This window comes from Rhopalosiphum padi, chromosome 1 (assembly GCF_020882245.1).
Source record: "Rhopalosiphum padi isolate XX-2018 chromosome 1, ASM2088224v1, whole genome shotgun sequence".
NCBI classification, from domain to species: Eukaryota; Metazoa; Arthropoda; class Insecta; order Hemiptera; family Aphididae; genus Rhopalosiphum; species Rhopalosiphum padi.
This window is the reverse complement of record NC_083597.1, coordinates 84,385,173-84,493,988: the sequence shown is the minus strand read 5'-3', so window position 1 is coordinate 84,493,988 and position 108,816 is coordinate 84,385,173. Positions and strand designations below refer to the sequence as shown.

The following is a 108,816-nucleotide window of genomic DNA, read 5'->3' as shown; positions in this document are numbered from 1 at the left end:
TTATATACCTATAAGCTATAAGTTTTTACAAAAATTATCATTGGAGTTAGGCTTAAAAAGTAAATATGTCTAACATTTTTTTAAGCACTTTAAAAATTATTTCTTAATTATCCCATAATGTTGTAAAAATAAATTGTTAAATCTACCGAAGGAGTAGATGATAAATTTTGTATTAAATTTTGTTCAAGAATTTGCAGCTATACAGTCTCTATAAGTTATAACTTGTAAGTTATAACTATAGTCTATAATATAATAATATGTCTATTATAATTAATAAATACCACCTATGCAGCGAGCTTAAAAAATGCATATAAATATGCGATCGTTAGTTTCCACCGGGTCTTCTAGGTACTAGGTCGTGTTTCATTTTTTATCGTTATAGGATCCTCGAAACATTTCGGTTAAAAGAATTAATTTATACCGCAAAATACGAATGCGTTGGTCGAACCGGTTTCTTCCTTGAGGGCACACGCGTGGCGCACGTCTATTTATGCAGCTGCCGCCCCCGCCGCACCGATATTATCATAATTAAGCACATGAATTAAACATATATAAATAAAACGGGCGCGTGTTCCCGCCATAAAAATAAAAATTAGAGACAGTTTCGTCTTATCTATACGACAGATCAGGCGAAGCACCAACGAATTTAATGACATGACATACGATAATTATTATTTGTCCAAAACCGTATTATACATTATAATATATTATGTATATTACAATATACAATTGCAATAGGCATACCAAACTTGAAACTACTATACTATTTCTTTGGTGTTAGTACTCAGTTACAATTAATAATTAAAAAGCTACTATATTTAAAAAAAAGTCTGGAGTCGATAAGACATTGTTAGGGCACTATGCATTGACTCCCTAAAATTAAAATTATGTTTTCGCTTGAAAATATGAGCTACGAATAATTGTATAGGTAATCTATTGTGTCATGGTTATCTACATAGATATTAGATATAATACTCGTATTGTTATTTATGTAAAAACTCGAGTATGATAATAATATAAAGTAGGTATTCAAACTTAAAGGAGTAATGAAAATTAAGAAGTAGCAATACTACGTTTAAACAGTCACGTAACCCCAATACTTAGAAGTATAATTAATAATCTTATAAGTATAGCAAGTACAGCAAGTATTAGCTATAGCTATAGCTACTATAAGCATGCAGCAATCGTAAATAATTCGTAATCAAATTATTGCATATTATGTAACATTATAATCATATTATGATACTAATACTAAAATTAACTAATGCTAAGCAATAATTGATAATAATTGTGAATTTTTCTCAAAAAATGCTTTACGGATTTCGTAGTTAGAATTTTGAGTTATGCTTAATATTTTGAAAAATTTATGAAAACCTGAAATATTGATATTATTCAGTTATTCCAAAAATCATAAAATACTCGGAACACATGTTTTTATAAAGTGATATAATAAAAAAATCGATTTAGAAAATAAGTTTAGTTCCGTTGTATTGCCGTGAGTACGTGAGTTATGTAATTGCATTATTATTGATTAAAAATAATATAATATAATTATTGTGGAAATGTGCGAACAGTAGTGTACATTCTAAGAATTTCATAATTGCATTATAACTGAACAAAAATCAACCTGGCTCGACTGGCTCTCATTAAATCAGAATTTTCTATAACAGCTCGCAAGGTTTAGGTTAAACATTTAGTCATGTTTTGTCGTAGACGTATGAACGCCAATTTATATACACAGAAAATTGTACGTTGTTTTTCGCGAGTAAAAGGAAAACAACAGTTTTAGTAAGAAAAGTTTTATCACAGTCAAATCTTCGCCACACTCTTAATATAGTGCTTTAAACATTAAATAATACAGACTATTCTAATAATTAGAATGCACCTATAAAATAATCATCAATAGATTTTTATGATGAAACTTTTTTTTTGTTTATTCTAGATGGTTTGAAAGATTTTAAACTAACCAGATTGATCTCAAATTTTGGGCTTCATTAAACTCACTGCAAATGTAATCCTTATATGAAACATTCTTAATTTTGTTATGTTGCATGTGCGAAAAAAGGTGAGCGAGTGGGTATCGCTCTGGTGTACATAAGGTGTCGAGTGGATCACTGTAATAAGTGCATGTGTTAAATTTAAATTCAATGATACATCATTGTAGATACACGGAGAACGATTCTATACGGAGATGGTCTATCGGCCTATACCACTAATAGTATATCTCAAATTGTTTGATCATTTTTTTTTATACATTTTGTCAAAATGAATTAGTTTAGTGTAAAATTTATTAGTTTCCATATTTTTTTTTTTTAATTATTAAGGTATTGGATATATTTTACTTTTGACCACTTAAAGTATCAACTAGATCCAATACCATAAATCACCACTTAAGTTTAAAATTGAAGTATATGTACTATTCCAAGGCAATAACTTGCAAAAAATAATACTAATCTTTGTAAAATCAATACATTGTCGCTCTGCATATCATGCTCAGAATTAGATAATTTGAATTCAAAAATACTATTTTGGATACTTAATCTAATAGATGATCTAAAATGGATGTATTAGATGACTTATCCCATTCTCCCATTCGATCAAGATCAAATATATCCTCATCCAGCACCCAGACCCCCCGGTCTCGGGCATAATAATCTCAGGAGTTTCATAGCACTATCACGACTACAAAGTAAAATAGATTAATAATAATTATAACTATAGACAATTTATTATAGGTAGCTATATTCTCCTACATTGTTTGATTTGAGTACATCAGTACTTGTACCTTCCTTACGACATTATTATAAGATAATACATCATACATATATATGCAAATAACCATTATAGGCTGAACTAATGATTTATAATTACTTGAACTTTAATAAATAGCATACACAAACATATCTTTACAGTAGGTTAGTAGGTATATATTAATATATTATTATTTATAAATCATTTTGAAGTTATCAATTTTAACTTATTATAAATTATGTTGCTCACAATTTTTTTCTTTTTGTAAATAACATTTTAATATTAAATCAAATTGGTGAAATGGTGAACGAGTATTTCAGGTCATTTGATGTACTACTTATTTACATACAATATACAGCTTATATATAAATGCATATATTTTATCATAAAGATAATTATGGTAGAAACAATATTTACCTATCTATGATTTTTAAGGGAAAAAAATAATATAGCCATTATATTAATTAATATACCTATAAACATTTTAACATTAATATTACTTTTAGTTAAGACGACAATCTTGCTATAGGTACTCTATTCAATATGAGATAGGTGTGGACGGCCTAGTTTTGTGTATGGGCGTGGCCTTATTCTGCGGGACACGACCGGTAAATCAGTAGGTGGTTGACTTAGTGGGAACTGTTCGCCGCCCTATACTAATCTCATTTTTAATAGACTATAACTAGATGCAAACCATGGATGTCGAAGAGGATTCGTTTTACAATAAATTGCATAATATAAGTTATATTTATATACATATTATATTTTGATTTCATTAATATTTTTGAAACTAAAATATTGCACTATTTCTAATGTTTTATAAATATTTGAAGACATAACATTTTTGGGCGAGCGAGTTATAAAAATGTCAGTTCTCAATAAGTACCTATATTAATTCTGTATCTGTTGATGCGCTTTATTATAAATTACAAGTAGTAATAGTATTATCTATACTTAGTACTTGTATTTTAATACTTAAAATAAGATTAGTGTAATAGACCATTAGTGCTATAGAGTTGGTAATTGAAACATTTATATATACTTAATAATCATATGACTAAAAAATTGACGATATAATACATTACAGTATTATACATATATGTATCAGCAATTTAAGAAGTAAGTGGTAAAGCTTAAATTATTATTAAATTATTGCTGCATACAGATGATAAGCTATATTAACTAAAGGTATGCATTAATAATTTTCTGTTCACACAATCTACAACTATATTTAATAAATAAATAAAAAAAATGTATAGGTATAACATAAGTATATTACACGTTCGTGAATTTATTTTACTCTATTGAAAAATTAAATTATGAGTATATCATCGTTTACTGTCATTCTGTCAATACAAAATACCAATACATGGTTATTATTGTTTTAAACAGTATAATTAAAATTATCGCATTGATTACGGTTTGACTTATTTGGAACCAAATAAATTGGGACTTACGGTTCTTTAAAATTATTATACCCATTTAATTTAATAATAATATATATACTCTACGCACACTGCAATTATATTTTATAATTTCATACTTGACATTAACCCGTTAGGCGTTAGCTGTATGATGGGTGTAATAACTAATAATATAATTTGTATTTATGCGTAAAATATATAGGTACTATGCATTTTATATAATATATATCGATACGTTAAACTGTAACATAATATAGATAGTGGATTGTAAATATTCATATAATATTAAGGCCATTAAAATTCTACATAATTTTCCAAACCATAGGTAATAATTAAACACGAATAATAAAACAATATTTTATATATATTAATTTACTCGTCGTATATGAGTGTTTTTGTTATTGGTATTCGAAATATTTTCAGGACCTTCGTTATATAAATGTTATATAATAACATATCATTCTTTATTAATAAAGACGTTTTTGTAATTTTCAAACAATCGTCTTCTAATTAGAATGTTGTGGTAAGGGTATGTAACATTAATTATTATATAATACTTACTATACCTATTTAGGAAGACAAGCAGATACCTATACATTGTATAATATGCTTAAACCTTCGTTCACAAGAACAAGCCCCAAACGAATACGAAAAAATAATAATTATACAGTTAAATAACCATAGAAAGGTAGATATATACTTTACATATTTTTGGCACTTTTCTCGTATATAACGTATTTATAACGGTACAATATAACTATATAAGTGACTTCGAATATTCAGTATAAGTATACCTACTATAATACAAAAAATTGCTTTAAAATATATAATATTTATGAGAATTTATGAACTTTACGTGTGTTTAATAATAAATATGTAGGTAGGTATATCTATAAGCATTGTACTTTAACTTTTAAACTTAAATAAATACATGACAATAAATAATAATTTAAATACGTAAATAACTATATACAAATTAGAAATTATAATTATTCAACTTTCAACATATTGAATGCATTCATCGTATGTATAATATACTTATTATATATTACACTAAAAATACTTAAAATAATAAAATTATATATTATAATGAATGATGTAACGAATAAATAATAATTTAATAAACATGACGCCCTGTAAAATAATATATAGTAAACATTCTGAACATATACGACACCTGATGTGATACAAATATATAATATGCTGATTCAATACTTAACATATACTTCAAACAATTTGCAGATATCCGAAAGCGACTGACTCTAGCACTCTGGCAGTCCGGCATGTATAGTCTTGCTGTGTAGTGTGTAGCAGCTGCGCATTGCTATAATTACAGTAGTCTAAAAATGACGATTATACGTGCACGTAGATGGGAAAAAGTCAAAGGATTATGTATAAACTAATAACGTCACAATCAATATAATTTAAAAATCAAAACTCATTACTCATTATGTATAAGTAAAAAATATTTAGGTACAATATTGTGGTAGTGCAAACATTAGGCACTGGGCCTAATGTTATGAACCACCTTACGTATGTGATACCTACCATTAACCAAATTTCGTATCGCATACTATAATATAATAATTAATATTTTGTGCGACCTAATTAATCAGCATGGATTTTACAAACTTATATTATGGTGTAAACCAGGGGTCCCCAATTAATATTTTTGAATGGCCACATTAGGGATCTGAAAATTTTTCGCGGGCCATCAAAATTCTAAGTACATATTTACATTATTTAAAAACCAATAATATTTAAAAAAATAATAATTTACAATAATAACACATCATTTAATGTTGTCGTAATAATGTTTATTTGTGTTATTATGTTAGTATTAGAAAAATGTGTTGATTTTTAATAAGTTAAGTAAAAAAATTGATAAAATGAATAAAACACGTAATAACGTAATGGGTGGTTTATATGCGGCTTAAATTTGTTTATTTTTTGTTATTATACAATGATTTTTTGAACTTCAATTAAATTACACAAGGGTTAGTATGAAAGTTTCAATATAGTCTGTTAATTTATCAATAATTTCACTTTTAATTGTATTTGTACGTATGTTCGTAGGTGAAAATAAAAGATTAAAAACTGCTTGTACTCGAGGAAAAGACGTATATATTTATTATTATAAGTTTATTGCAACTTATATATATATATAATATACGTTATATACGATATACCAATATAGCTATATGTATTAGTATTACAATTACGTATATTCACGTTATTATATTAAGACTGTTGAAAATTATTGTTCCGGGGGATGATGGAGTCAGGCGGCAAGTCGCGCGTGCAACGGATAATTGCAGGCGTTGGTCCGCCGATGTGGTGGGGAGAAAAATAAAACGAAACAAGCGAATAGAATCGTATAACGAATAATATATAATGACCGTGCGCACATTGTAAAAGATAGATCTTCTATCTATTACGATACAATTATTATTATCATCATCGTTACCTATACACACGCGAAGGATGACCATATGCCGTCTGCCGGCACGCGCTTCCGCGTCAATGAGTGTTCGGGGCTCGTGCCGTCAACTGCCGTGCCGTCTGCTTAAGTGCCTGATAATAATAACAATAGTAATAATAATACATATAGTGCCGTTGGTGTCGTCTATGATCGCATTTCGCCCGCGTGTTTTTTCACACTTATTAAATCATTTATGTTTATATTATATATATCCATGGCTGTGGATTTATCATACATATTATAATATGTGCTACTGTCGTGATTATTATACTTACATACATAATAAATATATATCGCCGGCTTAGATTGTAACATACGAGTAAAACACTGCCCACGCCTATCAACAGGTAAAAATATATATTGTGATTTTTGTTGCCTGAGGTACAATACACCGCAGTATCTAATTTAGTAGTCTAGTACTCTAGTACATCATAATATTCGAACATTTTTCCTTTAAATTTGAAATCAATGAGTCCTTAATTATTGGATTTTTTTATTTTTCAATTTTTGATTACTATTCTCATTATTTTATATATTTTTTTTATTGCTTATTATTATTATTATTATTTTTTTTTTATGACTGTAATTCCAATCTACTAATCATAAATGGAAATTTACATTATGCAGATTATTTTTTCCGTGGTTAAGTTTGGTGCCGGTTTAATGTTTATGTGTGGAGTACCAAGTATTTATTGAAATACAAAATTACATATCACAAACTTCGAGAATATGTTTATAGATTATAGTAAGGTATTAAAGTGCAATAAAATTCGATTATTTTGATGTAGCTAATTCAAAATTCGAACGAGTAGATGTAGATTCTCAGTTATTAAAATGTTTATACTAAGAATAATTCTCTTTAAAAACGGTTTAAAAAATATATAAAATATATGTAATATTAAGTTACTATATAGTACTAAAAAAAATACATAATAGATAGAGGGTTTCTAATTTGAAAAAAATGGTCTTAAAGTTAGAGTATATATAAAAATTACAAAATTAGCTTTAGAATAACTATATTGTTGAAGAAAAAAATAAGGCATTTGGTGAATCATTCAGCATTCTGTAGAATTTAATTTAAATGATTTAAAATCTAATTTATAAGATATTATAAGCTATGATAAATTAATATTTAATTAAAATATTAAAATATCCATTTTTTCAAATCGCGTGCTTATAAATATTATTAAATATCTAATAAGAAATTATTTTGTATATTTATTCATATATATATGTATAGCCGTAGAGCCACTGCCGTAGAGAATTAGTATAGGTACATATTATACAAAATTTAAATAGGTATTTAAAAAAAATTCGTAAAATCATTGTATATACCTACTATATTACTATATACTTACTATACTTACTTAATATCCCATATCAATATGCAAAAACATTACAAATTAACGGTTAAACGATATGTATAACTCGGTATAAGAAGTTAATAGGTTTTGTGAGAATTGTGATAAATTATCATAAGTACCTATTGTATATTCTTATTTATTAATATTGTTAGTAAGCCAGTAATCTATAAGCAGTACGTTTATTAAATTGGTTAACAATATTCTTTAATTTATGATTATAGCCTTATTAAGTTATTGATTATTAAATATTATAATATGATATAAGACTCTAAGAGTACCTATATCTATATTAAGAGAACGTTATACCGATCATTTTCAGTGACAATATTTCCATTATAACAAACAATATAGCAATAAGAGTTAAAACATTTTCCTCCTAGAAAATTTATATTCAGAAAAAAATGATAGGATATTTACATTAGTACCTATATGGCTATACCTATTTAGTTTTGTTATTTTAAATTTGAATTTTTATAGAGTAAACGATAAAAGCATTATCTGTGTTTTTTCAACAATATTCTTTGATCCAACTAAGTATAGGTACCTATATTGTAATCTGTAATAATTTAAACTTTAATTTAAAATATAAAAATAGATTATCAGAAGATAACATATTACATATAAATATATAATATTCTTTTCTGTTTGATAAATACATTTATTTATCTCAATAATGAATATTGAATCTATTATTGTGGAAGTTATCAAATATTACCAGTAGCAGTATAGACTATATAGTCTATAGAAACCATTATTACTTATAAAATATGAAAATGGAAAACTATAATATTCTTTTCGTTGTATATTTTACTGATATTTTTTTAGATGAAACAAAAATTACTATATATAACTTTACCGATGGTAAACTTTCAATCATCTTAGTATAGCTACCCAAGGAACTTGGTCCAGACTTTTGAACTGGGGATTGGGAACAACTTTGCTGGCAACAACTGTTGACTGTCTTACCTAAACGATATATCACCGGATGATAAATGACATATCGTGATATAAACTCGAATTTTACACAATTTGCATATTATATAGGTATAGTAATATAGTAGACATAGATATCACAGAAAAAGCATTATTTTCAGAAATTAAATAATATTAACAAACCTAACAACCCCAGAAATTCCTAATCAAAAACACTGCAAAAATATTTTAAAGCCATAATCTTATCATTCAAAGTAAAACATATTACCATGATACAATTTGCGTGTTAAATCTGTATCTAATTATCCTAAATCTCAAGTTATTTTAAATATTTATTAAATTTTTTTAATTAATAAAAATTAAGTATGACATGAGTTAACATTTTTTTTTTCAGTTAGCAAAGTGCCCACCAATATAATTTATAACGTGGTAACCAGTAAAATTTACGTACGAGTATTTCGTTCAAAGTTGTTCAATAATTTATATTATTAAAAACTATCTTTACTATACAGTATTATGCAGGGTCGGCCTGGCAAGGGCCGGAGAGCCGGGATTCTTGCCTGGGCCCTTGCCGTATTATAGTTCTTGGGCCTCTGTACTGTGTTCCCCAAAATACAGTATAAAATTATTATTGGACTCCAGAAAATAATTCCTGCCTGGGCCCTCAGGTACCCAGGCCGACCCTGGTATTATGTAGGACCTACTTATAGTAGCCAGTAGATATGTCGTTTAATATGTATTTGAATGGATTTAATTAATTTACATAACTATTAACTATACACTAATTACACTATAACTAGAAATTTAGGAACCCTATAATAGTGCCAATTATTATATTACTAGATGTCTATATTAGTGTGCCTATAACTATGTCAATATAGTTTATAAAAGTGTGTCTGTTATAAATTATAATCATAGCCTATAGGTTATTGCCTATAAGTACTTTAGGCTCGTCAAGATTTAATTATATCTATCTATCTAAGTATCTACATCAGTTTTATATAGATATGGTAGTTCCTTAATTTATTTTTGACATTTTAAAAGTGCTGTAAGAACAATTGGTAAGGAACTATTTTATCAACATTTTGAATATTTGATTTAATACACTGAGTTGAGTGAATCGCGTAATATAAATTCCTTAGAAATGGTTTATCCGTAGAATTCGCTTTTGGAGTTGTTTACGTAACGCGCAGTTTGAACAAAAACTATTATAACATTATAAAAGGCGACTATATAAAAGTGATTAGTATTGAAATAACCGACGTTTAAGAAAATAATTCAAAATCGAAAATAAAATCCGTCACTGCTTGACTTTTAATATAATTTCTACGTAACCATATAATCAAAATCATGTCGTCCTGCAGCAGGACAATACTATATACAACTGTCCATTAAATTATAAATTATAATAGGTATACAGCAATAGTGGTCGAATAACCTGGTCGACGATGGATATGGTTCAGTATCGTCATCACCAGCACCAGCAGCACCAGCACCAGTCATTCGACACGAACCAGAAGCATCTCGCTACAGGGGCCGTCGACTACGTACACGGTTTTGGCAGTCCGGGAAATTTCAACGGAAACCGTGAATCACCGTCACGACACGGCGCGTACTGGCAGTGGCAACACTCGTCGGACGGTTCGTCGTCCGAGGGGTTCAATCACGGGCAGCGCGCATTCTTAGACGACTCCGCGGACCGCGGCTACTGGGACGCGACTGCGAGCTGCGGTAGTCCACCACCGCCATCGACCCGACTACCGCCGCTAGACGACGAATGCTCGTTCACCGGTCATCTGCAGTTGCTGCAGCCACTGTCGTCGTCCCAGCGCAGTGACCGATGGAATCGTTCCTATTTCAGGTAGATACCTAATCATAATCTAAACCCATGTCTTTATTTACGTACGATATTGTATGATATATACTACTGTATAGACTGTATATTAATCATAAATTATAATAGAATCGCTCATACATTAGTGAATTTATCTTATAGTCTGCAAGTTTTAGCAGTTCCGGTTTTAGGCAGGGACCAGTAGGGCCTTGCGGCTCGCGCTTTGGTATCTATGACATTCACATTTTGGGCCTCGCGTTATGAAATTATACATTATTGTATACTATAATTTTTCGATGAAAAAAAAACTACGATTTGTTCCAGGCCTCGCTCCACACTAAGGCCGGCTCTGAGTTTTAGGCATATTATATAGGTATAGTAGGTACTAGGTACTATATTCAGTTTATAGTAACTAGAAAGTAGATAGGAACTTAACCACGGTAAATAGTTGCATTAAAAATATTTTATCCATATACTATAAGGTTTAATATTAAAACTACCTGCTCACCTATACACATCAAATTAAAACCTGTGACCTGTTTTTTATTATAAAATAAATATAAATATTATATCATAATATACATTTATTTTTGTAACTTCTGTCGTTCGCCAAAAATAAAAAAATATAATCGCGCCTCCCATGAATAAATGAAACAACAGTTTTTATTAGACGTACGTATGTTATAGTAAACAATTATTTCAATATTCACCTCGTGTCTCCTCTGATACTTGGGTCTCCTATGGGAAGCGTGCCTCACGGACTGGGAACCATCACTGCTCGGAACTTGGTAAATTGGGTCCACGATAATTTGTATACATTTTTAAAGTAGTAAATTAAGTCTCATGGAAAAAAAAATAGTATAGGTAGGTTCGGTTCCTACCTTCGATTATTATAATGTATATTAATACTAATTATACTATCATTATTATTTTATATTTGTATCTATATCGAGTGTAACATAATATCAACTGGAATGTAGTTAGCTACGCGAAATTAATTTTGATTTTAACTACAATAATAAAGATTGATTTTTTAATTAATAATTTATAAAACTAAATCCACAATTTGCATAATTATAAAAATATATCTATTATTTATTTTAATTGTAATAAAGATAATTAAAAATATATAATTTATCTTTTCCTGGAGCTTAATTTCCCTATAACTTTTTTCTTCAGGGTTAAACTTGCATACTTTTTTTTCTAGTACGGTCCTAGTAGGACCTATACCCCGTTTATCAATCTCGTGCTAGCCCTAAGCATACATTATACATATTATCTTCTCATTTGGGTACTTTATTACTTAGGTAATTCTTATTAGTTATAAGGTATTAAGGTTTACATATAAAAATACAATCAACATGCGTTTTGTTACCTATGTACTGACTCCTAGAGTAAATCAGTATAATATTAAACTTATTGAATAATGCTAATTGATCACATTAAATTAAAATCAACATATCTATAATTTATTCAATGATGATAATTAAACCTAAAAATATTTTTACAATAATGTATTCATTTTTTCAATGGCCAATAGTAATAGGTACAATACGGTAGGTATAGGTACCTAATATCAGTAATGCCTATAGATTGTACCAATTTTCTACAAAAACATCGCAGATGAATTTTATGATTTATTTACCTATTATATTTATCTTTAACTTTTAAATCATATAGAAAATAATAATAGTCAAGTAGGTATACGTAATGATGGGGACAAATTTCAAGTTCTAGTAACATTAACATATTTTTTGAAATCTAATCTAATAACTATAAAAATTATTATTTTTTTTTTTGTTTCAAATTTGTTACAATTTGAATTTCAAAGATAAGTAAATACAATTATAAATTTTTATTTTTAAATTGCTTTAAAAGAAATTTAGGAACCTAAACCTTGAATTGCATTGTCAATTCTTCGTATCTTCGATATTAAAATTGAATGCGTTTTAAACTACGAAACAATTTGAAAATTTAGTCAGAAACTGAACTTCAAATATTTATAAACAAAAATTGCGTCTTATGTCTTCAATAAAGTTTATTAGATATGATGTAGTCTATGAAATTAAAAAAAAATAGATAGGCATTATAATTTATAACTACATATTAACTATTCCTACATACTGCATACTAATAAACTTACATTACGGTTTTGTCTACACATATTCATTGTATTTTATTTATAATAGACATTCAAATGATTACATACCAACAAAGCCTAACAGCAAAGAATGCATATCGCCAACGATAGCAAGAAAGAGACGTTTAGCAGCTAATGCAAGAGAACGTCGACGCATGAACGGCTTGAATGAAGCATTTGATAGACTCCGAGAGGCTATACCAACTTCTATAGAAGACGAACATAAATTATCAAAATATGAGACGCTACAAATGGCTCAAAGTTACATATCGGCATTATGTGACTTATTAGATCAAGCTCATAAATAAAATATAATTTATTACTCAATTGTCAATTTTTTTTTTTTACACAAAATGTTTTCTAGTCACATAATTTTTTTTTCTCTTTATTTTGTCTATTTAATAAAAACAATAACAAAAAGCAATTAAATACAATTAAATTTTATTTGTTTCATTACTGCACACCTAAATAAAAAATAATATGTGGTACAAGACAATAAAAGTGTTACTTCAGTAAAATTATCAACATAAAAACGGAAATTTTGTTTATACAAAATTATTTAATTGGAGGTTTAGCCAAGTTATATTAAATTATATACCTTACTGGTAGAGAGAACAGTAAAAAAAAGAATGAATTTAAAAATTAAAATATATATTTTTTTAACACATATATTATAAACATTAATCAATATATTGTGCCAGCCATCTGAACCCTTCTCCATAACCATGGCGTTTCAATACAGAACACATGAATACTTCTAAAGGACGACCAGGAAGATCTGATCTGGGTACTCTAGCCTAAAAAGAATAAATCAATATTAGTTAATATAGAATTAAATCACAACAGATTATAATAAATTATTTCATACATAGTAAATAAACTTCCTCAATTAACACTATGTGGATATTGAGTAAAGACATCTTTTACTATATTATTCTATTTCTAACTCAGTGGTTTTCAACCGGTGTGCCACAAAAAATCTATTAATAGCTTTATAAGTATATATAGGTAAATAATAAAATATGCTTCAAATATTATATGGAATGGTGTGCCACGAAAATTTTGTAAGAGATGAAGTGTGCTGCATAGTTAAAAAGGTTGAAAATCACTGGTCTAACTTAATAAATAATGTTTTGTCAAAATATTTATATCATAAAGTTTATGATGAGATATTTAAATTATAACTCCCAGTAACACATGAACATTTACAAAAAATAATAATATTTTATAGTTAATAATTAGTTGAATTCTCATTAATTTCAAATTAATTATTAATTATTTTATTATTATTATGTATAGACATAATAATAAAGTTACAAAAATATTAATAGGTTTATATAATATATAATATCATAGTTTACATACTTTTCCAGTTGTTTGGTTCAATGCAAAATAATTTCTTAATTCTGTTTCATTTAATGCACCTGGTCTATCAATTTTGTTACCAAGAACGAGTACGGGGCAGTTAGATAAAGATTCATCAAGCAATAATGAATCCAATTCATTTTTACTTTCCATAATTCTAGATTTGTCACAAGCGTCTACCAAAAATACAATTGCATCTACAGCAGGGAAATAATCTTTCCATACTTTTCTGGCTTGTGAATGGCCACCCAAATCAAATGTTGTGAATTTTATGTTCCCAACAGACAATTCCTCAGATGCTATAAAATAAATTATCATGTATTAAATTTTTAATGTACAAAAATGTAAAACCTTTATATTTCTATAACCGGTTCAATGATCATACTTGGATGCAATGTAGGAGTGTGTTGTGCCAAACGATCATCTTTCAACATATGTAATAGAGTAGTTTTTCCAGCATTATCTAAACCAAGGAATAGTAGTTTTCCTGATTTTTTCCACAACCCTATGAAATTATAATATTATAATTCATTAAACTTAATTTAAATAAGTGAATGTAAACATAATAATATGTATACATACCACACATAATTAAAATTATTTATTTCGTATTAATTTTATCAATGATATGAGTTTGATTGGATAATAATATATTATATAATAAATAATGAATGAACAATTGAATTATTAAGTATATTTGAATCAATTAAAAATATCAAAATATTTTCATTATCTAATCAATATCATATAACAAACAATTAATGATAATTAATGCAATATTACTCACCTAAATATCCCAGGACGCCAGTAACCCAATCCCAAAGAAACATTTTTTGATGAAATAATCTGTAACATACATAAGATAAGATATATTAAAATAACCAATTTTAAATTTGCACACATATAATACTATATGTACATAATAAGAAAATACTATAAAAAAATGTATTATATTTATTTTTATTTTCAATAATATATCTAAAAATAATAAATTAAATAAAAAAATAATGACTTAATAATATATAAATTAATTATAATGAAAAGAAAAGTATCTAAACACAAAAATCTATGAATTAAGTTTTTAATCTATAATTTTGACAAATAAATAATTAGGTATACCAAGAAAAATTAATTAGCATACATTATTAGCTATTATTTAAAAACCTTCAAAGACCCGTTTTGATTATTGTAATATAACCTATTAATGAGTTAATATAAGAAATAAATAAAAAATATTCATGATTTTAACACAGCATTTTATGTTCATACCGCCAAGGACAAGTATACTATTATAATCATTAAGTAGGTTAGCATAGAAAATAGTAAATACTAATATATTATGCTCTAGAGGTAGATAACTCATTGTAAAATATAAATGAGATATTTGTAAATCTAAATAATTAGATACTTCAAATTAAACAATTATTAAGTATGTAAGAGATGAAAAATATCTTATTCCAAAATGTGTAATAGGTAATAATCATTCAAAATGGAATTGAGAGATAGTAACAGCAGACATTTTTATATATTAGATATGAGCTACCTAAACACTATTATTAACTCTGAGACACAAAGAAAAAGGGGGGTAAATTGAATGGTAATTTCTATAAATAACTATAAAAAAATTATGCTAAAACATATTAAAATTAATTAAAGGTAAAACTACAACGTTATCAATGATTATGATAAATAAGATATAAATATAAATTTGAATCATCCGTGATGACATCTAATAACATACATGTTTTATATCATAATGTATCTTTGAATTATTGATTATAGTATCACCTACTTAATTAAAACAATGATTAATTATAAATTCAAATTTTATACTTTAAATCTAACTATATTTTGATAATTTTAGAACTTACTAATACTAGTATTAAAATTCTGATAAAAATTTTTAAAATCTAAATTAGATTCTGAATGAAATTAGTAATACAGTACCTTTTTTTTCTCTTTATAATAATTATGATCATTCATTTTTCTCTGAGTAATGTAACATACTTAAATGTTTTGTATAAAGGCGTAAGACACAATAACTTATGGCTTATTTAGTATTATTTTATTGATAGTAATATTTGAATTATCTATGATTATAAATATAAATTTCACTGATAATTTCATAAATGCAATGCAATTTTAAGTAAATTTTTAATATTCTAAAAATATAATACTAAGTTAAAATGTTATTATAATATATAACTGCTATTGTGTACTGATTTTAACATTTCATATAAATCAGAGCATATTGACAATTTAAGATTAGTTATTTACTTTTAAATGTATTAGTTCTACAAGTTATGTATCATGTATGTATTAACATACTTATTCATTGTTATGTAATATATCTTTTAGATAATAAAATACATAATATTATAATACAAGTTTTAATTTTAATTTAATAAAAATCATATTAGCTTAACCTTATGAATTATATTTTTAAAATTTATTTGGAAGATTGTAAATTAAGAAAATTAATTTCAAAACTTAAAATTTTTTGATTTGAATACCCATAAAAAATTGATAATTGAATAAGATTTATATTTTATATTAAAATCATATTTACAAAGTAAAATATTTGTTTATTTATTTAATACGTTATGAAAATCTTGTTAAGGTATTAGCAACATTTGTTTTGAAAGCATTTAAATGTTTAAAAATATTTTATTTATAGTACATAACATTATTGTTTTTAAAAGTTATGATTATGATTTTCCATTGTTCAATAATTGATACCAATAATAATAGAATACTCCAATGGTAATTGAGCCAAAAAGGTATGCATATAAATATATAGTTAATAATTGTATACACTATATTAATTTATAGTCCCCAAGAGATATCTATAATTTTTTTTTAAACTAATTTCACTTAATATATTTTATTTAGTTTAAATTTTTATAAGAAATTTTACTTGAAATAATTTTTTACAATCATTGTTTTAGGTAGATATTTGCAAGAACTATACAATTTAAGTTTTAAAATTTTAATGACGTCATTAAAAATTGTTTTTGATTTTACGTAATTACACATTACAAAAAACAGTAATATTAATCTCGGGAAACGTAATATTAAACAATTTACAAGTTATATAGTACCTATTTAATGCAAACACTATGTAACACTTAAGATCTATGCAAATTAAAACTTCCTTTAAAACAACCAATAAGACAATGAGCAAAGGTCCTTTAATTACAATAAATATGGTTTACATACCTTCAATTATAGTAATATGTACAGTAAATCAGTGTCACAACTTTGTGTCGTTCATTGGTAAATTGTTTTTGATGTCGTAACAACTATTGTTGGCTGCAACTCGATGCTCGCTATGCGTCTGTGCCGACGAAAAGTGAAGGCACTGCGACGTTAACAGCAAAGTTCCTAACGAAGTGTCGTAGTAGAAAAACAGATAATTTATTTTATGTATACACAATAGAACTAAACTAAATTAATGATAAATAAAACCTATGGACTATGAGCAAAATAAAAATATAAACGATGACTTGACGTGCAAAATAAAGTGATTAAAACATTGATAGGGCGTGGAAGTAGGAGAAGGGGTTCCAATGTGTCACAGAGCCATCGGTGGACGGTGACTAGCAACGATTATCGAAATAACAAACCTCTTTGGATTAACAGTTTAAACTGTTACGGTCTACTGTCGCTTCGGACATTTATACTCCACGGGTATTTTATCAAGACGTTAGCCTGTTTGTATATTTTTAATATTTATCATTTTAATGTGATTATTACTCTATGGATTATTATAATATTATGCTATAATATACTTATCTATGATGTAGCTCCTACTTTCCTAGTTGCCTGCTCGCCACTAATTTATTTCGATATTAGTCAGTAGTCACAACTACCGGGTTTACGACCCCGTGTGTCTTAAAATCCATCAACATTTACCGCACACCAATGCTTATATAATATGAATAATATTATACATATACCTACCTATTAACACGTCGAAACTCAAGAACCAACAACCACAAGCAAACAACAATTAATTAAAACATAAAAAAAACTAAATTAATTAATTAACTCATAAATTAGCATTCTATTGGTTATTGAAAAAATGTGTATAAGTGGCGGGTACCCACTGGCCACTGCTGTAGTGCTGTAGGACACCAGTAGTCATAAAATGGGTCACTGTAAATTATAATATGTTAAAGTTGAATTCAATAATATAGGTATGTATGCTTTTATAATTATTATAAGATAATTAATTAATGAATTAAGTAAATATATTTATGGTATATTATTTATATCTTTTTTTTAATACATTAATATTAAAGTGTGTTATTATTATTATAAATAGGTATATAAACATTACTACCTATACCTAAAATCCGTATGTATATTTTATATTATAGGTATATACTATACATTATAAAATTTCTTTGGGGTGGCTTTATTTCCCCCATTTTAACACACTCTTTTACGTAATTGTAGAATTACATTGCATAGCAAAATTTCAATAAAAAAAATGTATGATTTAGATTCTGAGTAGAGCAATAAATGCATTGATTTAACATTTTAACGTTTTCTATATACCGTAAAATTCTTAAAATATTTCGAATATTTTTCAGCTATTTATATACATGAGAAGTTTTCAATTATTTTCAATTTTTTATTTTTAAATATCGATTAAAAATTTTTTGAAAATGTACTACAGAGCACCCCATAAATTGCTAATTTCTTAATTAAAAAATATCAAAAATTTGTATTAACGATATTTTTCTATAAACTTTAAATTTTAAAGTAAGAATTTTGACAAAATTCGTAAAATTATTAATAAATTATTATAATATATAGTTAGAAATTAATAAAATCGTTTATTTATTTTATATGTTACATATGTTACACTTAAGATTTGACAATTAAATACAAGGTTTTTTAAGTATTTCAACCAATATATTAGAAAATATTGTACCAAAAATCAAAATTCATTTTTTATGCACTTTTTTAACTTTTTTTTTAAGTTCTTACGACATTCGATATTCAACTAAAAAACTAATTATATATATATTAAATATATATTAAATATTAAAATAACTTATATCTAGACTATTTTTCCGAATTTCGATTTGTATGTATTGAAATACTCCGAAACAATTCTGTTTCAGAATATGAAATTAAAAAAGTAAAATAACGGTAAAATTTAATTTTTTTTAAATGTTTTATTTTTACTAGAAGTCTAGAAATAATGTAACATTTTTTTTTTTCAAAAACATATATTTTGTAATAATGAGCGATAAAATAAAAATCGCCAAGAAAATAAAAAAAAATTCTTTCAGAAATCCAAATTAATTTTTCATATTAAACAATTTTTGATATTTTGATGTATTAAAACAGCGTATCCCAACCTGGAGGTCGTATAAACATTGATGGGGACTGGGGAGGCGTAATCAGTTATAACGAAGATTTTATTTATTAATTTATTTTTATTTTTCAATGTAAGGAAAAATGAAAAAATGAATAAAAAAAAGGTGATCATTTTTTTCAATTTATATGAGGGGAGCGCGAGATTTTTGAAAACCTACTAAGGGGGCGTATGATAGAAGAGGTTGAGAACCACTTTAATTAAATAAAAAAAATAGTAGTAGATAGTAGATACTTGAAATTTTTACTTAAAATTCGCTATTATATAAAGGTATTCAAATTGTGTGTCGCAGCTCCTTAGGGCGTCGCGGGATTGGGAAATGGGAGCTAAATTAAAAATCTGGAAACTAAAATGAATAAAAATAATTTAAAAAATATCGATAAAAAGTTAACGTCGAGAAGATGAGAATAACTATAGGTGAGGTATTTCTTAACTATAGAACCAAGATTATGAAACATTCATAAGCTTATCCATTTCACTATAAATTTTAGTTTATTTTTTTATTAATTTGTATTTATGAAGCATAAAATATTTTATTTCATTTTTTTTATATTATTTATTTATTTGTAAATTGTGATAAATACAGTTGAGTCGCGATAACTCGAAGTTGAAGAGAGATAAAAATTTGCTTCGAGATAATAATATGTATTATTCGAATTATCTAACTCGAATTTATATTAATTTATATATAATTTATATTTCTAGGGAAATAAAAAAAATTCGAGTTGTCAAGTTTTTCGAGTTATTGCGACTCGACTGTAAATAAATATTAATATATTATAACAATTTAAATACATAATATACCTAACCACTATATTACTATAACCATTGTTTTTTTGTCATTACTAATTTGGGAGCTGTAAAAATATTGTGGAGACACCAAGGAGCCGTGGGATGAAAAGTTATATAATACAAATTTAAAAATATATAATGACAATTATTTTTTTATAGACTTTTAATTTAAATTTCCAAATTTGGACAATAAATAACGATGTTAATTATTATGTTATAATTTTAAAACATAATTGGCCAGACTTGTATAAAAGTAATTTCTTACCATTACATGGAATCGCAATATTTTTTCTATAATGTATGTTTAACGGTTATGTAACATTGAGGTAGGTTCATAAAACTATCCCAGATCTGTGTTCTGAAGAATAGAAACCGTTGTTAATTTAAAATTGCATTCATATGTTTGCATCAATGAAGCTATAAAACATTGTGTCGTTGTAATGATTTATATTTAGGATAAAAAACAAATTCTACTTGAGCAAAAAGAAGCAAGGAAAGTTAAAAAGAGTTGTGGACATCTTTTAGAAATTACAAACAACTAATAAAAACAGTGTAATCGTAAACTGATGTTTATTATTCAAATGTTATTGAACGAAATTAAAAAAATTAAAATAATAATGAGAAATAAACAGTTTATAATAGGTAAAAAGTTTATTAGTTCCTTACATTTATTAAAAAAAATATTAATAACAAACATTATTTAGCCAGCATATTATTTTATTAGTATTTATTATAAATTATAATATAAAATATGAATGAATAGTTTACGTTTTATATTATTTCAATAGCCAACAGACGATAATAAGAAATAATACTAATTACTAAAGTACCATAAGCCAGACTAGATCAAACATTTCTACCGGGAAAATCGGCCCACTTAGACTTAGGTATACCTATAAAAACAACCTTAAAAAAAAAGTCGCTACGAGTACAAGCGGCCCACCGGGAAATTCCCGGTATCCCGTCTGCCAGTTCGGCCCTGACCATAAGTATTAATTAGGTATAGCCAGTGGCGTAGTAAGGGTATGATAAATTGATAAAGTGTGTTTACGAAACTAGTATTTTTGTTCTACCTTTAAAACGACATTTTTTTCATTATATATTTTGAAATGTGTATATGATTTCGTTTATTTATACACACTAGTACACTGTGTGTGAATTTAATAATAAAATGATGAAAATACAAAATTGTTCCATTAATTATTGTTATTAACGCGTACATTATGTACATTTGTCAATTTTTTAAATTGGTAAAAACGCGCTTTTTTCTAAGATTTCCAGGGGCGGTAACGTGTCTTCCTCCGTTACTGCCAATATGATGCTACATAAGTGACAAGTCTAACAAATACCTTACTTTCTTAAAAAGATACAAAATTAGTTTTTTTTTAAAACCTTCAACAGGTAGCCATGATAATGAATGATTTATAAAATAATTGATATTGTATAGTAACCATCTATAGCTAATAATGGCTGTATTTAAAGCTATAATGATCAAATAAATATAAAAATAATAATAATAAATTATCGTTATTATACGTTAATAAGTGTATCGCATTAAACTCGGCTTGTCCGGCGCATTGTATAGACAATTTGACTACATTTATGCGTATAGCAACATAATAAAATGAATAAATGTCTAACCGAATTGTTTCAACATATAGGTACTATCTGCAGCTGTTTTGACTTGACAGTTGACACTCGGACACTCGGTGTAAGTATAATATATACCGTTAGCCGAGAATAAAATAAATACACGTAATAATATATAGCTGAATAAATATTTTTAGTTGAAAGTCTTTTGAAAAAGAATGTTAGGTTTTAGGTAATAATATTCTTTTTTGTTTAAAGATTATAATAATCGTCTAAAAGTTTTATAAGTATTGAAAAAAATAAACGATATAGATGATTACAAATTAGTAAGTGTTAATTGAGTAACGAGTGTATTAGTATACTCAAAATATCGTTTTCGTGCGTAAAACGTAAATCCACCCGACGATTCACCATTCGTCTTGGTGTGTAATTTGCATTGCGCCATCACATACCTTTAAACCGGTCGTTCGTGCATTGACCTCGTGTGTTATCGCCTCGGTGGCGCATCAGTTATTTCGTTGTGAATACCCGCGGCCATAAAATGCCACTACCAGTAAATAATAATAGAATAATTTTTGATTTAGTAAAAATTACAAATTTAAAAAGCTCATTATTCCCCATTTATGTATATATGGGGCAAAAATAGGGTACTCTTTATAAAATTAATAAAAATTTGACAAAACACAAAGTTGTTGATTTATTATTTATTTTATTACCTAGTCTAAGTTTTTTTATTTCATATTTACAAATAATTTCATGAATAATATAAAAAAATAATAGTGTTTTATTTTGAGTAAGTAATATTTATAGAAAAAATTATGAATAAAATTCACATACAAATGTAGTCATCTTCTTCATAAACATCAGCATAATGCACAAAGACTATGAACCCATTTCTTACAGATTGTTCTTTTAATTCAGCCATCAATAAACTTCGAGTAGGTATAGTTCATCAGAATAAAACAAACATCATTATCATTTAAATATCACGTGCCCATTTTGCTCCAAACATGTAAACCCTATTTTGTCCCTAAAACACACTACTTACTTATTGAATTATTTTGACAGGCGTTCTGGCAATTATTAACAATAATTTTTATGAAAACATTCTTTTTATGTACAATAAGTGTTGACGTATTGTTGAAATAATTTACCTTCAACCATTATCATATTTTTATCAACAACTTATATTATAATATACAAATAAAATAATTAAACTACGTTTACTTGAAGGGGGGACAATTCTAAACAACTATTTTAAAAACTTAAATTTCCTTAAAATTTAACCACATTTCCATTTTTCTTGGGAATTTCACTTTCTCTTACGTAGTATTATAGTACAAAATTATAGAGTTTTGTGTATTTTAGTCTCAGCTAGTACCTATTAATATTAATTCCAATCATTTAAGATTTATAAAATAATCTCATGAGTTATTAGACAATATATACCAACGATAAAGTTGTAATGTTGTATAATAATCAACAAAACAATATTGAACCTATAAAATATAAATGAACCTATAAAATATAAATGAACCTATAAAATATAAATGAACCTATTACGAGAATAATGAAATTGGCCAATGAGGATCCGTTGTTCCTTTAATAGTTTACTTTTGTTTTCATTGTTTAGTTTAATTTTTAAGGCTTATACTTTGTTATTATTCATGTTATGTTATTGTTTGATTGTATTGTACACCTAATTATTTAACCTGGGCTCACGCCCGTTTATTCAATAAATAAATATATAAATAAATAAATAAATAAATAAATATTAAAATCATGTAAAAATAACACAAAATTAGTTTTTATTATAATTTTTGAAATTTCTGAGTCATGCGTGTATAATAAATAATAATGTATATGTATTATAGGTAGTAGGTACCTACTGGCTACTATGTATATTGTACAGCCTACTTATAAGTGTAAAAATAGACCAGACAGGTAGTAAAACCTAAAATAGATATTGGTTGTAATAAAAATAATTATTTATATCATATAATAATTCATAAATTTCAGTATTGAGCAGATCGGAGTCATTATATTATTATAATATACATTTAATATAGACAATATAGTAATGTAGTCAGTAGTCAGTAGCCACTAGACATGTAGTGCGTGTCCTCCGAGGCTCCGACATGTCGCAGCAGTCGGGAAATACAATAAACACGTTTTCTTTTATAGGCCAGCGGCGGTTTATGAAATCCACTGATCTGTTTTTGCATTTATTTATATTTTAAATTATAATACTATAAGATTATATTGGCATTTCAGCATTTGGTAGTGTTCTCAAGAGTCAAGGGTATCGAAATTATTAGTCGAAAAGAACTCGAGTTTCGAAGATTATAAAAAAAAAAACACTATTCTCAAACGGTTTTCGACTACAAATCCGATAATTTTCTACGATAGTCAATTGGGCGATGAAAACGGATCTCGACATAACATTTTCACCATGTCATCACATTTTTTCTTGTATTTGCACAACAGTCGTTTAGTATATTTTTTATATTAGATCTACCTCCACGAACGATTAAAAATTAAGATATTCGATAACTTTGCATTAATAATACGTGGTGGTTTATCCCAAAAATGGGCCTGTGTGCAAAACTAACAAAAGGCCCCTCCTACATATTTTTATTCTAAATAATATAGATATATATAAATTTATATTTTATAACAATGATATACTGATATAAGATTGAGAAAATGAGAACCATTTGAAATTGAAAACAATTTTTTTACTTTTTCGTACATACCAACTGTATTTATTTAATTTTTATTTTTTTTGTGGAACGTTGAGGGCCGAGGGCCCGTGGCATTTGCACACATGTATGACACGCAACTGAATACGTGTGAACTAGGTAATTTAAGCAATATTGCATATGATGGCATTAATTGATGACGATTTTAAAGTAGGTATAAAATATGAAATTAAATGCCATGAATATGGAAATATTAAACCATATGAACTATGAACATTGAAAATGGAAGAAGATGAGTTTTAATACAAAATCCTTTCGTTGGTAATTACATATATTTAGTAGGTAGTCACCAAAATTAAATTGTTTCATATCGAAACTGAAATTATAACATGCGCTAAATGCCGATAATTTATAGCGCCCAGCAAGACATAAATTACGGGCTAATATAATTTCAGTTTATCGTGGTGGAGAAACTGTATTCACTGTCGCAACAACCGTAAGGCAGCAGTACACTCAGTAAAAAATTGAAATACTTACCCACTTAAAAACTGTTTCACGCAGGAAAGAACCATGAAGGCTACAGTTATTACAAGAAACGAAATTTTCACACTACAAAAAAGAGAACGTTGATTGCGCAAAATTGTTTTAATTTTTTAGATATCATTACTAAAAATTGTTTGACAGTTTGAAAAACATAAAAATAATGATTTTCAAAACGATAAGAACTTTTTTTATAGAAGTGATGTCGAAAAATTAAAAACGATGTTGCATAGTCCATGTTCTTTTTATTATATGGTGAAAATTTTGTTTCTTATATAGTTATAGCTTTTACGATTTTTTCCCGCGTGAAACGGTTTTCATGAACGAATTTATACACGTGTAGCATCGTCTTAATACAAAATTTATTATAAAGGAATAATAATTGGAACATTTAAAACATAAAATAAACAAAAATAAAAAATAAAAAAAAATATTTATATACTTTTTAATGTGTCAATTGTTTTAATACTATAAAAAAAATCATCAATTTTTCTAAGATAGGAAAAAGAAAACGATGGATGAAATTGTACTAGAAAATCACCATTTTACAATTTTCATAATGAAATTTAACTGAATAATGTCAAAATACCTAAGGTGTCTTAAGGAATACATCCATGGATTTTTAGTTAATTAATAAAATTACTTTTACAATGTACATGACAAATAAAATATTTAAGCCTATTTATGAAGAATAAGACTATTGAATAATATCAAATTAAAATATTAATTATTTATACCAACTTAATAATATCATATTGCATCATTATACATACAATATTTCTCGAGGTCCTACAATACGACAAACTTAACAACAATAACAGGTAACATATAATTTAATAAGTTAATGTTTTATGTGCTTAAAGCAAGTGGTTTTTTTTTTTGCTACAATAAATATACTTAAGTAGTTGTAAAAAGAAAATTACAATGTTAGGAGGTTTGCAGTTTAAAATGTGTGTTCTCTTACTAATTAGAACGGAATGATCGTATCACCAACTTAAATAAAAAAAAAGGAAAAACTTTAACAATCAGGAAAACCACAATAATAATAATAATAATAATAATAATAATAATATTTTTTCACATTAAAACGATCATTGCAAAAATAACAATATTAATTTTTTTATAATTTAATTTTATATACATGTACAACATCACAGCTTGTCGTAGGTACGGTGAATTCAGGCGGACTAATATCAGCCTATCTGGACGGTATCGGCTCTAGGAAATCCAACTCAAGCTCTTGCTCTAGTTGACTAATGGAACTGTCTAGGGATGGGTGTGGCTCGCCAGAGCTTAGAGCAGAAAAAAAAGGATGAAGGTCTTGCAATGAGCGAGCTGTTGAACCAGTTGGCAACAAGGTATCTGGGTATGTTTCTATTGGACTCCCATACTAAAAAATATAATTTAATATAATTATTAAATATCTATATCCATGTTATCTTATAATATAGTAAAATTACTTTTGAATCCATAATCTTTGCTATCCTTAAAACATGAGGAACAAATTCTACTGGGTTCTGTTCGTTTTGTGATAGTTCAGGTCGTCCAACAAAAGCCCACTTGTACCTAAAAAAATCATGTTTTTATGTTAGGCACATAATTTGTAATCAATGTAATCATGAATTAAGTTTACATTTGAAATTGAGGTAGAATATCGGCAGGAAGTTGAATGGCAACACTTAGAAGTTTAACAGCGGCTAGTTGAAGTTGCAACCATTGTGGATTACTGCTGGCATGAAGACCGTTGTTGCTGTTAACCACCCATGTCCAATCAAGTCCCGAAAGCAGTCGTATATGTGAACTGAAATTCACAAAACATAGTATTTAAATTAATGACTATGAAATATACACTTTTTGTATTATTATTATTAATTTTAGTTTACAAGTTCAATCTAATTAAAACTCAAAATTCTTTAAAAACATTTCCAACTGAATAATTATTTACATGTTTAATAATATAAATATATTAATTAATTAATCAAATATAATTCTACCACTTGAATATACACCTACTACTTCTATAACAATTTTAAAACTTACACTACTGGTTGAATACTTATGATAAATAAATAATTACATTATTTTAAATAATGATTATCAATAATTTTTTTCTTTGAAAATTAGCTATTATTAGTATTTAAAATTTTATAAATTCTTTGAAAACTAGAAAACAACAGTTTTAATTTTCTGCTAAAATAAAGTTTAGAAATAAACAAATTTGTTAAGCAATATATTTTTTAATTACTGTTATTGACAAACATATATTGATACACCCTTTTCAATTCATTATTATCCAATCATCAAATTTGTACTACATACTCCAATGTATAACATGTTGTGAATATGTTAAATAAAGTATATTAAATGTTAATAGATATGAACAGTATATTTTAAGCATTATATACATTAAATTAAGTTAGAACAGTGATTTTAGATTCTGAACTTCATTATTTTATTTATTTATAATTAAAGAATATATTAAATTATTAGACTTTTTTATGAATAAATAAAAATTTTTAATTTAAAGCTTTTAATTTTTTTAGTTAAATATACCATTAAACAAAGACTAAACATTTTACACAAATTATAAAAGCTAAAATGAAAATTTTAATTTTTAATAATTAAAAATAAATAGATTAAAATATGGAGTATATTTATAATTACATTTTGATAATTTGGGTTTATTTTAAAAATTTAAATAAAAATGTCTATAAATAAAAACTATACTATTGATGTTTAATTAATTTGTTAATAGGTATCCAAAATTTATACTTATAATAAAACTAAATTTTAATTTCGGGTCATAATATTAAGTGTATCAATTAAGCCTAGGAAAGGTATCCTTCTCATCCCAAAGTATGATTTGCATGCTTAAAAAATATATGTATATATATAAATATAACACAATATGTATAATGTATGAACTTAAGTATAATGAACTTTAATAACTAATTAGTAATATTTATATTCATGCTTCTACTTTCGATCAACAAAAACCAATTAAGCTGTATGAAATAGTTTTAATCATGCATTATGCTAACTGCTATAACCAAAAGCATAAATTCATATAATATTACTCATTAGCTAGTTATTTAGTTTTAAAATTTTAATATATATATACACACTTTCTTTTTTGAAAATAGTTATATTTAAAATTAACTTATTACCTAATTATACTTCTATTAAGTGATTTTGTTATACTTTCTCATTTAATTAAATTTTAATTAAAATTGATGTATCAAATATTCAAATTTGCTTATAAGATTTTTATAAATATAAATGATAAATACAATTAATAGTCAATATCAAGGAAACAAATAGATTATTGCTTTTAAAGAATTAATTCATTGGACTTGTATGGATTTCTATTATTTAGTTCAGAAGTTTCTAATCACAGGTCACAGTTTTTATAGTGGCTTAATTTAAATTTTTCAAATTTATTAATTTTATTTTTATTAATTTATTTATAAATTTCAATAATTTTTCATGAACAAGAAAAAAAAAATTTAATAATTAAAGATTCATAACAAAATTCATTATAAAAACATTATAAATAATTAATATACTCATATGTGTAATTTCTATTATTTTTATTTTTTATTTTATACTTTAATTTAATGTTATTAAATGAGAATTATAATTGCAATTATGATTTTTTTAAAGGTCACAAAAAGTCAAACATAGGTTAGTATAAAGTTAACATTTTAGGGCCATACTTATAAAAGGTTAGAATCTACTGGTTTAGTTAAATTAAAGTTTAAAAATGATTCATTCATCCATTGGCAAATAAATAAAATCAAAAATCATCCATTAAATTTAATAGTTTTTTTAAATCTATCTTTATGTATTATATATATTTATTTCATAATTAAAAATATAAATTTGTTTATTAAAGATAAATTCAAATCAAGTGTTATACATTAATGTTCATTTATAAAATATAAAACTATGAATATTACCACTAACATGTTTAATATGTGTAAATAGTACTAAATACTAATTAGTAATTACCAAATTAATTATTAAATATTAAATTATAAGGTATAATTTCTAACCTACAAACCATTCTAAAATTTAGTACTAAAATATTTTGGTTTTATATTCCAATTATTTTAAAATAAATTCAAACATATTAAATAATTCTACAGGCAATTAATATAGCTAAAAAAAATTGCATACTTCCACACACCAAACTAAAATTATTGATCAAGGTCAAGTCAATATTATATATTGTTAAAGGCAATTAATAAAAATAAATTCATATGAGTTTTCTTTTCTTTTTTTTTTTTTTTACAAATATAACCTATAGACATTGTTGCAGAGTATGCACATAAAAACTAAAAAGTGTTCTTTTTCCCCAATTGATGTTTTGTTCACTATTAGAACTTACTTTTCAATTGTATGGTTGGCAATGACAGTAGATTTTCTAGAGTTTGATGAACTCTGTTTCTCAGGTTGCAAGCTATACTTGTTTCGATGATTCCATTTTTTTCTTCGTCTTGAAGATGAATTTGATTTAAGAGTGGTATCAGCCATATTAATTTCTTCACTACTATAATAATGAGTAAGGAAATAAAGAATTGGAAATATTTTGGAAGAATGGAAAAAAAGAAACACTGATTAATTTTTTTTTAATCATTAGCATTATTAGTTTTTATTTTATTTTCAATACTTTTACTAAAAATGAGAAATAAAGAAGAATATCAGTTAAAGATTTAACCCAAGACACCTTCAAGCAGCGACATTGACTTAACCTTGGTAATAGATTTCAAAATAATTATTAGAACTATGTTAATATACAAAAATGTTAAAAGCACATAACAAACTGGCAATAAGCATACATAAAACATACCTGGTATTTCGCCTGCCATAAGCCAAAAATGGAAGATCAGCCACACACCCCAGAAAACAATATATTTTTTAGTTGGAAAATAAAGATTATAGTTTTTACCATAAAATAATACTTAATATTAATGATGTTATTACATACCTGAACTCTTCTGAATCTGTACTTAAATTATGTTCAATATGAATCATAACTTGAACCATTTCACTAACTATTATTGGCCACATAGAAGTTATGTGGTGACCAGACATACGTAAGAGTAAAACCCTAAAGCATAGAAACACTTGAGCGTGAATACCGGGTCCTGATTGAGGCATACGAAGAGTGTCAACTAATCTTTCTATTTAATAAATAATAAAAATAATTTTAAAAATAATCTTTGAAATAGAAGCATTTTTTTTTTTTAAATTTAACCTTGAATTTCAGGAACATGTTTATGAAACTGGTCTTTCTCACTACACAACAAAACAAATGCAAGTCTTTTTAATAATTGGGCCCTCTGCTCACATTCTTGTTCTCTATTTGAAAATAAATTTAAGGTGTTTGCTTGGTTCATATTGATTCGACCTAGATATATAAATACATATAAAAAATAAATAATAACTATTAATTAAACATGAAAAATAAAAATATACCCATAAAATCTCTAAATGTTGTTGTGTCTTGAGACATTAAATTATCAATTATAATTTTCCAATACTGAATACTGCGATCTTCCATTTGGAATAGTGTTGGATCAAGTAAAAGTTCCATTGCATCTTTCTTCCAAGCCTTTCGTGTATATTGATATGTACTAATGCTGGCCAAAATTTGAGAGCACGCATGAAAACTTGGCATATTTTTATTACTACATTTTTATAAACAAAATACAAATTAAAAACATTAAATATTGTATAATAATATACATATTATTATATTAATTTAATTAGCTAACAAACACTTACGTATGGTTTTTTAAATAAGGAGTTACATTATACATTATCATTGTGAGTATTGTACATACTCTTTCTTTTTCTTGATTACCAAATGTTATGTCTAACAAGGGTGCAAGAAGTTGGGCTAACACATTTTGGGCTGGTATACTGTATTGAGCATTGCTTCCACTGCCGCTTCCAACTGAAAAACATTGTATAATATAATATTTAATTGTACAATTGAAAAATTTAAAATAATTCAGTTATAAATGTATAAAGAAAAAAAAACCTATAAAATATATTATTAATTTTACCTTTTTCTATATCTTTTTCAGTAATAGAATTTGCTGCAGATAATTCATCTTCTCTTACAGAAACATTTCTTCTTAACCATGAACTCTGTTCTAAACAAGCTCCAGCTATTTGAGAACAGCTTTCAACCATCTTAAAAAATGATCAAAGAAAAAATTTCATCATGAATTACATTTTTTATAATGTGTTTCATTAAAATATATTAATATAAATAGCATTCTCATATTGTATGATTTAATTTTTATTGAAGCATTCAAAGAATTTTAAATTATTTAAAAAAATGATTGACTTATATAATACCACTAATTGATAAGTACGCTTCAAACAATTTAACATTTAACTGTACTTTTTAATTTACCTTAGCAGTAATATCTTGGAGATCTTTTTGGTCTTTGCGATCAGCTAATGGAGCAGGAGCTCTATGTACAAACTGGCTTAACACTGATAATAACATAAATTGTGAAGGAGGTGACAATGTTATTCCTTCTTTAAGCAATCCAAGAAGTGATTGCCATGTTTCTGCTAAGTAATGACCAGGAGCAAGTTGTACATAATGAACAAATAATTCCAGTACACTCACTTCAATACTAATTTGAGTATCTTGTTGGCCGGCCTAAAAATATTATACAAATATTAATAACATCTATATATAAGTCACTTAAAATTATGATTACTTGACTTAATGATGGTTGTTTGACAACTTGATGAATAGTCTGTATTAATGAATCTAATGGCATGGACTTAATTGAACTCAATAATTGTACTAAAACTTGTTGCATTTCTGTAGCTTCGGGGACAATCTAAAAAAAAGAATATAATTTTATAGTTTTTATGTTTTGCTTGTATATTAATAATATAATCACAACATAGACTTGTGTCAACCGATTAGGTATCATTGGACTTAAATATAGGTACAATAATATTATTTTGAAAACAATGAATAAAAATGTTAAAACTAAATTAATAAAATGGTGATTTAGTTTTTTTCTAAATAAATGTATGATCTTACAGTTGATGATAATACAGATGCACGTGATCGTCTCTCTTTCCATACAATTGAAAATGCTGTTAGAAAACTATTGCCATGGTATTCTGCTATAGGACTTAATAAATCTAAAAGTTGGCCTTTAACTAACCTTGGACATCCAGCAACATTATTTTCACTGTAATGAATGAAATTAGGTATTATATAACAAATAAGTAATAATACTACTAAAGTTAGCACAAATAGTAGGTAAAAAGCACGATGATATTTACCTTTGTTTTCCAGTACAAAGTGCTTTCCACAATAATGAAACACTTGCTACAATCCTTGGCAAAATTGCTAATAAAGATCTCCTCGCTCCTAACTGTGGTTCAGTTTCATCATTAGATGATTGATCTTGAAGCTTTGAGAATAGCAAAAATGAAAACATTTATTAATTTATTTGTTAATATTAAATACTAAATAAAAAAATTTAATGATGTATTACTCACAGCTAAAAGAGGAGATGGGATAAAGACATGAACAAGATTATTAAATAACTGAGCTGGAGTATTTGAATTTGTCATAGAATTATGATCTAAAGGATGGTTAAATGGTTGACCAGTATCAAGGAGGCAAAAATGACATAAGACAGTAAGAGCTTCCAATTGTGTTATTGCATAATCTGCTGGTAACCTGAAGTACATAATTTCATAGTTATTAGTTATATAATTGAGAATAAAAAAAGGAACTAGTCAATTTATTTACAAAAACAATGATTACCTCAAATTAACATTTTTGGTGTTATCAGCATACACTTCTGCTAAGGTTTCAATATTTGCACATAGTTGTCGTACAGTCACAGAGACAACATTCACCAAAGCAGGTCCTAGATATGGTAATGAAGATGTGACCAGTGATGTCCAGTTAATGTGGGAATGTCTCATTCGAGCAGATGGATGTAAGGCTGCAACTAAGGCAGTAACAAACATTGGTTGCAGCGGAATTGGTCTGCCAGATAAGTAACGTACGTCAGTGCCTTCTATATTATCAGCAGCTAAATCTGCATAGGAATCATTCATCACATTGTTACCACGATGACGACTATTATCAACTTCATGTTCTAATATGATAAGTGATAACAATAGTCTTAATAATAAAGCTTGGAATGCTTCAGACTCACGATTCATTCTACCTTCAACAGATCCTTGATCTGTTGGATCATGATTATTAAATGACAATATTTCTGCAGTGAAACTGGTAGCTTTACATTCAGGACCAGAATTTTCAAGTACACTACTCAACAAACAGTGCAATGCAACTTTTTGTGCTTTACATCTTGCGAGTAATTCAGCTAAATAACATGCTAAACCTCGTCCACTATCCCTCACAATACCACTCAATTCCCAACAGATAAGACTCAACAGTTCTACACTGGACATTTGTACTTGACGATTACCAGCAATATCTTCTTGTGTAATTTTAGATTGTCCTAAATTAGGATAGTAGCTCCGTATATAATAAAGACATATGGATATAAGTAATTCTAAATACATGCTACTGCCTCGATTATAAGGAATGCCAGTCATATCAATTTCTCCATGAAATCCTCTACCAAACATTGATTTTCTATGTCTAGAAAGTAATTTTAGTATCTGAGATTTTACAGGAACAGAAGTAGTAGCGGCAGCGCATAAAAGAGCTCGGGCATTCGTTTTTAACATGTTTGTTAATGTACAGAAAGCATACAATGTACGTTGGACATCATATACTCCACAATATAACAGTAGATGGGAATGTATATTTCTTACATTACCATCAATATTATACTCAGGTGGAGCCATAGAAACATCTTCTTTAATTGATTCAGATACTTCAGTTAAATCATCATCATCTTCTTCATCATTTAAAGGCACAACTGTTTCATCTACCACGGCATCTAGTACACTATTAAGAACTTCTCGTACAACAGATGTTTCTTCAGACTTTGAAGGATCAAAATATTCATCAGCAGGTGTTGACTCATCTGTATCAATTTTGATTTGTTCATTTCCACAAAATGAATAGCTTCGAACTAAATCTGTCTCGTTTTCTGTAAAATGGCCATTCATATCAGTTGCAGAAGCAGATGTTCGTATATTGTTACGGTATGTTTCACCGTCAGTAACTCGAGCAAATATTGTATCTGATATGGATGATAGGTGTAATAAATCAATTGAAGACATCATTGTAGTAGAATTCATAACTGGATTAGTTTTTATAGAATCAAGGGATGAATAAGATCCAGTTCTTTGTACAGATTTTTGAATATGTTTACTTTCTGGTTTTCTCTTAGGTGAACGACGTACTGTGTTTTGTACATTTGATTTAAATCGTTTAATTTTATTCAACATATCCATGGAGTATTGAGAACTTTCTTTCTTTTCTTCAGAATAATCTTCATCAAATTCATTATTGTTAGTAATATTTGGATCAACAGAAAATGGATTGACAAAAACAGAAATATTTTGAAGCAAAGACATATTTTTATGATGAGATTCTGACATTTCTGCTAATGATGGTTCATATCGAGTCATCATTTGGCATTTTTTTACAGTAACATAACGGCTAAAAAGATTTGAAGAATCCTGTTCCGCCAATGTTGTAATAGCAAACACACGTTTACTGCGGCTAGGAGCAATTTTTGGTGCTTGTTTACACTTGTCTGCTACATGATACATTACATTTCCATCAACTGAACTAATAGCATAAATTTTGGCAGATGGATCATTTAAAGATGTTTCAGAATAATCATGTATATCATTATTTTGTGTTGGACTAACTTTGGCATGGAGAACACTTAATCTTGATGTACATGGATCAAGAAGTAACAGTATAAGAGGATCTATTAATCTGCTAATATCACCTCTTAATAAAGAGTGTAGAAGCCATCCTTCCGCTTCTACTTTTATTGCATTTCTTTCTCCAAGTTCTAAATTATCTAATGTTTTCAACATAGATCTATGAATAATAAAAAAAAAAATTGAATCAGATAATTTAAAATATACAAATATTATAAATATACGGATATGAATTAGCCTGTTGAAAATTATCTACATAATATTTTGTTTAAAATTTAATGTTTTAACTTGTAGCAATAAACAATTTCTAAAGTATTATAAATATATTTACTAAATTAAAAATTTGATCTATTAGAAACTAAATTAATGCATAAAGTATTTATCGATAAATAATTGAAATATAGAAATAATAATAATAATAATAGAGTATTAAGTGGCTTACTTGTAAAACATGTCTCCAACATTTTGAGAATTTGCGGCAAGTTCTCGGCCTACATGCCATAAGAGTGAAAATTTTCTAAATGCATTTAACTTATGAAATTCAGACGCTTTTCTTGATGTTAATTCTTCTCCTATAATATTATAATATCAATAAAAATAAATTATAAATATAGATGATTTTAAAATTTAAACAAATTCTACATACCAATACAGTTTTCTACGATATCACTTGAGTGTAAAGAGCTCTGCAATAAATAAAGTAGTTCAACACAGCGTACTTGATATAATGGATTAGCCAAATGAAACCAAAGCCAATGTGCGATAACCTAAAAAAATACAATAAATCATTATAATAAAGTTCTTTAAAATAATAAATTTAAAAAAACTCACGTGAAAAACATTTGTGTGGTATTCAATATAATATAATTGAAAAGGTTTCAATAGTGGTAAGAGGACTAGTGACACAACACCATTCCTTGATTCGTTAGATTTACAATGCAATTGTGAGCTTCGGCAGAGTGCAACTATATCCACTAAAGTTCCAATGGTAACAAGTTGTAGAGAAGGAGCAGTATTTCCCAACCAACAACAACATACAATAATTAATTTCAACCATTCTGGTAGAACATCATTATTTAAGTCTTTTATATCAATTGAAGATACTAATGATGCCATTGAGTCAGATAATGGAATTGCTTGAAATGTTGATATGTCTACTAATACTCTACAAGCTAACATAACTGGTTTTGTCCATTCAAGTCCAGCACTGCGTTTATTGTTGAGGATAGTTAAAGGAGATATTTCATCAGTACCTTCATATTCATAATTTTCATCAAATGTTTGTTTTTGTGAATTAAGCACAGTTTTTAAAAGTTCTTCTAAATTTCTTGCTCGATCCTCAGCAGTTGCTTGTGGCGATTTTACTTTTAAGGCATCCATCAAAACTGATAATCCTTTGGTTTCACCAATGTTTGCTCGTACACCATAAACAAAGGTTACAAAAAACTTTTCATACTGTTTAATACAAGATTTATAAATACTATATTGTTCTTTCTGATTACAATTTTGCATCAAAATAGCTGAATTCAAAGAATCTCCATCAAATACTCCACTAGTTGTATCTGAATGTAAATCAATTGACGGGTTATCTGCTATAATTGTTGAATCAGATTGAACACTTGACGTGTCAGATATAGTTCTGAGTTTTGGAGACTGAGCTCTTTTTATACCACTTATTTTAGGTGTATCCACATTTAATTGGACAATTTTTCCGGGCTCAGTGGCTTTTTTTGGCAGCTCTGTAGTTTGATCCAATGAGCTGTATCCTAAATCTGTCTGTGGTATTAATGTTGGTTGAACTTTAGACAGTATTTTTAAGAACAACATTAATGATGTGCTTGCTTGATCTGAAGTTAACATATCACAATTATCTGTTAATGTACTTGCAATATGGATGAATAATTCAAGTAAATGTTCACTAGGAGTTTCAGTAAAAGTTTCAAATGATATAGCATCCAACAGAAAATCTGTCAAAGAGCATATTTCAATAAGGCTTAAATCACCACTGCCGACGGATTTAACAATATTTGATGCTTCTTCACATGAATCTACTCTGGTTAGTGACTGACACGCATTAGAAAACATAATACCTGTATATTCCCATAAATATTTAGGTTCCAAGGAACTAAATAATAAATTTGCTGATTTTATTAATTCAGATGATTTATCAATTTTGTTGTCTTTTTGACAACATAAATAAAGAAGTCTGAAAACTTCATATAAAATATCATCTAGAATTACAGGACCAATTTCAGTTTTATCTAATAAAGATACAAGAAGTCTATATGGGCGCAAGTCATGCGGCTTACAACCAGTTGCTTCATGAAGTTTAATTTTTATAGCCTTAAACAAAATCATTAATAATTATTAATTTAAAATGATAAGTAAAACCATTTTAAAAAGTAATACCTGTACAAGTAAGTCTCTGGAATATAATTCAAAATATTTTACTGTAGTTAATTCTCTTGCTTTTCTTAATTTTACTAAAGGATGGTCTGAACTTAATAAAGTTAAATTAACTTCATTACCAAGCAGCCAAGCATACAAACGCCTAAAAATGAATTAAATATAGGCTATAATCTATTTTTAACAGATTCTAAATTATAAATATATCAAAATATAATACCTATTTAATGACATGTCTCTACGGAGTATAGTTACTAAAGATGCTGTTATAAGACGAATCATATCACTTTTGGATAGTTGTGTGCTATGCATTGGGAATCCAACTTGTAATAAATCTAAACCACTTCTTTGAACCAAAACCATAGAATCTTGTACACATGCACATATAGCAGTAACCATTGTATCAATGTTAGTACCCATTATGTGACTCTGATTTTCTATTAATAATTTTCGATCAAATCGAGACAGTATGTACAAAATGGCAGGAAGTCGAACTGCTAAATTATTAGCTAAACATTCCCATAGGTGACTAAAAAATATTGGAGCACCAACACCAGCACATACATTGTCTAATAAACGATTTGTCCTAGAATAAAATGCATTGTTAAGTATTTTAATACTTGATTTTAATTATAAGATTTACCTGTCAAAAAAATCAGAACCTTCTTCCAAGCCAAGTAATACTCCACTTAGAAAACCATTTAATCCTGGTATTAACCTCTCTCCTAAGGGTACAAAATGATTTTCATAAATATTTAAAAGATCTGGTCTAACATTCATTGCAGCATAACCCATGACAGGAAATAAACCTAAAGAAAATTTGTATTATAAATTATTATACTCAAATATTATAAAATTGTAAAAATGTAATTGTATACCTATAACTTAATTATTTATATATTTATTCAGTGTTTTTTTTTTTTTTTTTTTTTTTTTTTAACAAACCTGCACTATAAATAAAGAGGTCTTGGCTTAAACGATTAGTTCCCATGCACTTGAATATAATATCATATGTTTCAAGAGCTTTTAAATGAACTCCAGAAGGAAGGGCATGGTGCATACATTGTGCTAGACGTTTACTGATTTTTATACCTCGTGGTATTACTGGATATCTTGTATAACTTAGTAGCACCTGTATAATAATAAAATATAGAACATACATAATTCATAGTTATTAAATATATATGCACATATTATGTTTGTTTATCAATAAAAAAGGAACATGGTGTGGAGTAAAATGGACTCATGGTGCTTTATTCAAGTAGGTAGAATCCGGAGTTGTTAGCTATAGCTATCGGATTGATGACTATTTGGGTTCTAAGAAACAAAACTATGTCTTATATACTTAAACACGTATTTTGAAGACCTACTGTAATGTACACTACCATAACAAAAAATCTCACAGTTAATGGTCATAGTTACCAAAGCTTAATAAAAAAAAAAAAAAAAAAAAAATGGCATTTCAAATTTTTTGGCATAAATACATCTATTTAATTTATTAAACTGATTTTTTTATAGCTTGAAAAATTATACTTTTTATAATGACCTTTTAACTTTATTATGACTATAAGGTCCCTTTAGAAATAACTAATAAAATAAAAATATGATTTTATTATTTGTAAAAAGTAAATATTTATCCAAAAGTTCAAAACATATGTAACACTGGTTTACTATTTTAATGTTAACAGTCAATAAAATAACACATAGCTATAGCCTAATTCTGTTAAATAAATAATATTATTATTGATTTCTGGTTAGGCGTGGCACCAAATGCAATATCTAAAAATATCTACATCAAATCAAGGGTTAGTAAGTATGATTAGCTTTGGCAGGAGTTTTTTTTTACCAAGTATAAAATATATATGTGATATAAAAAGTTGAATATTATATATAAAACATGTTATTAATTGGGATTAGACTACTAAATAATATTCAAAATTTAATTAAACTTAATATAAGTATGAAATAAGAATAAAAATATATTGTTTTATAGCTAAAATAACAAAACAGTAAGGAAAATTCTAGTATATGACTATGCTAATTAATAATATTATTATTTATGAGTATTCTATATGAATATAATCAAGTATTATCAATAAAGTACTAAGCAATATAATATAATATTATTGCATAATAAATTTAATATTATGTTCAAATATTAATAGTATAGAACTTAACCATAAAAATATTAGTAAAATAGCTATATAAAACAAAAATAAGTAATAGTGTAAAATGTATTTAATTTTAAAAATCCTAACTCTAAGAGCATAAATTAAAATACTGATATGTAATACTTTGATAAAATCAACAACACGAGTAGTCAACAATCACCATCATAATAAAAACTGTATCAAATAGACTCAATGGATATTAGTTTTATAATTAATCATTTAAATACTAAGTAATATATTAGATACATGAATGTCTATTTTAAAACATGTATTATAGATATAAATTAAAGACAAAAATTTATTATGGATTTATATTTTTTAAATATATACAAATGTGTTTTTTTATTCAAATTTAAATACACAATTATTTCTCTATACTCTATTCAAGTTCAAAAGACAACCCAGCAGGGTAAGGCAACACTTGTTTATTATCCGCACCAAGTTAACTATACGTCTGTTGTGTACTTAAGCCATGTATCTGTGTAAAAATTGGTCGCTGACTTATTTTTTATAATTTATATAGAGTATAGAGTATTATCATTGAAAAAATTCCAATATGTAATAAATTAAAAATTAAAAAACTCATTTACTCTATTGAGGTAAATAATAAAATGTTATATTTTTCTATTTCTTGTTAAGAGGATTCCATACCCGCATGTGTTGTCTCTGTCTTACTAACGTACATCATAAAAAATTTTCATTCAGTAGAATACATTTTGTGACGTTAGCTTTAATATTAGAGTAAATTTACCTATTATCAAATTTAAAGGTAAGAATATTATCTAGACAATGACATATGATTTTATTGATATTATCATTTTAAAGTGAGTTACAACTATGTAAAATATAACAACTTTAAAATGATAATATCAATAAAATTATATGTCATTTTCTAGATAATATTCTTACCTTTAAATTTGATAATAGGTAAATTTACTCTAATATTAAAGCTAACGTCACCAAATGTATTCTATTGAACGAAAATTTGTTATGATGGACGTTAGTAAGACAGAGTCAACATGCGGGTATGGCGTCTTCTTAATTAAAAATATATGTAAGAGTGAACAATTATGAAAAATATACTCCAAATTGAAATATGCTGGTCATTAAAAATTGTTATCAATAGATAGAAAAGTATTATAATATTTATTTTTATAATTTAAATACAATTAATTTATATTCATGATTATTATTTATAAAAGCTCTAAACAGTTATCAGTGATTTGTATTTGTGTTAAAAATGAAATAGAACATTAATATTGTTATATTAAACTTAATCTATGAAAGAGTAAATAGCCATGAAGAAATCAATCGTAGAATAATAGCTGGGAATAAATTCTATTTCTCACTGGTACCACTGTTCAAGTTAAAATTACCATCATATAGAACAAAAATTAGGCTATACAAAGCCTAGGTCAGGCATATAGTGTTATATGCATGTGAAGCGTAGGCGTTAACAGAGGCAGATAAAAAGAAGCTAATGACATTTTTTGCTCTAAGAAAATACCGAAAACAATGATTATAGATGAAAGGCAAATACAAAACTAATTATTTAATGAAACCAATACAATAGGTTATCTATAGAATCAAAGACTTAGCTGGGCAGGACATGTGTGGAAAATGGAGGATAGATTAGTAAACAAGGTCACAATGTGGAATCCAGATCAAAAAGGGCCAAAAGGACAACCAACACAGCGTGGCACGTTGAGACAGAGAAGATCTGAAGCTCTTAGGAATTAGAGATAGAAAAAAGTTAGCGTTGGATAGAGAGGCAACGGCAAAGCATAGTAGAAACAGAGTGGGTCTAATGGTCTCGAATAAACTATTGAAAGAAAAAAAGAATCTTGTTGTATTAATTTATTATTAAAATGATTTAGTTCGGTCACTATATATACAAATTATCATAGAAATTGTACTTATACATACCCCTTCCCTTTCCTTTTACAAATTAATATAATTCACTACCTTAACACATTATAACACATTCAGTTTCCATTAGCTTGTCGATTATCGACTTCATTATCTTTATCGTTTGTTGTTACAATCTACGATTATTTAATTCACTGTATGCAGATACTGTTTTAGGCCCGGTGCACACGTGTGTTAATATTCAATTAATATTAATTACAATTTATGATAAATGAAATGTATAAAAAGTAAGTTTTTAAAAATGTTAATTCATTTTTGGTATTTTTTAATTTTTTATGTATATAAGTCATTTTAACATTTTTTTTTCGTATGAATTTTTTAAATTATTTTTAGGTTATCAAATTTTGGGCCCTAATGATCAATATTAATATTATTATAATATAGATACATTTGTTAATCTATTAAATGTTCAGTAATTATCAAGTAAAATTTTTTTACCTTATTTAATTTTCCTAAGGCTGATATTAAATCTGCCCATTCACTAGTGTATTCAAAACTCTTCAGTGCTTTATCAACAGCATTAACATACCTGAAAAATAAAAATAAATCTATTTAAACAAGTAGGTATATTAAAGATCATTAAATATTATACTCAAATTATAAACTATTTTATTAATGTTATTAGTTTCAGTTTAAGAACAATTGCAATAATGAAAATAATTATTAGTTCAGCCTTGGAATTGGTGTGTATATAGACAACAACACTTAAACAGTTTTACTGAAATATTATTCTAAACATAATAATACTAATAATACAAAGTGAAAAACTATGAGTAACAATATTATAGGGCTATTCAATTGGATTGACAACATTCATTCAGCAATTATATAGAAAAAAAAGATTCAAGGCTGAATTATTTCTATATCATGTTTACAAAAGTATTGATTTAAAATATTTTTGCTGATCGTAAGAAAATCGATCATTTTTAAAATAACATAATTGTTAAAAAAAACATAATATATTCAGAAGAATCTATAATGCGTTGTTATTTTTAATATTAAAGTGAATTGGTCTATATGTTTAATTATTAATATAAACGTAAGAATATTATCTAAAACACCATACAGAATTTTAAAATTTAGAAAAAATCACATTTTTAAAATGATAAAACTTCAAAATTTCAAAATTAAAATATCATAAATAGGCCAAGTGGAGATCTAGTTAGTATGCTTACACTTATATTTGATAATAAATCCACTTTAATATTAAAAATAACTAGGTAAAATGGATTTTTCTGAATATGAAATTTATTATACTATGGTTAGGTCAGTAGTAAGTCAGAGACAGCACATATATGAGTATGATATCCTATTAAGTAATACATTCTAATTTTTATCCCAAGCAAAATTTTATTATAAAATGTTAATTAAGTCTAATTAGGCGAAGGATAATAATACAATTTGAACAAAACTATATATTTTAGACTCTTGAAAGGTTTTCTTACTTTTCAAAGTTTGTTATTTTACAACAACTGAGGAATAAACAAAAAGATCTCCCAAGATAATTTTGTTATATTAATAATTGATTTATAATAAATAATTCAAAATTTTAATTGTTTAAAATAATGCTATTAAATAATATGTGTAAAAACAGCACAAGAGATTCTAAAATCCATACATCCATTATTTTACATAAAATCTAGTAGTAAGACATTCAAAATAAAAATATTTTATAATTATTTTTAAGTTAAAATTAATGTTCGACAACAAATTAGTAAGGTTAACTTAATTCAATTAAGTTTCAGGGTCTACATAATACAGAAATAACAAATACCAATGAAATAAAAAAACATTTATGTATTAGGAGTATTTACTTTAACACTTATATTATAAGGCTGCAATAATTAATAAAATATGTTATCACAGGTTGTAGATAATATTAATAACAAAACACTTATTCTGAAATATATTTTTTTTTTTATTTTATTGATCATTAATCAATTTCAATTAAACTATAACCTAAAATATTAAATACAATAACATTCTAGAAATTTATTATTTGAATTAAAATGTAAAAATAAATCATTTTTTTTTTTTAGAACTTATTAAAATATATACAAAAAACATCAAACAAACAATTTTAAAACATGAACCAATGTACATTAAGATAAAAAAAAATAGAGCAAATAATTTATCTACACTACCAAATATTTCTTAAAAAAATATAGGATTTCAAAACCTAAAAATGTAACTACCAAAATTTAAAATATATCATATTATGTTTGTCTTAAATATGAGCTTAATTATTCTAATATAAAATGCTTTAATTATCTAGTAAAAATGTATCAAAATAGGAAATTCAGACAAAAAAAATAAATCTTTTTAAAGGTTATGTTTTGATTTTAAATACTTATATAATACTTAAAGTGAAGAAATGTAAGCATGCACAATTATTCTTAATGAAATAGTAAATCTTGGTCAAAATGAAAATATTACATACAAAAAAACGTAATATTACAAATAGGTATAATAAAGTAATTATTTTAATAAAAAAACTAAATCTAAATATTTATGTAATTTTATTATGCAAATAATAATATATACAGTCACAACCAGTCTTATGATCCTAAAAAATAATATTTTTAAATTAAAATAGATTAAGAAAAATTTTCAAAATTTTAACTTTAAATATCTATAAAAAAGTGTGTATTTTTGGTTCCTGTAAGAAAAAATATTTTTAATAAAAAGAATTTAACTCATGTTTTACTCCTTTGATTACAAAAAAAAAAAAAAAATTATATCAAAACCTTATCAATCAAAATAAATAAAATTCTTAATTATTTTGTAAATAACTAGAATTTTTTATTTTTGACTTCAAATTACCAAATAGATCTGATTTGCGACCAGAAATTGCTCTGTCAATGATTTGATTATTTTATTGTTTCTAAAGGTAGTAAAAAAAAATAAACATAATTGTAAAAAAAATACATTCATCGCTCAAAATTACCAAAAGAGAAATTAATACTTATTTCTTTGATTTAATATTATATTTATATTACATTATTACCGAAGATAAATAAGTTAAACTTTCTTTTATTTTTAACATTTATTAGAAAAATAAACAATATATATTTCATAATAACAGTGAGAATGAGCATAAGAGCAAAGAAATAAAGATTATACAATAAATTAAAAACCTTAAAAAAATACAAAATACATGCTTATTAAATTTTATAGATATTTTTTTGTTTCTATCAGCTTCATTTTTTATACACTTATTTAATAATAATTAAAAATAATTTAATTTAATTTAATCTTAATATAATGTTGAAATAAACCATATTAGTGTCAAAATGTATTATAACTGCATGATACATAATAATATTAAATAGATGACATTAGATAAAAATCTGCAAAATATACACTTTAATAAGAAAATTATTAAAATATGCAAAAATATAATAAACAAAAATAGCATATTTAAATGTGTGAGATTATGAAACAAATTTATAATTTGGTTTATTTGTAAATCAATTTTACTGAAAAATATGCAAACAGAACAGTTTTTTTTTTATCTGTAATATAAACCAAAATTAAAAATTAGTATACTATATTTTTAAATAGATAATAGATAATAGTTGTTACAGATAATTTGATTTATACTAAAGTCTGAAACTCATTTTGCCACTAAACCTATAGGATATAATCTATACTTATTAAAAATGGATGAAAAGCCAGTTGGTTAAATATTAACCGAATCATTAACATATATAATATAGTTAAAAATGATTATATTAAAAGCATACTATTATAGGTAAATAAATAATTTGACTACCTAGAATTATTTAATATATGATTTGAGATTATTTCAAATAATGTATAAAACAGGATACCACTAATATAACATTAAAAAGTGTGTCACTCTTTTAATTTTACCTGGATTTCGAAACAAATAATCATATTAAACATAAAAATATACATATTATACAAAATGTAACATTTAATTTGTAAATATTTGTATCATTTTCCTCATAATATTCTATATTTATACAACAAATAATCATAAAAAGGAGGAAAGTTGGTAATCATTCTGCTGTACAGTAGGTGTCAAGTGTATCTTGTCATTGAGTAAATCATTGTAATGTATATATTAAATTTTAATTCAATGATAATTCATTGAATTCAAAAAACAATTCTAAGCAATGATAATATTCCAGCCTTTATTACTAAGTATATTTGATGATATATTTATACCACTCTTAAAGTAATATTTTTTCCTATTATTAATAAACTAGGTTAAATTAGATTTTCTCAAAACTTTTCATTTAAAAATAAAGTACTGAGAATTTTTTACTTTCGACCCCCTCAAAAAAATAATAATAATAAGATGAACTAAATAGATCCAATTTGCTACTAGAAAACACTTTTTGAATTAAAAATCTAACCATTTTAATGCTCAAAACGACGAAAAGTGATGACACAAAAAAATATAAATAAACATTATTGAAAAACTAAATTAATTTTAAATAGAGCCCACATTATATTATAAAAGTTTTTCACTTATAATTTATTATAATTAATTCAATGTAAATACCTATCGTAAATAAAAAAATTTCAGTTATACAAGTTTTATCTTTTTAAATGATTCTATATATTATATTATAATTACATAAACCTGGTTATTATAATTATGTATGTAATTAATCAGATACCTATATTAAAATGACCCCCAACTTACTTACATAAATTGTGTATTATATATTTATAAAATTAAATAGTATATAATTCATGTAATTATGTTATACTGAAGTATATTTAATTCAGAAAATATATAAAATTAGATACTACTAATATATAATAGACATACATAAATAATATACACAATAATGTCATATAAAATGTATAAAGAAAACAAATGTATCTGATTAATTAGACAACTAATTATCATAATTAATAAGAACTAAGTACTATTTGTTTTAATATTGTCTTAATAAACATAAGTATTAATTAAGTTATGCTATTTAGCAAAAAATTGAAAATAAAAAAAATAAAATCTAGGTAGATAGGTGTTAATTTTTTGTTGAATTATGTAAAAAATTATCTAGTTAAATTTTTTTTAATAAAATAATTTTAATTAATACTGTTTTATTATATGTATTTATGTAATTTTTATGTTTAATTGTAGTCAAGACGGGATTAAATACATATCAAAGTTGCACTAGAGTAATACATATTTAGTACCTCCTATCAATAATGAGTAATTAAAACAGTATATATTTTATATATAATACTTTATGAAATATGAATATAAAAAATATACCGCCCTGGAGCATAATCTCCTATTGAACATATGTTAATCCAACTCTTCCTGTAGTATAGATTTATATTAATCTATACATTTTATTTTGATAGGTTTGTATTCTAGAAAAATAATCAGGGAGATAAATGTAAAAGTTCTTTGATTGATTGCACAGTTCAGTACAACCATAACTATAAGCTACAAAATGTGAGCAATGCATTTTATTAATTTAACATTTATAATAACTGATATTTAGTCTAGAATACAATTTATCAACGATTGTGGAATCATTCACAATTCTAGAATTTGTTCAAATGGTTCCAATATGAAATTGCTATTGAAAAATTATAAGCGATGATTATGTAGAAATATTATACAGCAAAAATGTAAGTGTTAATACTTAGCTTTTCAACTCTTCCATTATTTATATAAAAACTATAAATTTGAGTTTTTTATTGGTTACACCAATATTACATTTTGTGAAAAAGGATCTTTTTGATGCATAATTGATTTAAATTTCAAATATAATAACTCATTTGAAGGAATTTTATAGGTTATGACCACCTACAAATTAATTATTATTTTTACTATAGGTAATTGGAAGGCAAATATTTTTATTTTTATTTTTAATAATCTAATAATTAGGAGATATAATATAACAGAACAATGCCTTAAAACTTAATTAGATTTTGTAATTAGTACTTATAAAAATAAAAAAATAAAACCATACTTAAACATGAACTATAGAATAATATGGATTATCTAAACTTTAATAAATTAGTATATAACATAATATACAAATGCAATATGTAGGTAACTATATAAATAATACAAAAAAATACAATCAAAACTTTAACAAAAATATTATCTATCATACAAACTACATAAATGGTATATTTTGAATTTAATATTCATTAGTCACTAATACCTTACTAATTTCAAAAAATTGTTTGTATAAAATAAAGGAAAATCACATTTAACAAGGTAATATCTGCAAAAATGCATAGAAACAATACACAACTATAAATATAAATATAACTTATATAACTAATATCCATCAAAACAAAGCTATATGGATTAACATTAAAAATAATATACTTGATAAGTTATATTTTTTCACAACTAAGAACATAAAAATTTGGCAACATATCTACTCAAATTGCATTGTTATATTTTTAAGTTGATTCAAGTTAATAACCTTGTAAATAGTATATATCCTATATGAAATTATAAATAGGTATTAAATACTTTGCTTACATTTATAAGTTTTAAGTAATTAAAATAGAAAATGAATAGGTTTGATAAAAACTAAAAAGATATATTGAAAATAATATTATTAAAAGTGACAGGAAACTATACCCTAATCTGTATTTAATTTGTGGACCACTATATATTAAACAATTTTACAGTCTAAGAACAAATTTTTCAAATTTCAGTTTATTCTAAATATTGCAGTAATAATTATTAGTTTTATAATATCAATTACTAAAAACTTTAAATGACTCAGTGTACACCTAACAAATTAAGGTAGGTACACATTTGTAGAACTCTAAATGACTCATACAATTGACACTCCAGATTATATATAATAAAAATTAATCAACACCTATCTTGTAATACAGTTAGTTAACTATAGATAAGCAGCCTACTTACATTCGATATTTTGAATCCTTCATGAGATCAAACTCTTCGGTAGCTATTGTCCCCATGGTAACAGCAAATTTGTCAATCCGTAAAAAAAACTCCGACTTGGCAAGCTCTAAACTTGTTATAGATAATTACATAACTACATCATTGCTATTATTTATTTCGTTGTACTCAACAAATTCAAATATACCTATTTCAAATGCACGGTATATAATTATTAATCATAATCAACAATAATATCGGATGGTCACGCGATTTACAAACGATAATAGACAAAACAGTTTGATATATAATTTTAAACGATTGTTTCTAAAAAATATAATAACAAAAAAAAATACAAATATCAATTTTCTTTATTGCACTTTGTCACTATATACTCAGTAGTCAGTACTGTACACTATAGCAGTATAGCAGTAAACTTCTTTCGTGGTACATCTTGAGTTGATGACAAATCAGCTGAAAGTTGACAAAAAAGATAAAATCTCAGTGTAGCCAACCAAAAAATTATCCAGAAATTTGTCATAGTTGTGGTTTAGTAGAATATTTTTAATTTTAATCAACTATTATAGTAAGTTGTATATTTATTGTTAAAACTTAAAATCAATACATTTAAAATAAAGAATTGTATTAAATATTAAATAATTAAAATAATTGTTCGCATTACTACAGTAAACTACCTATTTAGTATTTACTGTTTCACGATTTTCGATTTTAAATTGTTATATTATCATTTATGTAAGCACAAAAATAAATGTTCACATTGCCACACTGAAGTAAAAATATATTACATTTTTCTTAACCATTAAATTATTATTTTACTTTTTTATTATCAGAACATTCAACATTCAGTATTTGGAAAATTGGAATTTGAAAGGTAAATTAATTTCTTAAGTGCTCCGCTTAGTGTATACTGAAGTGATTATTAGGTATTTACAAATCAGGACATCTATCGTTTTAAAAATAAAATCTTTAATTGTCTAATGCTTTTAAACATTACCTTGCATTGGTTTTTATAATATTTTTGTCACATTAAATTTTAAAACTACAGAAGTGTCGTCATTTTAATAAAATGGAATTCAGTAGCAACTTAGTGAAAGTTCATTTAGCTAATTATCTAGCCAATTTACCATTGCCAAATTCATTTCTTGGTATTTTCAAATTAGGTGGTAAGTATGATATAATGATTTAATTAACAATGCATGTTTGATGTGCAGATATTGATTAATGATAATTAACAGTCTTAAAAACTGATTCTTAATATTTACAATGAACAGAATTATTATTATTACAATAAACGTTTTAACTTATTATTTGGCCCTACGATTAACTTACGTGAATTAAATCCAGACTATTAATTAAGCGACAGAAATATATTTTTTATACTTATATGTAGAAATAAAATACTTGAGTACTCAAAATCTTTGCAAGCTAATAATTATTTTTAAACAAGATTGTAATTCTTATTGATCTTATTTCTATTTAATACTTTTACCAATTCTCAGATTAATTCAAAAACTTTATATGAGATTATGTTAACTAATTATTTTATTATGATAAGTATATTGTAATATGTTCTTATAAATTAAAATATAACCACTTACAATTTATTAAATTTATAAAACCCAAAATAGAACTTAAATGTTATAATTTACTGTTCAGTACTCTTAAATTATTCTCAACAGATTAAATATATATGTAATCATAGGCGCAAATAAGGGGGGGTGCTTAGGTGGTATTAGCACCCCCAATTTTAAAAGTAGCACCCTCAAATACTTTTTTATAATATTACAATCAGTAGCTATTCAACACTATGCCCGGAAAATGTAGAGCTTAAGCACCCTCAGTTTTTGTATTGAAATTGCGCCTATGTATGTAATTAATAACATATTTTGATTAATTTTACCTAATATAATTGTATTTTATAGGTAAAGATATAGTGAGATTAATTCCGTTTTATGCTACGATTGGCGGGATATGTTACCTTTCATACAGAGTTGTCAAACCAAGACATGTAAATATTATATTTTCAAATTATTTTTTTGTTTTTATTAGTTCATTTTTTTTTTTAGCCTGTTAACCCGTCCATTAAAAAAGAATCTCCAAAAGTGGTTGATGGTTTTGACATTGAAGAGTTAGGTGAAAGTACAGCATTCTGTCGTTGTTGGAGAAGCTCTAAATTTCCTTTATGTGATGGTGCTCATAATAAGTACAATGTTGAACAAAAGGACAATGTTGGACCATTGATAATTAAGAAAAAATAAATCATTATTGCTAGTTTGAAATCATTGAATACATTTATATAAATGTTTGTTAATTGTTTTAGTTTAGTCTTATGTTTTCATTCAGTTAAATAGAATACATATTTGCATTTATTGATGTATATTTATTTATTTATGGCAAATCATTTATACACGCTGAATGTGTATTAAATCTTTCATTACAGAATCGTCACAATCTTCTATCAGCAATTGTCGTTTTGATATCTTCAAGCTGAAAAATAAATAATTGAAACTTATTAGTCCTTATTATCTTATTATTATTTTTTTTTTTAGTTAAAACTATTTTCATTACAAAAATAAATTATGTCTGCAATTTTCCTTTTCAAACCTTGTAAATCATAAATTATATGATGTTAAAATGATAAAGTTCAACTCTGATTGATTTCATAATATAACAAATTTATTATAATATATTTAATTCTTATTTATCCAATCATTTACCATTTCCTGCATTTGTATTCATGGAGTTTTATTTATTCCTATATTTTCTGTCCATTTTTTTTTTTAAATAAAAATTCAATAAAAAAAGATAATAGTCATGGACAAGTATTTATGATTTAGTCTTTTAATTACTTAATTTATCTATTAATTTAGACAAATATTTGAAATAAAACTTACTTAAAATAATTACCTTATAGCTATGTAGTAAAAATAAATAATAAGATATATAAACGTATAATCAGAGAGATGAGTTATAAATGTTATAAACAGATAATAATCCTATTTATTCACCTATAATCTAATAAGTAATTAATGTTCTTATACTCGTTTATTTATTTGTATCATCTAATACATTATGATACTCACTTTTGTACCCTTTTCAAACATAGTGCAGAACATACCAGCACCATGACTGCTAGAACTATAAGAACAATTAATGTTAATGCTATTGATGTCCAGCTATCAATGTGATTATTGTAATATTTATTTTCAATATAATTTTCAGTATAATTTTCTGATATCTTAGCAATGACATTGATAGGTAGTGAAGACGGTTTTAATATTCCATCATTAAGTTTGCTTTCAATTGCTTCTTGAAGTTTGTTAATTGGTCCATCCGTTATTGTTTCATTTCCAAAATAAAACATTGGTGGCTTAGTTAAATTATAAGGTTCAGGTGCTTGTATGATCCTTACATGTAATCCATCTGATGGAAATTCTAATGGAGGTGTAGGGTTAATATCTGGTTGAATCGTTGTACAAATAATTATACCTAAAAAAAATTAATTTTTTGTGTTAAAATTATTCAGATTTTATAAAAAATATAAAAAATTATTTAGTTATGCAATTGTATACATAATCAAAAATAATAACTTAGTCAATGCTTAATACCTTATAGTATAAAGTTAATAGTTTATAAATAGGGAACAGATTAAATGCAATTTAAAAAAAATTTTAAATGCAAATTCCATTTTTTTCTAAATGTTTGAAAACATTGCTTTCCAAACACAAAGTTCATTTCATACCTCAAGGAATTAAAAAATGAAACTTAAATTTTTCATTTTTAATGTATTTTTTAGGTTTTTAAATCATTTTTATGAAGGGATTGATAAAATTCGATAAAAAAATAAGCAGAGCCTGATTATACAGTGTTATTATGAAACATAAGGTAAAAGTATAACGAATGTATCTATCTAAATTGTATGTTAATTTTTTGAAAATAATTTTCAGTGTAACAAGAAAATTACGAAATAGATATAATTAATTAATTCCTATTAATAAAAATATAAATAATTAAATACATTTTTTCAATGTTTTTTTTTTTTTTTTTTATTGAAAAATGAAATATTTACAATCTGTGTTTAACATCACAATAAGTAAATTTGATAATTTATGTACATTTTTAACTTGAATAACTTGAAGAGGGAGGCCAACCAGTGATGGAACCCAACGTGAATTTATTTTAGATTAACAAATCTCTGCAATATTTTCTTTTGAGCCTATAGATGGGATTTATGGGTTGAGTAGATGAGATTTGTGATACTAACGGGTTAGCATGGGAAGGTAGTTTGAAGTAGAAGGATCTGTAGTGTTTGGTGGCTAGTTGGTCAACTGACTCAATTTTTAGGTCGGAGTGCAGTGAAGAGTTGGAAACAAACCAAGGAGCAGACGTTATCATACGGAGGGTAATGGACTGGAATGCTTGTATCGTGCGAATTTGGGACGGCTTTGCGCAGCCCCAAATTTGGATTGCATATGCCCATATTGGACGCAGGAGAGATTTATACATTATAAGTTTGGTGTGCACTGGTAGTTTTGACTTTAAAATCGGACGAAGTAGGTGAAGGCGGCTGTTGAGTGTTTTTCTTTTTTGTTTAAGGTGTGGGCCCCAGGTTAGTCTTTTATCAATGGTAATTCCGAGATATTTGACATTTGAAGATGATGGTATTTGAGTACCTTGAAAGTGAACAGGTGGGGGTTCTGTTCTTTTTAAAGTAAATGGTACATAAACAGATTTGTCTGGATTTATTTTTATTCGCCACTTGGTTGCCCAGTTGTCAATAGAATCTAAGTGTGTTTGTAAACAATTGGATGTTTCGCCAGGGTCATTATTAGCACAAAATATTGCGGTGTCGTCTGCGTAAGTAGCCAAGGTGGTGTTAGTTGAAACTGGTATGTCAGCCGTGTAAATATTGAATAGATCAGGAGAAAGGTCGCTGCCTTGGGGCACACCGGCTTTAATGGAAAAGTGTGGTGAGTATGAGCTGCCATATCGGATTTGGTACGAGCGGTTTTCGAGATATGAGCGAATAATTAGATAATATGGCGCAGGTAGAAAAAGTTTGAGTTTGTATAGTAGGCCATCATGCCACACACGGTCAAAAGCCTGTGCTACATCCAGGAAAACACCAGGACAAAATTGCTTCATTTCGAAGGATGATGATATTTTGTCTGTCAACCTATGAATTTGGTGGACAGTGGAATGTTTTGCTCTAAAGCCAAATTGGGAGTTTGGGATAACTGTATGAGCTTGCATAATAGGTCTGATTCTTTTGAGTATTATTTTTTCGAACAGTTTTGCTAGAGTTGGGAGTAAGCTTATCGGCCTGTAGGAGGTGGCTAGAGTCTTTGGTTTATTTGGTTTTGGTATAAGTATTACAGTTGACAACTTCCATATTAGCGGAAAATATGATAGTCTTAGCATAGCGTTGAAGATAAAAGTAATTAGTAGAATGGGTTTGCGAGGAAGATTTTTCAGAACTTTATTAGTAATTAGGTCGTGGCCAGGTGATTTCCCATCTTTTAATTTTTTAATTAAAAATAATATTTCACTTGGCGAGGTATGTTTAGCTGGTAATGACATAGGAAGAGGGCTGTTGATAAATTGTTCGATGGTTTCAGAGTGGTCAGAGTTTGGTATTATATCAGCGTGAGGTGTGAAAATTGTCGATAAGTGTTTACCGAACAGATTGGCTTTTTCGATATCGGAGATGGCCAAGGAGCCGTCTGAGTCTGTTATGGGAGGCAGTTGTTCCTTTATTCTAAGTAAATTTTTAGTTGTTTTCCAAAGAGAACCGTCCGTTTGGTTTAGTGATTGGTATTTATTTTTAAAGTATTCAGATTTATGTTTTAATATTAATTTTTTTATAGTGTTTGCTAAGTGGTTATACAATTTTTTATCAGATGGATAGTGATATTTTTGCCATCTAGAACGGGCACGCCGTTTTTCAGAAATCAGATTTGTAATATTTATAGGTAGAGATTGATTGCTTGTATTGTGTTTACTTGATTTTGTTATTGGGTGTGAGGATTTAAATATAGCAGTTTGAATTGACGTTACAAGATTCTGAACAGCGCTTTCTATATCATTCTTATTTTTAAGGGATATATTTAAGTAAGTTGTGCTTTGCATAATTTCGGAAAATTTGTCCCATTTGATTGGACCTTGAGATAATGATGGAAGTGGAGGAGTTGGTTCAATTGATGCAATCGTAGTTAGAAGGATTGGAGTGTGATCCGAACTTAGGTCATTTAGATTGCTAACAGAATGTTTTATGTGTCTAGGTAGTGACGATAAAAAGAAGTCGAGTATATCAGGGTGTCTGTTATGGTGTTGTGGCCAGTAAGTGGGGCCTTTTGGACTTATGAATATGTAAGGTGTATTTTCGGTTATTTTTTTAAGCATTTTGCCTCTTTGGTTTTCTGAAATGCAGCCCCATTGCGAGTGTTTAGCATGTTAAAAATAATTTTAAGAGATTCTGTTATGACTGTTATGAGTTCATTAAATCATATTTTTCTTGTTTTTTAGAGAGTTTAAATCCGTTTCCTATGTATAAATATAAATATTTGTGTCAAGAAAAATAAACATCTGTATGGACTTAATAAAACTCAACACCACCTGTCATTTATCCATGAAAATAGTTTTGCCTCAAGATAAACTTACGGAGACAGATTACAGTAGCCTTAGCAAATTTTACCATTCGGTATACATAAAGATGATAGCTTAAACGCTTAAAGACAATCAAATTTATTTATTTGTAGATTCATTTATTTATTGATAGTTATTAGGCATTGATAATAAACAATTAAAACGGTATGAGACAGTTTATAATGGACGATTGTAAACTGCGCCCTAAGTACAGGTAAACACAAAATCATATAAGGATAATATTTTAAAAATCAATAGCCACCTATATTTTTGCAAAATTATTTTTAATGTATGCTTAATTTGTTACAGCCATATAATACGAATAATTAAAATTAAAATTTAGTAAAGTAAAATAATTACAAATATTACAAATAATCAAGCCTAGGCATAAACGAGTTAAAAAGTTAAAGTTGAGTTAATTTTAACTTTTTTAAATTTAATTTTCATTAACTTAATTAATTTTTATTGACATTAACTTAATAAATAACTAGTTATTTTTAATCAAATCCAAGTTACGTTATTTTATAAATAATTAAATAATAAATATAATAAAATTATTATTGATTTACGATGCATATTGCATAAAATATATACATAAACATTTACTAGAATTAATTAAATTTAATTAAATTGAATTCTTGTTTCTATTAACTAGAATTGTTTTATAAAAATAACTTAATTAAATATATTATGTATGTGTAGCATTCTATACCGCGGCATACGGGCATATTGTAATAATAATAATAGTATTTAATACCTAGTTAATAGTAAATACTAAATACTTGGATCACACTGCGTTTTGTCGGCAACCGAAAAATACTATCCCGATCTACCGCAATCGGGACGACCGATCATACTGTGCGTTTTATCGGTAACCGAATCCATATAAACGAGATTAAAAAGCGCGGGAATCGTTTTTAATTTGAAATTTTAATTTTAAACTGATTTTTGATTTCAACGAAATGTATCTAATATTATAAGTTATATAATATAATCATGAAAATCAAACTACCCAACATGTTATACGGTGGTTCAGTTTGTTTTGTTCGGTTGGGCCGCAACACGTTGCGGTCGCTTCCAGACGGTTTTTAATCGGTTCCGCAAATCGGTCTAGTCTGGCCCTGATAACGCGTTTTATATTTAAACCTATTTTATTTTGGCTGTTGCGGTTCAATTACCGATCGGCTCTTGTTAGTCGGCAACCGACAAAACGCATAGTGTGATCCAAGCCTAATAAAGTAATAACTAATATATAATATGATATGGGTAAAAGGTACCAAGGGCGTCCCTGGGGGGGCAAGGGGGACATGTCCCTGGCTTTTCCGTGTCTATTATACATTTATATAATTATTATACTATTATATATATTATTATTATTTATATAGACACGGATCTTAGTCTGTGGTATAAGAAAAATACGTCGAATGATTTTAATGTGATTGCTGAATAGTGAATAACTTATTATATTATCATCGATTTTACTGTGATTTTACCATTGGTATTATCGTTATTAGTTATCAATTATCACGTATTTAAAATAAGAAATTTCCATCCATCAGAAGTAATAAAATTAAGCAAAAGTGATTTCATAATATGTATTCTAAAAACATAAAGGATTTATACAATATTGATAATCTTATAGAAGAATGATATAATTACTGGCATATTACTGAAAATTCAACTAAAATTAATGGAGTCTAATATTTCTTACTATCTCAAGGATTGTGAATTTTTTCCATCTGTTAAAAAATTTATCATAATTTATATGACCATACCTCCAACCACATGTACGATCGAAAGATCATTTAGTACGCTTCGCCGTGTAAAAACGTGGTTAAGGTCTACTATAACGGAGCAGCGACTACCTGGTCTATGTATACTTAGTATACATAGACAGAAAATTGATGATTTAAATTTAATTCAAGGTGTAGTGGACGAATTTTCAAAAAACAAAAGGAATTTACAGTTTTTGTTTTAATGTTTATCTATACTATATTTTAAGTATTTATTCTAGTATAGTAAGTTATTGTATTAAGTTAAGTTATTGACACTTATAGAATTAAATAATAAAGTGAATTATTTATGTTGTATATTTTACATTTTATTAAAAATTGAACTACCAACTCTAATTTATTTAATAAATAATTATATAGTTATGATCAATTACAGTGGCGGCTCGTGTGCTTTGAAAGTGGTAGGGCGATATAAAATTTCTTATTTATGAAAAGTATTGAACACAAATAATATTAATAATAGTTAAATTAATTTAATACATGTATAATGATAATGAAATAATAAAATAATAATTGATTACGATGAGTAACGACGGCAAAAAGTAAATAATAAACACACGCAAGTTCGGAATCCGTGCATATCGGGGCATCGGGCGATTACAATCATCGCCCCAGCGGCAGTGTTATTATTGTGTTCCCCCTTCTTAGTTTTTGTATTCCGTTCATAGTTATGAGTTTATGACAGGCGACTTTAACATCGTCCAAGATTGCATTCGCTGCTCGCGGATTTCGGCAAATTGTTATTTGTCATCGTTTCTCAGAAATTGTAAGCTCCCATTATCTGATAATGTTTTCATAATATTTATTAGTGTAAATATAGGAAAATTAATTTTTATTTTTGACAATAATATTATATTCCAATATAAATTTGAAATTTTATATTAAATTTATAAATTAGTAATAAATAATAATTTTAGAAGCGGGGCGACCGCCCCATCACCCCTATCAACGAGCCGCCACTGATAAATTAATAAATACTATTGTATATATATTATACAGTCATAAAATATTGTTCTACGTGAACTTACATATAGCAATTTACAGGTTAACAGAATAATGGTCAATATTATTGCAAATATACAGTGTCCCCTCCCTGTATTTTCAAAGATGGACGCCCTTGAAAGGTACAACGTATAAATCACAAAATATATACAATTCTCAAGAAACAAGAATATAATATTATAAAATATTTTCATCATAAATAACCAAAATAGTTCTTGGCGGTTGATTTTTCGTTCTCGTTTCTCGCAGTACGCAACTACACATAAATAGTAATTTCAAACCATATTACTGGATATTTAGTATTTATACATATACACAAAAAAGAAATAATAACTTAACCGAGTTAAAATAAAAATTAGATTAACTATTAACTTATCAAAAAATTTTCTATTAACTTAACTTAACTCAGTTTAAAATTATCCCAGGCTTGCAAATAATAGCATATTATTGATACATGATCGCAATTAATTGAAACTTGACCAATGACCACTATTAAACTTATTAATTAAATTTTGTAACTTTTCTCGTTTTTTTTTTGTTTTGGAATTTTAATTTTTGGTATTTAAAGGGTTCATTTATACTATTTAGTTTGATAGGTATATTATGTTTCTATTTGAATTTTTTTTAACTTTTCTATGAACATGAAAATATTTGGATGAGTTATATAAAAGCTAGAATTAATAAAGTGAGAATGAAAAGACTCGCATGCATTAGTGGTTAAAGTTGGTTCTAATAATGTTTGAGCCAATACTTCAGGTGAATACTGAGCTTCAAATTGTCGGGCGCAGTTTACGTATGTCCTTTATAATATAGTTCTTTTCTTTTTAGTTGTATGGACATAGGGACATAGGGTAAATCTACGGTAAATACTAAATATTAAATAATGTAAGTTTGTCCAGCATTAACCTGTTTTTTATATAATCTAATTATTACACAAAAACTATCAATCATTGTTGGTACTGACATGGGAAAAATTTTAAAATATTTTGAATCAGTATTTCAAAATTATAATTATTCTAAAAAAGTTTCATTAAAATTGCCTATATTAAACCCCTTAAATATCGGTTGTGTGTGGCTAGTGTTTGAAAATTTCATGAAGTATTATATTTTATTTTATTTAATATTTTAATAAAATTATTATATATACCTATACAGTATACATATATTTATAACTTGTATTTAGTCACAATGATATAGTACTATCGTGGCATCATTGTATCGTCAACGACTAGGTATAAACCATTCCTATTTCCTATAAGAAGAAAAAATACGTTTCACTATACCTCTATAGACGAAAACAAGACCCTAATATAGACATTTTTCAAGTATTGTCGACCACGATACTCATTCCATATATTAATAGCTACAGTTTATAGACTATAATATTATTAATTAATAAATAATTATCATCAATATTTGTATTAAAAAAAAATCAAAACCTATTTCACGTTTTCATTATTTCAAAATGAAATATTTCAAGCTTCAAACAACTAATACACGATGTGTTGTTCTCGCAAAATAAAGATTTTTTATTTGTACCTAAAAAAAAACAAAATTACTATAGAAGTTACATTACAAAAATGTAAGTAATGATTGGTTTTTAATAAATTCTAACGAGTATTAGAACTTAGAAGGCTCATATAATCTCAATTTTACAATTTTTAATGTTCTCTTAGTAATGCTTCTGTTTATAAAAGTATCAGTTATGTGGATAGTAAAATACTTAGATAATTGGGTTTAACATACACAAATTGTGAAAAAGACTAAAGAGGAAAGAGAACAGAGAGCGTATGAAGCCTAAAATGTTTTTGTAAAAACTAAAGTCTTGGTCAGAGATTCTTGAATTTTCTTGGGCCACATTCTAAATTCTATAATTTCTTACCTTTAAATATTAAAGTCGATGCTTTAAAAAATGGTAAAAAAGTTTAAAAAATCAATTCTGAAATAGATTCTTAAAACTTATGAATAAAGTATAAGTCATAACCTGAAATATTATATCTTTTATTTTTTATATGCCTTTGCCTGCTAATTGTTTTATTAATTTTTCTTAATTTGTAAATAACTATATCATCTATTTGTTATTCATAATTGTATTAATATTATTGTAATTACTTCGTAACTCTGTGTTATCTTACTGTAGAGCTGTTTGATAAAAAAGGCTCGTAATATAAATAAGCAATATAATTGATTTAAATTTTTGGAAAATTATATTGTGTACTCAAAATATAATAATATTAGTATAAAAGTTTTTATTTCACACAACAAATATTTTTGAATTACCTACAATAAGATATTACTAACTGTTATTCTTTGTTTAAAAATCTAGTTTTTTCCAAATGTCTATAAAACAATTATACTAAAATGTTTATAAAAGGTTTATTGGTTTAAGTATGAATTCATGATATTTATTTTAACTCTATTTAGTCATTATACATTTTAAACCCTTGGTTATAAAAATTGAACAATTTATACATTTTTATTGAAAAAAATAATTTGTAAATATTTGTGATTTTGACAACATTTGAACTTCAAATGCTTATCAAAATAACTATATTTGTATATCTTAAATATTTTTAAATAGCAATTATAGTATTATTTTAGAAAAAAAATTCTACTTCAAGAGTTTTTAAAATATATGTACGTATATTATAGTTTTTAATTATTATATTGTTATAATATTAGTAATTAGTATATTATACATATAATTACAGAGTGTACCTATTGTTATTAGTATTGTTTTAAAATTATTATCAAAAATGTATGATAAAAAATTAAAAAAATATGATTAAATAATTAATAATTTTTACATTTAATACCACCGTACACATATCGGTTCAATCGCAAAATCGTAACTGACAATACCGAATGAAAAATATAATAATAAACAAGATTAAGTTGAATTATCGGAACCCACAAGCAGATTAGACAAATGATTATAAAAATTATCTGTCATTTTCTGCTTATATTTCGAATTTGGATTATTTATAGTTTTTCTTTCAAGTAATCGGGGTTTTCGCAAGGGAATGGCATTTATTTTGACTTATCCAGGTTTTACTGTATAAAAGTTATACTTATTGTATTAAATTCAATAGCTTTTTGTTCAAGTAAAAATGTTTTATCAATATAAAAGCATGGAACTTGTACATACAAAACACAAAAACAATCTCCAGATTGGACTACTTAAAAACGTTGGGCTTCAAATTTCAAATTAAATTTTTTAGGTATACTCATTATAGTATTATATTAATTAATACTAATATATAATTTCAATTCTAAATTTTTTAACTCATTTTATTATCACTGTACTTAACTCAAAAATCATCCATGACCGCAACTAGTATACAGCCAAACACATCATTGTTAAATCAATTTATTTATTACTCCACTTAAAATCAATATGCCTATAAATAACACAAACTTAGTCTAAATATTTTGAAATTTCCATTCTGTATAGAAATTAGAAAATGATTATTTAAATAATAATAGAATAATGTTTCTAGTTTCTACGAGTCTATGACTTAAGTTTTTATAACAAAAGAGAAAATCATTGTGAACAACTTATGAGAAACCTTATACTTATTAAATTATCAAACTTATTTGCTAAAATTTTAAAAAATTATCATAAACATTAGATTTATTATGAATATTCACAAATAAAAGGAAAAATCAATTTAAAAGTTTTATCACAAGCAAATCCTCATCAGTCATCACATTTTCAAATTTTAATACAATTCTTTAAAGCTTAAACATCAAATAATACAGACTATTTTAATTTTTATAATGTAGGTACCTACAAAATAATCATCGACAAATAGATTTTGATAATAAAACTTTTTTTTGGACATTCTAGATGATTTGAACAATTTCAAACTCATTAGATTGATTTGAAATCTCTGATTTCATTAAACTCACCGCAAATTTAATTCTTTTACATGACACAGTCTTATTTTTGTTTTGTAAAAAAAAAATACAGAAAAAAGGAGGGCACAATAAGTGATGTAAAATTACGATAGTTATTATTTGAAAGAAAATTCTGTAAAGTAGAGAATAATTTATATAAAATAAATAAAATATACATCAAATAATTTTGTTATTCATCTAGGTATAATTCATTAATTGAACCTAACTACAAATTTTTTTTTGTTTTATGTATCGTGTGAAGGAAAGTATTATAATTCTAATTCTTAGTGTTATTTAACAACTATTATTATTAATATAATGATGTATTTTAAATTTGTATATATACTACTAAGACAAATGGGTATCGCTCTGCTATATAGTAGTCGTCGAGATAAAATAGATGTGTTAAATTTAAATTCAATAATTTATTGTTGTATATTAAAAAAAAACGATTCTGAACGGAGACCGTAAGTCTATATCAATAAGTAGATTTCATTCTTCGTTTTCTGATATTACTATTTTTAAATTTATAATTTATTTTACAGGTTAATTTAATTTTTATCAAAAATATTAATTTTATTATACTATTAATATTCAATCATGATAAGTAATCTATATACCGTGTAATCGTAGAAACCGGATACAGTTTATCACTCATTACCCTCTAAATATTTTTCAAATCTGTTTGCGGACATTAAACTAGACTAATGGATTATAAATTCCTATGACTTACAATTTTTTTAACTCGTATATTTTGCGCATGAGCGATACAACTTCATTGTTCTTAATGACAACCCCTATTTTGAATATCATTTTCGAAATAATCAATTTTTTTTCAAGTAATTTTGATCTATCAACTTGTATTCTAAACCCAAAATTAATAAAATTAATATAATTAAAAAAAAAAAATGTATTACATTTTTTTTTAATTGCATGTACGTATTTTTTGTTCTAAACACCATATATGATACTACTACATTATACATTTATTATTATTTATTGACATTTATAATATAATATAATATTTATAAATTAAATGTTAATAAAAATGTATAGTATTATTATAACATTGTTAAAAAAAAAAACAATATAATTTTCTTTTCTAAAAATACATGTTTTTATAATAAATTATATGATTTCTGATTTCATAATGTGTAATAGTAAAATAAAATAATAATTCATAAATAGTAAATAATTTAGTTATTAGCAGTTTCAAAGCATTTAACGTTATAGCATTAAACAACAGATGAATGCGTTTTTTACGGACAATGAAGTGCTCAAAAACAGTTAGTATAATATAGGTATATTCGTATATTTATACCATATACCTATGATAATAATTATGATAACTTTTAAGTCAATCCTATCTTACCATAAGACTGTGTAAAAAAGTATATGGAATTATAAATAGGTAATTTCTTGAAATTAATCTACATATTTTGATAATGCCATTGCGTAAAATATAATATAAAATTCAAAATACCTATATACCTACGAACTTACGTAAAAGTTTCCAGCGATACTCGTTCACGCATTCATTTTACAGTTCACAATTTCATATCTGTAAACTGATAATTCGTTTGCGTACAAGTGTATAACTATTAAATCTCATTTACAATTTAGAATAAATTATAAATTACTGTATTTAATGCTAGATAATAATATAATTTATTTTAAACGTTTCGATAAAATACACGTATTACTTAATTGAATCGATTATAATCTAGCTACAATTTTTGGTAGTGATAATTCGGTTACATTTTAAATTAAGATATTTTTCTTTATGCGTACCTATTTTAGTTAAAAATTTGATAATCAGTTGCCTGTAAAAGTGAGAAAGACAATGCTTGAAAACAATCTTACAAAACATTTAAATACAATAATTATCTTTGTACATTTTTTTTAGTTTTGGACGTTTTGGTATAGTATGTACGCAAAAAAATTCTACGTTTTAGGTTATTTAAACACAGGTAATTTATGTGTGTAAACACGTTGTACATTTGCGTGCACAATAGAATCGTAAAAAAATAAATGTGTACGCAAATGGGTGACGGGTGTTGCCCAAAGTTCTAAGCCTCTATGGATAATTTTTTTTTTAATAATAACAAAATAATTAACGTCATTATTCATTTTTTAAATGTATAATTTATTTAAAATGTCTATGTCGTAGGCCATATGGAAAATTGGATTTTTTGCAAAATGACTAGGCTATTTGCAATGGGGTAGCCTGTTTGCGAACTACTTATTATTTTTCCAAACAGCCTGCTGATTTTCAGGCTCATTGCATACATACTAACAGCAGATAGGCCTTTTAAGAACTACAATCATTTTATGGTAAAAATCATTTTAATTATTTTATTTTAAGGGTTATTGATAATAACACAGTACAATATATGTAACATAAATGTAACATGTCACATTATTATTCATTACTTATTAGTTATTAGTAATAAGTTATTACTTATTAATTTTGTACAGTTGTTGAATATTTGACAAGTGGTTTGATTGTTATCATATTATATTGATGTGCAAAATGTATTATAAATATTATTATTACATTCAATTACCTACCATTATATAAAATTCTATTTTTGTATACACTTTTGTAAGATATCATCTCTACTAGCGCAGCAAGTACTAAGTCATCCTGTTGTAGAAATTTTAACACATTCTTTTATAAAACTTCAAATCATGAAAAATATGATTATTAAAATATACGAGTAGATTATGTAAGAGTAAGTGAATATTAATATCATACTTATAGTAGGGTCAATAGGGATTTATATTGTTATTATCGCATTTATTGCAGTAGGTATAATATTGCAGTATATTATTATTCAGTCATAATTAACAATCATATTTGAATTTTAAAACATAAATACTTGACTTAGTATTCCCTACACATAGTAAGTTATAATAATTTTTGAGGTATTATACTATTATTATAATACCTCCATTACTAAAATATTGAAATAGTTACAGATTTTAATTTATTATAGATTTATTTATTTATTTTCTTGCATAGGTGATATTTTATAATACTGTTCTTTTCAAAGTTGTAAATAAACCAAGTAGATTCTAGGTACCTAACTAGTTTAAAAAAAATAGTATGTATTGACCAACATAGTATGATAGCTGTCGCTGATAGCTCTGACTTTAATAAAACCAAATTAGTGGGTGTTATTACAGCTAAGTAATATGTGCAAAAGGTCAAGTCAGATATTGTTTGTGTCATTAATGACAAGTCACTTACAAAAGTCTTAAAATGATTTAAAATTTAAAGTTAAAAGAAAATCTAAAAATTAGTATGTCTATGAAATAAACATAACTATTTTACAAAATTAAAAGTAATGAATAATGTTACATGTTACATTTATGTTACATATATTGTACTGTGTTATTATCAATAACCCTTAAAAATTAAAATAAAATAATTAAAATTATTTTTACTATAAAATGATTGTAGTTCTTAAAAGGCCTAACTTCTGTTAGTCTGTATGCAATGAGCCTGAAATTTAGCAGGCTGTTTGGAAAAATAATAAGTAGTTTGCAAACGGGCTATCCCATTGCAAAGAGCCTAGACTTTTTGCAAAAAAACTAATTTTCCATATGGTCTACGACATCTATAAATAAAATCGTGTTTATATAAATATTTTAAATTTCTCGAATCCAGTATATGATGTACTTATGAGTTATGAGGCACCTTTTATTTATTACCTTTTATAAATTGTTAACTGCAAAATTATTTGTAAATTTTCGTAATTTTATGAATTTAATCAAAATACTAAATTTAAACAATAATAACAAAAATATTGTTGCTATTTATTTTAGTGGGCCGTGGCTATATGAAATAATTTTAAATTATTATAAAAACAATTTGTAAAAAACTTTCTTTTTTAATTTTTACGCTTTATTCAAAAATAAAAATATAAATCTTAGAAAAATTAAATAAAGTAGAAAATGTTAAATTTTTATAAATATTAGGAAATGAGCAAACATATTTTGAAAATGACATACCTAGTCTTTAAAATAATAATATATATAGTTAAAATAAAAGTTCAAGTTCATACCTATATACTTTTTGAATTACATAAAAAACAATATTGATTTTGTCTAATCAGTTTTTACTTTTGACAATTTAAGGTATCAATTAGTTAGAATATTTTATCAGAAACGACCCTCGATAATGAACATTAAATCAATATTTTATCAAAATATGAAAATGGACTCAAATCTCAAATCAATTTTTTTTTATACACGTTATTGTAAAACTATAATACACGTACTACTCATACATCGGTATTCGGTACCACTCAGAAAATAAAATAGTAAGTTGGATTTTATGTTATACATGTTAATGATCATTATGATTACATATATATTATATAAGCAATAAGCTACATAATAAATGTCTTGCGCTCTTTTCTATAAATTGAATATATTGAATATATATAAAATATAATTAAATAAATACAAATGTTACTTTGTGATGAATACAGCAATATATACACACCCCCATGGAAAGGGATGCTCCTCCCAAGTTGGAAAACACTGCTATAAATTAACGTAGTTCGATTATATATTTATTACTAATTAACATCATTTTGTTTGTAAAAGATTCAGATAGAATGGTCAGAGGTTTGTCATAATTCACATTATTTTGTATATTAAGCTAGAATTTTGTTAAATCAATCGGTAAAAGTCCGAAATTTGGACATTTTATACAAGAATCTGTACAGTGTACAGCTGAAAGAGGAAAGGAATTTCCAGTTAGTCGGTAAACTGATATGTTTGTAGGTACTACACTAACAGTATATAGCATACTATTATATAAATATATTTGAAATTATTGATAGTTAAAACTTAAAATAATTAACAAGTAACCTTGAATTTACAACATCTATAATGAACTATATAAGTACCTACAATAATTTTTGTAGGTATGCAAATATACATAGAATTTATTGATACTAATATATACTATGTATTGCTAAAATAATTAGAACATGACCTTAAAAAATGTATTAAAATCATCCTAAAAATAATATAATTGTTTTTATCAATTGATCAATTATTATTAATTATATCTTTATCGTATAAAAACACTTTATTATAAGTATGTAGGTGAACTTGTGATAACGTAAACAATATTTGATTGATCTAGTGTTTAATTGTTTACTGTTTATTAAAAGTTTAAAACTACTATTGTTTAATAAATAATTGATTTTTGAAAAGTAATGAGATTTTTTTTATTTTAGATCCAGCTACCAGAAATCACCTTCAAAGTTGGAGATTGAACACTTTACTGCTGCAAAGAGTATTAGCTAATATATAATATATAATAATAATAAAAAAGTACAGTGTTAAACAATATATTATTTATTTATTTATTATATTTAAAAGTAACAACATTTTTAGCAATATACAATATTATACGTTTAAAATATATTAATTACTGTTTAATTTTTATAGATATAGTCATAGAAATATAGCCAGACAACCAGTGCTAGAATTGAAAAATAGATAATAATAATAAACACAAAAATGTATTAGTATAAATAATTTATGTAACTTATGACTTAATAAATAAAAAGGTGGGCAAGTGAGTATCTCTCTGCTGTATAGTAGAAATGGAGAGCAGGTCATTATAATGGATGTGTTAAATTTGAATGCAATGACTGCAGGTATCATTGTATACGAAAAACGATTCTGAACGGAGATGATTTGTCAGTCTAAGATAATTTGTAGGATATATTAAATTATTACCTACGTATGTTTAAATTGTAATATATCGTTATTTTATACGATTTCGAAAAAAATTAAATTTCATACTCTCATACAATTTTTTCTAATTAACGCTAGAATTTTTATTTCAGTTATTTGAAAAAAAAGTTACGGAGAACCATTTATTGGGTTTTTTTAACCTTAGGTACTAATCATAAAAATTTTATGAATTTTCAACTTTAAAATTCATTGCAAATTTTCGCGATATTGACATGTTATTTCTTAAATATTTGAACTTTAAATGCTATCAACAAAAATTGTGACGATTTTTTATTTTTTTTTTCTTCGATAAATAAAACTTATAATAAACCTTGTATTAAATTTTAAAGATTTTTTGAAATGCCAATTTTTTTATCAGCATTTCAAAAAAAAAAAACTTAGAAAAATCGAAAATTTAAATTGTCTATAAATAGCTTAAAAATAGTCAAAATGTTTTGAAAATTTAATCGTAAATAGGTAACACTAATATAAATATTTGGTGAAAATTTCAAGTATTTACAATGATTTATTTTTGATTTAAGTACAGAAAAATAAAAAAATCGATTTTGACGAAAACTGGTTATGCGTAAAAATTCCTGTTTTTTCGTTACTTTTTTAGGGTTTTTCTGGCGCTTTTGAAAACTACTGGAAAGTTTTTGACCTCCTAAAGTACCAACTAGATACATTTTCCTTTTCAAAGAGGGGCTGAAGTGAAAAATCAAAGCATTATTACTACTCCAAAATATGATGACAGACACAAAAAATAAAAAATAAAATAAAAACACATATCATTGTAAAATCAATACATTCATCACTCCGTTCAGAATCTAAAACATATTTGGTGAAACAAAATTGGTATTTAAAATGTAAACGATTAAATTATTCTTGGGACAACGATCTTTAGATATATAATTTTGAAATTAGGTACATAATAAGGTAATTGAACTTAAACAACTTATCAAATCGTGATTATACGTATATTGTATTTAATTTGATATAAATTAGTTTATTTGCTTAAGATAAGTTTAATTATGCTGATTATTGCATGTATAATCAATTAAAACTAAAACAAAAAAAATAATATGTTTTGCTTTATTAAAGAGGGAGAAAACAATTTAGTATAAAATTACTAATGATAAAAAATACACCAGCGTAGCGTTGAAAAAATAATACTGAGTAAGAATATAATATCAATTATTATTATTATTATTTAATGTATAGATAATTAATTTAATAAATCTTCTACTCTTTAACCCTAAAACTACGAATTCTAAATCATTAACTACTGCTATTAGATTACTCCGTATAAGTATATCAAAGTTTACCCAGTTCAAAATGAAAATTAAAGAGACTGATAAACAATATTTTATAATATCTTTATTTGTTTATAAACAAATTAGACTAATAGTAGGTATATTGTATATTAGTATATTAAGTTGAATTTTTTTTATAATTTTTATAGTACAAAAATAATTATACTTATTTTTTTTTTAAATAAATATAATTTGTAAATTTGTCGATTCATGACCATATGCAATATACATTATAAACCAATAATGTTAGTTCATATTACCTTAAGATAACTCATAGCGTGTTACAGCATATAAAAACTAAACATTAACTATAATATTAAATGTCTAGTTAAAAAAAAATATTTTATAATTTATCAATAAATTACTATGTTAGAGTGCATCTTGTTTCAAAAATATTTATTTAAAAAAAGGTGGGCAAGTGGGTATCGCTCTGCTGTATAGTGGGTCACTGTAATGGACGTGTTAAATTTGAATGCAATTACAGTCGACAGGTATCATTGCCTACGAAAAACGATTCTGAACGGAGATGATTTGTCAGTCTAGAATAATTAGTAAGATATATTATATGATTAGTGATTACCTATATTTAAATTATAATATATCGTTATTTTACTTGATTTCGTAAAAAAATTAATAAAATTAAAATAAAATTTTCATAAATTTTTTTCTATATTGACGCTGGTTTTTTTTTTTTTATAGTTATTTGAAGAAAAAGTTACGGAGAACCTTGTGTTAAGTTTTTTAACCTTAGATATAAATTACAAAAATTTTATGAATTTTCAACTTCAAAATTCCTTACAAATTTTCGCGATTTTGACATATTTTGTAAACATTTGAACTTTTAATGCTTATAAACAAAAATTGTGACTAACGATTTTTGATTTTTTTTTTACTACAATAAGAATAACTTATAATAAATCTTAAATTAAATTTTAAAAATTTTGTTGGTGTGCCAATTTTTTTTTATCGGCATTTCCAGAAAAAAATTTAGAAAAATCAAAAATTTTAATGGTCTATGAATAGTTTAAAAAAATTCCAAATATTTTGAAAATTTAATCGTAAATATATAACACCAATATAAACATTTTGTGAAAATTTCAAGTATTTACAATGATTCGTTTTTGAATTAAGTACAGAAAAATAAAAAAATCGATTTTGTCGAAAACTGGTTATGCGTAAAAATTTCCGTTTTCCTGTACTTTTCAGGGTTTTTCCTGACGCTTTTGAAAAATACGGGAAATATTTTGCTCCCCCCCCTCAAGTACCAATTAAATTAATTTTCCTTTTCAAAGAGTGGCAGATGTCAAAAATCAAAGCTCTATTACTACTCCAAAACGTGATGATAGACACAAAAATAAAAGAAAACATATCATTGTAAAATCAATACATTCATCGGAGTGTTCAGAATTTAAAAGTGTATGATTTAATCAAATATCGTTCAAACTTTTACTATGCATATGAGTATATACTTATAAAGTTATAAGACAAACAAATTAAAAACAAAATATTTTTTATTGTTATCTAATGCATTTATATAGTTTTTATCTTCACTTAGAATATACTAAATTGTATTGAAAGTTCTTATATAAATCTATAAATGTATTCGTTTAACTATTTAGGACATTTAGGTATTGCTTAAAAGATCGTACTTCGTTTCGCTGCATAATTATAAAATTATTTTTGTTTTAAAACATAGTTATGCATTTGTGATTTATAAAATAAAAATAGATACAGTGAAATATTTATTATTTGAAACGATCATAGTTCTATACTTTCTGAATTCTAAAAACTGAGGATGACATATAAAAATTCTCCAGTATTGAAAACAAGCTAAAATAATTTATAATAAATACATTAACAATAAGCTCAAACAAAGAATTTATTGTCTTAAGTATAGAGTGACAAGCGATCCTCCACAGATGAAATGGTTTGATTATTTGGTTAATGGTAGTTATTTAATTAAACACAAAGAATAATTTTAACTAGTTTAAAAAACTTTTTTGTATTATTTTATATGATTATTTTTATATTTTTTTTTTACTATGCAATTATTGAGTTTTTATTTATGAGTTTATACGAGGTACCTTACAATGGCGTGTATAACTATACATAATAATATAATTAATGAGGAAGTAATTTGTTAATTTGTAACTTATAAGTTATATTAAGTTACTTGAAAAATAAATTCGTCGAAATGAAACTGCGGCAAAATAGTTTTACAATTATAAAAATTATTTATATTTAGGTACAGGTAAAATAAATGGTGTAAATGCATATAAAATTATATGAAGGTAAACGTATGTAGATTACTGATTAGGTTATATTAGGTTAAATATTCTTATTAAATGTAAACAATTAATTTAGATTATGTGTTCACTAAACTTGATAATGTATTTTTTTAAATTTTGAACCTAATATATAAATAAGCTGTTGAGATTTGAAAAATAATTTTTTGACTATAATTTAAAACATAATTGTGTAGTAAAAATAAGATCAAATCCTATTATACATAAATAATTTATATATTGTATATAAATAAGAAAATATTGATAATCTCAATGACCGGGTAAAAAACAAACGGTCAAAAAAAGGTCAGTCAATTTTTGACCGACCAACAAAGATATACTTCTACATTATATTAATATACTGGGTGATTTTTTAAAACAACAAAAACTCATCATATCGAAAAGTATTAATGGTTTTTTAAAATCTAATTTTACATAATTTTGAGTAATTATAAAACTGCAATATTATTTTTGAAAAATTTATATTTTTAATATTTTTTATTGTTATCATTTTTATATATTTTACTTTTTTTATGTACTTTTTTTATGTACTTACATTTTTATTTCATACACAGAAGCAGGATATATTTCTAAGAATTTTGAAGTGCAGTAAGTATTTACAGTTTTTATTAACAAACTAATAAAACATTTTGCAAAGTACTTATATGGGATGCAGAAGTAGCCACTTAATCCATTTAAACTTTAAATAAGTACTTATAAACAATATTTTCAAAAATAAAAACACTATTCGAAATAGTAAATGTTTATTATTAAAAGAATTACTCTTTATATATTAATAAATTAGTAATTAGTAATTATGATATTGAAAACCGATTTAATAATATAGTAGGTAATTAACAACAAAAAATAATATTTATTATAGTTAAATTAACATTTTGTAATGACTATTATCTTACAGCTCACTGAAAAATGTATTTAAAATTTTTACATAGCAGAATTCTTAATAAAATATTCTGCTTAAGAATATGAAATTAAAATTTATATAATTGTATAATTCCATTCAAAAAAGTAACAACTTTAAAAGTTGAAATAAAAAATTATTAGGAAAAAAAAATCTTTTTAAAATGTTATTTTGTAACGAATTCAAAATATTTTCAAAAACATTTTATAACAGTTCTTAAAATGATAAGTGTTCTTCGATAAAATAATCACCCTGTATGTATATTATACTGCTGTTAATCGTTTAAATGTACGTTTTACTATCGATTATTATTATATTATATTAATGTAGTACTTATAACATAATATTATACTATTACTGGTGTATCCAATAAGAAGAGTACATAATATGCTGTCGTATGCATCCCCTCCCATACAGCAAATTTTATAGGGATAGCATATCAAATACGTTAATAATAAATAAAGCAAGTAAATAAAAAAACACTTGCGTATTATTTTAGGTTTGTACTACAAAATATTAATCTTAACAATTTAAATTAATTATGGGCAATTTTAGCAGACACGCGTTGTCAAAGAGTTTAACTCTAGTATATAGGTACATCAATAGCATCCATCATCCCTAATTTGTATTATTTAAATTCTCTTGAGGTATTACTGAAATAAGTACTGCATTAATGCATCAGCGGACGGATACGCGGAGCGACAACACGCGTTATATTTCGTAGGTCTATACGCACTATCGTTGTCGCCAACGTATATTATATACTATTTATTGTATTATGATTTATGACGCAAACTTCTAGGCACGTTACATCATATTATAATATATTTATTTATTATAAAATACATTATTAATTAGAAATAAAAATACCGAAACGACACATATAACAAAATGTTTATTGATACCTACGCATTAATAATTCACACATCATACCTGTATAATATATATTATAATATCATAAAGGTATCATGCAGGTGGTAATACGGAATCTATTATACATTTGATATTATAAACTAAATTATTACAGGCGAATAGAAAAAACGAAACTGTGTGAAAACCGGTTCTCAAAAGAAATAATTATACTAAAAAAATCAATATTAATACTCAATTACAATTTTATAATAATAATAAATTAAATTGTAAGTCTGTATAAATAATAGTAGGTATAGTAATAGCACAGAATAAAATAATGTCAAACGTCCAACTGTGACTGATTTAAGAGAGTTGATCAAACATATGTATTATCCCTAGACGTTAATTGTTTTTATATTTTACTATTTTAGTAATTTATTTAATGAATACAAATTTTGTAAAGTCTACGGTACCTTATAATCCATGGTTATTAATGGTTTATTATTTTTAGTGACAAGATTAAAGTAATAAGGTTTTAATAAAAGTTTTCTACGATTTACTACATTGATTATATTGTAGATGACTTAATCAAAAAATAGATTTTATGTCATCAGTCTATAATACAGAAAATTTATTGAGATTTTGTTTTACTCATCGCAATCTAAAAGAATATTGTAAATAGGTATGCCACCGCCGAATCACATGCGTCACGTCGAACACTCGTATTTCATTATAATTTATTATATAGTATTGAAAATTTAGGGCTCAGAATTTTATGCATTTATCAATAATATATATTATCTATAGATCATATTTTCAAATATTTTTATTGTGTGTTAGATTTGTATGGTCTATGTATAATATTATTATCATTCACATAAAACATGTAGCGTATAAACATAATATAATATTACGGAATGCGACGTACAAAATATTGTTATTGTCGTAATTATAATATATAATAGCATAAGATTATATTATATTTATTATAATATCATATTATTATTGTTATTACGTACCGGCAGTGTGCAGGAGTATGGTGCAAACGTACAAGGTCGTCTTTGGCGGATCGTACAACATTTTGCTGTCTCGTCCGTCCGTGTGCGTCTTCGCGGCCCGGTCTTATAATAATATTATTGTGAAGTCACGTTAAGTCAAATTAAATTTCGACGACCGCAATTTGTCTATTTTGCGTTCGAACAAGTCACCTCCGTCAATGTGAATATTATATCATAAAAAAGCACAGATGTAATATGTGTTGTATTATTCTTGTAACCGTCAATGTTTGTTGTTATTGTTGTTGGTGGTGGAGGTGCTGTTGAAGTTGTTGTGATGCGAGTACGTTGCTGACGGACTGGTTCGGAATACTGTGCAGCACGGTTGCATTAGACCTTCGAGACGGCGTAAGTATTTGCACGACTGCTCGTCAGGATCGACAAAACCGAAAGAAAAAGATAATTATTGTAGGTGGCGATGGTACACTACTAAATTTCTTGAAAACTGCCGCCAAGTTGAAAAAATATGTAATATATACAGTCGGGCCGAAGGGAAGAGAGCTAAATTTCTCCCACCAGCCGCGCGCGCGGCACGCGCTTAGCTGCAGCAGCTCTGCGGCCGGTCCGCGGCGACATTCACGCGCACCAACGCACCAACGACCGCCTCTCCTCGATTGTATGTAATAGTAATAATCTCATCGAATAACCTCCTCGATATTATATTTAAATATTTTACGTACCTATAATATAATAGACCCGCGGCAAACTGCTGCTGGCTACTGTATTTACCCACAATCCACGTATAAGCGTTAAGTAATAATATAATTAATAAATAATAAAATACCATGTACTTGGTATAGGTACCAATAATATATCTTATACGTTTAGAACAAACACACACACACACACACACACACACACACACACACACACACACACACACATATATAATACATATTATTATAAATATGTATTTTTGTTTTATTATTTATTTATTACCGTTTAAGCTGTAATTATACATTATTATAGTGGAATATATATAATATAGATAGGTACTATATAGTTGCAATCAACATTATATGTAATTTTATCAACCGCAACAATATTATATAATATTGTAGCTAGTAGCTACTATAGGTAGATGACTTTTAGGAGGTGGTTTTAAATAATATAATAGATGTTATACAGTCATCTTTTTTCAGGTAGAGGTAGTCGACAAGTGATATGTAAACTTGGCCCAATTCTAGACCCTGAATGAAACAATGAATGAGTTGGTTTTAAATTTAGAATAATAATTTTTTTTTTAATTTTTTTTTCTGTCATCACATTTTGGAATAATAAAAATGCTTTAATGTTTAATACTTTATAACACGTTTCTAGCAGTCTTAATCTAGTTGGCACCTATTTTGGGGAGTGTGGTAAAATTATCTCTAGTTAAAAAATAAATAACTGAAGTTACTTGAAATTGAAAAGATGAAATTTTCATATTAACTTTTTCCATACGTCAATAATATAATTTAGAAAATATTTAACTTTTAAGTATATTTATTTTACTCATTAATATCTTTAAGCTATTAATTATAGACGATTGAAATACAATTTAGTATAGAAGTAGACAATTTTTAGCTTTTTTTCGAAACAGATTGATAACATTTTGTTAAAACTTTAAAGTTTGAAAATGTATAATATAAGAATTTTTAAAAGTTATTCTTACAGCAACCATAATTTAAAAAGTATCAAAAATACAGTCACAGTTTTTTTTCATAAATATTTTAAGTTGATATTTTTAAGAAATCTGTCAAAATGATAAAAACTTATAAATTATTTTTGATAGGTAACAACTGACCATTTGGGAGGAGAATATTATCGTTTATATCAAAGCGGTGTTTCTCTTTTTATAGTTATTTAGCTATAGTGAACAGAGGCCTTCGCTGAATGCGAGGTTCCGAGTTCCTTTATACATGTGAAGTTTCAAACAATAAAGCATAAGACTATAAGAATAGATAGTGAACAATCCTTATTGAGTTGTTTTATTATTATCCCTGAGTTTCTTTATATAAGGCGCAAGCAATTGTAAAAGTTAACACTATGTTGATTTTAATTCATAAAATGTATAGTTGAGTCATTCATTCATCATATGCTTTTTGATAACCTACCGCTGTTCGTCACTGTGTATACTGTTAAATTTACGATGATTTTTGGTAAAACTATTGTCGTGTAGCCGTTCGTGAGTGCGTATATATTATATACTATTTAGTGATATACTAATATACTATACGTTCATCATCATGCAAAGGCATATTTGCGAAACGAGTCAAGAACGTTCTTCCAGATTACTTCTTAGATCAAGTCCGACAAAAATATCGTCAAATTAAAGATTACTCACCAGACGTAGGTATATCAGTCACTATGTTATTCAATATTTATACACATAATTTTTAGGGATTTATAAGGGGGATGCTGTACATGTTCGTGGTCTTCTCGTGACTTCGTGAGTAACGTCATTTTTATACCAAAGTACAGTTTCTAACAAAACCCTAGTGAAACTACATAAATGGCACTAAACGATATAAGCATTTCCATCGGAATTACATCATTCAATTCAAGAAAACTTTTTCACACAACTTTTGTTTATTTTGTAAATTTATCTGTTGGAACATGCCATTAGTAAATCTTATATTCATTGTAAGTCTTACGGAGCACCCACCAAGTTCTGGGATTTTGGTAAATGCAAATCTATTTTCCGACCACTTTGAACCTGTCTACTTTTCTTTGTTTAAAAATTCGATTAATCATAAAAATATAAATGTCGGCCGATTGTCAATTTATTCTATATAGGTAGTTAAATTATTCGAATCTCTATAATTATCCGATTGAAGCCTTCAATTACCTAATACATTTTATCAGATGAGCAACGTAGTGTTTCATCAAAGTTCTACAGTCACTAATAGTAATATTTTATACGTTTATAATAGAGCTTTTCTGTATCTACTCGAAATTTCATGTTATATATATTAACATTAAACTACATGTAGGTGATTGAGTTTACCATGCTATTTATATGAAGATTCTATGTAGTATGTACAAGTAAATTCAACCAAACAATTCTTTCTTAGTTTATTTCTTATCTAACATATAGAAAGCAATAATGGATTAGACATAACTACATGATGGAAAAATATATAAGATATATAATATATCCAATATTTTTACGTTTGCCGCAGTTATTTAATTAAATGTTATAAATCACAATTTTTCGATATTATTATTTTCAATTGATCTAAAAAATCAGATTTGTGCTTTGTTAGTTTTTTTAAATTTACTATAACTTGATATAACCTTTTTTCAAATATCGTGCACAACTTAACATAAAGTTGATATCTTGGATATAAAAGTTACTACTTACAAAGTAAAAGTTAAAAAGATAAATGAAAAAATACGTCAACTAAACGATAAATATTTATTTATTAATTATTAGGTAGGTATTAGTAATAAGATACGCATAGTAAGATAAATTAAATGTGTATTATAATACTTGTTGACATACTTTGCACAGAAATTTGTAAATTGTATAGTTATTATATTATAAAATATATTTTGTTTTCTAAATTTGTATTAAAAATATTATTATTTGTTAGTATAATTTCCCAATAACCTTACTAAAAAGTAAAAATCTTAATTTATTTTAATTTTATTTTTTAATTGAATAACCCACTCGTTGTTGTGTATTTGGAAAGTTAAGATGTCCTCATCTTCAAATATTATAGTTCTTAATGTAATATTAGTAATCATAATTATTATTCAAATATAAGACAATCTAATGAATTTATTTTGAGGGGTTAAATGTTTGATTATTAAAAAACTTTAGAGGTCAAATGTCCACGATCCGTATAATAGAATACTAAAAATACTAAGAACACATACCTACTCTGTAAAAATTAAAATAGCGAACATTTGATTGGTTGTTTTTATTGTTATATAGTAGACATATTGCAATATTATTTTAAAGACCAAACACTTAATGTTGTTTACAAAATCTGAATTGATCACTGCTGTTGCAAGTGGGCACTGATGATCAGACATTCCACTGATATTATAATAAATGAACGGTCTCCATAAGAATAATCATATGATATTGTATAGTAATCATAATTATTATTTATTGTATATAGCTATACTATAAGTACTAACTTATAATACACTGTAGAGTGTAGATTATAGTGACTGTATAAAAATAGTCTTTAGTTAATTTAATTGTACTGTTTTATAGTTAATGAGTGTAGTAAAGGGAATTGAGAAGATAAATCCTCTCAGAATCGTAATTTAATATTTTTCATGTAGTACATGGTTTTTAGTTAATTGATCTAAACATATATAATAAATAATACATAATAGTTAATACACAAATATTAAATATATAATATAATAACAAGGACAATTATAATATAATATTATTATTCGTCTATACAAAAAGGCGATGTTGATACTCTGATATGCAAATATTGTAAATAACATATAGTCATATATATATATATGTCTGTAGTTCAGTACTATATGTAACCACTAAACAGTCACAAATGTAACCTTTAGGTTATATAAGTGAAAATTTAACCTCAGCGCAGCTCATAATTTCAAACAATATTTGTTTACTTGTCGTTGAAAACTAAAATGGGTTAAGTTGTAAGGTCAATGAATTCAAATATTTCCATATTTTAATATATACTATTTAAAATAAGTTAACACAAACTAATCATTTATACACATTTATTTCAACAACAACATTATATTTTCTTAAAATAAAAATAATTATAATAAAAATTCACAAACAATACAATTTTAAATTAATTCCACTTTAGGCCTAAGTTGTCATTATTAACGACGGTCTAGTATTTCGTACTATAGTTTAACATAATTATAATAAACAGCCTACCATTTAAATTGATTTCAAACAACAAAATATTTTATTTTATATACGTTTTTAATACATATTTTATAATATTTTTAAGTTTAACATCGCTTTGGCACCAATCATAATAGTACATACATAATATAGGTATATATATATAAATATATTATATATATTACATTTAAATAAAAATAAATAAATTTGCATTATATAAGTTTAAATTTGTGTATAGTTTTAATGAAATTTCAATGTTCTATAGATTATGAGATATTGAGGTGAAAATTCGGTAAATTAGTGGGGTGATCGAATTTATTAAAAATCTAAAAATTGTAAACATTTTTCCTAGTTATTGGCGCATAAGCAAACTTTTTATTTTATTATAATCAAATGTTATAATATGTAGTTTTACTACTACTGTATTAAATTTAAAAAAAATAATGATTTCCATAATACTTATGAAACTCATCATGATACCTATTAAATTTGATAGATAATATATGCATACTTAAATATATACCTATGTATATAAAAATTATTAATTAAAACATGAAAGTATTCGATCACGATTATTATTCAAATGATTATGGCTTTATAATTGGCTTGAAATTACGATGTAGTTTTGATACACATTTTATGTTTTGTTAATATACATATTGTTTTAAGTAATAAAAGTACTAAAAGCAAACAAATTTTTTTAGATTTTTTTATTGTTTTATTTTTGGAGTCAAGCAATTTTTATTTCTTAAAACAAAATTATAAATATTTTATGTTTTAATCTTAAAAATAACATAACAGTATAATATTGCATACAACTTTGTCAAGCATAATTTAATATTTAATAGGTACCACATATACATCAATACCTCTATAAATATATTTTTTTTTATAATTTGTGGATATTTTTCTGTCCGAAGAAATTTGAAATGTAAAATTAATAGCTTAAACAATAAATATATTTTATACTCTTTATTATTTTGTTAAATGTTTTGATTACTATTTACAATATTGAATCATAGCAAACCAAATAGGATAATAAACGGTTTTTAATGATTCTCTAATGTTAAGTATTTTTATTTTAAATCATTCAAAATTTATTTTTTTATTTTTGATGCGGATTTGGTTATTATAGTGTTATGTCTTCGATATGATTAATATTATCGTGTTTTCTATTGGTATAGTCGTATTATAAATACAATTTCACAACCCTTAATTTTCGTCACAGTCTGTTATTGAATTACTTTATATTAATTATATTTTATACATTATTACAATTTGAAACTTATTAACTATATAAAAAAAAAAAGAGTAGGTAAATAAATATTGTAAAAGACCTGTGGCCTATGATTGTATAGAGTTATATTAATATACTTATTGTTAAATTAAGTGCTTTGATATTATAATATTTATGTTTTTGTTCATGGTAATGTTTTCAACACAAATTAAAACAGATAAAATTTCCTTTTTTATTTATTTAAATTGTAGTCACGAAAATCACCCTTTGCTTTAATATATTATTATTAATACTATATTTTCTTGCTTTAAGGAGTAAAATTTATTTCATGTATTTTATTCGAAAGTGCATTTTTCAGTATTTTATACAATAAAAATAAAATATGTATTGAGTTTTTTTTTTTGAAACCATTATACTTAATTCGATAAATGCTGACAATAAGCGTACGTATATAATATATATTTTATTACTGGAACTTAATCATAAAGTTTTTATTCATAACAATATAACAATTGGATACCTACGTGTTATTTCACTGAAACAATAATATTTTGACAATGGATTTGAATCTACATTTTGATAATTTGATGTTATCATTGCGTTATCGTCTGCATATTATAGGAAGACTTGTACAATAGGTTGGTACTTATATAATTTATAATCACATAATACTCATGATTCATGAATTATATCAAAATTTAATTTTTTGTTTTATGGTAAAATTTGTCGACTCTCCCCTCTCAGCGACATCTGCAATATTAATGCATCGAAAACGAATTTTCAAATATACCTATGTTATAAACTTATAACAAAACTTATTTAAGAATCGTTAAAAATGTTAGGTATATAATATTAATATATACTATATACATATATATATACATACATACATACATACATACATACATACATACATACATATTTATATAATATAATATATTATGTACTACATTCGAGCGTTATACACAACCACTAAAGACACCAATCAGACATTCATACCATAAAAAAGCATTGGGTTTTTAGAAGTCTGCGAGACCACCGATGAAGGTAAATTGTGGTCGACATACTCTTGTTGTTGTTGCTGCTGTTGCATGTGTAGTCTACCGCTAGCTGCAACTCCTCTGGTGGGAGATGTTTGTTTGAATTGTGTCGCCGGATGCTCGTCAGATGGTTGGAAAGCATGTGGTGGTAACTGCGATTGTGGTAACTGTTGCTGCTGCTGCTGAATGTTGGGCGGTGGAGGCGGTGGTAACTGGTAGTACCGAGTGGTCGATATCGCAGCTGTCTGAGTGCCGCGGGCGATAACAAATTGTTGGCCGTGATGTATTCTGGCATGGCCATGTTGAACGATATACTCATTAGGGGGGTGTCGGATTTGAACCTGTGGCTGCGGTGGGTGACCGATAACATTGGCGGTAGCGGTGGACGCAGCCGCGGCTGCTGTAGTCAACAGGTGCACCTGAACCGGTCCGACCGTCTGGTATGGCACTCGGATGGTCTGCTGTTGTTGGCCATGAGTCACTCTAATGATGGATCGTTGGGACGCGGCCGGGTATGGTGGAGGGGCCCGTGTGTCACCTTGAATCCGAGAACGGACAGCCGCCACTGCAGTTGCTGGATACCTGGGCACAAAGTCGGGTTGAACATCGAGTGGCGGCGTCTGAAGAGCTGGGTCACCATAATAAGACCGTGGACGTTGCGGTGGTTGCGGGTTGTTCTTGATGGTAATCTGCGCAGAGAACCCGGACCGGATGCCATGCACTTCCGGACGCCGGTTGAACCCGTAATCGTCGTTCTCATCATCCTCGTCCTCTGTTGCGGCCGCGGTGGTAGTGAGTGGCATATACCGCTTGCGGATCTTCTCCAGACGGCCTGAGTCCTGTTGCACGAACGCCACAAGCTCTTCTTGTCTGTGCGAGCTGGGAGCTTGAGTACCGGCCACCACATCCGGTTGCGGACAATGCGATGGTTGCGATGCACCTCCTGCTACCGATCCACCGGGGACCGGATGCACGTTGCCTGTGACGCACGCAGTCGCTAACGTAGACAGGAAAGGTTTGCCACTAGTTGCTGAGCGGACGGCCGCTCTGCTGCTGACAGCCGAGTGACCATCGCACAGGTCTACTCCGTCAGCTTTACCAGTCGGATCACTATCAGCCGTCGATTGAATGGCTGATGGTAGCAGCGGTTGATCATACCGGCCGCCACCACCACTACCACTGCTCAATAATTCTGTGAGTTTCTTGTACGCCGGAGTAGCGACGGTTGCTGCTGACGGCGTCACCGAATCACACTGCACCAATACAGTGTAAGCGGTCCCCTGTTCTTGCACGGGACCCGATACTTTCTTGGCTGAGTCGTCGACATCATCGTCACTATCACACGTCAGCCGCCTGATCTTCTCGATCAAAGATATTTCTTTGGAGTCACCGACGTTCTTTTTTTTCGCGGTATTCCGCCTTAAAGTACTCCGTTCTATGGTTCGCCTAATGAGACTGTTTGACGTATCATCGTCATCGTCGTCGCTGTGCGGTTCGCTTTTGAATCCTCCACCACTCAAGCCACCGTTCATCGACCGACTATCAAACGCTCTGAGTGACTCTTCCGTGATTAGATATTTGTTCAACAATCTCGCGTCGTCTGTCTCCTTTATTCGGGTTGGTGGGCACACGAACTTTGTGGATGGAAACAACTGCCGTACTGCGGAATTTGGATTTCGGTTGTTGTACAGCACAGTATTGTTACCACATTTAATCATTACATACCCCTCATCCGGGGTAACAGCAGTGGCACCGGTAACGACTTTTGCATCTTCGGTTTTGCAGGCGCCATCAACAACATCCATGGGCCTGGTTTCTTGCACGATCTGCCTCTCGGTAACTGTGGTCATGGTTATTGTTTCAACGATGCACCGTGGTTGCTGACCTGTACTTGAATTTGTATCACAGACAGTGTTAGTTTTCGACAGCTGAAGGGCAGATGTATTTGTCGGTGGCTGTTGTTGCTGCTGCTTTTGTTCGTCTTCTGCAAATAACATAAAAAATCGATTTAAGATTGTAAAACATAATATAATAAACATATATATATATATATATATATATTATCATTATTATAATATGCTATGTTCAATATCAGATAAATCTAGACTTAAATATCATAAACCTTTGAATTTTATTTCCTCAGTAAAATGTAACGTATAACTATTTCATATCTCAAAAAATAATAATTGTATTTTAAGAGGTATAATAATAAAGCGTATCACATAATTATTTACTTTTTGATCCTTTTTAAGGGCATAATGGTATAAATAAAAACAATTACCAGTGTTCAGTATCGATAGTGTATAGAAATTAATATTTTTTTAAATTAAATATTTACTTAATTTAATTATTAAGAACAGTAAATCAGATTTAAAAAAGTACAGCATCATTTTACTATAGTCAATTATGAATGAAGGTAATTTTAATTATAACTATAATCAAAATATTGATCATCCTTAAATAAATATATTTTAGTAAAAATTATTATACCTACTACTTAAATAAACTTGAAACATTTAAGAAAAAACGAAGGTATCGAAAATATAAATATTACATTTATAACAAAATTAAATCCATGTCTTAAAATATTGAGTACCTACCATGGTGTATAAACGTGTGTATTCGAAGTGTAAGTACAAGAAGTGTGAATTTTTTTATGTATAAACAACGTAAATAAAATAAAATATGTTTGATATTGACCAGTGATCAAATACATGACATGTGTTATCATTAAAAACAACATTTATTGGGTACCTAAATTATATTCCTTACTTATATTATATTACTTAAAGCTTATAATAATAATAATACTAATGTTACAATCAACGTCATCATCGACTTCCTTACAATTATAAATAATAAATATATAAAAACATATTTGGATACCTAGTGTATTATATATATATATTATATATTATCTTATCTATTTAATAGAACAAATATCAATGTATAAAACTACGAATAAAAACAAAAACATTGCCCAGAAAACCAAATGAAATTATAATGCTATTCTATAGACACATGTAACGTTGGTTGATTATTTATAGTTAAATATTATAATTCATAGAATCGTTTATATGTATTTATACCGAATATAATAGTATGAGGTACTACTGGCTATTTATATTATTCTAAAAAAAATTTTTAAAAAAATTTTCGAGAAAAATTGAATTTATACTCAAAAAAACGTAACCTTCTATTCGCTGGGGACCTGAGGTCCTGCACTAATATTCGATATCCATAAGCCAAAGGTTCTTTTCCCCTAATTCTAGACCCGACCAATATGGAAACCCTACACCGATTTCTAAAGGGTAGGATAATATAAGTATATAACCTCAATATATAAAATATAAAGTAGGTACATAATACATATATTATTTTTATTGTGCAGAGTTAATAGTGAATAAAATTATAAAATATATTATTAAAATACTTAATCACTTATCTGTGTATTAGGAATTAATTTGAACTGGATTTACTCACTCTTGTTGTTAAGTTATTATAAGTTATATTATTTTCTTTTTAGATGTATTTTAACTAGTATTATGGATTTGCATATTTACGCACTTTTTAGTACCTAGTTTTTATATTGGATTTTGTATAATGTGTTTTATGTGAGTAATATTATATTGCTATTAGTAATTTTGAATAATATAGGTAATACTATATTTCACATAAAGTCGGATTTATGTTAAGGGTTTACGATACGCAGAATAATATAAATTATACTTACTACATGACCGGGGTAAGGAAGAAAGTTCATGACGATTTTTTTGATTATCCTCGAAATAGGACGAGGCGTTGACATTGGAATTATATGGTGTAGCGATATGCGTATCGCTAGAACTGTCCATCACATCCGAACCATATCTTGTAGCTAAATCATCATCTGCTACAATATTATATCGATATTAATTATTTGTTTTGTACGATTCAATTTTGAGTGTTTTTAATAATATATCATAATGTTATCTATTCTGTTTTGAAACTAAGAAAATAATAATTTATAATGTTATAATCTATATAGGTTATAATAATCACAGTATAAATAGGTATTCGTATATAATAATATATCCCATAGTTATAAAATTATTAAAAAATATATATTTTTTGTATATAATAATAATCTATCAAAATAAAAATTTTTTTATTAGATACAAACAATCGTAAAGATTACTACCAATTTATGCATTTTACATTTTTATGTATCGTTTTCAATATTTTATTTAAGCAGTTTAAAGTTTTATTAAATATAAAAATGTGTGGTAAGTATTTGTAAACCTATATTATATTATATTATATTAATATATTATAATCATTTTATCACTTCAATTCTTGTTCAAGGTTGCAAACGTATTAATTATAGGGTTATGCAATGTCTATATTTGTAGGTATTTTTAAATCAAATAGGTTTATTAATATTCTATAGTTTTTCTTTTTCATACAGTTGTAATAGTAATTTTAAAGTGTGTATATTGGATTTTTTTTATCAAATGCTTTATTCAATTATCGCTATCGCTGTGGTTAATTAATTTAATAATGGGACCATTTAAATTTAATGTTACTTGGTGAGATAAGTATGTTAGAGATAATGTTTAATGTTGAATCTTTATGATCCAAAATATAAACATAAATTATACGTATTTCTTGAAGTTTTTACCATGAGTATCTATAAATTAATAACTAATACCTACATAATATTAACATGTTTTACGAATTACACTACATTTTTCCATACTACTGTCACTATACAGTTGTAAGGGAAATGATGGACTTACACGCGAGTTTTAATGATGTATTAACAAAAAACTTGAGTTGTACTCCGATAATAATTTTAAAACATATCTGAATTTATTATGAAGTCTATTTAGTATCCTGATAACGAGTGGTGTAAGCGTTGCGCACTCACATAAACTATCACAAAATATCGGAAATATTTCCTGGTGAAATGTATTAAATCGCATAGACCTAAACGAGTTCTAACATAAATGGATTGAATTTTACGAATACACAAATAATAATTTTTAAGACAGTTTTTATTTTTTGTTAAGTTAATTTTGAATCTTTCGAGTAATATTTTAAATTAATTATTCTTAATAAAAATTTTAGTTAAAAATTCATAGAAAATCATATATTTTTAGAAACTTTTGGTAAAAAAAAGCATTACATTTTTTTTTTTGTATAATTCTGACGAACCATTCAAATATGTTTAAAAATTATAATCTGAGTAAAGTTACTAAGTAAATAGTTACGTTGAATCTCCTGACTGAAATTGGAAAACGTAATATCTCTTTGATTTATATTTACATAATAATATTATATATTTTTTTAAATGCAAATTAATTTGAATTAATAACTTTTAATACATTTTCTTATTTTAATACTATTTAAAAAACATGTTTTCATAGATGAGTTCCATTTCACATATCAAACATATATTTTAGATATTATTAAATTCACTGGTTTCAGAAAATAAACCATATAAAAAAAACATCAAAATCTATTCAATAATTAAAATTTATTACATAATTCTTATGACATAAGAAGTTTTTGTTTAAAATAATCTAAAGTCGATTGAGAATGAATTAAATAAAAACAGTCGATCAAAATGAATAATGAAATTAAAAATTAATTCTTCGCAACAATAAATTATTATTATTAATAATTAAATTAATTATTTTGGTATTATTTGTAGTAATAATATTGGTTAAATTAAAATAACCAAATTGAGGCACGAAATATTTTAATAAAATGCATATCATTGTACATTTGATTTCATAAACAATATTTCGATTTCAAATATACCTATTTTGTAATGAAAACAAAATTGAAGCAATGGTCTTCAGAATTTAGTTAATTTTCCAATAATCGAAGACAAAATATCTAAAAAATAATAATTTGATACTAATATATTATAACCTTTGTTTTAAAATAGGGTCATAATAACTATAGTACATTTGAATATTAATAATCATAATGATTCGTATTTTGTAGGACGTATAAGTAATTTATTACTTTAGTAGATACATACTTAAAAAACGATATTTTGGCATAGCGTGTGTAAAGTTTAAATGTTTGATAGTATTGGATAAATGATAAACGGTTTTAATTTATTCTAACAAGGATTTTAAAATCATGATTATATATTAAACCTAAACTGACAGTGATATTTTTAAGATATTTTTTAATACATTATATGTATAACTTCAGAAAATTTTAAATGATCGTTATAATATTATCTGTATATATTTTATGTAAGTACGAGTATATTATAAATATCTATAATGATACGAAATGCTTAAACTTATCAAATTCCACACCTTCCATACTTACTATTGACTATGTAATCATAAAAAATAATATTTATGTTCAAATTCGTATTAAATTTATCTGTAGCAAGTCTCATTCTATGGTGCAAATAAATAAATGCATTTTAAGCTTTTTTTAATTTATAAAGGACAATATTGTATGCATAAAATATATATTATTAAGTGTTCTATAGCTGTTAGTTATAATGAAAACAACTTTAGCCCCGTGGTCAATGACTATTGATTACTGTAGTTACCATATTTCAGGTGGTCCAGAGACGGCGGTGGTACGTGTCTGGGACAGCCGTCCTTGTATCCATCAGGTGGACTGAGCGTGGCTGGCTGTTCTTCGTACGGGTCGAGTGGTGGCATGCCCCGACCATCGTCATCGTCAAGCCACGGCTGGAAACACGATTCGTCACCACAGCTGCACGGCTGCTGTGACCAAAAGTCAAAGTCCTCCTCGTCGAACTCACAGTCATCGTCCCGGATGACGATCACGTAGTCCGACTCAAAGAATACGTTCAAGCTTTCGTTGAACTGCACGTGCCGCTTGTGCTTGCTGGACTTGGCTGCCTTGGAGCCACCGCTAGTCGCCGTGCGTTTAAGTGCCGATTTCTTGGGTCTTGGCTCACCTGCACCGTTACATTGCTGCTGTTGTTCGTCTGTGCCAGACGATGGCCGTGGCGGTTCATCTTTCTTCTTCTTCTGTTTCATGACTTACCGGCGGTGGTCGTCAATCGGCCTTCGACTTTGCGTTGTCCATGATTTCGTATTCGTCAAATCGATCAACAGTCACCGCAGCTTCTGTCACTGTCACCGTCGCCGTCGTCGTCGTCGTTTTTGTTGTCGCCACCGCCACCACCTCCGCCACCCCCGAAGCTGCTGTCGCCGTCACCGCCGCCGTCGTTGTTCTCGACTTCGCTACCGTCCTGCCAGAATCCGAACGCCTTGTCGGGGACGGTCACGGCGAATGCGACATTGGATCGTCCGCACATGCAATGCGCAACGGTGGACCGAGGGGGCGAGGGATGCGACGACGATAAATTCACCAGAAATATCGACACTCGTATCGATCCGCGGTGGCGTTCTCGATGACAACGACGGCGACGTGATAATAACGACGGTCCGTCAAAGTATATATTTATGATAATATAATATTACTTCCGACGTGCGCGCGTGTGTGTGTAAGTGTGTGAGTGAGAGCGTGTGTGTTTGTGTGTGTTGGTGTGTAGGTGGGTGTGTATGAGTGTGTGTGTAAGTTAGTATTTGTATGTGTTTTTCGGGCACTGGATCGTGGCTAACGTGAATAAGCGCGGCGGACTGCGTTTAGTCGGAAACGACTCGGCGGCAAATCAGATGGCGTACAGGTCGATAATGCCGAGCACTCTCGTTGCGGGCGCCGCGACGCACCCCCTCCCCTTCCCATGACTGCTACCCAACCCTTATACGTGGGATCGCGCGCGCGTGTAAGAGCATACGCAGGGTAGCAGCAATCCTCCGCGCCACCTGCCGATCATATTATGTGCATTGGCATCATATCATATTATGCGCGTGCGACACACTGATATACGACGACGACTGCTCCGGAGCCCAATTTTGCCGTATGCCTTTGACCAAATATGACTTTATAAATCACCATCATAATATTATTATTATAACCTGCCATGATGATAATAGGTATGTTTATTATACTTACCGTGAGTTTCTTGATTGTATAAAGTCTACATAAAGATACATCGACAAAATCAAAACTTGACTACCTATACGTCATATTATTACAATAGTATTCATATTTTATTCAAATTCTTTGTAATCCAGATTCATTGAATGGAAAGTAAAGGTTACTTTTAACATTATATATCATATAATCCCGATCGCAGGAATGAACCAGTATTAAATATAGCCACGACGTCCAAACGTCTTTCGTTTTATTATTGAACTGCGGTGCATTTCCGCTCTAGGACGTCATTTCGAGATTCAACAAGACTCTATTATATCAGTGTAACATATTAAAATTAAAATATAACAAATATTCTAATTATTGAGTTATTATCCATATAATATACGTAATTGCATACTGTACAAGGTGTGTAGTATGTAATAGAAACCTAATTACTTACCTACACTAATTTACAATTACTTGTGTGAAAGTTTAATCATCGTAAATATTTTACTCAATGTATATGATATAACATATTTGCGTATTTGTAGTTGTAGACAAGAAACGAGTAAATAATTTGTCACAAACTTATGAGTTATGATACATTATTTAGCCTTCCAAGTATTATATATATATATATTATATCATATTCATATATGTATGTCTGTAAATACTTTTTCTGTTACCCTATAGGCTATAATACCTACTGCAATTTTATCCATACATAGTCAGTCATTTTTAAATTAAAAAAAAAATAATAAAATTGTTAGCATAATATCTGCACAGATTTTTAACACAGTTCTTTGGATTATTTTGACTATATATCAAAAATGGGTCAAAAATGATATCTAATTATCGTGTAATAATTATTTTATTTTATTTAACCAATGGTTATCTAGTATAAAAACAAAATTTGATTTTCATTTGTTAAAAACCAAATCTCTACGAGAGCCTATCTTTAAAATGCAAATTTTTTAAAATCCTTTATTATTGCACATCATCTAGAGCATTATACTAATTGCAATTTTAATTGCACACTTAACACTATATCGTTAAGGATACTAGGACAATATGTCAAGATAAGTACTAAAAAAAAAGTACGTCTGTTCACAATACCTACATATAATACTACTCTAACAAGGAAAAACTAGTTTCACTTTCCATTGACAATACATATATTATTATTTTTTTATTACTTAATTAGTTATTAGTTTAATAGAGTACCTTTATAATAGTCATGGGAACACATTTTATAACGAGTAGAATCATTTCTATTTTTCTCTACATGCAATAAGTTCAAATAATTATGCGGTTCATTGTTAATTTGATTACTATATTTAAATTATATCGCAAAAACTATCAATTTTTAATAAGTGATTGGAGAAAGAATCCGGTTGAAGGTCAATAAATTAAGCTATATACTTACTATACAATATATATAATTACTAAACACTATGAATCATTTGGTTAAAGATAAACTGCTACATTTTTTTTAAGAAAATAAATGGATAATGAACAAATATATAAGAATCAAACATAATATTATTAAATAACAATATATTATTATATTATAACATATTATACAGAGAGTTTAAAGTGTCAAAAATAATATTGTAAACTCTATATCTATTATATATATTCCAACATTTCCAACACTAAAAATCCATTCTTTGAAGTTTGTACCTTTACGCTACATGCCTGTATCTATCGTTATTAAGCTTAAAAAAATTAACTATAACAAAATAAAATTTATGTTAAAATATATTTTAAAACCGTTTGTAAATCATAAGGCAAAATTTTCAATATCAAATATATTTTTTATTATTAATCGGCTGCCATAAAATCATAAGCACTTTGATATAATAATTAATATTACCTTTTATAAAGTTTTACTTTAGTTTTTACTTAATTTTTACGATTTTCTCAGCCAATCATTTCCTTATTATATGCTTGGCTATAACATATATAATATATAACATCTTATAATAATTGTTGTAGTGGAAATATAATACATAGTAAATGATAAGATAATAAACAGTGAAAATGGTTGCATTTTCAAGTCTTAGCTATAAAAAATCATCGTTTTATAACTCGTTGATTACAAATGATTTGCAAATTTTCTTAATTTTAACGAATTTTGTCAAAATATGAATTTAAAATACTTATAAAAAAATGGTCCACCACTTATATATACATAGTTACATGAAATTATGTATGAATGTTCAAATCGAAAATATTTGTATTGATATTTATAGAAAAAAAAATTAAAAAAATATCTCAAAATTAATTAAAATATTTTGAGCATTTTACCATGTATATAAAATTATAATATAACATTTAATGAAAATTTAAAGCATTTACGGTTATTCCTTCAAGAATTACAGTAAAACAACAAAAGTCGTTATTTTACAGGTGAATATGCGTTGTCGTAAAAATTTAAAATTCAAACGTTCATAAAACTTTAATTTGATTTTCCAATAGAATTTTTTTTAAATATAAATTGGAATACAGAACCTTGTATTAAATTGTTAAGGTATGAATATTAAAAATCTTATGAATGTTTAACTAATTCGTTAAAATAGTACTACCTATAACTTTCTTTTTTATAGATTTACGCTTAATTTTTTTTTGTTTCTATAACAAAATTGTAATTTATAACAAATCTTGTATTCAATTATCAAGCTTTATTGGTAATTAAAAAATAAAAACTAAAAACAAATCGAAAATTTTAATTGTTAATAAATAGTTTAAAAAGAGAAAAAATATTGAAAATTACACCATATAAAATAAAAATAAATATTTAGTAAAAATTTCTAATTTCTTATGCAGTTCGTTTTTGAATAATAAATAAAGAAATCAATCAATTTTGCCAATTAGCATAAAAATTCTTGTTTTCCAATTTAAAAAGTCTAAACTACAAATATCTAAAAAGAAAAAATAGTTGTGTTTCTATATTTTTAATAATTTTTAATTTTAATATGAAATACTTATTAGGAACATTGTATTAAATTAAAAAACCTAAGCTATTAATATTTAAAATTTAAGATTTGATGTATATTTACTACAAAATTCTTGTTTGTAACTTTTGTGATTTTGATGAATTTTGTAGAAATTTAAATTTCAAATGCATTTAAAATAAAAAGTGTGCCTGTGAATTTTAATAATTTTATACAGATATAAGAACCACTTATTTGAGATCTTGTATAACATTTCAAAGAATTTTTTCCCTACAAATTATTTTTTATTGACATCTAGAAAAAAAACAGAAGAATAACTAATAAATTATTTTAAACATAATAATAATATACCTACAATATCATGAGAATTGATGCGAGAAAAATGTGAATCAAGGATGGAAAAAGCCTAAATACTATGCCACTATATGACCGACGGTCGTGTATTTATGAGAGGTGGCGCCAAGCTTTTTTGGGTAGTTTCAAATTTTTCCAATCAAGGTTTGAAAATTTTCACGTGTCCAAAGGAAATTATATTTTCTAAAAATAAAGTTACAGATTTACTATATAATTTTATTAAGTATGTACACATATTTTGTAATTGTAAATTTTAAAATGTATACAATTTGTTTTTTTGAATTTCTTATAACCAAAATGTTATAAATAGCATAATTTTTAATTATTTCAATATTTTTGCGTATCATTGAAATTTGACAAACGTATCACTTTGTTTCGCGTGTCGTAAGTTCACCAACCCTGCTATTTACGTATATCTATAAGACTATAACTGAATACGCTATTAAGATTCATTCGCAAGCGTGGATTTATAAAACTAACGCGGGAGGGTACTTTGTTATTCTAAAGATGTCTTTAGGTTAATGTGGCTTAGATTTTTTCTTCGATTTTATGATGAAGAGCCCCTTTGATTTTAATTAAGTTATTGAGGAAAATTTGGTATTGATTAATTATCCATGTTGATAGGTAAGGCAATATCGTGCCATTACGCAGTTATAAAGTTTGTATAAACCATAGTGCTATTTTCGGAAATTAATTTTGGAGAATTTTTAGTTTTTTAATTTTAATTTTAGAAAAGCGGCAGCCATTACTGCGTATGCGTAAGTTAATATTCACAGTAAACTTATTATTGCCGTATACCTATAATAGCAGAGAACATTTTATCTTCTTTTTTTATTAAATACACCATCAACATTAAGCAACCTAGCCGTAATTTGTAACAATGAAATAAAAAAAACAAAATATTAAATAAATATAATTATGAAATATATTATACTACTTATAATATATACCTTATATTGTTCATATCAATACTAAATAACAGATTTAAATTAATAAATTAGATATAAAGAATTGTAGTTACGTGCATACCTATAAAACTATAATCACCATGTTATTGAAATAATAGGGCTAATCGTTAATGACCTTTGTATATTTTGAAGTCATGCTTTAAATTTAAATAAAAGGATTACCAACTGTATATCAAACACTATTATTGGCAGACTGATAGATTTTATGTACAATTTAAATACTTAGTATTTTAAATAGAAAAGATTATATTGTAATAAATTAATAAGTAAAATATACTTTTAAATTACCCACTGTTCAGTTTTTTTTTATTATAGCAGTTTTTTCTCATAGATATTTATGCAATAGGATCTAAAAAAAATATGTACCAACTTTGTATTATAAACTATTATTGAATTAATACTGAATTAAAACTTTAAATGTTAATTTTCATCATATTGTTTTGAAAATAATAAAAACGTATACAACAAAATGCATCACAAATATTATACCATGGTAATTGCGCATAATATATTTACTTATAGGTTTTGTTAACTATACTTTTAAAAGTTTATATATTTATTCGTATTATGATATTTAAAATTTATCAAAATACATTTTATAATAAATTCATTAACATGTATATTTTGTATATATACACCTTAAATATTCTTGTTTTGTAGATAAAACAAGGTACCTATTTAAGAAAGCACTTTCACAATTGTGCCATTTTCAAAAAACTTGTAGGTACTTATACAGGTATTTAAAACTATATATAAATGGTTCAACCCATTTGCACCGGAATCCATTTATCGTAGCCCATAATATGCGCCAAATTTAAAATAAGCGGAAATCTGAAATATTGCTGTTTATTGGGTAGCTATAAAATCTAAAATAATATCTTATCTATTGACGTTACTTGTGTTAATCAATCTTGTAAAATACCAATCAATAAAGAAAATTGTATGATGCATTTATCAATTGTAATTTTTGTGTTTCGTAAGTTTCGTAAGTACATGTTCAAGTGAGTACTCCTAAGTAATAATATAACTTAATAAAACTATATAATTCTAGTAAAAAAAAAGTTATTTAGTTGGTTTTTTTTTTTTAAATCACGTGAAAAAAATTGTCATATGTAACGCATATTTCATAATATATCAAAACTGACGATTTAAAAACAAAGATAACCGAAATTAAAAATATTCATAACCATGAGACGAAAACTGGAGATAGTTTAGTTTATGAACTTCAAGGGTGGTATAAAAGAAAAGCATGTAAATACTAGACATATTTTTCCGAATTTTCTAATTACTTATTTGATAATTATAATATTAATATGTCATGGAAAAATGTATATTTCTAGTATCAATTTAGGCTAAATTTCCATCTGAATTATATCGTACTATAAATTGTATTAAATCATTTCATAAACACTTTAATTCTCAATTTTGTTCATCTCACCCTCCAATAAGCCCAATAATAAAACAAAATTTTAATTAATACAAGTGAATAAAACCAAGACATAGAGACGAAAAAAAACGAATAAAATTGGATTATAAGATGTGGTATGAATTTAAAGAAAAAAATTTGCATAGTGTTCATACATTTTGAGGAATTGATTTATTATAATTATAATATTTGTAAAAATTGTATTATTAACGTATATCATTTTTTATTTGATCATACTCCTTAGCTCTTTCGGGTAATACATTCTTAACATCGAGGGTCAGCATGCCCAGTGAATTGCGCACGAACATGATGTAATAACAATACTACGCTTGGCTACGACCGTTTACCTCCTGTATTAGTGGGAGATGGTATTTTGCGCCAATTTTATTACCTGTAATGTGTGCCACCAATAGGTAAATTTAAGTACGTTTGTAATTTGTGTCAAAATATAAAAATATAACATGTATTTAAAAATTAATTTCAGTAATTTTCGCCACGACAGAAAACAAAATAGAATATGTAACTGCGTCACATTTTTAACTTCAATTGTTGAAATGAAAGTATACTTATATACATTTATTTATAAAATTATAACTATAATATGGCTGGATTTTATACATTGGAATTATACTTCTTTTTAATTACTTTTAATAATTTTCTAGATATGTATAACTATTATAATAAACTTGATTAATCCATAATTAAAAATACAATAATATGTTAATCTGTAAATATAATTTTTTAGTTATTTTATTTTTGTATACATTTATTTATAGTTATATAATATGAGTAATACGTATACTAATATGACTGGTTTGTATATGTTTTTTTAACTACAGGAATTATAGGTACTTATATTTAATACTTTTTAAAATAATTTTCAAGAAATGTATAACTATTAAAATTAACTTGATTGAACAATGATTAAAAATACATTAATATCTTAATTTCTAAAAAAAATTGTTTAGTTATTTAAAAATGGCGCAAATTGCATAAGTAAATATTTTTTTCTTCGGGTTGTTTTTGGCGCAAATTAAATACGCTCGTATTAGTGGCCTTACTCTTAATATCGCTTCCAACATCGATTTCCCAGCCTTGACACTGTATTGGTTTTCTGCGACATTCCCAGAGGATAAGAGGCGATCTTGAAGCTTGCCTGTAATAAGCAGCTTTTCAAATAGTTTTCCGATTAAGTTCGGCATACATAAAGTAACTATAGGTTGATAGGCTGATGGTTTGTCCCGCACCTTTCCCAGCTTGTATAAAAGTATGAAGCGTGCAGTTTCCATTCTTATAAGTAGAATGAGCTACGGATGCAGTCATTGTACATCGAGGCGAAGCGATTCGAGTGTAGCTTGACCACCGCCTTCAATACTTCGTTGGGGATGCTGTCTGGCCCCGATACCTTGTCGTTTGGCTATCATATCATTGTAGCTGCCACTTCATTAGATAAGAACCAAGCATGCTCCAAGTTCTTACGGTGTATGGTGCTCTTGCCGCTGTAGGTCTAGACGAGAATAGCGCGCTAACAATGCTATCTAGTGGTCTCAGCAGTTCGATTCCCGGGATTGTCTTCTTTTGTTTGAGTTTTTTACTACGATTTTCTACGGAAGTCCCCACAAATCGCTGTTCATCAGATCACAAATTTTCTTATACGTTTCCTCCTTTACTGCTAGGATGCCTCAGGACAGAGTCTTCCGTTCTCTACTATAAAAGCCTCTTTTTCCACACGGAGTTCATTTCTCCAATTTTTTTCCTCTTGCAATAGTTTTTATTTTTCTCGCTTCACTATGTCACGCGTGACAGCAATTTTCGTTGCATGTTTCCTTTGACATGCTGGTGTCGCATACCACTATCAATTAGCTTAGTTTATAGGTATTTTTCTTTCGCTGAAGTCACTATTAGATAAGATCTGTGCTTGAATGCCTCGACAAGCTTCGATTGGTCAAGTTTCTTTTACGCCTATTAGTTTTGAACCCGCGCCTGAGGCCGGATCCTAGGCATACCGGTATACCACGACTATACACTATATGTTTATGGAAATTCATAGATTTCTCCTCTATAAATGACCAGCCATCTGGCTTGGTGCGGATTTTGACATAAACATAAGGTTAACGTGAAACTGACGCCTCCCTACAAACATTAACTTATTGCCAAAGTTCCACACTACCACTCCAAGATAAACTGAGAGATCGCCTAGCGCTTTGCAATTTTCGTCTTCCTTTGAGTAACCACATTTGTGAGACTTTGAGTTGAAATCAGTTGCTACGACAGCAGGGTTAGGTAACCCACTTTCTCCTTTTTTAAATTTAAGATCACCTATACCATGTGATGACCTTAGATTATAGATGGGTATTAAAACATTTGTTTCCATTCCATTCCAAATTCTGAAATGACGTATTGAGTAAAAGACCTTCGCGACACAGTTGTAGGTCAAAATGAGAAAAATCCTAATATCGATAACTATTGTCACATAAGGCCATTATAGTTTCTATAATGGTTATATAGATTTGTATATAGTTATAATCATAATATATAAATGCCAAATTAATTAATGACACAGTAATACGTTATTGACAATTTAAGTAAACATAAGTAATATATAACTCTTTACTATATAAACATAAGTATTATATATTGTGTGTTTCATAAAACACCCACATTACATTACAACAAACATAAGACATTACATTTAACTTTCAATAATATGTGATACGCTCATCGAAATCCTTTCATCACTATGATAATAAGCCCAATCGTGCATTTGCTCTATAATTACAATTATTACTATTATCAATTTATTTATTTAGTACCTATTATATACATGGGCGTTAACTAGCTTTAATATTTAAAAGGGCTAGAGTTCTAGAAAACCAAAGTTAAAAATAATTTGAAGGCTAATTGAGACTAAAAAGTAAAACCTTATAGGGGGTTAAATACAAATACAGGGGGCTAAGCCCCGCTAAATCCCCCCTAGTTACGCCGATGATTATATACCTATATAACAATTATAATCAATTGTCAAGCAAAAGCGTAGAAAAATTATACACGATAGCAATTTTTATTAGAACGTTGTATGCCTAGTTTATAATTTATCATTTTTCCATTAGTATATAAACATTATAAACTTTACTAATGGACTCGTCAATTTAAGTAATTACCTAATTATGTGTTTGTATATAATCATAACGGAAAAATATTCTTCCCACCACGACGTCTCAAAATACGTTTGTGTAGCAATCTTTTATTTTGATAAGATTAATATCTATCTATTCTATCTTCTATCTAGTTGAAAACTTCTAATAAAGGTACTTTCGGTAAATAGCTTCCATGCTCTTAATTTTCAGTCATTTTTTTTATAATTTCTTTTTCTTGCTAACATTTCTTTATTTTGTATTTTCATGTACAGATTGTAAATGTTACATTTTAATGAAAAAAGATACATTATATTTTTCCTTGAAAACCACGTCATGGGAATGTACACAAGCATATTTTTATTTTTGTACTTCGTTAAAAAAGTATATATATTAATGTCACGATAAAAACAGCAAAATATAGATTTGTATATGCTGGTTATTGGAATTACATATTAAGAAAATAAAACTAATATAATATTGAATATTTATATGATCTATATTTTGTAACAACTTTCATATTCTTTATAACTATTCCTAGTAACGGTACTGAACAGTATAAACATTACATTTATATATCCATACAAATTAGAATGTAAAAAGAAGTTTAAAAAATGATCTAATTAATTATTAACATTCATTATCATTAGAGACAGGAAATATATAAACTATTAGAATAGATAAGTATGTACATAGTAAGTTAATATGACGTGTATACGTTATAATAGTCATTACATCATACAACTATGGTAAATGGTTAAAAACGAAATATAAAAGAAGAAAATAAAATTATAAAAAATTATATTTTATACACAATAGTATATGTATTCACTATTTAGTATGTATTAAATTTGTTCAAAATATGAAAAAAATATACAATTTAAATGCATTTGAAAAAAAATATTTTAAATTTATATACTTTAGCGTATATATATATATGATATTATTATTTTTTATTTATGAATAAAATCAATTACATGAAACAACAATATTTACCATCAAATGTTCTTATTTAAATAATCTACGATTGTATACGATTGTATTAGTATGTTTCAACATTTACAGACATTTTAAAAATGACAATGTGATATTAGAAGTGGGTGTCTATTATTTACTATGTAATTTAACTTAGCATTAGGGAATTATTTTTATTCTTATTCTAAAATCACAAATTAATGGTTTTTTTTATTATTTCAAATTATTTAGATATATTTGACTTATATATATTATTATGCCAATTGCCTGCAATGACACAATGCATTACAGAATAAAATAAAATATTGAAATTATTAATTACTATGATTACAAACCAAAACTCTACTAGAATGCCGGAAAGAAATACCTATCTAAATACATGTTGATATGCGTATCAAGTCTAGCCCTATTTATAATAAAAGAACTGTGATTTTTAATACGAAAAAAAATAATTATACCTCTTATATATATTTACTATAAGATACTTTGTATCCTATGATCGTTGTGTAGTGAGTGTTGTAATGGTTTTTAAGAAATTGAGACACCTGCAATAATATACGGTTAATAAACATATAGGTGTATTTAGGCTGTATTTATCTATACCAGATCCTCATGAGTCATGACATATTTAAATAACTCCATTAAAAAATGAACTGATTTCTCGCATTAAACAAATCGACCTTCATTTTAGTCCGCCGGCGCTTAATTACAATTGATCGAATAAACTTGTATCATACGTTGTTTTCGTATACGGATACAGTATACCTACATATATAATATAGCGAGCGTCCCAGAAAAATATAGATACTTTAAAATAGTTGAGTAACGGCAGTAACGCAGATTACATTACTCTGTCATTTTAAGTTAATATTATATCGTGGCACGTATAAACCATCGATGAATTTTCCTGCCATAAATCTATAGTATATAGCCAGATACCTACCGAGTCGCATGTACAACCACTAAGCATTTAATGAACCAATAGTAAGCTAATAATTCTTTAAACTTATTCTAGTGATTCATAATTGGTCAATTAAATTTTATTGAACCATTAAATAACTAGGTACCTAATCAACTTTTCACGCCATCGGACAATATTCTTATAAATATGTGCAATTTTTAGTTTTCATACCAAAAATCTTTAACAAATGTTACAGTCATATTATGTTATCATAATAATAAATTCATAAATAACATGAAATATATGTAATTATCGATCAACATATTAGATCAATAAAATTAATTATCGTTTTTAGGTCTGTATATATAGGTATGGCGCAGTTAACGAGTTGTGTTCCGACGAAATTTCTCATACACGAGTTGTGTCCCAGTAATAAAAGAGGGATACACGAATTGATTCACAAATGTTTTATAAAGTTTTACACAAGTTGTATATTAATAAATTCAAATCAATATTTTTCACAAGAATAAAATATGTCATTTCGTTAATCAAAGTAAAAAAATTTAAATCTGTTTTAAGTTTTAACTATAATAATATGACTTTTTATACGAACTTTCTCATTTTTCATGTAAAATATTATAATATATAACATACTTTTAATTTTTTAATAGTCAAATTCATCAATTCATGTAACCCAAAAACATCTGCGTGACACAATTCAGTATTTTGGACACAACTCGTTTGCAGTCAGGTAGGGATATTTACATATCGTCATAATGTAAAATTCTCAATGTTTTAAATAATTGTAGAAATTATTCAAAAATTCTTAAATTGATTATGAATTTTGAATATTATGATTATAATAAATATACCTAAGTAACGAGTTGCCTACAATCAAACAGTCAACTACTGCATAATTTTAGGGTAGACGGAAAAATAAAACAAAAAAAAATCCAAAGAAAAAAAACCACGAAAATAAAAACCAAATTTTTATATTTTGCTATATTTTAAAAGTTGACAAAAAATCAGGATAAGTTATAAGTTTAAAAAAATTATAAGATTCATAATTTTATCAGTCGAATAAAGTAAAAATAATAATAATAAAAATTGATCAGTCGAATATTTTTTTCTCGCGTGTTTCATAACGAACATATATTATGGCCTTTAAACGTTACTTTGTCTTTTCCTTTATTAGAGGTAATTATTTCCATAATTAAACACAAAATAAATTTGAAAAACTTGTAAATGACAAATTAAAAGTTTAAACCACTTTAAATACGACCTTTCGATAACACTTATTCGATTTCCCATGTTAAATTACACTGTGTAACAACTAAATAATCTATAAAATAACTAGCCAGGCACGTATACAACGTATACGGGGAGGTTAACCCCCTCCCACCGCCCCTGTATACGTGCCTGTTACTAGCCCCACTGGGTATAATACCTACAATAAAATGATGCACATGTGCCTGTATTATCTTAACAGTCTAAATAAGACAAAATTTGTAATGAATAACGTAGATGTCGTAGATACGCTTTTTATCTTAATGGTAGTTCTATGCCTCTATAGTACTTTTATAGCTATATACTTATATATATACTATAGTCATATATAGGTACAAAGATATAAGATATAAGATGTTAATTGAATGATGTTAGCATGTTACCTAAATTTTCTCAAAACGGAAACACTACTTCCAAAACATAGTATAACAAAGTTAAGCTACTTTTTATATATATATATTTTTTAATTATTCAAAGTTTACAAATTTTGTTACGAAAGTATTCAATAAATCTAACTCCTGGGTAGTTGAATTGATGATCTAAATTTTTGATTAAAAAATTAAAACTATTATTTCTTATGTGAAATATAACATATAGCAAAATATAAAATGTTGGTTTTTATTTTCATGGTTTTTTTATCTCTTGGTTTTTTTTTCCGTTTATTAAATGTGGTCATGTAGCAACTGACAATACATTATAATTCCTAACTTATATATTAAAATAATAGAATACATAGCGTTCACGTTAAATCTATCACCAATAAATAAGTGATTCCATGTTAATCGGCCATCCTGTTAATTTCTCAGTTATCCTAAGCCAAGTCAGTGAGCGGTGGTAAAATGATTTTGTCATAGATGTGGCTGATTTTTTAAAATGCTCTATTTATCATTAAAAATACAACTTATGGTTATACCTAATATCCATTTTTTAAATTATGGTAAATACAAACTTTATTTACAAAATTATAAACGTATTAAGAGGACCCACATGTGTTGTCACGGTCATTGATGATATTGTAGTTATTGAACATTCTCGATCATCGAACGGGGTAAATCCCCGTAATAGACAACTAAATACCAATAATAAATAATAATAATAGTCTAGTTCTTAGATATGAGACATGAGTCCATAAAAAATAGATAATAATAAACCATACACATTACACAGTGTATTAGGATATAATATAGTAAAAAAAAAAATGTAATATATTATATACCAGTGGTTCCCAACCTCTTCTATTCTACGTCCCATTTCTAGGTTTTAAAAAGTCTCGCGCCCCCCTCTTATAAATTACAAAAAATCATCACCTTTTTTTATTCATTTTTGATTTTTTCCCTACATTGTAAAATAAAAATAATTTAATTAATAAAATTTTACTTCATAATGATTGCTTGCGCCTCCCCAGCAATGTTTACACGCCCCCACCACAAGTTGGGAAACACTATGCATACATCATATATACATTTTTATAAATATTTAAAAAAAGTTCATGGGGGTCTTTTCTATTCTCCTTCATTATCCCTCCCATTGTTTGACCACCACTGAGCTCGTACTATAATTATTATTATAGTGCACCAATATAGTGCTATTTATTTTATCTCTATATAATACAAAGAATTCATTAGTATTATTAAAAATAAAAATAAAATAAAATATTCATTAGTCATAAACTCATAACATAATATGAATAATATTCCATGCCAAAAAAATATTAAAAGGTTTAGCGGGTAATATATATTAAATTATATTTAGAAGTTAAGTGCATAATCGTAATCTAAAAACCAGGAGGTCAAAAAGAAATTTCTCCATTTTATAGTTGGGGAGAAAATATCGCTCCTCCCCCATGTGCTTGATAAATATTTTGTAAATTTAATTAAATGTATTAATTAATACTTATTTTCATACATTTAATGATTCATTTTTATAATAAATTGTCATCATACTACATAGTAAAGACTAAAAATCACATAACCCACACTTTAAGAGGACCAAGGAACAATAATTATTTAAACAATTCCTTAGTAATATTTTTACTTGTACTACAGTAGAGTTAGTAAGCTAATTATGATGTATAATTTTGTATTTTAATTATTACTTTAAGGTAGATTTGAACATTTATCTAAACCAAACCAATCAACTCAAGTATGTACATGATCTACTGCTCTATTTCTAAGAATACAATTTAGATAAATTTAAAAATTACAATAAAGGCAAAAATAGTAATAGTAATTATAATAATTAATAATTATGGGCACTGCAACTAATTAAAAAATGTATAGCTATATTGATTTCATAAAGTTCCTATTACCTATCCTAGTATCAACTTATATTTATATATATATATATATATATTAACACTAATTAAATTATTTGAAAAATAAAGACAATTTTACAGATAATATTAATCATTATTATAACAATATTGTTAATTAATATAGATATTAATTAAAATTATTTATCTACATTACAGGTATTTAGTATTTAAATACTTCATAATGAAAATTTTAGATTCAATAAAATAATTAACAGGTAAATGGTTATAAAAGTATATAACAATATCTAATTTTTAAGACACGACAAAATTCTTATTTACTATTCCAAATAATGTTCAATCAGCGGAAAAAATTACCATTACTCATCAATTATGATTAATTTTGCTGATTTAGATTATGGGCGAAACAAGTTTGCATATCAACCAACTCAATGTTGTTTTTTATTTGTCTTGTTATCATGTTTAAAAGGTAATTTTCGATTTTCTCATCAGTTTATTAACTTTTATCTATAAATGCAGCCGTGTTAGGAAAAACTACAAAAAAACGATGACTTTTTATTTTTAACCTAATTGGGTACCTATTTACCATTTTTATTTCAGTGAATATAATTTTTATTTGTTATGGCAATTAAAAATAAAATTAAACAAATTTTTGTAAAGAGTTAAGAGTTGTGAGTAGAGGTTGACGAGGTTGGCCAATCCTAATTATCTATCTACAAAATAATGTATCAGGAGTCAGGACATCGCATGTACGAATTATCTAAATATTAAAATTAAAATGTAATAATCATTATAATATTATGAAATATAAATAATAACACAAGTTCATTTTTTTTTAACTTTTTATAATATTTTTTTCCAGATTCTAAGCTAATCGATAAATTGATTTATTTTATAATAATTTGTTTTTTTTTTTGTGTTTGCGTACTCAATAAGGTCGATAAGTAGTCGATAAAATGTTTCAATTTTTACTTTAAGGGTGATTTTAGATAACAAATTAGATCTAATTCATATTTTAAAGATGTCAAAATTAAAAATTCACAGTACTATACTTATAATTGAAAAACTAATAATAAAATAAAAGCGAGAATTTTCACATAAATTCAATATTATTATTAAAATTGTTTTGTAACCATGATTACGAACATTTAGACGGTATTCGCTCAGAATCGTTTTTCATTGTATACAATAGGATATATATCAATTTACTCAAATTTAACAAAATCCATTATAATGATTTATTCAATAACGAATTCCACTCGACATCTAATGTACCTATTTAGCAGAGCGGTACCAACTTGCATATACTTATTTTTATTATTATTATTATTGTTTTAATGTTGAATTGTTATTTTTTTATTATTACTTATACAATATTAATTTTTATAATGATGCCAAACTAATTTAGTGTAAACGATTATTTATTTTTTACTTCATAATCGGTTCGATTAATTAGTATTTAGTACATTAGTTTGGTATAAAAAATAATACTTAGCTCCACCTTTAGTTATATAAGCTTTTAAAACTTCAAATTATCGGAATTGATGCACCTTTTTCTTTACTAAAAAAATGTTGTAGCGTAATCGATGAAATATCAGTATGTACAGTTAGCACAATAATATTTTGAAAATATTGAAGATTATCAACACTCTTTTATTCTGTAGTCTGTTTCTCATTCAAAAAAATGATATTTTATCTCAGTTAAAGATATTAAAGCATACATTTTGGGGGGAGGTGCTTGGAGCTTCTTAGCACCCTCATATTTCATATTAGCACCCCCAAATTTATAATAGAATCATCTATTTTTATTGGTTATAACATATAGCTTATGAATTATGATCTATACATAATTATGAACTTAAATTTAAAACATTTAATCCAAATTGTGCCAACTGCCAATATTATCTTATCTGGAAAAAAAGAAGATGAAAATAAATTGTCATAAACAATACAGTGGTTAGTTATAGATGCTAAACATATAGTAAACATAAGACTTTTAGACTTTATTATATTATTTATTATTTAGTATCAGTATAGGTAGGCACTACGATATGCGACAATATTTTCACGCGTATCCGAGGAAGCGGCAACAAACAGTCGAAAAGATTATTTTTTAAACCGGTCCAGTCATCAACACGGGTCGAAAATAATGTTAATATAATCATACGCTATAGCCGTCGTCATATGTTGCGGTGTGCCCTCATTATCATGACTACGACTAAGGCGGCGGCGACGGTAAGCCGGTCAACGGTTTTGTGGGTCAATCGGCGACGGGCTGTGCGCATGGAATGCACCGCGCCTCCTCTCTACAACCCGGTAACCGGTGCTCGCGAAAACCGGCCACAGCTCGCGGCGTCCGGACGGATCGACACGCTATAATAACGCTATAGTATCGCGGTCAAAAACGCCGTCGACGTCGCTGCCACAATCGCCACTGCCGCCTCCGTCGCCGCTGGTCAGTGTCTTTTAGGTAGCCGCAACGCATACGATGAACGCTTCGCGGTCGGTCGCGGGTTCGCTAGCGTCCGTTCTTGCGTTCACGCTCATCGCCGTCGCCGTGGCTGAGTCCGATCCGGTCGTGCACGACAACGTAGTCGCACTGCAGACAACGAAGACCGCCGTACCGGCTGAAGGTCGTGGACACTTCAAGAAGATGATGTTGAACCCGTACATGCTGATACCACAGCTGATCGCACTGGGCTTCGCGCCGATAGTTCTGGCCAACCTCAAAATGATGGTCATGTCAGCGCTAATGATCAACAACATGGCCCTGAACGCAGCCATTTTCATGACCATCCGCAACATGGTATTCGGCCCGCGGCCCAAGGTCAAGTACGTCAACCACGGTTATCACGAACACCAACATCATCATAATCATCGCCAAGAAGATGGCGATCGTCAGCACTACCACAATGAGAGACAGAGTGAGCAGCAGCCGCCGTCACTGCAACACCACACGTCGTCGGAAGGGACGCAAAAGGGTACAGACCAACGCCGCAAGAGGACGGATACAGCCATCGCTGCTTCGTTGCGACGACCGGCGCCACCACCACTACAGAGGCACAGGGTTTAAAAAACACCATATTAATTTTTTTACGCGCCTTTTAATTTATATTATTCTGTAAACACCGACTAGTCCACTTAATCAATTAAGTTATTTAATTTGCATTTTTATTCGTACGGTCGAATCAAAGCCCAAGTCAACCTAGGTGTCATATAACATGTAAGTACTATGTACTAAAGTTCACAATAAGTACCAGATTCCAATGAAAATCGCTAAACATATAATTAATCAATAGCCAGTCCCTATTTTTGTGTGCAGTAGCTAATGACAAATAGACAAAATAAAGTTTATGTTTACTAGTTACAACCCTAAAAAGATGTTTTTCTACTGTCTAGATGTGCTAAAAAAAATGGTTGTGTGTAGTAGCAAAATTTAAAAAAAAAATATGGACTAGCCAGCTATATTATAATATGGTCCCTTTTAAACATGATTTGATGACTCATTAAACTTAAATGAACCATAAAATGAATCAAGTTTTTTATACGATTTGTCAATTGTATAGGTTTAATACTTACGTACGCAAATACATGACCAAGTATAGAGTGCCAAAATGGTATACCTACGTCCTACAGTGTTCTGTGAAGATTCACTTGTAAAGAATGTTGAATGGACGTATTTAAACTTTACATTATCCTAAATTTGCTTCAGGAGTGTGTTCATGGCGGGAGGAGTATCATATCCCCGCTTTGAGTTATTTTTGTATATTTATTTCTCATAATTTATTATTAAAATAAAAATTCATGTTTTTATATTTTTTTCTGTGTAATTTTTATTTGTTCATTTTAGTTAAGTTGGTCGATAACAGGAAAATATATGAAAGCATATATTTACTGCCATCACTGAGTAATTTACGCCATGATATTACTAATAAATATTAAGTAATAATAATAATATTTAATAATAATATACAAATTATTCTTACAGCTTTCACACGATTAATGACCTATTATTATAATTAACTAAAACGCAAGAGTATATATTATTTTTGGTTATAATGTGGTCTGGGAGTAGTCTAAAATGCATTCCCCCTTTCAAAAAAGCTGAGCACGCAATTGGGCCACTGAGTTGCTATATAGTTTGCTACATAAACAATAAACATCCTCGTAATCTTGTGAGATACCCTGTAATTTATAGGCATGTTAAGATTTTATAAGTAAGGAAGGAAAATGCTTATATATTATTTCATATCATACTCTACTCTGTTCATCATGATGTGAATACGCCGTTTTGCCCAAAAATTACAAATAAAATAAAATTAATCATCATAAATAAAATACTTACTACAAAACATATTTTTTTTAATATTATGCCTAAATTATAATAATTCTTATGTCATATTGTCATTCGTTATTATAGTTTTTCCAACAAACCTTAGGTAGGTAGATATTTGGAAAAGCCAATGAAACGTTAAGCGGATGACTAATTCAATTTTGAATTAGAAAACTAAGTTTTGAGGTTAGCGCATACAGTTAAATATAGTCGGATTTTGTCAGAGTAGGTACTATAGTTTGATTTCTTATAGATATGACAGATATGTATTTCAATGCTTTTCATAGTTTAATTTATTTTCACAATTCACAAACGAGTAGAATATTTCGAGCAACATATAAAAGATACACACTACGTGAAATGGCACTCTTAACATATCGTATTTTATTATAGTTATAGGTATTATTACGGAGAAAGTGAGTTCACGCATTTCCCAAGTTTCACTGAAACGATGTGTTTTATGACAGAAATATCTATATTCTATACAATCGCGGTATAAAATTATATGCACGAAGTCAATTTAACAGCGCACATCTTAAAATAAAAAAACCTTTTGAGCGTATAAATTGAGTCAAACCAATTTGCCTATACAATAACATCATATTTTATTTAGATAGGTACCTACATAGCTTAAGAGGTCGCAAACGATTAGTCTGGTTAGTCACATGCATTTTTCTGTTTTTAAATTATCTTTAAATATATGTTTATTTTATCAAATTCCTAATTTAATACACGTCGGTTCCTATACAATCATACCTCCGTCCTACATTATTTTATACGTATTGTTTATAATATATTTATATATAAACTGACAATTAACAAAAAAACATTTAAAATAGACCCATTTGTTTAATAAATATACCTAACATACCTATGTCCTATATTAAACGCTACGAAAATGTATCATGTATAATATATATAAGTACGAGTATATCTCTTATAATTAAATATATGCCTACGCAGCTACACAGCCTCTCAAGTCTCAATAACTCCATAATGGTCCTACCTGTT

The 108,816-nt window shown here is 26.7% G+C and overlaps 7 protein-coding genes across 13 annotated transcripts; 3 read left to right on the top strand and 4 right to left on the bottom strand.

Moving 5' to 3' along the window:
• Window positions 1-6,643: 6,643 nt before the first annotated feature.
• LOC132916973 (protein dimmed-like) lies at window positions 6,644-13,372 on the top strand. Its single transcript, XM_060977453.1, has 3 exons — window positions 6,644-7,004; window positions 10,367-10,815; window positions 12,978-13,372. Exons 2-3 carry the CDS (start codon window positions 10,403-10,405, stop codon window positions 13,234-13,236), a joined length of 672 nt encoding a protein of 223 aa, XP_060833436.1. The 5' UTR covers window positions 6,644-7,004; window positions 10,367-10,402; the 3' UTR covers window positions 13,237-13,372.
• A 190-nt stretch (window positions 13,373-13,562) lies between these two features.
• On the bottom strand, window positions 13,563-17,824 carry LOC132916974 (GTP-binding protein SAR1b). Its single transcript, XM_060977455.1, has 5 exons — window positions 17,513-17,824; window positions 15,081-15,139; window positions 14,679-14,798; window positions 14,294-14,592; window positions 13,563-13,725 (listed from the first exon to the last, which is right to left on the bottom strand). Exons 2-5 carry the CDS (start codon window positions 15,121-15,123, stop codon window positions 13,609-13,611), a joined length of 579 nt encoding a protein of 192 aa, XP_060833438.1. The 5' UTR covers window positions 15,124-15,139; window positions 17,513-17,824; the 3' UTR covers window positions 13,563-13,608.
• An 8,300-nt stretch (window positions 17,825-26,124) lies between these two features.
• LOC132927498 (protein dopey-1 homolog) lies at window positions 26,125-49,006 on the bottom strand. 7 transcript variants are annotated; one of them, XM_060992133.1, is made up of 26 exons: window positions 48,768-49,005; window positions 48,584-48,694; window positions 42,130-42,220; window positions 38,537-38,723; window positions 38,235-38,400; window positions 37,812-38,177; window positions 37,595-37,736; window positions 36,017-37,528; window positions 35,832-35,952; window positions 35,628-35,757; window positions 33,129-35,345; window positions 32,858-33,041; window positions 32,639-32,769; window positions 32,391-32,544; window positions 32,056-32,181; window positions 31,740-31,994; window positions 31,384-31,513; window positions 31,100-31,271; window positions 30,791-31,002; window positions 30,570-30,722; window positions 30,300-30,495; window positions 30,162-30,173; window positions 29,700-29,861; window positions 26,943-27,110; window positions 26,770-26,875; window positions 26,125-26,699 (listed from the first exon to the last, which is right to left on the bottom strand). In XM_060992133.1, the coding sequence occupies exons 2-26, from the start codon at window positions 48,637-48,639 to the stop codon at window positions 26,508-26,510; spliced, it is 7,341 nt and encodes a 2,446-aa protein (XP_060848116.1). In that variant the 5' UTR covers window positions 48,640-48,694; window positions 48,768-49,005; the 3' UTR covers window positions 26,125-26,507. The 7 variants fall into 7 exon arrangements, with proteins under 7 accessions (XP_060848116.1, XP_060848051.1, XP_060848193.1 ...); XM_060992068.1 differs by having other exon boundaries at window positions 48,584-48,689; XM_060992210.1 differs by having other exon boundaries at window positions 29,700-29,858; window positions 48,584-49,005.
• A 304-nt stretch (window positions 49,007-49,310) lies between these two features.
• Window positions 49,311-50,949, top strand: LOC132928394 (CDGSH iron-sulfur domain-containing protein 2 homolog A). Its single transcript, XM_060993067.1, has 4 exons — window positions 49,311-49,451; window positions 49,626-49,743; window positions 50,503-50,588; window positions 50,647-50,949. The coding sequence occupies exons 2-4, from the start codon at window positions 49,647-49,649 to the stop codon at window positions 50,836-50,838; spliced, it is 375 nt and encodes a 124-aa protein (XP_060849050.1). The 5' UTR covers window positions 49,311-49,451; window positions 49,626-49,646; the 3' UTR covers window positions 50,839-50,949.
• Window positions 50,940-74,651, bottom strand: LOC132928318 (uncharacterized). Its single transcript, XM_060992942.1, has 3 exons — window positions 74,075-74,651; window positions 51,664-52,069; window positions 50,940-51,067 (listed from the first exon to the last, which is right to left on the bottom strand). Exons 1-3 carry the CDS (start codon window positions 74,133-74,135, stop codon window positions 50,983-50,985), a joined length of 552 nt encoding a protein of 183 aa, XP_060848925.1. The 5' UTR covers window positions 74,136-74,651; the 3' UTR covers window positions 50,940-50,982.
• A 4,146-nt stretch (window positions 74,652-78,797) lies between these two features.
• Window positions 78,798-88,924, bottom strand: LOC132931584 (uncharacterized). The gene is made up of 3 exons (XM_060997448.1): window positions 87,793-88,924; window positions 84,961-85,119; window positions 78,798-83,211 (listed from the first exon to the last, which is right to left on the bottom strand). The coding sequence occupies exons 1-3, from the start codon at window positions 88,250-88,252 to the stop codon at window positions 81,173-81,175; spliced, it is 2,658 nt and encodes an 885-aa protein (XP_060853431.1). The 5' UTR covers window positions 88,253-88,924; the 3' UTR covers window positions 78,798-81,172.
• Window positions 88,925-105,768: 16,844 nt separating this feature from the next.
• Window positions 105,769-107,287, top strand: LOC132916989 (uncharacterized). The gene has a single exon (XM_060977480.1). The coding sequence runs from the start codon at window positions 105,961-105,963 to the stop codon at window positions 106,543-106,545; it is 585 nt and encodes a 194-aa protein (XP_060833463.1). The 5' UTR covers window positions 105,769-105,960; the 3' UTR covers window positions 106,546-107,287.
• Window positions 107,288-108,816: the final 1,529 nt, after the last annotated feature.

Bases quoted from the DNA above. Each gene is read 5' to 3' on its own strand.
- LOC132916973 (XM_060977453.1), top strand. From the start codon at position 10,403: ATGGATATGGTTCAGTATCGTCATCACCAGCACCAGCAGCACCAGCAC. The intron at 10,816-12,977 runs GTAGATACCTAA...TATTTATAATAG, and splicing joins TGGAATCGTTCCTATTTCAG to ACATTCAAATGATTACATAC.
- LOC132916974 (XM_060977455.1), bottom strand. From the start codon at position 15,123: ATGTTTCTTTGGGATTGGGTTACTGGCGTCCTGGGATATTTAG. The intron at 14,799-15,080 runs GTGAGTAATATT...ATAATTTCATAG, and splicing joins TGGCGTCCTGGGATATTTAG to GGTTGTGGAAAAAATCAGGA. The intron at 14,593-14,678 runs GTATGATCATTG...TTTATTTTATAG, and splicing joins CACTCCTACATTGCATCCAA to CATCTGAGGAATTGTCTGTT.
- LOC132927498 (XM_060992133.1), bottom strand. From the start codon at position 48,639: ATGGGGACAATAGCTACCGAAGAGTTTGATCTCATGAAGGATTCAAAA. The intron at 35,758-35,831 runs GTATGTAGAATT...ATAATATTATAG, and splicing joins TATCGTAGAAAACTGTATTG to GAGAAGAATTAACATCAAGA. The intron at 32,182-32,390 runs GTAAGATCATAC...TCTTTTTTTTAG, and splicing joins CATCTGTATTATCATCAACT to ATTGTCCCCGAAGCTACAGA.
- LOC132928394 (XM_060993067.1), top strand. From the start codon at position 49,647: ATGGAATTCAGTAGCAACTTAGTGAAAGTTCATTTAGCTAATTATCTA. The intron at 49,744-50,502 runs GTAAGTATGATA...TGTATTTTATAG, and splicing joins TGGTATTTTCAAATTAGGTG to GTAAAGATATAGTGAGATTA. The intron at 50,589-50,646 runs GTAAATATTATA...TTTTTTTTTTAG, and splicing joins GAGTTGTCAAACCAAGACAT to CCTGTTAACCCGTCCATTAA.
- LOC132928318 (XM_060992942.1), bottom strand. From the start codon at position 74,135: ATGTTGTACGATCCGCCAAAGACGACCTTGTACGTTTGCACCATACTC. The intron at 52,070-74,074 runs GTACGTAATAAC...AATTTTTTTTAG, and splicing joins CATACTCCTGCACACTGCCG to GTATAATTATTTGTACAACG. The intron at 51,068-51,663 runs GTGAGTATCATA...TTTATTTTTCAG, and splicing joins TGTTTGAAAAGGGTACAAAA to CTTGAAGATATCAAAACGAC.
- LOC132931584 (XM_060997448.1), bottom strand. From the start codon at position 88,252: ATGAAACAGAAGAAGAAGAAAGATGAACCGCCACGGCCATCGTCTGGC. The intron at 85,120-87,792 runs GTAACTACAGTA...ATAATATTGTAG, and splicing joins TCTGGACCACCTGAAATATG to CAGATGATGATTTAGCTACA. The intron at 83,212-84,960 runs GTAAGTATAATT...TGTTATTTGCAG, and splicing joins TTCCTTACCCCGGTCATGTA to AAGACGAACAAAAGCAGCAG.
- LOC132916989 (XM_060977480.1), top strand. From the start codon at position 105,961: ATGAACGCTTCGCGGTCGGTCGCGGGTTCGCTAGCGTCCGTTCTTGCG.